Source organism: Nelumbo lutea, chromosome 2 (genome assembly GCF_056320005.1).
Source record: "Nelumbo lutea isolate HS-2025 chromosome 2, American lotus-T2T, whole genome shotgun sequence".
Classification (NCBI taxonomy): Eukaryota; Viridiplantae; Streptophyta; class Magnoliopsida; order Proteales; family Nelumbonaceae; genus Nelumbo; species Nelumbo lutea.
Genome location: NC_142685.1, coordinates 59,577,578 through 59,701,782, shown reverse-complemented (window position 1 = coordinate 59,701,782; position 124,205 = coordinate 59,577,578). Strand labels below are relative to the sequence as shown.

At 39.8% G+C, this 124,205-nt stretch overlaps 7 protein-coding genes, 2 long non-coding RNA genes and 1 pseudogene across 20 annotated transcripts; 4 read left to right on the top strand and 6 right to left on the bottom strand.

Moving 5' to 3' along the window:
• Nucleotides 1–9,921: 9,921 nt before the first annotated feature.
• On the bottom strand, nt 9,922–26,342 carry LOC148871017 (microtubule-associated protein 70-1-like). 2 transcript variants are annotated; one of them, XM_088970336.1, is made up of 5 exons: nt 26,210–26,342; nt 24,515–24,626; nt 23,869–23,954; nt 23,511–23,552; nt 9,922–10,264 (listed from the first exon to the last, which is right to left on the bottom strand). In XM_088970336.1, the coding sequence occupies exons 1-5, from the start codon at nt 26,240–26,242 to the stop codon at nt 10,199–10,201; spliced, it is 339 nt and encodes a 112-aa protein (XP_088826462.1). In that variant the 5' UTR covers nt 26,243–26,342; the 3' UTR covers nt 9,922–10,198. The 2 variants fall into 2 exon arrangements, with proteins under 2 accessions (XP_088826462.1, XP_088826463.1); XM_088970337.1 differs by lacking the exon at nt 23,511–23,552 and having other exon boundaries at nt 26,210–26,257.
• A 6,284-nt stretch (nt 26,343–32,626) lies between these two features.
• Nucleotides 32,627–47,985, bottom strand: MGT10 (magnesium (Mg) transporter 10). Its single transcript, XM_088971151.1, has 14 exons — nt 47,045–47,985; nt 44,950–45,022; nt 44,433–44,503; nt 39,758–39,843; nt 39,544–39,634; nt 37,169–37,237; nt 35,616–35,696; nt 35,352–35,517; nt 35,154–35,199; nt 34,328–34,408; nt 34,021–34,103; nt 33,354–33,397; nt 33,065–33,180; nt 32,627–32,970 (listed from the first exon to the last, which is right to left on the bottom strand). The coding sequence occupies exons 1-13, from the start codon at nt 47,471–47,473 to the stop codon at nt 33,085–33,087; spliced, it is 1,416 nt and encodes a 471-aa protein (XP_088827277.1). The 5' UTR covers nt 47,474–47,985; the 3' UTR covers nt 32,627–32,970; nt 33,065–33,084.
• A 938-nt stretch (nt 47,986–48,923) lies between these two features.
• On the bottom strand, nt 48,924–50,803 carry ECP63 (embryonic cell protein 63). The gene is made up of 3 exons (XM_088972941.1): nt 49,867–50,803; nt 49,570–49,748; nt 48,924–49,452 (listed from the first exon to the last, which is right to left on the bottom strand). The coding sequence occupies exons 1-3, from the start codon at nt 50,686–50,688 to the stop codon at nt 49,146–49,148; spliced, it is 1,308 nt and encodes a 435-aa protein (XP_088829067.1). The 5' UTR covers nt 50,689–50,803; the 3' UTR covers nt 48,924–49,145.
• A 1,059-nt stretch (nt 50,804–51,862) lies between these two features.
• LOC148871012 (ARM repeat superfamily protein) lies at nt 51,863–90,653 on the top strand. 11 transcript variants are annotated; one of them, XM_088968380.1, is made up of 14 exons: nt 51,863–52,479; nt 53,791–53,898; nt 54,581–54,666; nt 57,319–57,384; nt 57,498–57,628; nt 69,376–69,750; nt 70,397–70,462; nt 70,562–70,701; nt 71,569–71,695; nt 86,559–86,710; nt 88,877–89,012; nt 89,849–89,933; nt 90,012–90,280; nt 90,421–90,653. In XM_088968380.1, exons 5-14 carry the CDS (start codon nt 57,596–57,598, stop codon nt 90,559–90,561), a joined length of 1,524 nt encoding a protein of 507 aa, XP_088824506.1. In that variant the 5' UTR covers nt 51,863–52,479; nt 53,791–53,898; nt 54,581–54,666; nt 57,319–57,384; nt 57,498–57,595; the 3' UTR covers nt 90,562–90,653. The 11 variants fall into 11 exon arrangements, with proteins under 11 accessions (XP_088824506.1, XP_088824500.1, XP_088824501.1 ...); XM_088968374.1 differs by having other exon boundaries at nt 57,493–57,628; XM_088968373.1 differs by adding an exon at nt 52,652–52,694 and having other exon boundaries at nt 51,903–52,479; nt 54,581–54,628; nt 57,319–57,628.
• Nucleotides 59,350–60,380, top strand: LOC148871014 (uncharacterized). The gene is made up of 2 exons (XR_016106903.1): nt 59,350–59,674; nt 60,107–60,380. It is a non-coding gene; the product is annotated as an uncharacterized LOC148871014 (long non-coding RNA).
• Nucleotides 61,978–62,678, top strand: LOC148871013 (uncharacterized). The gene is made up of 2 exons (XR_016106902.1): nt 61,978–62,393; nt 62,495–62,678. It is a non-coding gene; the product is annotated as an uncharacterized LOC148871013 (long non-coding RNA).
• Nucleotides 90,654–90,967: 314 nt separating the features above from the next.
• On the bottom strand, nt 90,968–93,738 carry LOC148871011 (putative glycosyltransferase At5g03795). Its single transcript, XM_088968368.1, has 4 exons — nt 93,143–93,738; nt 92,649–93,028; nt 92,209–92,557; nt 90,968–91,970 (listed from the first exon to the last, which is right to left on the bottom strand). The coding sequence occupies exons 1-4, from the start codon at nt 93,518–93,520 to the stop codon at nt 91,299–91,301; spliced, it is 1,779 nt and encodes a 592-aa protein (XP_088824494.1). The 5' UTR covers nt 93,521–93,738; the 3' UTR covers nt 90,968–91,298.
• Nucleotides 93,739–101,179: 7,441 nt separating this feature from the next.
• LOC148871010 (C-type lectin receptor-like tyrosine-protein kinase At1g52310 pseudogene) lies at nt 101,180–102,079 on the top strand (annotated as a pseudogene).
• A 1,436-nt stretch (nt 102,080–103,515) lies between these two features.
• EMB175 (Pentatricopeptide repeat (PPR) superfamily protein) lies at nt 103,516–106,617 on the bottom strand. Its single transcript, XM_088968331.1, has one exon. The coding sequence runs from the start codon at nt 106,599–106,601 to the stop codon at nt 103,806–103,808; it is 2,796 nt and encodes a 931-aa protein (XP_088824457.1). The 5' UTR covers nt 106,602–106,617; the 3' UTR covers nt 103,516–103,805.
• Nucleotides 106,618–109,021: 2,404 nt separating this feature from the next.
• On the bottom strand, nt 109,022–111,070 carry LOC148871008 (GDSL-like lipase/acylhydrolase superfamily protein). Its single transcript, XM_088971830.1, has 5 exons — nt 110,701–111,070; nt 110,450–110,580; nt 110,141–110,374; nt 109,789–110,044; nt 109,022–109,398 (listed from the first exon to the last, which is right to left on the bottom strand). Exons 1-5 carry the CDS (start codon nt 110,939–110,941, stop codon nt 109,205–109,207), a joined length of 1,056 nt encoding a protein of 351 aa, XP_088827956.1. The 5' UTR covers nt 110,942–111,070; the 3' UTR covers nt 109,022–109,204.
• Between the last annotated feature and the right edge of the window lie 13,135 nt (nt 111,071–124,205).

Below are 124,205 nucleotides of genomic sequence, written 5' to 3'. Positions count from 1 at the left end.
TGGTCTAACAGTTCGAACCGAACGAATGACATGTTCTGACAAAAAAATAAAAAATAAAAACTAGCCTAATTGTTGAATGGTTTGAACGATTCGACCGTCCGTCAACAGTTTTTTGACCAAATCAACAGTTTTTGATGAATTAACGGTTTTGAAGTAAAATGAAACTGATCACCAAACTGGTTCTTGGTTTTTCCAATCTGACCATCCAGTCCAGTCTGGTTTTGAAAACCATGTCTTAAACCTTCTAGAATCTCCAAAACTTTTGCATGAAAAATGCCCTTTTTGAAAGTATCATTTTGCTTTTGGATGATCAAATATTAAACATGAAGGTGAGGGCCAATATTGATAAAATACAAATTAAGCCATAGTTGGTATTCATAAGGATTCAGTATATATGTAAATTGTTAAAAAGACTAGGAAAGGCAGGGAACCTATGCAAGGTTTGTAAAGGTTCCCTACCTTTCCCTACTTTTTCCTTCAAACCAAACACAGCCTTAGGGATGACCCCTATTTGGATCTTTAGATTGGATTCGGATCACCCATATCCGATCCGAGAAGATGCAATCCGATATATGTTATATATTTATTTATATAAATATATAATACATATATGTGTTATTTGTTTATAAATATATTATATATATTGTATGTTCGTAAATTTGTTATTTTTTTAAAACATGTATATATGATGAAAATAATTAAAAAAAATACTTATATCTTTTGTTTTTCTTTTGATCTTGCAAACTAACCATTCACCTACAAGACTGGTCTCCTAGTCATCAACTCATCATAGATGGATAGTATTGGAGTGATATCAATGGTTCCTAATCTCCTTGTCAAGGTTGCTTGCCATGCCTGATTCAATTTGTTTTTATTCCCTATGGTCTCAGGCAATTTAGATCTTGCAATTTGCACTTTCCTTTAGATTGTCCATGATGCAGGGTTATTTTCTGTTTACAGTATGTATTATTTAATCCTTGTGTTTGCAGAAAAGAAAATTGAGGCCTTATTTAATCCTTCTAACACTATTGTTTAACTACCAGCTAATTAATTGTCTTGTTTACAGTGTGTGGGTTTCCTGTCTGGTTGCATAAGCTGCAACGTGTAGGGAATTGAGCTTAATTTGTCATCCTAACTTAACAAGATTACATCGAGAGGCCTGAAGCAGCAACAACGATTGAGTGTGTTGGGTGAAAATGAGTTCTGTATTAAATCAAATATCATGAAAGAGAGAGAGAGAGCGCAATATACAAATCAAAATTTCCATTCATAAATGTTGTGTAGCTGATCTCATGAACATTTTGCCTTTATGGTTTTCTTCAAAGATCAAAATCTGATGCGATTATATATCGCGGTCAAAATTAAATAAAAAATTTGATGCTAAGCATTTCTCCACCCTCAAGGGACCCATGAGACGATACAACTTGTATATGGCTCAATAACCACTTGTTGTTGGTAGCTTAATTCCAGATGTTCTTCGTAGGTTCTTTCATTGGACTTCCTTTTGCCTTGCACCAGCATCTTCATGTTCAACCTGACAATGACAACAAAAATTTCAGATTTTTGTTTGGTTAGCAGGGAATTCTTAACGGTAAAAACAGTAGAAAAGAAGTGATTGCCCATCAATTGCACCGTGGTTTCTCATTTATGGGAGAAACCTCTGTACTATAACACTTCAAAGTTGCATACATTTCCAAGAAGACCTCAATCAATAATTGATATACTCATTCAGAGTCAGGATGATGACCACCTTTTCCCTTTGATTCTTCTTTTTGTTCCTTAGTAGTGAGATATGATGCATGTGTAAGTGGGTGAACCATGTCTTTTTGCATGCTTGTGCAATACAGTGAAAGTAGCTTTTCATGTGCATGGATGTGGGATAACAAGAATGTGATAGATATTTACCTCAATAATCACCCTCTTCCAATGAACTGCTTTCATATCTTCACCATATTCACCAACGTCATCTGCATCATCATTAACTGATCATGTTCAATCTATTATCAGAACCAGAACATTCTTTTGGATACACGTTGGTGAGTGGGTATCCATGCATAAAACAAGAGCATGCACGAATATAGAGCTATTTACAAGAAAAAAATTAAGACTTAGTCCCATTATTAGCTCTGAATTATATGGTAGAAAAATTGAGATTGTGCTAGAGAGTTTAACATTGTCAAGAGTTCAAACTCAATGTGAATAATGCACACACAGAACCTCTATACCTATGTACTTATAAATGCATGTCTGAAGTAAAATCCTTACTATATAATGCTGATGCTTGACTTAGCCTCACATCAAGACTACCATTACTTTGGTCCATTTATTTTCCAATTCTCTTATTTTGTAGTTAAGATTGGTCTTCACCAAGGTTCAACAATTAGCCCTTGTTTAGCACTGATCAATTGACTAAACACGTTCAGGAGGAGGTCCCATGGTGTATGTTGTCTGATGATGACATTGTTTTAATTGATAAACTAATGAACGGTTAAGCAAGGCACAAAATTACAAAAAAAAAGGTCAGAAAATTCAAAAAAGTGCCAAAAATTTAAAAAAAAAGCAAAAAAATCAAAAAATATTATACATAATGTTAATAAAAAAATATAAACTTAAATTTTAAAATAAATTAAAAAAAACTATTATCTAAAATAAAAATACATAAACATAGCATGCAAAATGTATTCAAATGAAAATTTAAAAATAAAAGCAAACATATAAAGCATTTTCAAGCATCTGAAACCCATCGTCTTTTTTTTCCTTAATTGCATTGCTTCAAATAGCAAATGTGATGTAAAACATACTGCATTCTTGATTCTATGAGTCACCTTTGTACCACACCCCTCGAGGCAACCCCAAACAAGTTTATGTTAGGCTCTGAAATTCTTAATTCCCGTATAAAAAATACTGATTGTATAACTTTCATTGCCTTATAAGAAGATATTTTATTGCAATGAATGGATGAACAACAATGGATAGATTGAGGAGGATGCCACCCATAGAATTAGAGCATGATGGGAACAAAATGGAAGGCTGCATCCAAAGTCTTATGTGATAGATGAATATCACTTAGATTAAAAGGAAAATTCTAAAAATAGTTGTAAGGCTAGGTATGCTATGTGGAGCAAAATGTTGGGCAAACGTGTATGCAGATATGGCTGAGTGGAAAAGCTAGAAAGAATAGGGTCGGAAATGAAGTCATTCAAAGGAACCCAAAAGTGGCTCCAATAGGTGACAAAATGAGAGAAAGTAGACTTACAATGGCTGTCATGTGCATAAGACCATTGACAACACCCATAAGAAGTGATCTGCTTCAAGTTGAATGGGCTAGAAGGGCTAGGGGTAGTAGAGCAAAAAGGACATAGGTCCAAGTAGCAAGAAATGGTTTAAGCACTCATAATTTAACAATGGACCACATATAGTTAGGCTAATGCTTGAATGATGATGAGATCGGCAATAAGAATAAAAGATGTTGCATTACCAGAATCATCATCCTTCAAAGACTCATCAATTTTAGGGCCACCAAAATCTTCCATATCTTCTTCTTCTTCAAGTTCCTCATAGACTTCTACATATTCTATCTCTGGTTCCTGCTCATGTCAGCATAAGACACAATGGTATTCACATTATAGATCATGAATAGGAAAAACTAGAAGAAATTTTGATGACCATACCTCCTCCTCTTCATCCTCACTAGCAGCCTATAGTCCTTCCATATCAAGAACTTTATTATATTCCTTAAGAGGATAGTTTTATATGTCACCATAAACTCCATTCTTAAGACGTTCTAACAATTCTTCCTCAATACTCTACAAAAGATAAAACATTTTAGCAACAACTGAAATATAGATTAAACCAAGTAATGAATCATAATCACAAGGCAAAGATGATGACCTTATCCAACAGTGCAGCCTTTTCGGCCTTTTCCACTCTCCTAGCCCCTTCTTTTTCTCCTTTCTTGGTGTTGTCATTATCTTTTCTCTACAAAACAGAAAAGAATCAGTAGTCAAAGGGGTTAAGATCAGTGAGATTCTTAGCGGGGGTCAAAACCTGGGTATGTTGGGACAGTTTGAGAATTCATCTGAATGGGTGATCATAGTGACAGGATTAGCCCCTTTGTCAGACAAAGGTTATGATCGGAGATGCACTCTCTCTGCTGGAAACCAAACTGTCGAAAGTTGATTTCAATCGTTGGAATTTTGTTTTGCAAATTTTATATATATGATATATAGATATGTACGGTTTCAAAATATTAGCAAATGGTTTTAATTCCCAGGATCCATGTGAGTAGAGAGTGCATCACTCTTCCTTGCAACCAAGGGAGAGGTCCTCTCTTGTCAGGCAGTGCTTGATCATTATGGGCTGAGAGGTTAAGTGTAAGACTATTTAGGGTAATGCCTGATGGGAAATCTTGCATCTGCCCACAGCTCCTAGGTTTTTATAAGATGGCTTGGCCTAAGGACCACTTAGTGTAAGTGTTGGGCCCATAGGGTCCATGTGATGGGCTTAAGGGGTTCACTGGGCTTTCCAGTGAATTCAATTAAGTCTTGTAACACAGACTGGGCCGAACCCGTGTGACTGATGTGCAGATCAATGCTTGGTTCCCACACCATACAAAGAAGCCCAACTGGGCAGCAGTTTGGAAACTAGTTGAGCACTTAATACTTATTGGGCCTAAAGCCCATTTAGAACTGGGGCTAATATGATCACCCACTTATGGGGCGGATCTGAGATTAGGGTTAGCTAAAAGGATTAGGGTTTTAACCCTATCCACTCCTGGAGACCAAATTCAAATAAGATTTGAATATGGTAATCTCCTGATAAGATCAAGAGTAGGCTAACCTAATCTGCAGATAGGATTAAGATTATCCCCTATCCAAATACATATTTGGATTGGGATAACTCCTAATACGATTAGGAGATTTCTTAATCAAGAAAAAAGAGGAGAAACCCTAATGAGAATCAACAGAATTTGATCCAAGGGTTTTTGCAGAACAACCTCCTACGAATTGAGATAGGATCTCAGATATTCCTGAGTGAAGAAAAGCAGTATACGCCGACTTCATCTCTATAGTTCTCCTCCAGCCGCCGCCATTCACTGCAAGATTCAATCTGTTTGAGAGGGAAAGATCAAGAAGGAGTTCTTAATATCAGTCTTTGTTGAAAGACTGATTCACTTCGGTGCTCATAGTCTCTAACGAATTCTTGTGAAGCATTCGGTGTGTAGGATGCACACTGCTAGTTCTGTTCCACCGTTGTTGTGCCATCTTTAGCAAGAGCAGGTCTTGGACCTCTTTTTAGGCGTGAACACTGACATTGGGAGATACTGATTCTCCGTATCAGGTATAACCCTTCCATTTGCATTTGGTTCAGATCTAGTTCGGTTTTGGTTCAAGTAGATCCTTGAATAATGATTCTAAAATCAGAGAATATGACCTAGTTGGAAGAAGGGTAGGAAATTTTTGAAATTTGCCCCACCCAATTCCGCAACCTTCTTGGCTTCCATACGATAGATCCCACCATTCTTTCAGTGGTATCAAAGCCATAGGTTCAAATCTTGAACGAAGAAATCAGATCTGACCCTGCGCAATTTAGTAGAAGCTATTCTATCCGGGTATTGTGCAGATTGCAATTTATTTCAAGAAACAGTTTCTTGTCGAGGGTGATTGGTCTGAAATTAATTTTATTAAATCTGAAATTTATTTAGAATTGTTCTTTATTTATTTCTTGATTTAATGGGTTGTTCGTACCTGGAGATCGAAGTGCAGATTTGGCACAGATAATCTACGCAATCTTTTTGCAGTTTCTATTCTATTCGGTCTGTAAAATATATTTTTTTATTTTTCTAGACTGAATGTATAGGATTCAATCATAGATGTAATTAATTAATAGAAATAGGATTTCTATAATTTTTTTATTTTTCTTGATTGGAGAAGAGAAGGCGGCGGCGCTGGAGATTCGCAGATGGAGGAATCACTTTCTGCGTTTTGCAGTTTGTGAAACTGCAACCCTGGTGACTAACCTTTGTTTTGCAGGTGGTACGAATAGTCCTTATCTGATTTATGATTGTCTAAAATCAGAAATATTAATTTCAGATCTTCCTTGAATTGAAAATCAGTTCTGGACCATCTTGGACCAGATTGGACCAAAACTGTTTGGACCGAATCTAGGGTTCAAAATGGGACTATTTTCAGTCCAGATTTCTCACACTTTCAGATCTAAAACTAATGGTCAATTGTAGGGGTTAATTCGGCCCCACTGTTGCTGTGTCATTTTCAGCAGGAGTAGATCTTGAACCTCTCTTTGGGTGTGAACACCGACGTTGGGAGATACTGATTCTCTGTATCAGGTATAATCCTTCCCTTTGCTTTTGGTTCAGATCTGGTTCGGTTTTGGTTCAAGTAGATTCTTAAAAAATGATTCTAAAATCAGGGAATATGATTCTCAGTTGGAACAAAGGTAGGAAATTTTTGAAATTCGCCCCACCCAATTCAGCAAACTTCTTGGCGTCCATACGATGGATCCCATCATTCTTTCATAGATTTTCGATTAAACCAGCTAGTCAGCTGGGTTAAATCAGGTTTTGAGCAAGTCCGGTTTTTGGGGTGTGACCAAACTTGTCAGGGCCCTGGGTCATGGTTTAACCAGTTCGACCAGATGGTTCGGTCTGGTTTTCTAAACATTGGTTATGCAACCACCACCATGTATGATCTTTTGTTCTACCTTAGTTCAAAACCCTCATTAATGATGTGATAAACCATATTGATAGCTAAACACCCATGAATAATTAACTTTCCCACCATTCAAAACCCTCATCTTGTATGAATGGTTTAAAATGTCTAAATATTTCCAAGTATTGCCACAAAATGTTTCCATTACATGAGTATCAAGTTATCAACATGAAATGCTGATTGTCTCTTGTCCTTGCTACTTGTTAAGGTTTTCTCTTTTCACTTAATGAAATTGTCCTACTTATCAAAACTTTATATTAAATGTAAAGTTCTCAATTTTCTTGTACATAGAAATCATTCAAATAATTTGTGTTTTTTCTTCAAACTCATGGTTTCTTTCAAACTTATCATTAATAGAATAAGAAGAATTTTCATATGTAAATCAATCAATCAAAAAAATATATATCCATGTGTTGAAGGCATTTTTTAATCCAAATAATATTTAAATAAATTAGAACTCAAATAAGTGGTTGGCTAGTCTACTAGCCAAATCATTAAAACTATAAAAAAGTATCCTGTATGGGAGTTCCCCCTCTTTAAGTGGGGAGTTCCCTCTCTTTAAGTGAAAGGGACAAGTGTCCTTCACCCGGGAGGGGGTAGTTACATAACTACCCCACTCTCTATTTAAGCTCCTTAAAGGGAAGCTAGAAATAGACAGAGAGACTCTTCATAGGGAAGGAAAAGTCTCACCAATACAGGTAGAAAAAAGAAAGTCCTCTCTGTGAATACTTCCTATATATATATATGTGTGTGTGTGTGTGTGTGTGTGTGTGTGTGTGTGTGTGTGTGTGTGTGTGTGTGTGTGTGTGTCTTCTGCTATGTATCCTTCTTCCTCTCTCTTTTATTTTCACTTTTGAGAAAGGGAATAGAGGGAAATAAACCATCTACAACCAGGTGCCTCTACTTGGTTGATTATGATCAATCTTTCAAGGAAAAGTTAGGGTTTAAACCATCTACGGTCTAATTCTCAAAGGCTGATTATGGTTCCCTTCAAATGAAAATGAAGAGTAGAGGGGAATAAACCATCTACAACAGGTGTCTCTACTTGGTTGATTATGGTTCATCTTTCAAGACAAAGTTAGGGATTAAACCATCTACAGTCTAATTCTCGAAGGCTGATTATGGTTCCCTTCAGATGAAAATGAAGAGCAAAGGGATGAAAATTGTCTACAATCAAATGTTCAATTTGATTGACTACGACTCCCTTTTGGTATGCAAAATTCCAACAATTAAGGCTATTTACAATCAGAATTTCATCTGATTGATTACAGTTTATTGTGAAAAAAGGAGTGAGAAGGAAAATTTCCTTGTATTAAAAAGAAAAGAGAAATGTATTGCCGTATAGTTTCTCATTTGCATTTTCTAAAAGAAACATAAATTCACATTTAGTTTTTGCTACAGAGAAGGGAGAGGCTTGTTAGTGGAGTCATAACTCAGATCTGAGTTGCCTAGTAAAAACTTGCTCTGGTTATCTTGCTTTAAACCATAACCCAACTAAAAGCCAATAAGTTTAGCTGAGTACTGAGAAAAGATGAACTCTGTTAGAAGAGGGAAAAAAAAAAAAAAACTAGTTAGAGAAACCAGGAGAGGAGAAATAAGGTCTTATGAATACGATGAGAAGTGGGAGAGATGAGAGACCTAACAAAGCAAGAATAAAAAAAGCCCAAAACATCTCGCGCTGAGTACTTAAATAAGGTCTCATAGACCAGCCATTTACTTAAGGGTATTTTTGTCCAGAAAAGACCAAAACATCTCCTGCTTACGGTATTTGCTATTAGTTTCAAAACGTAATCAAAATTGTTAAATGACCAAACTTGATCATTTTTTATGCAAAAAGCCCTAAAATTTTTACAATAAATCCACACAAAAATTCTGATACTTCTGACATATTTCTTATCTTTAAGTGGTAACCTTTCCAAATCCCAACAAAAACAACATTTTAAACCGTAATTGTATGCGCATTGCCATATTTTCTTTCTCCATAAATGAACATTCAGCATCCGATAATATATCCTATCTTGCAAGATGGAACCCTTGCAAAGTCTTAACGTTAGATATGGTTGGATTGGAAGGGTCATAGATTGTTTCAGATCCATAAACTCAAGTTCTTTATCACAACACTTGCTGCATGTTTAATGTAGACGGTGTCTAATTTCAGACTCCAAACTCAAACCTGAAGTAACTAAATAAGCTTTCTAGTGGAACTAGGTCATTTTAACATATAATTTACAGGTCCAGATAATTTTGAAAACATGAAATGCAGATTACTTGTTAAAAATGGCATGGGATAATCTATATTAGCTAGCTATATAATCTTTCTCACCATCAACCATGTATGTAAATCAATGCTTCATTAATATAAAAAAGGACATATTTTACAATCTAAGTTTCTTCCATGATACTCCACATCCAACATGCAGAAGTGAATAACCAACGATAGAAGAATACTAAACTAGAATTCCAGTCAAGCATAGGCTGAGCAGGATGCCCAAAAGCGACTGGGAATTTGGAAAAAAATATATTTTCCCTTCAAAGAAAACATTTTAATGATTCATCATTCGTAATACTTCATAAAGAGGAAGGTATTGAGGTCCTTGTCAAAGAGACTGGAAGGGTGGAGCCCTCGAAGTCATTGAAGCGAAGATTCAAGTATTTGAGCAATGGGAGTGACAGGACGACATTGGGGAACTGGCCGACGAAGCGGTTGTTGCTGAGGTTGAGCTCATAGAGCAACTTGAAATGCAGTAAAGTATCTGGGACGATGCCGCAGAAACGGTTGGAATTGAGGTGGAAAATAGCCAGATCCGTTAAGAGGCCAAGCTTGGGTGGGAGATAACCAGCAACGTCAGTGTGGTTGAGATCGATGCCAGAGAATACTGTGATGGAGGAATTGAAGAAGGATGGAGAACAGAAGACGCCACTGTAGGAGCAGACACCGGGGCCATTCCAGTTAGCAGTGAAGTTGAAAGGGTCGGAGAAGATGGCTGTCTTCCATGTCAGCAAGGCAATGTAGGATTGGCGGAGCCTTGGGTTTTCGAAGCACAGAAAGTGTGGGTTGATGGGCTTGTGATGCTAAGAGTTGAGAAGCAGAGAGGAAGAGAGGATAGTGGAGTAGGAGAAGAAGAATGCTGCAGTCCGCAGGGCAGACAGTCACATGGAGATGCCCAGATACATGACACAACACTGTAGCTGGTTGGCTGATCCGATGGCCAAAGACCACACAATTGTTTATGATCTTATTAATTAATACTTCTGAATTCCGATACTAAATCGAGTATCTGGCCCATTGGCTGAGCTGTTGGTACTTGATGGTCTATCTCCTTTAAAATTTGATATAAAATTACGGACTAATAAAACAAAAAAATATATATATCTCTTAAAAAGGTGACTAACGTGTTAAAAAATCTCTCTTAAAAAGATACAAAATTGAGTATCTGGCCCATTTGCTGATGACTTGCCATATAACTTCATCATGCTGCATCTCGGAACCTCTTGTTGCCTCTCCTTTCTACTTCAATTAAAAATATGTACAGAAGCTGGAAATAAAAAAAAAAGTATTAAAAAAACATCATGATATTTTGAATTCTGGAAACATAGATAGCTGAATCAGAACCAAAAATAATTTGAAAATGCCCAAATATCATAGTACGCCTGGAATCAGCTCAAACATAAAAATAACACACCGAAGACCTCTTTATAATTTCAATAGAAAAGGATTGTGAGCTAGAATTCCCACTATTTGAATCCAGTGAGTTTGGATAAGAAGGGATTTTTGTTTTAGCCCATACCACATGTTGTCACTTTAAAAGTGGCTAATGCTTAACCGGTGTTTTATGTGCAAGTCTTTTTTTTTCTTTTTAGTTTTATTTTTATTTGTTAAATTTTAACAACAAAAATAAAGTGTTTATTCATTGAAAGTCAGACCGGCCTCCATCTTCTGTGTGTTGATCAATAACTCGCAGATTTTATTAAAATTAGAGAGAAAAAACACAGGTACAAGAAGAGGGACATAAACTCTCTTATCTCACCTAACCAAAACAACAAGAAAGAGAACAATTACAAGATAGCCCAGAACAAAGAGTCCCTAGATGCCCCTTGTTTAACTAACCCATCAGCAAAGGAGTTGGCACTTCTTTTAACCCAACTATAATCTTCACCTCAATATTCTTGGTTAACCAATTAAATTTCCTCTTCTCATTGCTGTAGTTCCAAAAATTAGCAGTATCATTTCTCAGCCAATCCACTACCAGCTTAGAACCACCTCCTATGACCAATTTGGTGATATTCAGTTCGATTGCCCTTTGAGTTCCCTCAATAACAGCTGAAATCTTAGCTTTAAGAGAATCACCCAATCCAATTGGCCCCGAAAAGAGCAATTGTCACTCCCTCCTCATTTCTTAAGACACCCCCAATACCTGATGGACCCAGATTACCCATGCTACTTCCATCAAAATTAAGTTTGATAAAACCACTAGGAGTCCAAGAGGGTAAGGATGTGTCTTTAATTGGAGCTGAACTTGCAATTTCCTTCTAATTTCTGAACAAATCATCCACTGAAAAGTCTTTAAGAAGAGCCATGGAATTCAGCCAATGTACCACTCTGATCTGAATCAGCTCCAGAATTTCTAGCAGTCTTCTTTCCCCATCTGAGAAAATCCTCCCATTTCTTTCTTCCCAAATAGTCCAACAAACAGCAGCCCTGAGATATCTCTACATAACTCTTCCTCTTTTTTTCAACCAGCTAAACAAGGATAGAGCAAAAAGTCTTTGTACATCTGATGGAGGAGACCATCTGCACCCAAACAAAGATGAACACCACTCCCAAATGTGATTAGTAACAGAGCAGGAAATCAGTAAATGACAACTAGTCTCACCTTCAGCCTTGCATAGAACACACCTGCGGGGAGATAAACAACTCGTAGGCCTCTTTCTCTGAAGAAGATCACAAGTGTTGACCCTTTCTATGATTGTTTCCCAACAGAAATTCCCAAATTTCGGACAATGGTAATGATTGGGGATGCACTCTCTGATGGAAACCGAGACTGCCGGCAACCGATTTCAATCATTGAAATTTTGTTTTGCAAAATATATTTATATACTGATATATATATATATATATTACGGTTTCTAAACGTTTGCAAAATGTTTTAATTCCCGGGATCCATGTGAGCAGAGAGTGCAGCAATGTTCTTTGCAGCCGAGGGAGAGGTCCTCTTTTGTCGGGAAGTGTTTGAAAATTATGGGCTGAGAGGTTAAGTATAAGACCATTGAGGGTAATACCTGATGGGCTAATCTTGCATCTGCCCACATTCCCTGGGTATTACAAGGTGGCTTGGCCCAGGGACCACTTAGGGTAAGTGTTGGGCCCATTAGGAGCCCATGTGATGGGTTTCAGGGGGTGCACTGTCCATCACAGTGTATTCGGCCAGGCCTTGTAACAAAGGTTGGGCTGAACCCATGTGGCTGATGTGTAGATCAATGTTTGGATCCCACGCCATAGAAACCCAACTGAGCAGCAGTTTGGAAGGCTAAGTGAGCACATATCCTTATTGGGCCTAAAGCCCATTTCGAACTAGGTTGATTTTATCAGTTAAATAAGGGGCGAATTCTGATATTAGATTAGCAGATTTAGAAACCTCTTAATGAGATTAGGAAATGGCTGATCTAATCTGCAGATAAGATAAGGGTTTACCCTTATCACTTAAAGGGAATTCTGATCCAAATCATATTTGGATCAGCAACTCCTAATGGGATTAGGAGTTGATCCCTCTGAGCTTATAAGAGGAAGGGGCGGCAACCTTTAAATACACAACACACATTGTCTTCAGAATTGAAATCATAGAAGAGAGAATTCAATGTCACTGCGCTAAATCTCTCTTGCCGCCTCCTTCCTGCCGCCACCATATTTTCCTGTTCGATCTCCTCTTGTTAGTAGGAGCAATCAAGATTGGATCTTGATATCAATTCTTTGTGAAATGACTGATTGGAAGTAATGCTCACGTGTCGTCCAACTGATTCTTGCGAAGGATCTGGTTCTTTTGAAGAACAATGCTGATTCTGCTCCATCCTCCACTACGCCGTCTTCAGTGGGAGCAGTCTTTGATTACATCCTTTGGGCGTGAACACCTCCATTGAGAGATACTATTTCTCCGTATCAAGTATATCCCTCTCCTACTGCTTTCGTTCAAATTTGGTTCGGTTCTTGGTTCAAGATTGATCATTGAAAACTATGATTTTTCTAAAATAGGGAATATGATTCCCAATAGGATGGAGAGAAATTTTTTGAAATTTGCCCATTCTATTCCGCAAGATTCGAGCATCCATACAATGGATCTCTCATCCTTTCACTAGGCAATGCTCTAGAAATAATAGTCCCCCTAATGCTCCTCCCAATCTACTGTGAATAAAAATCTATCCAACTTAGAGCATATAGGGTTCTCTTGGAGATTAGACCAAGTAAATAGACCATGTAGTAGAGGAACCTCTTTCAACTCAAAACTATTTATGAAACTGTTAAACCTTCTCATGATAATGCTACCGCCTCTCCTCACCCTATTAGTCTCCTCTATGAATCTAATGACATTGAAATCTCCTCCTAAACACCAAGGGCCTTCCCAAAGTCCTCTAATGTCTCCTAATCCCTCCCAAAGTTCACTTCTTTCACTATAACCAGTTGGACCATACACATTAGTTGATACCCACTCAAATCCATCTACCTTGTGTCTTAACTTGATAGAAACAGTAAACTTCCCAATCAGCTTCTCCACTCCCTCAAAAACCTCTTCTTTCCACATTGTCACTAAACCTCCTGACCTTCCCCACAAAGGACAAAAAGCCCAATTGATGCCCCTTACTTTCCACACCGATCTAGCCCATCTCCTATCAAACTCCATCAGCTTAGAATCCTGAATCAGCACCAAATCTGGATCCTTTCTTCTTATTACTTCTTTTATTAAAGGCCTTTTCCTAGCCCCCTAACCCCCTAACATTCCAACTAAGAATCTTCATCACCACTTTCTAAAAAAACCCTTACTTGTCCTCTTTTCAATTGGTCCCTCTTCTTAGGCCCTTTCTCTCACTGAATTCCTTATCTTCTTCTACATCTCGCCTTATCCTTCCTGACTCACTCAACTTCTTCTTCCTTAGTTTTCTCTCTACCTTTCCTTTCCTCAAAAATACCTTCAACTCATTTCGATCCTTTATTTTACAGCCCATTTGCTCAACAAACTGTGCAACCAAGACCTCCTTATCAGTTTCATTCGGTCCTCCTCTCTCATCTTCCTCATTACTCACCTCTTTCTCTACCTCCCCTATCTACACGTTTTCAATTGCTCTCTCATCCTCTAGAATCCTACCCCAACTTCTTCTTTCAGCTTCTTTCCTTTTCATTTCTTCCAGAAAAGTTTCTATCAGCTTCCAAATTTTCTCTCCTACCTCTTCTTCTTGTGAAGCAATTTTCCCTCCATTATTCACCCCTACAATAGGATGCGGATGTGGCAATATGGCTGGCTAGGAGTCTGGGACAGAGACAAAAGACAAGGAGTTAGTACCAAAATGGAAAGTCATAGCCATACCTTGGGTGGAAACTAGGACATGATCAATGGAAGAGTGAAGGGTTTCCCTCTTAGCTAAGAGACCAGGACTTTGGGTTAACCAGATTCCATAGTGGGAACTACAGGCTGGAAAGCTCTTCCTGCCAAAGAATTCTCTTTTAGCGAACTCCTAAGGCTCTGTAGCTTGTCTCTGAGTTGGTCCTCAAAGACTGGCTGGTAGTGAAGATCTCCTACCAACTCACAAAAATCTTGCTCTTTGTCCAACACTTGGTTAGGTTGTTCCCCATTTGATTCCATAATAACACCCCTACTGGCCAAATCACTCTCATCAGTTTTTAACTTCTCTAATTCCTTAGACAACATCAAATCAAGGGTTGTATCTGGCCCTCTTTGTTCTTTATCAAGCACAGACATGGTATCTGCCACTTTGTTTTCAAGGTATGCTTTTGTATTTAGAATGATTCCCTCACTTGAAAGAGGTGAAACAAGCCCATCTCCTGAAGTCACTGTCAACTTCCCGCAGTCCCCTTTGACATCACCACCTCCTATCGAGTCCTCTTCTAAGAATAGAAGTTATGTATTGAAGCTTTCCTCTTCCCACATGTTCACTTTTACTTGCAGATCTAAGCTGGCCAGACTTTCTGTATCACTCCCATCTGAGTTTTCACTATTCTCTTCATCAGACCACCCTTCCCCAAGTTCCAGCAAACTTCTCTTCATAGATATGGGATTCTACCTATCCGATGAAATCCTGTTTAAAACCTTAGCCGACACCCATTGCAGCGAGCTATTTCTAGCTGAAGCTGCTCTAGAATTGCAACACTCAACAGAACAACTCGATGAAGGTGATAGACCATTCTTCTTGTCTATAGAGTAGGGGTGATCATTTCAGCTCGACCCGAAAATTCTGCGTTTGGGCCTGGGTTTTGTGTTCAGGCCCGACCCGAGCCCGAGCCCACATCAGGCCTGCAAATTTTAGGGCCGGTCTTGGGCTTAAATACTTCAAGCCTGGCCCGACCCGCATATATATTTAAACTTGCACATGTTGTGTATAATGTATACATGTTATTTTACACTATATTATATATTTTATATATAAATAATATAATATGACATGTATAATTTATATTATATGTAATATTTTACAACATATAATGTACAAAATAAGTTTATATGCATCTTATGTCATTTAATATAAAATATTATAGATATGTAATGTTTTATATATTAGTGACATTGGCCCAGAATCAGGCCCGACCTGGCCCAGCCCAGGCCCGTGTAGACCTAGGCTAGGGCTTTCAGGCCTAGAACCCCGGCCCGGGCCGGGCCCGGGCCTATGCTATAGCCCATAAGTGCAAAGCCCGGCCCGGCCCAGCCCATGACCACCCCTATTATAGAGTCTCCCAACTGTTCAACCATGTGACCTTTTAAAGAGTCACATGACTTACTTAAGTCTAAGCCACTCACTTGGGCCACTTTATTTCCCAATTGTTCAACCATGTGACCTTTTAAAGAGTCACGTGACTTGCTTAAGTCTAAGCCACTTACTTGGGCCAGTTTACCATTCGGCCCACTTGATAAGTCTTGGGCAGTGGGCTTTTTCATATGCCCATCTTTGGACACCTATAAGCCCTCTTTACAAGACACATTCTGGTTTAGGCCTACAACTGGCCCAACTGCTTTGCACTTTACCTAGGCCAACCCCTCCCCTATTTTAAATCATGTTTGGTTGGCACTTGAAACCAATGTTTTAAAAAATGACCCGAAAACGTAACCGTTCTGGCCACTGGTTTTCAGGTCAACGATCCGACTGTCTAATTCGAACGGACGGCCCGTTCTGACAGCAAAATTAAAAATAATTAAAAAAATATCAAAATCGTTGAATGGGTTGACAGGTCGACAGTTCGACTGCCTGAGTCAACGGTTTGTTGACTTTTTCAATAGCTTTTACCAGATCCTAGGTTTTGGGTAAAACGAAACCGGTTGCCTGGACGATTCTCGGGCCAAACGGTCCTACCTTTTGGGTCAACGACGGTTCGAAAACGTTGCCTGAAACCACCTATGCATAGGTCCAGCTACCTGTCAACTAGTTGCCTTCTGCTACACGCTTAAGAAAGCCCTCCTGTTCCTTGTCTTTTGGTCTACCCTAGCTCTTTAGCATCCATTTTGGTGCAAGGTCCATTTACATTTGAATCCACCAATCCTCTAGTGCCACACGGAGCTTCTTCTTCAACCTTCTTATTTCCCTCTCTGCGTGCCTCTCTCCAGAGTCGAGCTTCAATGGCTGATACTAGCCAAACTAAGACAACCTGCCCTTCCACCCTCAGCTCCACTTTCCTGTGGTATCTCCTCTAGTTTTACTCCACTTAGACTGATAGCTGCAGAGTGGAGATCTCCCCAGTAAGCACCATCAAGGGTTGCACCACACAAATTTGCAATCGACTCAGCAATTTCTTGCCTCCACAAGTGAAAAGGCAGGCCCAACAGTTTCACTAGAACTCCATCTTCAAAAAAGATGTCTCTCGAGTTTGATCTTGGACACCAGCTTGAGATTGTGAAATTTCCAATATTGGACTGGATTTTAAGGCCACGACTTCCACTCTATCTTCCACATAGTAACTATTCCTCCCGAAAATCCCCATGTTGGAGCAGCTGCCCAGCTGATACTCCTAGCCTTCAATATGCTTGTAGCCCATCTTCTATCAAAATCTTCTATCTTCGACTTTTGAATCAATACTATATCTGGGTTCAGCTTCCTAATAACCTCTCTCACTATTGCTCTTTTCCTCACACTTCCTAAACCCCTTACATTCCAACTAACTATTTCCAATCCAAACTCACCTAGGAAATCCCTTCCAGACCTTTCTACTTATGCCCCTTTATTCTTTCCCCTCTTCCCCCTAGAGTTTTGTCCCCCTCAACATCTCTCCTCAATATCTCCACTTTTGTTAGCTTTCGCTTCCTCACCTTACCTTCCTCCTTCTGTTTCTGTAAGAGACTTTCAAATCGTTGGGGTCCTCGAGTTAATAGCCTAGTTCCCCACAAAATCTGCCACTGAGTCCTCCATATTCCCTGTTTTTCCCCCTTCAAAAACATTCTCGGTTGGAGTCGTTAGTTTTTCTTCAACCCTATTTGCTTCTGCCTCTTAAAACCTCCCTTTCAAAGTCTTCCAAAACACTCACAATGATCTCCCAGATTCTTTTATTTCTCTCCTTGTTCTGCTAAGTCTTCACCTATTTTAGTTCCCTTCACGACCCTGCTCCTTGAGCACTCAGCACTAGGTTTCTCATGGGCTCTCGGCTTTGGATCTGAAATGGAATCTGGCACAAAGGACACAGAGTAAACATCAATACTAAAAAACGAATTGACAGGGTTACCTGAGTTGTGATTTTGAGGAGAAATTGGTAACTGACGGGAACAGACATGCAACCTTCCAGCTTTAGAAGAGAGGGGTTCAACTACCCCCTATTTTGAGTTCTATTTGAGAGCAGATCGGTCCACTTGTCCACACCTTGATCCCTTCCCTCGACCTGTTGATTATCCCTTACTGGTACATTCTCTTCTTGACTTTGGCGAACCTTAGTCGATCCCTTACTAAAAACCTGTTGAGGAATATTTGGTAGAGGTGTTGCTTTGTCTGAAATTTGAGTAGCCGCCCCCGCCATCTTGAAGTACAGAGTCTCTTTTTCTTGTACTAGTCTAACATCTAAAGTCGGAACTGAAAAAATTCCTTCCTCGGTCATCAGCTTTGTGAAACAACAACAGAAGATGCAATGCCTCAACTTCATGGTTCTAAACTTTTGCTTCCCCTGAACTCTCCAGACAAAAATCATCATCTGATTCATCCTCATCTTCTACGCAGTTCACCCAACCTTCATCTTCCTCCTCTCTTTCATCCATATAGTGCCTCTCATACGTAGGTCTTAGACCCTCACTAGGCAAAGAAATTGCACCAACACCGGGGGTCTCCTACCCAGAAACCCATTGGAAGAGCTCCTTCTGCGAACCTGAAACTGCATTCTGTTGCAAAACTTGATCGCAATACCCTGAGGAAGACAATGATATATGCATAGATCTATCTATAGGCATCTTCCCCTTAACCAGATCCATGTGATCTGGTTTTTTTCCTGGCTCGGCCTAACCAATGAGTTGGGTCGATCTAGAATTAAAGCACTTGCTACCTGGGCCGTTTCAGACCTTAGACAATTGCTACCCACACTCTTCACCAAGTCAGCAAAAGTGGCTTCCCCCCCCCTTGACTTCCTTTAGTTTAAACTGATTTGAATTAATTTCCAAATCAGGTTTAAATGCTTTTTGATTTTTTAAGTTTGCATGTTGAGTTGTCTTAGAGAGGAAATCTCCTGCCAAAAGCTTTTCACCCTCTCCTTGTCCGCCACGTGTACTCCAAACATCCATGTCATTGTCTTCAACCTTGGCTCCCTCCTCCCACCAAGTTGCTTCAACTTCTGAAAGGACCCAAGCTCCATTTCACACTCCATCGAAGAGAATGCCTATCAAACGAGGCACTTCGTCAGGCTTCAGCCTTGCGATTCTAATTTTTGCAGCAGATAAGATTGACATATTGCAATCTACCATCACCCCTCCCAAAGCCTTAACTATTTGCTCGATGGACGTCTCCAGTTTTGTATTTGGATTAATCCCTTGCCTGAAGCTATGGTTGCGAAGCCCACCTTTCTGTTACCAACATCCAAGAGAGCTTTTCTATTTTCAAAAGGGATAATTGTTGCAGAGTTTTCCACTCCTAATTTCTCCATGATTAAGTCACAAACTCTTCTCCATTCTAGGTTTTCTTCCTTCACTGTTACCACTAATCGATTTTCCCATTCCCCCTATCTGTTGGCACCAACAGTTTTTGAACCAATTTTGCCCAACGTATTGGCAAAGGGTCAGGTCTGTGCAACTAACACTTTGATATACTAACCTCCTCCTCCTCACTCCTTGTTTCTGTCCTCAACTCAAACTCTTTCTCCTCTTTGCTCCCTCCAAGTCCTCTGTTTTAACAACCGGGCAGGCCTTGTTGGACTCATTCAAAAAAAGTTGTAACTTCTCGGTAAATGCCCTCCACCCCATTTGCTTCTTTCCCTCCGGCACACAGACTTCCTATTCGCACCGAAAGATTCCAAAATAGTAATGTACCAACCTTTCAAGTTCCTTTTTATTTCTGTTTCGTATTTTTTCCATCGGCTGTCATAGTGTTCTTCCACCCTTCTTTCTTCAGGGAGAAAATCGCACCATCTACGAAACCTTTCAGCTGGAGTATTGTTTCCTCTGCCAAAACGATCATAGATTTTCCTCATTCTCTAATCTTCAAAATATTCTTACCTGTCAACCTACCTTGTTCGAGCAGCAAAACCTTCGCTTCAATGGCAATCTCAGTTCTCCAACGATTTACCATCTGAAAGTCTTCCATCTAAACTAAGATTCTATACCAACAAACAATTATCACTGCAAATTATTAGGTTGCATAACAATTATCACTGCAAACAATTATCTCCTGTGTGATATCCATCTTCAGATATAAAGATAATGTCCCCAAAATCTTCTAAAGTCCTCTCTTTTTAGTCTCAATTGATTGGCAGCACAATTGAGATCTGAAGATTTAAGAGGAGGCTACAGTTTCCATGCTTGCAGAGAATTAATTCTTTTTTTTTTTGAGAAAAAGTAAAGCATATTGCATTAATTGTGAAACAAGGGCAAACCCATTACAGTGAGAGACTGCACATATTTTTTTTTCTTTTTTTTTTTGGGTATTTAACTGAACATGTACTGAGTATACAAAATATCAGAAGATGTATAAGTGCAAAATGAGGTCATCAGTTGTAAGATTGGAAGCTTGTGCCGAAGAGATTTTTTTTTTTGATAGGTAAAAGTTCATTAAAAATTCATTATCAGCAAAAAGATAAATGTCTGCTACAAGCATCCCAAGGGGAGGCGCTAGATGCAGCCTCACTCTTTAAAAGAAAACAACACAAAAAATACAATTGGGCCCAAAAAACTGATCCATAGCTACTCCTTGCTTAGCTAGATAGTCAGCAAATGCATTGGTCTCCCTTCCCGCCCATTGTATAGTCAAATTCACATGGTGTGCTACCCATTTGAATTTCTTCATTTCATTTCTATAACACCATATCACTGAGTCTGGGTCTCCAAGCCAGCCCGCTACCACCTTGTAGTCCCTATCATTTAATCAGTTTGAGAGGATTTGCCTTAAAAAATTTTGCAGTTCCTCTCCATCCAGATGGTCCAAAAAACAGCCACTGGGAGCATGAACCACACTAGCTTACCATTTCTGGTAGGCCCTCATTATAACAGCTATTTAAGAAGCCTAGAAAGGTACTAGGGAAGAACCAGCTCAAGCATAGATTATCAAGCAAGTGATCCCAAATAAGACTACTTATTAGCAATGTAAAAAAAAGGATAGTCTGCAGTTTCCAAATCAGCATGGCAAAGTGGACAATTGGGGAAATGATAAGAATGCCTCTTCTGCTCAGCTTGTCTTTGGTAAAACACTTGCCCAAGGCTGCCGTCCAGACCAAGGATGCAACCTTTGACCACTCGTTACAAGTCCAGATCCTAGTGTCATCTTCAGCAGCTATCGGCTGGTACTGCTGAAGCTGGAATAGTAAGCTCTTCGGGACTTCAATTTCCCAGTCAAAAATGTTCCTTCTGAAACTAGGAGTCCAAAGTCCTTTTTATATCAGCAACACAAAAATGATTCATCAAATTAAATGTCCAAAGTCCATTAGGGCCATCAGTAGAGAACATTTCTACAACAGTAGCATCTTTATTGATAGCAGCATTAAAAAATCTGGGGTATGAGTCAGCTAGAGTCCTGACACCACGCCATATGTCAAACAAAAACCTCAGCTGAGTGCCATTTACCAGTTTATTGGCAATGACTTCAAGGAAATGAGCTCAAAGACTTTTGGATTCCCTTCCAAACTGCTCTATTAGTAACACATGTAGATTGATTTGTATCTAACCCCCATTAGAAAGACCATATTTGCCTGCTCTAATTTGATAAATTCCCAAACCACCCATCTGCTTAGGAGAGGAAATGCTAGCCCAGTCAACAATCTCCTTGCCATCCTTCCACTCCTTCCAAAAGAAGTCCTTTTGGATCTTCTCCAAATTGTTTGAAACTTTTGAAGGGACCTGGAACATGGAAAGATAGTGGCTAGGGAGGCTTGGCATGGTACTTTTGATTAGTGTTAGTTTACCTCCCTTAGGGAAGTACCTTGCCTTCCAAGATGAGTTATTGTAAACCTCTCAATAACTGGTTCACAAATGAAGCAAGAGGAAGTACAATTGGCTCTGAAAGGCAGCCCTAAATAAGAGATTGGTAGGTGGTTCACCTTACAGCCCTAGCCAATTTGTCAAAATTAGGAGCTCGGTTAACAGAATTAGGGAGCTTTTTCCAGATTTATTCTAAGACCCAATACAATCTCTAGCCATCTTAGAACCCACAGAAGGTGCTGCAACTACAGAATAGAAGCATCAAGAAAAAACAAGGTGATGTCAGAAAATTCTAGAAGGCAAGTATTTGGGCCATTCCTACACGTTTCAAAACCTGAAATAAACCCACCCACCATAGCTTTCTTAGAAAGTGCACAAATGAACAGAATAAGAGAGAAGGGGTCTCCCTGCCTCAGACCCCTATAATTTTTGAGGTAACCAGTTGGGGCACCATTGATAAGAATCACAAATGTAGGGGTGGTAAAGCAAAGTACAAACATTGATCCTTCTCCTCCACTTACTACCAAATTCTGATGAATTTTGTGATTCCAAGAATCACTGTTAAGCATGGATTTATAAAGGTAGTTGGACTTAATTCTTTTTTTATGTCCAAAACTCATTCTAAGAAATCATTCTTTGAAGCTAAAAAATTTAGGTCGTGTTTTTTTTTTATAAGTAAAGAGTCATATTCCATTAATTCAAAGATCGGTTACATGAAAATCCCCTCAGAGAGGCGCGAGGTGCTGCCTCTCCATACAGAAAAAACAAAAACTACATCAAAAAGTGCATGACTGTTAGACACAAATTACAGTTGCACCCATAACAATGTTTCCCTGTTTGTCCCTTGTTTTGCCAAGACATCAGCAAATGCATTAGCTGATTTCCCAACCCACTGTATTGTTACAGACATATTCCTTGTCAGCCATTTGAATTTTTTTATCTCATTCTTGTAGTCCCACATGACATTCTCCGAATTATTTAACCAGTTCACCACTGTCTTAGAGTCCCCTTCAACTAGAAGCTGCTCCACACCCATTTCTTTTGCAATAATTATTCCTTAAATTGCAGCCAACAGCTCTGCCCTAATAGAGTTACCAACACCTAAAGGGCCAGAGTATAGTAAGACAGCCTCTCCAGCCTCATTCCTCAGTACACCTCCCAAACCAGAGGGACCCAGGTTGCCCTAGCTACTTCCATCAAAATTCAGCTTCAAAGAACCGTGAGGAGGGGACACCCAGCTTGTCATTACCTTTATTTTTGAGGAGGAACAACTTGTTACTGATAACCAATCCCTCCAACAATCAGTAAAGGAGAAATGATCAAACAAATACAGAGTCTTTAACCAATGCATTGCCCTATACAAAATGCAATCCTTCAAGGCCTGACTGCTTATCCCCTTTTCCTGGAAGATCCTGCCATTCCTTTCTTCCCAAACTGTCCATAACAAGGCTGCTCATGCACACCTCCACATTTTCCTTCCTCTTTTATGGGGCCAATAGAACACATAAGGGTTAAAGATTGTACTTACTTCTGTTAGCATATCCCATCTACACCCAAACAAAGATAGAAGCCTAACCTAGAGCTCTGTAGTGACACTACAAGATAAAAATAAGTGATAAAAACATTTAGGTCGTGTTTGGCATCAATTTTGTGTGTTTCTAATTTTCAGAATTATTCTTTTAGGAATCATTTCTCTGAAGTTCCAATTTTCAAAAAAAGAATATGAAGTATTTGGTAAAATGACCCAAAAAATTATATTTCCCATTCACATAATGAGAATGATGTTTGGTTTGATCATGTAAACTCTTTAGATCATTTCTATGTGAAACAAACCATTCAGAACAAGATCTTGCTCGTCTACTATCGAACGTCAAGGCACCATTAGAGCACTCATTCAGCTACAAATATTTTTTATGCAGGATATCCAAATTGAGACCTAGTAAATTCATGTTTTAGGATCACAACCAATCACCTTGATGCACCAATCATCGCTGTGTACTTCGAAGGTGCCGACCTGAAGTTGCAGTTGAATGAGTGTACCAAGAACTAGTTGTAATTAAAATTGTTATATATAGAAAATACAAATAGAAATAGGGTCATTTTGAACTAAAACGTCTACAAGATAAGATTCAGAGAACCCCCATGCTGGCGAGATCCAGTCTAGAAAGTGGATCACTGGATTGTGATTGATTTGTTAAGTATCTGCTCACCATGTTATTTGTTAAATACACATCGATTAAAATCCCTTTAAGAGATCTCATTGGGAAATGGCCTTTTGACATTTTCAAACATTTATACATAATTGGCATCTTGTTATTTCATGTAGTTACCTCCTCAACAGCCTTTTCTTTGAGACGTTCAGAGTACTTCAGTGCCTTGATCTCTGTTTGCGCCTCTCCTAATTCCCTCTCCTTATCTGCAAATATAGAATAAGGGATATAATACAGTCAGAACCTGGCCTCAAAGCTACATGTCAGACAGAAGTAGAATCCAATACATTCACAGGAAGTCTGACTCGGCAAGATGAAAAGACATGGATAAGGAGACACGATTTAGGTATTTAGTATTGAAAGTTTTGCATATAACTTTATCATCATGTAATGCATATAATTCTGGAGACGAAGTCCATTGGAAAACCTTGGTGAATTATCTTGAAGAACCCAAAGTCTAAAGTCTTAACAGGCCATAACAAGGAGACTTTTTGCGTTCAGGGAAGAAAATAGTTGGTCCGGAGGTCTTTACGAGAGGAAACTTGTTCAGACAAGATTACCATGGTTTCTTCTATCTATAAGAGTAACAGAAGCATGGGAGGTTTGGAAGGAGAAATGAGAGTCGTAGGGAGAAGGAAAATAGGAACACGAGAACGTTGTAACTTGTAACTTGTAAGAGTGGTTCTGAACAGAAATTGTTCATGCAGGTTTCTGAATTTGAGCCTAACCAATTTGAACAGAAAAGAAAAAGAACAATAAGAAATACCTGTATCGCTGTAAAATGAAGAAGCGGTCTGCCGTCCACCGGTGACGAAGGTGCCGAAAGGTGTTCTCTTCAGTTCGACTGTCTCAGAGTCAGCTACATGCGGCGGTGGGGACTGAGAAAGGAACGAAGATTAGGGCAGCGTTGCATTGAAGAGAGCTCTAATTTCAAGCGTAAAGACACATTTGCCCCCACTCTCACGTGTAACAATTGTACATGTATGAAAACTTTTAATCCAAGTATAACACTACGCTAGCACTCCGTAGGCCCGTAGTCCATATAGGCTATTTTGGTGATTTAGGGGTTTGAAAATAAAAACAAACCGACCGAAATCGAACCGAAAAATCGAAAAAACTGAAGGTATCGGTTTAGTTTCGGTTAACCAATATTGAAAACCAATAGTTAATCGAACCGACCGGTATATATATTTCTATATATTTTATATATTCATGTATATTATATATATTTTAATATATTATAAATTAATAAATATGCATTATATATAAATATATATTTATAATATATAATTTATTATTTATTATTTAAAATATAATATTTTACATATATTTATAATTTTTTATTATATATTTTTATAATATATTGTAAAAATTAAAAAATTAAAAAATCAAAAAATTGACGAACCAAACAGACGATTAACTGAACTAGTCAACCGGTTAATCGACTAGCTTCAGTTCGATTTCAGTTTCCAATTTTCAAAAATTGGTAGTAACGGTTCAATTCAAAAAAAGCCTCAGTTCGATTAACCAAACCGTGAGCATCCCTGTGGTGATTAAGTGGTAACGATCATTTAATGATGTTTGGTGATCTATTCGCCAAATTACTTATTGGGGTTTTTAAGCACTTATTGGGGTGAAGATGTTTTGGTAAGCTACTTTCCTAACAAGTATTTATTTTATCTTAAGTGACAATTTTAGCCATCATTTCACCCATACATATGAACAATGCTTTTCACATATTATATTATACATTTCAATAAAAACTCGTCACATTACCACGACACACATGAAAACCCGCAAGGGCCCACACATTGAGTACCACATAGACCCAAATAGAAAATAATAATAATAATAGTATTAATAAATAATAATAGCATTATTATTGATATTATTATTATTTATTATTATTAGAATTCAAACCCTCCATGCATTTAAAGGCTGCATATCAGGTTTATAACTCACATCTAATTTCATATTATATGCATGTAATCAATAAATAAGCAAAATAACATGAGCAAACATAAAAACTCCTAATTATTTGAATGAAACATTTAAAAAACACAAACTATCAATTATCCTTCACAATGGTTGTTTTTGGTTTGTAGAAAAAGGTAGAGAAAGGAAGGAAGACCTGTATTTGTTTAAGTTTAGGTTTCCCTTTCTTTTCTTACCTTTTCCTTCCTCCCATACTTTTCTTACCATTTTTCCTTCAAACCAAAAGGGAAAATTCCACTTTCCCTAGGCTTTGGAGATAGTCTCAAGTTACTACCCGAACTTTCAAAGCTACCCTTAAAATCAAAATACTGACTGAACCATAATAACAGTGATCTACAGTTGGATTGACTGCATGAGAGAATAGAGAACATGAATTGATTGATTAATTCGATGGAAGAAACAAAATAATAGGGGTTATACATAAAACCAAATATCCGCAATTTCAACTGTCGATTTAGGTGCTTGCCTCGCAGTAGTTTTGAATCGATGAAGCTCTCATACACCTTTATCTTCTCTCTCTACATCGGCACTAACGACCTCAGCCGCATAATTGGGAAATCGGTTCTTAGACACCAACAGTTATCGGAAAATGGATTTTCGAGCCAGAGCCAGCGAACTCAGGTTGAAGTTCACAGCCTTAGACGCGACATTAGTGTGCTGATTCAGAGAAGAGAAATCTCTAGGAAATAACATAGGATACAATCTAGTTCAATGTGAATGTAGGATGTTTGCCGGTGAGCTAGCTTTAAATTTAACAAAGCCTGAGCCAAGATATGATGGTGGTGGTGGAGGTTGCTGTGGTGGTGGTACTTCACTAATGATCAACTATGCAGACAGGGAGTCAGGGTATCGGCTGATGAGAAATATTAGGAGGAAAATGAGAGGAGGAGAGAAATGCAGAGCAATGAAAGGAAATGAGAGGGGGATGGCCAAAACTGAGAACACCGCTGCTAGGTGTTGCAGTGGCAGTGAATCGAAATGGGAGAGATGAAGAACGTCGGGGGAAAGAGAAAAGAAGGGGAGAAAGAGAGGAAGAGAGGGGGATTGGGAAGAAGCTTGCCGTTGTCGGAATACCAAATAGGATATCGTCGCCGCTGTTCGGAGTTTCGAGAGCTTGGGGAAAAGGAACAATAACCTTCGAAAATTCAGATTTGCAAGGATTCAACACACTTATTGAAAGTTAGAGTACTGGGTGATAGTACTGGCTTGATACTACCCAGTTTAGAGTATTAAAGTGAAATTTTCAAAACAAAAAAAACAAAAAACAAAAGATAAATAGTTTAAAAACCTCTGAACCTTGAGGTTGTTTGGTATGAATGGCGTTTATAAGATAAATGTTTTGCGTGATTTTATCTTGAAAAACGAGACAAAATCTGTTTCAAACAATGGTTTTCAAACAGTGGTTTTTACGATATGTGCCATTAGATGTCGTTACCCGCGCCGTATAAGCTAAACAATGAAAAATGGGTCTTGAAAATTAAAAAAATCAAAATTGGTGTTTTTTAATAAATGGTTCACATGATTTTAGAGAGAACCATTTAGATAAACGACTAAACCAAATAACTTTTTAGACATTTCTCTATTAAAGACATCTCCAATGATGAGCAGGCACTTGATTTCAAAAGCTATATCGATACCAAACACCATCCTTGTTTCTTTTTTAAATCCGATTTAAATTTCTGATGGGGAATAGAAAATAACATTGCATCCCATAGAATAATATAAAAAATGATGATATCATCGTCTGTACATGTTCTCAATACACACGAAGATGTGTTGTGGGACGTCATGGGGCGCAGTCTTATGGGGCTGATTTGAACTCTTCCAAGTCCTCTCAAGTCTCTCAAAAGCTCAAACCAAGAAGTGATGTGTGTTGATTTTGTTTGATATTGATGCAAATCAATTCACATCTGTCATACAATCTTCAGTCTCACACTCTCACTTCCACCCGTCCGTATATCCAAAGCAAATTATTTGCTTTCATCTGACCGTAAGATTATTCCTCAAGTCTTGGATCTCTATGCAAAATTGCAAATTATTCGCTTTCATCTGATCGCCAGATTATTCCTCTTGTCTTGGGTCTCTTTGTAAGTTCCCGTGTTCATTAAATCAAATATTCTAGCATCCGGAGCCCTAAATATTGAATTAATTCACGGTAACCGGATTCAATCAGATAAAAAAAAAAAAACGGTGTTAGACAAAACATAGGCACTTACAACAACTTTGTCAATAAGCCACGTGGCCTCCCATTTGTCCAAATCAGTTAGCCGAAATAAAATATTTTCTTTGTGCGTGTCATTCATTCAAAATATCAGTTTACATGGTTTCAAAGCCAGATCATCCCTGATCTGCGCTTTCGCCTATCTTTTGTCTCCTCTATTTTTTTTTTTCTTTCCTATGTATCAGAATTCATCAATGGAGTCTGAGCAAGAATCAAGCATCTTGCGTCATTTATCCATGGAAGCCAGAAAGGATACAACAAGCTCGTCGTTCTATCTCACTCACCGGTGATAATTTTCACACTTGGCAATGAGCAATGAAGACCAAACTTCGAGCTAAGAACAAATATAAATTCGTCGATGGTTCATTGCCACGACCACTGTCATCCTCACCAGAAGAAGAAATTTGGGACAAATGTAACTCAATGGTCATTTCTTGGATCCTAAATTCAGTGGCAGAGAAAATCCACCACAGCATAGCCTTCATTGAATCTGTAGTAGAAATCTGGCGTGAGTTGCAATAAAGGTTTGACCAGAGTGCCACACATTTATCAACTTGAGCGAGATCCTGCCTTGCTCCAGTAGGGAGATCTCTTTGTAACCACATACTTTACAAGGTTAAAACTTCTCTAGGACAAGCTAGCAACACTCACCGATCTACCCGAATGTACCTGTAGTCTGAACTGTAGCGCTGTAAAATTCTTTACGGCTGACCGAGAGATGAGGAAGATTCATCAATTCCTCTTGGGACTGAAAGATTCCTTCAACATGCTTCGCTCACATATTTTTGATCCGATGCCATACCACCTCTCAATCGAATCTATGCCTTAGTCATCCAGGAGGAGCGGCACCAACTTACTATTTCCTTGAAGGATCATCGGCTCTTGATGCTACAGCTTTCTATGTTGCTTCCAAACCTCAAACTCATACTTATGGGCGGAACAGACCCTACTATGACCACTGTAAACGCCAAGGTCACACAAGGGACAAATGTTATGAGCTCAATGGATATCCTCCTGATTGGAACCATCGACCTCCCAAAACTGACAAGAATGCTCGTCCTCTGCTAGATCGGGTCAAATTAGATAAAGCAACTTCACACACAGTGACCACTACTCCTTCAACTTTTGGTCAAGAATCCCCTATTATTGGATTGTCTTTGCAACATTACAATCAATTGATTTCTCTCCTCAATAAAGACTCGACTAATATCTCGACCAATCTTTCCGGTAAAATCATCCATATTTCTTCTATAGAATGGTTACTTGATAGTGGTGCATCCGACCACATTGTCTCTACATGTCTCGATTCTCGTATTACTTTCCTTTACCCGCTCCAAAATTTGTACATTTGCCCACTGGTGATACTACCTCTGTTACACACCATGGCACAATTTCCTTCACTTCTAATCTTTCTCTTTGTGATGTATTGCATGTTCCAGTTTTCACTTGCAATTTAGTTTCAGTCAATAAATTGACTCAACAATCATACTGTGTTGTTTCTTTCTTCTCTACTCATTGCACCATACAGGACCCAATCTCAAAGATCACGATTGGAACGGGTGAACTTCGAGATGGTCTCTACTACATCTGTTTTTCTCCTCCCACCTCAGTTCATCTTACCAGCTCAGCATCGCCCTATGAATTGTGGCATAGGCGCCTCAGTCACGCTTCCAAGTTTCGTTTGTCTTTGCTGCCTGAACTTTCCCTTTCACCCTCTGATGTATGTTGTGATGCTTGCCACCGTGCCAAGCATACGAGGAGTCTGTTTCCAATTAGTCATATTCATACCACTTATCCATTCCAATTGATACACTGTGATGTACGGGGTGGTTATAAAACCCCGTCTCACACCAATGCTCATTTCTTTATCACTACAGTAAATGATTACACTAGATGTACTTGGACGTTTCTCATGAGGCATAAATATGAAGTTTTTCATTACCTCACATTTTTTTTGTGCAATGGTGGAGACACAATTTAAATATTCAATCTAGCAGGTTCGATCTGACAATGACCTAGGATTCATGTCTAGCCCTTTGCAAGACTTTTTTCAACAGAAAGGCATCATCCAACAGTGGTCTTGTGTTGACACACCACAACAAAATGGTGATGCTGAACACAAATATCGACACCTATAAGAAGTTGCCCGTGCTCTTCGCTTTCAAGCATGCCTACCTGTTTCCTTTTAGGGCGAGTGCCTTATTACAACAACCTATCTCATCAACATCACACCGACACCCTTGTTGAGAGGAAAGTCTCCATATGAGAAACTTCATCTTCGACCCCCTAAGTACAACTACCTAAGGGTGTTCGGCTGCTTATGTTATGCTCAAATCAGACCAGTTCCCCATAACAAATTTGCTGCTCGTTCAACCTGATGTGTATTCATTGGCTATCCACATGATCAAAAAGGGAACAAGGTGTTCAACCTCAACACCAAACAAATATTCACATCATGGGATGTAGTTTTTTATGAATATGTTTTTCCATTTGTTGTTGCCCCATCTATTGATTCAACTGAAACTGTTGTAATTCCTATGCCTCAACCTGATGATGGATATAAGATTCCTTCACATAGTGATGAACACCATGTGCATGAGAGCATTGCTCAACCAATTATAGACAGCAACAGTCCCATTGCATGTCAAGACACAAATAATGGGCATGGTCACAATCATTTTACTGATGGCCCCACTAATTCTCATCCCACTCGTACTTGTCATCTCCCATCACATCTACAAGACTTTGTGTGTGACATCCCTACATCTCTCACAACCCATCATGCCCTACTCACCCCCACATCCCCTCATCCCCCTGAACCTACAACGTATTCTCAAGCTGTCACATGCCCTCATTGGCAAGCAACTATGGCTGACGAGCTTGTAGCATTGGATCATAACAACATGTGGACCCTAACAGATCTCCCTTTTGGAAAACGGGCCATAGGCTGGAAATGGGTCTATAAATTGAAGTTAACACCAGATGGGTCCATAGATCGCTACAAAGCACGTCTTGTAGCAAAGGGCTACACTCAAGTTGAAGAATTGGATTATTATGATACCTTTGCTCATGTTGCAAAATTGGTGACTATGTGTTGTTTACTTGCGGTTGCTGCCACAATGTGTTGGGAATTGCACCAATTGAACACCAATAATGCCTTTCTACACGGAGACCTCCATGAAGAAGTCTACATGATGCCCCTTCTCGGTCTTCTTACCCATAATGATCATCATGTTTGCAAGTTAAATAAGTCACTCTATGGCTTTAAGTAGGCTTTACGGCAATGGTTCGCAAAATTCACACAAGCTCTCCTCGACATTGGTTTCCAACAGTCAATGGCCGACTACTCCTTGTTCACATCACACCAGTCAAACTCATACATTGTTGTCCCTGTGTATGTGGATGACCTAATCATCATCGAGAATGATCCAGCTCGCATTGCTTCTCTTAAAAGCCACATAAACAATTGCTTCAAGACAAAGGACCTCGAGCCCTTACATTATTTATTGGGTATTGAAGTCTTCAGAACTACTGATGGAATTTTCCTCAATCAACATAAGTATATCCTTGACATCATTACTAAAGCAAGCATGCTTGACTATAAACCGAGCCCGGCTACTATGGAACAACAGAAGCATTTCCATGATGACTCTAGTCCACCCATCACTGACCTTGTCTAGTTTAGATGCTTAGTGGGTTGATTGGTTTATCTTACAATCACCCATCCTGAGTTAAGCTTTGCAGTCCACTCTCTTAGTTAATTCATGAATGATCCCCGTCAAGAACACTTGGATGCTGCCCTTCATGTTGTTCGATACCTCAAGGCCACCCTGACACATGGACTATTTCTATCATCAAACAATGACTTCCAGCTTCAAGGTTACTATGACTCTGATTGGGCTATCTACCCAATCACTCGGCGATCAACCACAGGATATATCACATTTCTTGGCAACTCACCACTTTCTTTGAAGACCAAGAAATAACATACAATTTTGCACTCCTCTGCAGAAGCCAAATATCAGGCAATGGTTGTTGCTACTTGCAAAGTTTTGTGGCTTAAGAGAATCCTTGTTGATCTTACAATTACCCTTCTAGAACCCATGCATCTCCATTGCGATAGCAAGGCCGCAACACACATTGCAGCCAATTCAGTTTTTTATGAGTGTACGAAACACATCGACATTGATTATCACTTTGTACGCAAACATATCCAGAACAAGGAAATTCAGACCTTCACATTTCTAGCGCCCTTTAACTAGCTGACCTTCTTACAAAAGCTCTCAACGCAGACCGATTTCAACAGCTATTATCCAAGTTGGGCGTTGCTTCCCACGTCCAACTTGAGAGGGGGTGTTAGCCAAAACATAGGCGGTTACAACAACTTTGTAAATAGGCCACGTGGCCTCCCACTTGTCCAAATCAATTAGCCTTGTATCTATATATATGCAGAAATAAAATATTTTCTTTGCGCGTGTCATTCATTCAATATACCAGTTTACACCCGGAGTCATGAAAACAATTTCATCTAGCAATTATTAATCCGCAGCATCACAAAATCAACATCTATAGACTGAGATATTGATAGGCCAAAGTGGGATCACCCCCAGGCATTCATGCTACGTTTGATGAAATCAAATAGAAAACACAAAAAATTCAATATAATTGTTAATACCATGACAACGCACCATGTAATTCTTTGATCAAATTGTTTATACCAATCTAGGACCCTTGCTAACATGACCACAGAACCTCTTGACTAACAAGAATACTTTTTTCTGGTTTTATTCTCTCTGAAAAGAATTACAAGGATACATGTAACAAGAACCATGAAAAAAGAGCATTTAAATGGATATCTACTTGCCTAGGAACCACGGAACACTGAAGTGTTGATATAAATGACAATAGAAATCAACTTTTACCACATAATGTGATATTCCGGTTCCTATTCCTTCCATCCATACATGATACAACAAAAGAGAAAGAGTGCTCTAACTGTATATCACCTGCAAACAATTACACCATTTAGGTTTTGGTGGTTCATAAATTAATGTGCAAGATGTAACAAGCACATTTGTTGATAGAGAATGGTTTATATACCTATTGATCACTTGTCTAGGTTATAATATTCTCCTTGCCTTAAGGTAAGAATACACGATAAAAAATGCAGCTACAGCACCAACAATTATTCCTCCTGTTGTTAGCCAAAATGCAAACTGTTGAAAGAGAAAAAAGTAAATAAGAGAGTTAGGATGACCACCATTGTGATACCACTAATATAAAGTTAGAAGCTGAACAAGTGCTATGGGAAAGAATCTAGCAACAGGTCTTTGCCAATAACGTAGTTCATATAATCAATAGACATAATTAAAGAATCGAGAAAATATACCACATGCTCTTCAAGGTAGGACTTCAAATTCATCCCAAATATTCCTGCAATCAGGAGAGGATTAATAGTCATTACCATAAATGTAATCATAAGATCTCACTTTGAAAATCGTGAGTAGCTTGAATCATAAGATCCCATTTTGAACATGTTGAGTAGCTGGTTACCCAAAAAAGCATTAAGCTGCACTCAACAATGTTGAAATTGGCAACTTTATGAGGAATTAAACAATGATTGAGATCTTGATGACCCTCTTGAACACAAGACATTGACAGAGGTTTATCCAATGGATTCTGTAGTTATTAGACAATTGAAGAGATTGATGGCATTGCTAAGCAAAAGGCAATTTAGTCATAGGAAAATTTCATCGAGTTCTGGTGATTTGAATGCCATTAGTAATTTTCCAGTACCACAAACTAATCTGTCTTCTATAGCTAAATCTCACAATTCTACACTACAAGAGTTCTAGTTGGAGGGGCTCTATGGAATAAATCACGTGGTTTGTCATATTACAATTGTGTGTCCTTTAAAAAGAAATTAAGTAGGATAATTTATTATGAGTTATGACTAACCATATTTTCAGAAACAGAACTACACCAGACAAGTGGATACTATTCTACAGGATCATGGAAGTCGATATTTGTAGAGGTCTTGGTGAAAAAGGTAATACCTGCTACTAAAGCACCAACTGCTACACAAAATGTCCCAACCTGGAGAAGCAGTTCCACTCTGCTAACCTCAAGCCTCCGAGAGCTGGAGAGAAAAAAAAAATCATAGATGAATGTAAGCATCCTTTAGTTGCCACAGAAAACAATAAAATTCATAGAGCCATGGGGCATCAATCAACTCCACATCACTCAGTTGTTGTATCCTTAAGTTGATTGACAAATGTAATCATTAGATCCCCACATTTAATAGAAATAACCTGCACGACCGGTACAAATTATTAAAATAACAAGAAAAGAAGTTCTACAAACCTTAAGTTGACAGCAATAGAATCTTCCATCTCCTTTGCAGAATCAAGAAGTCTTTCTGCTTGGCCATGACAAGATTCACATCTACAAAAAGAATTGCTGTAAGTTTTTAGAAATATACAATTTAAGTACATAATCAATGCTCAAAACTGCTTCATGCCAGCCATTTAAGCATTACAGGCAAACATAGATACCAACTTGCTAGAAATTCTTTAATAATATAAGGTGAGAATAACCGTTTCTCTACAACTTAGCCGGTGCCTTTCATGCCATATGAGACATTTAGAGTGAAACAATTTATAAGAGTTGAAACCTTACATTGTACTTAATTAGGCCTCTTGAAATAAATAATCTATTTCCTGCTAGCTAATCCAAACTCCAATTGGATTTTGGAGTTGAGAAGAGGAGGGTCAGGAGGGGTTTCTTTTCATCTTCTCCTCCAAGCCTAATTCTTTTCAAGGGGAGTTTCACCTTTTCTGTTTCAATTACTCTCATTATATTCTTGCATCTTCTTCCCTTAAAGTTCTCCTTTGTATCCTCTTCTCAATTTGTATCACCTCATTTAAAATTTTGCTTCCCTATTTTATATCTAAATTCTTCAAAATATATTGCTAACTGCCCATGCGACACTGTGGCTTATCTGGTAGAAGGACCTTGCCTTGTTGAAGTCTGAAAGAAATACAAATTAATAGAACTTCAAACCATCATCATAAGGAGTAATGGAAGAGATCTTTATAACATGTATAAGAACAACTTGACAAAATATTGGAGCAGTCTTCAATCATTGCCAAAATCAGTTTGGGTGCAATAGAGATGTAATTCACACAACCTTTGGAGATAGTTTTCCAAGAGCATTTCAATCTCTTCCTCCTCTTCTGCAAATCAAACAAAATGAAAAAAAAAATCAAGTCAAATACACAGTTGTTAATAGTACTTTTTTTTGTATCATTCTCTACTGTAAAAAAAAAAAAAAACACTCAATACTAGCTACAAGCAAGGAACAATAAATGATGTATGTATGAGAAACCTTCAGCAATCTGTTTCTCTATTGCAGCAGAACACTCCATGTCATTGTTTCCTCTCTTTAAAGTACAATTGCGCCCCATGATACATATGCGGCGTATTTCATGGGGATCTTCTAGAAGATCAAGCAACATCTGCCTCAGAGCTCCTGCCCTCGAACCTAATTCAACCTTCCACATAAAGAATGGAAAATATTCAAATTTTACTAGATTACATGGATTCAGAGGCTAATGAATTGTTAGAAAATAAAATCAATGGTATATGATACCAAAGTTTGTTTACTGATCCGAAGTTGCTCCAACACATCTGCTGTTAGCCGGTTTGGTAAAACTTCAAGTAATGCTGCAACCTAAACCAAAAAGAAAATTGCAAACTGTTATAGACAGAAACAGCTAACAAATATCAAGATCATTTATCCAATTAATCATCCAATGTCTTTTCAGGATAAATGTCAAATACTCCTGAAGCGAAAATTGAACCTTGCTCCTTGAAACTGGAGTTTGCAGGCAAGATTTCTTAGCTGAATTTGTCCGTTAAGAGGCAAAACCACAATTCCTTCCAATGTCAATACTCCATAAAGATTAATCATGTAAATTAATTATGTTAAATCACAAAACATTTATCCATAGCCCATGTTTCCATCCAGTTTATTATTTTATGCACAGGGATGTTGGTTTTTCCATTGGGTGACCAAAATCTTCGATGGAGAGAACACTAGGCACATTACAAAAGCATGATAGTCAAAAGGACCCTATGACAATTTATTAAAAAGAAAGGACCCTTTTACATTATTAGAGGCTGGGAAGCTTTTCAAAGAGAAGGCACATACCAAGGAGGCTGCAATCGATATCTTTTAAAGTGGTGCATTAGGTAAAGATGCTGGACAGCTTTCAACCATTATAAACAGATTATTATAGGCAAGTAACATATTGCAACCTCATCTACAGCAAGAAATATGGCTTCTACTGAATGGTTATCTTCCTCTCCTAACTGTTTAAAGTTGAACTTTTGATGGGTGTAGCTTGGGTAGTTTTGGGGATTCAGGAGGGGTAGTTTTTAGGAATGACCGTAGACATATTATAACCATTTCTCCGGCCCTATTGGCTGTGGAGACTCCAAAATGGTGGAACTGTGAGGACCAAAGCTGGGACACACTCAATTAGAGGAAGATTGAGGTCGGAGACTCCAAGGTTGCAGTGGTGTGAGAAGCTTGGCGAGGTTAGTAGGGACAATGCTTACTTGGGCTTGAACTTTGAAGATTACCAAGTTGCTCAGCTCATCAGCTGATCAGTTAGCCAGACAATGAGAGCAAAGAAATCACCTATATTTTGCAAGTGTTTCTCTAGGAACCTTACCGGATATGGAATATAAAAGGTAAAAAAGGCTAGGTCATTTTGTCAACCTTTTTTTGTTACTTATAAAAATAAATTGAGTGGTGCTTGGAAAAAATATATATTAAAAAAATAAAATTGGCTTATTAATGATTAAAAAAACAAAATGGCCCTATGTTTTCCATTTGGGAAAATCCTCCATTCTCAAAGAAATATTGCCCATTTTCAAGTCCATTCTCATCATTAAAGCAGAAAAAAAAAACTTGTATAGAACGTCTTTGACTTAGATTAAGTGCTTTCACAATACAGAAAAACAGAAACAAATATAATAAGTGCAAATGAACCCCAGTAGAAGCAAGGGGCATATGTCCAGCAGGTGATTGGTCACCTTGGTCAGCTTTAATACAATGATACAGTATTAAAAGCTGCCTGGTAGCAAGTCCTGCCAAACAAAAGAACAAAGATGCACTCACTATGTATCCATACTCACACGAGGTTCCACAGCCATTAGTCTCTGCTCCAAACGCTGTACTCGTGAAAGCAAGGCAGCTTCAACAACCTAAATACCATAGTAAAAGTCGATCTGTAAACAAAAATGACTTCCACAAAAATGTAAGGGCTCCTCATATTTGATTCCTAATACTAGGCCCTTCAAATCATATAATGAAAGCATAGAAGTGATGTGTTTGTTTTTTTGATAAATGCACAGAAGAGATGAGTGACTGCCTCAAAATCATTAACTTGTCTTTTTCTTTATATAGATGGAGTATATTTTGTTGAGCCATTTGATTTGACCATGCAAAGTTAGGACCTTAAAACTACAATTATAGTTGTCAAAACACATGCAAGCTTTGGACCTTCCGGCCATTTGAGGGTTACACAAGCATCTAATGAATGAGTTAATTTGAACTGGAGATTCTTCAGTTGCTATACTGCTAAATATATGTTATACTGAAACCTATGTCCATTATTATCTTAACATAACAAATATGGCATGCTACAGTCAATAAAAATATACACATACAAAGATAGATACATGTATCGATACAGTTATGCCATAAATAAGTAGTTTATTGAAATAGAAAATATCTAAAATGAGATATCAACTCAAAATATCATGACATGTACATGATCAAACAGATATGCTGGTTTACCTGAGTTCCACATTTTAGTGATCCTCTTATAGTTTGGTTTGTTCGCATCACTTAACAGGCTAAAATATTAGATATTGATATAAGATAAATAATTTAAGTCTACCAATGGGTCAGGTCATAATCTTAACCTGGTCCAAATTTGACAAAACTAAGGTGCATCCGATCCCATTATAGATCCATGATATTGGGTCTATAATTTAGTGATATATTTATCTACGAGCACTTAACATAAAAACTAGTAATCAATATTAATTTATTAGTAGTCAATACTAATAAATTATAATATGTGGTTACGATGAACTTGAACAAAAAATTCTTGTTATTAATTGCTCTGACTACTTTACATTCATTTGAACATTATATGACATATGGGACACTTGTATTATGTCAATGTCATGTAAATTATGTGAATTGTGAATGAACAAATAATTTTAAGGGATGTACTTATGACTGATGATACTTCATTGGTTTGTGACTTGTGACTTATGGCTTGATAACTTTGTTAAGGTTTACGGATGGTGTCTTGGATTGATTATCGATTTTATATTTGAATGTCATGATTTATTAGAATTTTTTTTTGATAAATGATATAAATTTATTAGAGCATAGTTAAGTATCACAAGATTACAGAGTACAACCAGTGGAGGCGCAAGATGCAGCCCCAGCCATATGACCAGATTACAACTGAGCCCAGAATAATACAGACTTATGCACGCCCTGTTTTGCAAAGAAATCAGCCATCCCGTTAGCTGACCTCCTTTCCCATTGGACTGAAATTGTCATATCTCTGACCAGCCACTTAAATCTTTTCATGTATTCTTTGTATTTCCAAATTACAGTTTCAGGTTCCTTCAACCACCCTATTACCAGTTTAGAAATTGCAAATATGAACCTTTCTTATTTCTCCTATTTTTGGGATACTTGGCATATTTTCTATTTATTTATTTTATTTTTAATAATTAAAAAAATCCATACTTGGTAAGTTTATGCCTCTTGCATTCTGGGTTGCATGTCACGTCTTAGGATAGTGGAATACCATAAGTCATATCTCCATGTTTGAAAACATTGATTTTGACATATACTAACTTCATTATAGATAGGAGGAACAGTTAAGATCTACTTTATCAGAAGTCCGGATCTTCTCCTCACAGAGCGCACCTCACACCGACCTCACAGGCACATCCCACCATGTATCGGAAACATCTCCTGTACTTTTGTATTATTATTGATGGGAGATGTTCCCAATGAACGGTGGGATGTGCCCATGAGGTGCATTCCGTGAGGAGCAAATCCCAATTCCTTTATCAGCCGTGGTTGTACAATTCATACATTGGAACACTCCCCAACAGTGAACTTTGTCTTTATTAGGGTTTTTTTGCTATATTTTCCTATTTTGAACCGTGGAGATTTGTACATGTTTTCTAGTTTTCTTTATAAAAATAACATTTCCATTACAAATTAAACAAACGTATAAAAATACTTCTGAGCACTAAAATCCATGTTCAAATTATATGACACCAGGGGAGGGGCAATTTCTGGATTCTTATTTGTAGTAATCTTTGACAGAATCAACTGAATTCAAGATTTGTACAAAATCCAAAAATTGGATTTTGGAGGCAGAAATATTTTTTTAATAAGTTAGGCAGAAACAATTAAGCTTAAGAACAGGATAGCTGAAGTCCAAATATCCATATAATTATGAACAAGTTACCTCAAGCTCAAATGGCATTGATGGCCCTCCATTTGGGTTTTTTGGGTTTAGGCGTGGCAACAATACTTCTAGAAAAGCCTTTCCTCCTTTGCTGCAGACGTCCAGCAGACACGACAAGTTTAGTATTGTTAGCTTACTTTGGAATATGTGATAGAATTAACAAAATTCCTGCAGTGAAAGGTTCCATAATTCTCTGGTAGTGGACAAGAATTACCGGTTATAGTCAAATATGTAGACACGTTCTTTCATGGCAATTGCCCGTAATGACCCAAGATTTAATAGAATAGCATGCTCACGAACCTAGAATATGAATTAAAAAGCAAATTTGCATAAATATTATATAAGTTCAGTTAATCAATTTTAGGAATAATGATATATGTGTTGCATAGAGAATTAATCTTATGGAAAAGCTCATCACATGCCATTTACTTCCAAAGACAAATAATAGTAAACATTTAATCTAAAATATAAACTTAAAAAACATAATGAAGATCTTATGAGAAGTTCAGATTTTCAATCCCTCCTTTTCCCAATTAGTAATAGGTCAATATGTAGTAGATTAGAAGCCATGAAGGAAAAACAGACAAATGAGAGCAAATAATGACAAAATGTTGTTCAAGCACACAATACAGACCATCAAAAATACCAAACATGCTATATATTATAATCTTAAAAGCCAGGGCACAATGGACCCTATTAATCCCCAAAAATGCCCAGCTGCATGAGATTTCCAGACAAGTGAGGACATCCAAAATAGTATATGTAACAACTAAAGATTGATTTCCATACCAATCCAAACACCTAAAAGGCATAGGAGAAACCCTGAAAACATTGTACTCTCAATATAGAAGTACCTTGAGTCTTGGCTTTCTCAAAATTGTCAACCATGCACAAATGCTTAATGCAAGGATGTTGTTATAAAATATTGGTAAGAAGTTATTGGTGATCAGATTGTTTAGATTCATTTCTTACAACATAACTTAAAATGATTAGGAAGTGGATCACTTAATTCTCCTATTGGAAGAGTTGGGTATTAGTCATATTAAGTTGGGAAGTCAAGATGCTAGAATTTGAAAGGCAAATAAATTAGGGCTGTTCTCCATTGGATCTTTCTATGGTGCCTTAGAGGGACCTACCTAGAATTCTTTCCCTTGAAAGTGGATTTGGAAGGCACAAGCCCCATCAAAAGTATCCTTCTTTATGTGGACAACTATTCTGGATAGGATCCTGACTCATCATCATCATGCGAGCTTTGTCCCAACTAGATGGGGATAGCTACAGGAATCCTGTTTCATCATCCATTCTGTTCAATGCCATATCCATTGTTAAACTATGGGCACTCAAATCATACCTTATTACTTCCACCCGTCCTTTTTTATCTGCCCCTAGCTCTTCTGGCCCCTTAAACTTGTAACGGATCACTTTTTCTAACTGATGTTGTAGATGGCCTTTTATGCACATGACCAAACCATCTTACTCAATTTTCTCTCCTTTAATCACCTATTGGCTAGGTTTCTTCTTGTGAATTCATTTCTAAACCTGTCCTTTCTGGTCTTACCACTCATCCATCTAAGCATTTGCATTTTTTCCACGCACATTTTTAGACATGCTATTTCTTAATTGTCGAACACTCCTCTCCATACAACATAACTCGCCTTACAACTGTTAAATAGAATTTTCCTTTTATACAAAGTGGTATTCACTTATCACATAAGACTCCAGTTGCACCCTTCCGTTTGCCCATCCTGCTCTAGTTCTATAGGCAACACCTTCAATCTCTCATTTGTTATGAATTAATGAACCAAGGTAATGGAAGAGGTCTGATTATTGATCATATTCTCTCCAAGGGAAAATGACGACCTTTGCTGCCTTTGTGGTCAATGCCCAGAATTAGTCCATCTAATTGCAGCAACATTGCTGACAACTGGGCTCATATTCTACAATTACACAATTGACAATGGAATGATGGATGATCACAATGGATCATATGCTTATGGCAGCATGGCCGATGAGAAGTTTAACAAACATGGGAGAATTCTTTGGAACCTATTACCATTTGTTCTTTGATGGCTAACATGGAAGGAAAGGAATTGCAGGATATTTTTTTTAGAAGAAGGCTGTTACAGAGGAGGTCAGAGGTGGTCCTTGGAAATAATGAACATTATAGTGATTGGTTAATATAAGAATTTGAAGCCTTAAGCAGGATCATTTTAGGAAGTTGTTTCTTGCTCCCATAGTCCCATGTACAAGTTCTCCACTTGAAGGAACCTCTTCTTCCGTTTAATGAAATCACTATTTATCAAAAAATATATAGGAGCACGGAGCACCAACAAAGCAACACTCCAACCTGCTAAATAATCACACCTCCTTGATCACTTCCTCTTTGGATTAGATGCTCCTATAAACTTCTCCCCTTTCCTTTCATTGAAATGATCTCATAGATTACACCATCAGTTTTGACCTTAACTGTCTTTCCCTTGAGATTCTTCTCATCCAACATAAATACAGCCCAGTTTTTACCTGACCTTGGCAGCATTATCTTGAGGTTTGATGTATCCACAATTGCAGGATCTTTTGGTATGATCTCATCCATGACTTCTGTATCATCATGAGAAGAAAAGACCTTCTAAAGTCTGAATACTTCCCCTCAATATTTTTACAACATCATAATTAACATAAAAAAAAATAGAGGATGCCACATTACCACCCATAGAATTAGTGCAAGATGGGAAAAATGGAGTGATGCAACAAGAGTCTCACGTGATAGGAGAATACCACTTAGGCTAAAAGGAAAAAAATTATAAAATGGTTATAAGGCCAGAAATGTTGTATAGAGCAGAGTCTTGGGAAGTAAAGAAACAGTATATCCAGAAACTGAGTGTGGCAGACATGTGAATGTTGAAAGGGATGAGAGGAAAACTAGAAAGGATAGAATCACATATGAACTTGTTTAAAGGAATCTAGGAGTAGTTCCAACAGGTGATAAAATGAGGGAAAGTAGGTACCACATGGACACCATTAGAGTATAACATGAAGATACAAAATATAAACAAATGCACATTTTAACAAATCATGCTATAAAATATCTGTAGGCATTAGAAGTCTCTCCGAAGTTGCCAAGATATAATTACTGAAAAATGACACTTAGTTTATGATACTCAACTTAAAAACCAAATACAAAATATGGTATTATCATATTAGACATGATACTCCATACCTATAGGTATCCCAAATTTCAAGAGATGAAAACTGAGAGAGATTCATACAATGTAGTTTGATGGTGCCATACTGTAGGAAACAAGCCTTTGTGGCTATCTCACTACCTGAATGAAGTAAGGGAATTGTAACTGTAGGAAACAGTCTTCATTTTCCTTTTCTTTTTCTAAATGGCAAATTTAGACTGAAAAGCAGTATCCCTGTTTCCCATATCCATATCCATGACAGTATCTTACTGGTCTCAATGTCTCCCTTACTCCTTAACATAAGATCCCACTCGTCTTAACTAATGATGATTCAAGTGGATGAAGGAAGAACATGGTCTACTATCTCTTTGCTCTTGAAATGGATGCAAATTTCCCATCTTTCATCCATCTGAATACACCTACGAAGATAAAGTCATGATTACACAACTTAACGTGTTCCACCAACATTACTATACCCAACCCTCCAACCTTCTCTAGACTCTAATCAATAATAACTCTTATTACTTCACATCAAAGCGAGGGTGGGCCTTGGTGCAATGGTTGGGCTCCATTTCAACCTGGGTGACCAGGGTTCAAATCTTGGAAACAGCATCTCTGTATGTGCAGGGGTAAGGCTGCATACATTTGTCACTCCCTAGACCCCACATTGGTGGGAACCTCATGCACTGGGCTGCCCTTTACTTCATATCAAAGCCTTGAGATCCCAATATTTAATTAACAGACCTTGGGGGCTTCTCTACCCTACTCAGAAAAGCAGTGATACCACCAAATGAATCAGACAGAAAACTCTGACTCTGCCAAGGACATCCACGTTCCCAATCACGAATCAAATTTTTTAGATACTACAAAGCTTAATTTTGACAGACGCTCCATCAAAAACTTGGGACATCAGGAAAATTACATGATGTTTCCAGCAAAATTGGCAAATAATAAACACAAGACCAAGCAACCACAATGCCCTAAATACATTTATATTATGAGGAATTTTAAAATACTGTTTTAGCTGTTAGTTTTTCCAATGAATTATCATCTTGCCCCCTAAATGTAGTTAAGAACTTGAGAAACCAATTTGATCAATTCATCTCCAAATCACACACAGAAAGAAAAAGGTAAAGAGAAAAAGAAATCAGACAAACACATAAAGAGGCAGGGAAAAGCATACTGCCAAACTATAATTACCTTTTGACTGAAAGGTAATATGAACACCATAATTTTGGCTTTGAGCAAAGCATAATTACTACCGTAGCTCAAAATAGTTACCAAAATGCCTATTTCTTTACCTCTCAGGTAGTTTAGGCATCATTGCTTCCACCCCAAGACACCTCGTCATGAACTATTGTTTGTTTAGGACCTGTAAAACTAAGGTCCCTCGCATTGACCGCTTAACATGTTCATAAATTGTGAGCATAAGAAAGTGCAAACATAATGATTAGACAAATCTGATTTTATCAACACTTTCCCAATTTGTGTTGCAGAGATGAAGGGAGTCTAGTTCATAGAAACAAGGTTAATAGCATGTTTGATGTTCTACAGATATTTCTCAAAAGCATATTTATAACTTGCTTTCAGGCTACAACAGATTTCATATATACTCAATAAGTTTTGCATCAATTGGAAATACTTTCCATGGAAGATTTTAATATACAAAAATCAGAGAAAAAGATCAACAGAAAGTGATCATATTACCAGCAAAGAGGGCATTGAGTTTGTCATCCACAAGGATGGATCAACACTACGCACGTCTCGAGGTCGAAGACCTAATATTGCAAATATCATTAGGAGAAAATAGGGAAAAAAAACACATATTTCATGGATTCCAGCCATTTATAGTACATATAAATCAGGAAAACATTAGTCTGGACATTATTAGTAGAAAAGAGCAAATAGTGCAGTGAATTTTTTGTTATGAACTTTCTTTTTGCTAGAAAATTTTTCTAAAGAATTTGAAAAAGTATGATGAATCCTTAATGCACTAGGATCATTCACCATTCAAATCTCCATCATGAACTTTCCCTATATTAACTATGCAGATGTATCAGAATATCAGATGGACTCAAGGAAGTCATGATTCTAATGCAAGTAGCTAACGTGTGTAAAAATAATTACAGAACTTATACGGTACAAGTATTTGATCCACATGATAGTTCTAATATAAGTGTAAAAGAGATCATTTTCTGCAAGTTTTCAGTTATTTATCACTCACCACTTGACTTCAATAATTGTCGCCGGTTAATTTTTTTGGTTGATACTAATCCATCTGACTTCACTTCTACCACCTGAAGACATTATAATAATTTTATCCATAAATAAACATTTAGAGCCATTAAAAATAAAAATAGACTAGAAAGATTGAATAGAAGTATCAACATAAAATTGTGAGAAAAACTGTCCTTCCCAATTAATAGAAACTTAAGTGCGACATCTAATAGTCTCACCCTAAAGTTGATACATGGACATTTCATTTTAACTCTCATGGTCACTATATTGTATTGCCATTGCTTGGAAAGAAGGTAAAATCTTGGGCTGATACGCATGAAAACGTAGGCTCAAGTCTGACAGTGGCCACTTCATGTAATAGATGCCAGAGATTGGGTATGTATCCAGTCCCACAGTCCCACGCCTCCAAGACCTGGATAGCTAGGACCAACATTAGGAACTGACATTTTTTTTTCTTTTTCATTAGTATTTAGTAATATAATTAGGCAAGTTGATTTAAATAAACATGGTATAGAAGTTGTGTACAGAAGAGAAATCATTACCATCATCATCATCTAAGCCTTATCCCAACTATATGGGGTTGGCTAAGAGAAAATGTACAAGAAAAATACAAAATAGAATCTTATCACCATCCCTCCAAAAAGCCTATACACCTCAGATATGCAAATCCCTCACAGACACATCAACAATAAGGTTCCAAATAAAAGATGCTATTCCAACTTAAAGATGTCAGTGGGTTGGGCAGACCTAACAGAACCAAACTTAATTGACCCAATTAATTATATAGGGTCTGACTCTGCATTATATGTACTGATTATAATTGGGTCGAGATCAGTTTGGTTGTTTTGAATCAATTAAGACCCAATACATTAGCATATTACAAAGATATCCCCCATAATACCTATTTTTCTCACGATATACCTATAATATTATCATATTATGGTGCCCAAATGTGTTGATTTAAAATAAAATATTTATATTTACAAATTACAGGTTAAAAGTATAGCTGACAACTACAATCAGGTCGAGCCAATAGTTCCAATTAATAATTGGGTTGGTTCTGGATCTGTAACTTGTAAATATACTGCACTCTTATTTTTGAAGGACTGGCTTTGCAATCTTATTTATCAGATCGGGACCAGGTCTACCCTGACCTGGAAAAGACCTGACTCATCAGCATTATTCCAACTGCTAAAGAACAATCCTTCAAAAGCTGATCCTCCCAAAAAAAAACAAAAAAAAAACATTTTTTTATTTTTTTTAATTTTTAGCTTTTTTTTTTTTTTTTTAAATTGTGTGCCTTGCCTCAAAAAAGCGAGCGCCTCGCCTTGTGCCTTGCACTTTTAAAAAACAGTTTTTAATTTCTTTGACCTCATTTTATGCCGAGACTGCACCTAAACTAGCCACTCTCCTTTTTGGTCTTCATCCTTGCAGCATTGGCACAATTAGTCCCAATTTTCTTTTGTCACGTTCTTCTAACAAAAATCACAATGATTTAATATTCGCTCAGATGGTGATCAGGGGGGGGGGTCATCTTAGGTAGACTCTTTAATCCAACCCTTACTAGGAATTGCTATCTCAGCTGGTTCTCGACATGCTTGGTAAGAATTGATACCTCTGATCAAATAACTTCAGGTAAAAGTGATAAACCCAGGCCTTTAAACCCATTTACACTAATTCAGTTAACAATAATTGCATCCGTCCATCCCTAATATACGGATCAGCAACTTATACGGTTACACCCCTGTAAGTTTTTGTTTGTTTCCAAAGGTTTCTTCAACTCCCTCTAACCAAAGGATAACGATGATAAGGAATGATACATTCCCCATGTCATCTAAACTAAAGGGGGAAAAACATTGAAATTTTGCAACATCTTGACATAGATATCCTAACTTCCTTTCCAAGAGAAAAGCTTGCATTCCTACTCGAATAATCAAGTACATTAAGAAACCAGATTTGCAATTCTAAAACAGAAACAGAATTAACTCCCAAATAACTAAAATTCCCAGTAAAAATGCACCAATTAACAACGTGAGAGGAAGATTGATAGAGATGCAATGCAATTCAATCGGAAAACGTACCTCATACACCGGCTCCCTAATTCCCAGAGAAAGAGCATCACTAGAGGACGTTAACCACCTCTGTGAGTTGACTCGGGAAGTCGAAGTGACAGGAGACCCGTTATCGTCGGAATTCTTGAGCTCAACCTTGCCGTCATCCCTCCACTCATCCTCGCCTTCACTGGTGATGGTTTCGCCCTCGCTGCACGCCTCCTCTGTCGATTTTGTCAAGCTTCTAACTCTGTACGACAGCCTCGCTGTGACAGGAAACACAGCGTCGCTGCTCCTCCGAAACGAAACATAAGGAAGAGATGGTGAAAACGACAATGATCGGATAAAACGGGAACTAGCGAAGTCCGAGAAGAGCAACAATTGAGTTTCTGAAGAAGATGAAGATGAAGAAGAAACAAAGGGGAGTTGCAGATGGAGATGCGAAGGGGAGAGGGCCATGTTGAGCGCTGGAGCTTCTCTGCAACTGAGTTGCTCGCTTATGTAAAGGTAAGAGCTTACACTACACTAGTCGGTCGATCGATCGATCGATAACGTGGAGATTTCCGTTTCTTGAACCGATAATATAAAATAATATCTTTTTATTGGTCATTTATAAAATTAGATTAATTAACATTTTTTGTGAAAAAAATAATTAACAAATTAATTCTGGCTCCAAATCCGTCTGCTCATGGTAGTTTTGTACGTTCAAGAACGAAAGGTAGATATGCAATAGAAAAGTGAAGACATTTATCACCGTCCAAATGGTATTTACAGGACACTATCTCTACCGTGCATTAGCAATAAAACCAAATTCAAAATATCGATACCCCGGCGTATCGGGTGTTTCGATACTTTTTACCCCGATACACCCACTGTAGGGGCGTATAGGAAGGGTCCCGAAACGATACGGCCGATACGTATCTAGCGTCATGGTGAAGCATATTCCAGATTCACCCTTTGGATCTGGAATCAATTAGATGCCAACAAGTAACAACTTCCTTTATCTAGGGTTTAAATCATGGTGAGGTGAAACATATTCCAGATTCACCGAAAACCAAACATATTCCAGATTCACCGAAAACCAAACACTTGGTTGGTATGGAGAATTTGGAATAAAAAGGATGAACATGATGATGCTACGTGTCGTTCTCCGATTACCTGCATTGATTCCGTTCTGATGATGATAGAGAATCTGATTGTTTTCTTTTTAGAGCTTGAACGAATTGGATTCATGTCAAACCAAACTGGATTTGAATCCGACATTATATTTATTATTAATAAATTAAACTAAAAAACAGTTAAGTATTATGTTTTATTAACAAAATGCAATAAAAAATAGAAGAATAAATTCCAAATAAAATTTTGTTAATTTTATGCAATCATACAAATATAGCAATCATACAAATACTTGATATAGCAATTAAATATTTATCTAATTTTAATTTTAACGAAAAAAATCACAAAAAACTATTATTTTTTGTTGGGTTCACTGAGTTGAGGCCTTGAAGGGAGTGTTGGGTCGGGTTATGGCTTGGGTTGGCTTTAACCCGCTCAGACCTGGTCCAAGTTGCACTTGCACCCCTACACTTGAAGGGAGTGTAGGGGAAATTATTGGAACCGCGAAATTATTGGCCAATTTGGCAACACAACGTAGCCAGTCCCATTCGGCGTAGCGTTCTTTCATTTTGTACCAAAACAAAGCCACGTGGCAATACCATATTCCAAGTCATACAAAAGGTCACTCAAAAACCCGTGGCTCTTAAAAAGGACGCGTACGTCAAGCACAATCTTGCCACCTGTCAAGATTCGTATCGCCTCATCGTATCTCTTGTGATGGTTCGTAGAAAGAGCCAACCACATGGCTAGTTGGCTGGCACTGGGAACTTGGTGTGCAACTGAGGCAAACTGATAATTCCAAACAGTGGATATATAGATAGAACAGATAATCTGTTTTATACAGATTTCAGACAAAACGAAAATATTGCTGTCCAACTTTTAGAAAACAAAAACAGACGAAACCCAAAATGATTTCAGGACCCAAAAACTCAACACAGAAAATACTCGGATATATATAGTCCTACTCCCACATAAAGGTCGACGACTCGACGTCATGTTTGATCTGATATGATCATCACATCTTCCCCTGGCGATCCGTACGACCGGTCCCCTCTCCTCCCAGGGGACCCACATCGTTGAATGTCTGACCTGCCATCTGATCCGACGCCTTCAGCCGATTTTCTGCGAGCCTTTCTGCTTCTCCAGTCTCGATCGGAGCTGTCTCCACTTCTATTCTTATCCTCTCTCCACCTCCTTCTTCGCCGCTGTGCTCCGTTCTATGCTTCACCACTTCTTTTGGACCAATTAGCTTATCCTTTATCGCTCCTGCTACATTTCCGATGGGGCTGAAAATGTTGCCCCTCCCTGCTGAACCCGTCCCCCTATTTTCAGAGAAAAAAAAAAAAAAAGAAGCGGAACCCAGTGACCTGAATTACAGAAGACGATAACACTCGAAATGGAGCAACAGAAAATGCATAATATAAGCTTCAGAAACACACCTGTCACTTGCGTCTCCCGCCTTAGGATCGATAGTGCCTCTTACGTCTCCGGCCTTAGAACCGGCGGTGGTTCTTGCCTCTGCACCCTTTCGTTCGGCCTCATTCTTGTACTCCTCACCTCTCAGGCGCAAGTCTTCTATCTTCTGTCTGGCCGCCTCCTCGGCCTCTCCCAGCTTCTTCTGCAAAACCCCATTTGTCACATGGACTATTCATCGTTGTTTTTTCATATCTAGTCATTCGGGCTTCATCAACTTAATTTGTACAAAACACAGAAAATGCAAACAAAACATCACTTACTTTGGCTGTCTTCTCGGTATCTGCTTCCTGCTGATTTGCATCATCTTTTCTACCAGTCAGGAAACCCATGGCCCGTCGAGTTGCACCAGCTGCAGTGTCCTTAAGATTGGTTATCGCCCCAGTTGTTGAATCTTTCCCTTCCTTTGCCTTCTCAGCTGTATAGTCCCTGTACTCTCCCATCTTCTCCATTGTCGCATCTTTCCCCTGCTTCGCTTTATCAGCCGTGTAGTCCTTATACTCGCCCATCTTATTCATGGCAGCATCTCTGCCCTGCCTTGCCTTGTCCGCCGCATCGCCCGTTCTGTCCATGGTTGCGTCCTTCGTCTCCCTCGCCTTCTCTGCAGTATAGTCTCTAAACTCACCCATCTTATCCTTTGCCTGCTGAGCACCACCGGCAGCAGTATCCACTGCCTTACGGGTCACACCCGCAGCAGCATCTCTGGTTTCACCTGCTTTGCCAGCCACATAATCCTTAGCCCCTCTCGCCCGGTCTCCCGCAGCGTCTGCAGCCTGTTTTGTTCGGTCTCCGGCAGCATCCTTAGTCTCCCTTGCGCGTTCACCCACAGCCTCGGCGCCTTCTCTCGTCCTATCGGCCGCTTCCTGAGATTTTCCGGTAACAGCTCCCTGGACGGCCTTCAAAACGTTCGAGGTGCCCTCCTGGATGCTTCCGAGCAAGCCCCGCCGCTGCTGTGGCTGGTCCTGATCAAAATCGGCACCGGCGAGCTCGTCGTCGTAGTCACGGTTCCTCACATCTTTGAGTTCGGAGGCAGCCACTCTGGCAGCTCTCTCGGCTCTCTCCTCCTTAGCTTGCCTAGAAGCCATGGCCTTCGAATTGCTTTCTCAACTAAAAGTGGTCAAGATTCAAAAGCTTCCACTTGACCTCTGAGTGTTTTTTTCGTTTTCTTCACTGGTTAATGCTCTCTGATGCTTATAAACTCTGCTAGTCACGAAGATGAAAAGCTGAATGACATCCATGAAGCCGACACGCAGGAATCAGACGTTGATATCGGTTTTACAAGTGTAGGGTTGGGTTGGTTTACGGACACGTATCAGATGCAACCCGACCATCTCACCTCTACGGAGACAGGGGACACGTATGTCCAACAATGCACAGAGCTCTCCGTCCGCCTTACCATCTGTCACCGTCGACACCATCTTTGGACTATCTCTCTTTCAGCAAGGACTCTATTGGCTGGGCTCACCTTCGTGGCGGGCATACAACAAATGGGTCCCAATCTAAGGCAATAAATGTCAACCGTCCGATTAAACAAACGATTTTCTAATTGTTTAATATATTTATAAATTTTTGTTACAGTTGATTAATTCCTTGTTTGGTTGAATAATTTGCCCGGAATTGAACTTAGGGGTTGGACAAATAATAAAGTCTAGTGTGCAAAATTATTTTTAAATTAGTTGCATTTTCATGTTAAGATAATTAGATGTTGGTTTATTTTAATTAATTTTCCTACTTGTGAATTTCTAGACAATAGTCTCCCAGGGAAATATTCGTTCTGATTGCAATCAAGAAATCTACAATGTATAACATAAATATAAATATTATAAACATATAATATATAATTTATTATAGTTAATTATATATATACCTGGGTTTTTTATATTATTTTTCGGCTTTTCAAAGTTACCAAATCAAAACTGAATGTATCAGTGACAGTTGGTGATTATATAATATATATCAAAGATACTAATTTCCAAAGCAAGGGTTTTGTTTCTATTAATTGTAATGTATAATCAACAAAGTGGTGGCTCGGTTGGTGTGTATATTGAATAAATGATGCGGTTTCAAGTCCCACTATTAGCTCCTGGCTAGAAGAGTTGTTAGATTGTTGTTTAAAATGTATTGTATCTTATATATATTAATACAATTGGGATGTTTTTCCCATGCGCTAAATGGAATTTACTCGTGTGAGTAGATCAATGATTGCACGAGAGAGCAACCCAATTGAGCATGTAAAGTGCGCACTGTAGCTCGCATTTCATTAATAACATGTGTTCCACTTTTCTCCCCTCTCTTCCTTGTCTATCTTCCCATTGCCCCCTCTCTCCTTCTCCGCTTCCTCTTCCCACTCTACTTCTCTTCTTGTTTCATCACTTCCCTCATTCTCCTCCTCTATCTTTTCCAACTTCTTTTTTTTTTTTTTTCTGTGGTTTATGCTTGAGCAGCCTTATCCATTGAAGAAACCCTAAGTCTAGTAGTTCTGGTTTCTTATTTTTTGTTCCAAATGAAACCCTCCCCGATAGCCATATAAACACAATATCCTCCCCTGGTTTATATATCCTTGGAACTTAATGCTTAATTTAAGTCACCTCTCTCGCTTCTTATCCAATCACTATGAGATAGACACTATTCAACTAACCACCCTAATTTACATCCTTTCTATTCTCCTCTCTTTTGGTTTTTTTTGTTTGTTCTTTATGGGTATATCTCACATTTAAATATCTATGTTCCATGGTTTGTTGACATTGACTTCGGGGTGAGGGGCATTTCCGGTCGGACCTCCAATGACCTCCCTCCCCCCGAAGGCTTTTCCCCTTATTTTAGCTCAGTTGATAAAGTGAAAGACTGCGAATGGGTTTGTCACTACTTTGAATCTGGTAGGTCTGGTTTTTTATTTTATTTTATTTTGTGTTCATGATTTTCTCTATTTTTGTTCTGAGGATTTGGGTTTATGGTGCCATGAAGAGTATTACTGTTTGTTTTTTGATTGTAGGGGTTTCTTTGGCTTTTCCCTTAATCTTGCTGGTTCTCTTTGTTTTCCGATTGCAGGGTTTTTTGATGACGTTATTTCCTCTATTCTAGAGGTGGAAAGGTTGATTTCCATTGTAATGGATAGTAATACTATTTGCTTTTGTATTGTAGGGGTTTGGTTGGATTTTCTCGCATAATTTGTTGCATTTGGGTTCTTAGTATTACTATTTGTTTTCTCAATCTGGTTACGTTCTTTTGAAAATTTTCCTTTTCATGTTTTTTTTTTTTCAAAATTTCCTGACTTGAATTTTTGGTTTTGTAACTGGTTCTGAGTTTTGTTTCTTGTACTAGAACTAGTGCCCGACGATGACCTTCTTGCTAATAAATGTCTTTGGTAACTTCTGATTTAATTTCCACTATCTTTATAATTTCTGATTTAATTTCCATTGTTCTACCAAAAAAATCCCATTCGCATTTTTGTTTGTTGATTTAATTTGTTTTCCATTTTTTAAAGTGTCTCTTTTGGTTTGTATTGCAGGCTACGCTTATTGTAGAGTTGTTGTTGGTTTCCGTTGGTGTTTCGACTTTTCTTTTGTAGTTTGTACTCTGATTTGGCAATTGTTTAGTTTTTTCCTAGGGTTCCTACATGGTACATCTATGTTCCTCGGTTTTATTCGTTTTGATCTATTACTAAACAGGTACAGGAAAAAGTTTTTTGACCACTATTTTCATTTGGTTCACCTCTGCTTTTTGTATTTTGGAACATTTGGAAATTTAAGAAAATTTTCTATTGTATATTTATTTCACATGTCATTGCTTTAACCCTTGTTTATGCAATTTCTACATATTTAACATGTTGGGGTTTCTGTTCCTCAAGTTAACTCCATGGATCATGATTAGGTTTATGCTTCAAAAAGGGCTTCTTCTTTCTGTATGATTCATGTTTTCCCTTAATTTGTTGTCTATTTAATTATTTGTTGCTTATTTGATTCTGGTTTATTAAATTGTTTCTTGCTCGTTTGGTTATTTGATTTGTGTTTTGTAGGGTATTTTATTTAATTGTTTGTTGCTTATTTGATTTGTGCTTTTACAAGGTATTTTTATTTCTTGGCATTTATATTTGGCTTTTATTTTCTTTGATATTTCTTAGTTTTCTTTATTCCCACTACCTTTGTAATTTATGATTTAATTTAGTTGGATATATGTATTGCCATTAGGGGTAGCCAATGGATGCATTAGGTTGGTTTGTGTTGGAGATGGAGGTTGAAGGCTCACCAATCCATCCACCAGCCGACCATGTCAAATTGTCAATTATGTGACTGATGGTATGTTAAATTAATTACGGGTTGGTGTCTATTTGTGATTTAATTCCATTGCATTTCTCATATAAATATATAGTTTTCAATTACTCCCCCCCCTGATGGAATGCTTTTGTCTCTTTTAAGTGATAATTTTGCACTGTACATTTCTATATCAGTTTGTAATAATAATAATTTCACTATTTTCTTTTTAGTGTTTTTAGCTCCCCTCCACAAAAGCTTATTAAAAGACAAAAGCAATAAACTTTTTAATAGTTCAATCATTTTACCATCGGTTTTGATTTTTGTTCCTTTTCCGATGTTTAGGATGATTTGTTGTTTAAAATAGGGCTTTGTGGTATTTATTTTTAGTTCAATTGTAGTGTTCTAGTTCTCATTTGTTTTGTATTCAGATGAAATCATGATTTTAGGGTTTCTTTGTTTAAGTCGGATTGGGGTATTTATAGGGGCTTCAGCAATATAGGGCCGAAACATGATTTCATCTTTTGTTGTCTCTCTATGTCTTCCTTTTTGTTAAATTTTATGATGCTTTTGTTTGTGAAAGTTTGGATTTGGGGTTTTCAGCAATATAGTACTTTTGGAGTTTAACGTCAAATTACTGGTTTTGCTATTTTAATCCAAACTGATACAATTTGGATTTTGATGCTTTTGTTTATTATTTTAATCTATTTGTTTTGTGATCTTTCAGATTTAAGTTGAGGAGAAAGAGGGAACATCTCCATCTTTGGGCTTAGAGGTAGGTTCGTGGTTTGGTGTGTTGAAGTCTTGCATAAGGTAAGAAAGCTGTATCAGTTTTATTGATATATAAATTTATGCAATGTACATGAGTAGCTTGCTAATTAGGCAACGAAGTTATATATGTAAACATGGCAAACACTATTTCCATTTTCTTAAGAATGAAAAATATAATTAGATCTATACATTTTTTACAGAATCCTGAGTTCTTAGGTGTTTTTATTTCATACTTTGACAACTAACAGACCCACAAGCTGTGTTCAACTTCATTTCTTTGTATCTGTCTTTACTTTCATGCTTTGAGACCTAACAGACCCAGAAAATGTGTTTTTATTTTATGCTTTGAAAACTTACAGACCCAGAAATTGTAACATGAATCAATGGTGCATGGATATTGGTACCCATGTTTCATGTTGGTTATTGATAAGATTGGAGATAGCGAAGTTAAGGCCAAATGGTACTCATTGGAAATTTCCTAGCTGCCTTCTTTTCTTTTCTACCTTTTTTTTTCTTTGATTGGGATGGTGGTGGTGTGCAGTGACTCTGTGCTACAGTTGACTTTAAGAGATCCTATGGGATAGATGTGGGAGTCCTTGAATGCCTAAGTGTTCAAGGTGATACCTTTATTAGTCTAAGGTGATTTAGAAAATGCTTAGGCATGGGCATTGGGAGATGTGGAATATCCTTGGGGAGATGCCACTGAAAGCAATTGTGTCCTTGGAGACATTCTACATATTCATACTTTTAAGTGCCAGTATGGATGTCAGAGGGTCAAAGGGTCTCATATATGCATTCTTTTTTGCTTACACAACAAAGCTTGCATATTTTATTATCTTGTTGCATTTGATAGTTGTCTTAATCCTGGATATTTAGATACAAAATTTAATACTGACATGTATCTTTATTTGCCTATTAAGAAGTCTGTACCACAAATTCCACTTGGCAGTTCCAATAGTTTTTCATGTTTGGGTCTTAACTATATTTTACACTGTACCATATTTGTGAATCTAGAGATCTATTAATCTGATTGAAACTAATTCACAAATATGGCGTAGTGCAAATGAAAATGCAAGACATTTAACATCACACTAGTTACTTGAGGTGATGCAAGTAGGAGATACAAATACATTGAGAGTTTCACAGTACTTGATTATCAAGTGCTTGAAGCACATTGATATTCTGCATCTGTTTGCTTTCACTCTGAATTTGAATTTAATTTATATTTTGTGCTTAAGGCTCAGTTTGTTTGCAGTGCACTGGTGTAAATGCATGGGTGTGCAATAGGCTGAGTGTAAATTCTGGTTTACGTTTTTGCTTCAGATTTTAATTTTTATTATTTGTTTGTGAGAAACAAATAGAAATTAAAATGAAGTGTTCCCTGCTTTATATGAAAGATAATGGAGATGGGGTGAGAATTTTTTGTTTGGGTGTTGTAGAAAGCAAGATGATTTGGTATGGAGAGAATAGAGGTATGACGATGATGGTGCAAATTAGATTTTGTACCAGTAGATGTAACAAATCATAGTTACAAATAAACAAATGCAAAACCTAATTGTATTTGGTTCAGATTTGCACTACAAACAAATAGAGCCTAAGTTTTTTGCTTAGAGCTAATAGGTCTTTCAAAACTTATGATTTCTTTTAAAATTCAGGTTTATGTATTTTTAAAACCTGCACCTTAATTTTCTTGTGCCTTTCACTTTAAAATTAAAAGCACTATACCATACATACTTAAACAATGATTAAAATTTGTATATGGGATATCTTCTCTTTCACTTTTTAATTTTATTATATGTCGCTAATACTATACCATACTATTTTTTTTTTTTACTTAAGATGTTGATCCTAGGATCGATTATGCCCACAAAGCATGAGATGGGAGACAGTTCAACAATCCAATAAACTTTTATTTATTCATTTATTTATTTTATTCAATTTAATAAAACGTTATCTAAACATTTATTTATTTATTTAATAAAATATAATATATTATTTATTTTTATTTACTTTTTTTATATTTTATTTTTAAAGTATTTATTTGGTTAGGAATAATTTACTAACAAACTATTATTACTAGCAAAAAGGAAACTAGATTAGGGTTATCAATGGGTTGGGTCGACCTAATGGACCCAAACCGACCAAACCAATTATAATAGTTCCGGTTCTATGATTTTGTCTCGATTAATGATTTGGTTGGTTTCAGTTCTTGCCTATCCAGAACAATTCAAACCCAAAACCAATTATTCCTGCAATCACTACCTTCTTTTTTGGTATTGTGTACTCTATTCCAATTGGATCTTCTATTGTTGATTGAATTTAACAATACTATAATTGAATCAGTTAAACTGGTGTATTTACCTTTTGTCCCAATACTATGTTGTTGTAGTTTTCTTTGGCAAATGAGCTTTGCTATATTTAATTTTAATATGTGACCATTTAAAAACAACACTCAAATAAATCCAGTTCTTTAGCATGTGTTGACAACTCCAACAGTAAATAAATTCATTTGCTTGATATGTTATTTGACTCCTTGTAATGGTTGATTTTATCAACTTCTCCCACTGGTGAAGAGTATAGGTTCACTTTTCCTCTTTGGTGATATTTTAGTATTGCCTCAAGCTCTTAGCATGCAGATCTTGTGTTTATTTTGTTTCTACTTTAACATCTATAACTTGTTTTCTTTATTTCTAGTATTGGAGGCAAACCCATGGAGAGAAGCTTCAAGCTCGTATATGTGCTGACCCATTGGGAAAACCAGTTATGCACAATGAAAACAAGAAGCCGCAGGCCTAATTTGGTTTTGTGAGTTATGTTTTCCTTAACAAATCCTATCTTATTCATAGCTGATGTTTTCATTTTCTATAGTGAAGTTGAAAGAGAGCTTGGGCTCTTGTTTTCCAAAGGAGGAAAATGGAGATCTGAAATAGGAAATAAGACTAAGCAATCAAGAACTGGGACAAGGTTTCAGATGCTTGTGGAGGATATCAGGGAGGGAGTGCTTGTAAGTGATTTTATTTTCTCTTCTGCTTCTCGAGATATATTAACAAATTAACATCTAATTGAGGAGCAGTATTTGTGTTGAAGAATGGTATTAAGTGTCTTTCCTTTCAATAAATGACATAAGGGAATATGTCATCTAAAAATGTAAAAATTAAAATGTTGTTCCAATATGATGATTGTTCTTATGAAAACCCTATGACCAATGGCTCTTGTCTCCATGCATTCCAAAGAGGATGTTGAGAATCTGTTACTCTAGATGGAGTAGCTTTATGCCTTTACCTTAGAGAAATAAAGCTCAGGTTCAAGAACCTTCAAAATCAGATATGAATTCCAAAAGCCAAAATCATCATTTTTTTGACGAGTCGATCAACCATATTGCTTTCATTCCTAAACCTTCCTCGGTTCTCTAGTTTCTAAATGATCACCTACTGTATCAGGAAAGTACAATTAAAAAAAACTTTAGTAGCAAGAAACCTTTTGTATTCAGATACCAATCATGTATCAAAATCGTGAGTTTGAAATTCCTTTACTTGTTACATTAGTCAATCACATTGTGATAGGCATTCCATTATATGTGTAAAATGTTAGACAGTTTTGTATGCCTTTAGTTTCAATCAGAATGATATACTTTATGAGTTTATTGTAAATGAATAAAAGTGCATATATGATTCTTGTTCCATTAGTATGTTTCTGTGTAATATCCTTAAACTGGACACTTAATGAGACTCTTGTTAGTTTAGAATGTTTATAGTCAATGGGTCGGTCTGGGGAGATCTATCATGACAAAACTGACACTGTGATGTCACCAAGTCGGTTGGGGTGGCCTGTCTCAGCTGTCTATGTGCATGATTAATTGAATATTTGAATTAGACTAGATTTTCAGTATTGCCCTAGACATTGGAGATTGATGAACAAAACTGAAAAGTTACATCCGACCTCTAGACTCGATTATGATACTGTACTGTGTGTCGGATTAGACTGTCTTTGATGTACCATTCAGTGAGATTCTTAGCGGGAGTCAAAACCTAGGTATGTTGAGACAGTCTGAGAATTTATCTGAGTCGATGATCATAGTAACATGATCATCCATTTTGTCGGACAAAGGTAATGATTGGGGATGCACTCTCATTGATGGAAACTACGTGTTACAAGATGGCTTGGCCCAATGGCCACTTATGGTAAATATTGGGCCCATAGAGCCCATGAGATGAGTTTCAGGGGGTGTAATGTCTATAACAGTGTATTCGGTCAGGCCTTATAACAAAGGTTGGGCCGAACCCATGTGGTTGATGTGTAGATCAATGTTTGGGTCTCACGTCATACAAGGAAGCCCAATTGGGCAGCAGTTTGGAAGGCTAAGTGAGTACATAACCTTAAATGGACCTTAAGCTCATTTCGAACTTGGCCAATTTGATTAGTCACTTAAATGGGCAAATTCTGAGATGGATCAGTTGATAGGATTAGGCCTAGACCCTATCCACTTAGAGAGTCCAATATCTAAATAAGATTTAGATCTAGAAGTCTCCTAAGTAGATTAGGAGATGATTGATTTGATCTACAGATAAAATAAGTATTATCCCTTATCATTTAAAAGGACTTCTAATCCAAATATGATTTAGATAACAAATTCCTAATGGGATTAGGAGCTGATCCCTTTGAGTCTATAAAAGGAAGAGGGGGCGGTAGCCTTTAGATATGCAACTAACACATTCTTGTCTTCAGAGCTGAGACCACAAGAAGAGAGAATTCTACATCCTGCGAATACTCTCTTGCTGCTTCCTTCCTGCAGCCGCCGCTTTCAACAGTTTGATCTCTAGTTCTTGGGAGAAATCAAGATTTGATCTTGACACCAATCTTTTGGAGAAAAGATTGGTTGGAACTGTATTCACAAACCATCCAGTTGATTCTTGCGAAGGGTCAAGTTCTTTTGGAAGAACACTGTTGATCCTACTCCACCCTACATTGCGCCATGTTCAACGGGAGCAGTTTTTGGATCTTTCTTTGGGCGTGAACACCTCCATTAGGAGATGTTGTTTCTCCGAATCAGGTATAATCCCTCCCTACTCCTTTTGGTTTAGATCTGGTTCAGTATATAGTTCAAGAATGATTATTGAAAATATGATTTTCTAAATAGGGGATGTGATTCCCAGTTGAAGGGAGAAATTTTTTTGAAATTTGCCCTCTTATTTCGCAATTTTTGGGCGTCTATGTGATGGATATTCTATCCCTTCAGTGGTATCAAAGCCATGTTCAAATCTTGAACCATTCTGTTTCAGATCTGAAACTGCGCAAATAGGCAGAAGGCGTTCTACCCAATTTGTGCAGATATGGGTTTTGGAAAATTTGTTCCCAAAATTAATGGGCAAATAATCTGAAATTATTTTATATAAATCTGATTATTGTTTAGAATAGTTCTTTATGATTTTCTTGATTTATGGATTGTTCGTACAAGATGAGACCGAATTCTTGTTTTGCGCAGGGAAAACTACAAGATTTGCAATTTCTTGATTTATTTATTACATTTGCTCTGTAAATAATTTTTTTTTAGATTGAATGTATAAGTATTCGATCTGATGTAATTATTAATAGAAATAAGATTTTTATTTATTTTTATTTTGGATTGAAGATGGCGGCGCAGAAAGGGAGATTTCGTAGATGGGACATTCACTATCTGCGATTTACAGTTTATGAAACTGCAAATTGTGACTTAACCTCTGTTTTGTAGGATGGATTGTGCGAACATCCTTGTTTAACTGATTCTTGTTTTTTTTATCAGTTATTTAATTTTAAATTATTTTTTTGAATTAAAGATTTAATTAAAGATCAAACCCTAGACCCGTTCGAACCAAGATTGGTTCAAACTGTTTGGACCAAATCTAGGGTTTAATCAATGTTGAAAGTCAACCTTAATTTTCCCACTAATGAGTTTGAGGATTGATATTTAATTAAATGGTTAATTCGTCCCAACCTGTAAAGTCTCTGTTTTAAATAGTTAAAACTGCCAAAAGCCTATTCCAAAGGATAAAGCTATATGGGCCGAATTGGGTAACCCTAATTCAACCCATATACCTAGATAATATTAATGGTTAATATTATGGATTTAAAACGGGCTTCCAATGGGTCTTATAGATGATTAATTGATTGGATTGATTTATCCTTACATGAGATGTGTGGATGTGTGATGTGTTACGTACATGGGCTATAAGTGCTTGACCCATGTTCATTTAATAGTGGTTTTTGTGCATATCATGGCTGAATGCACATCATTATCATGGTGTCCATTTTCGTCATTGGATGACTTCCCTCAGTGGTGTGTCTCACACCTCATCAAGAGGTTACGTGTGGAACCCTAGCCGATTAAGGCCCATCGAAATTTGACTTTATGAAAGTCACTGGGAGCCACTTTGGTTTGACCTAAATCAAATTAGGGCGTAATTAACTGTTTCTTCCAGCTAATATGAGCGCATGTGATAGGGAGATTCATATAATGAATTTTTTTAAAGGCTTTCCATCATTAGCATGAGGAAACGCACCAGAAAATGGGTTATTCATTAGTTGTTGGGCTTGTCTAAGTGTTTCATAAGATGATAGGGGTGTTATGGACCGATGTAAGAGGGGCTTCACTAGAAAATGAGAACTCTCTTACGGTTATGAACATGATGGGTAAGCACTCACTGGACAGAAATGCTTATCTGAAAACGGCTCTGAACCTTATCTGATAGAGGCCAAAGGAAAAATTCATATGATGAGTGGATATGATCTTTCACAGAAAGGTGATGGGGTTATGTAGCTGAAACAGTTGGTTTTATGCACTCTATGTGATTTTTCACATTTTCAGAGATAATCCGTAGTTTCCGTCACTGAGAAATGAGGGAAATCTTAGAGATGAATAAATGGAAATGAAACGTAGATTAAAATCCATATCTATGTAATGAACATGAATCAATTAAGTTGTGGACTGATATTTGTTATTTTATCAGAAAATGGTAAACGGACAATTTGCAAAGCTTCTTGATGACAAGCTAAATTGCTCAATCTATGCCGACTGGTACAGGAACCTTATGTTGGTTTTAACTTTTGAAAAGTTGGATAAAGTGGTCAAAAATCTTGTCCATGATCGTCCAGTAGATAGGGTTTTTGAAGTCCGTAGAAGAGAATACCAAGAATGGGAGGAGAAAAACTCCTTTGCCCGCTAGTTTATCATTGCCTATTTGGACAATCCAATTCAAAGGCAGTTCGATCAGATCAAACTTGCCAATGACGTATTGGATAGTCTCAAGACAATATACGAAGAACAGAATTGTTCTACTCGTCAGAAGGTCTTGAAACAGTTCATGACCGTGTAGATGTCCAAGAGCCAACAAGTTCACGACAATTGTCTTCGGATGATGGGTTATATCAACGAACTGGAGGCTCTTGGATCCGGGCTAGATCTGGTAATACAGATCGATGCTATTATCAATTCTCTGCCTCCATTCTTTAATCCATTCATCATGAACTACAACATGAACAAGCTGAATGTCAGCTTACAGGAACTTAGCAATATGTTGCAGAAGGCTGAAGAATTGATTAAAAATGATGAGCCCATTGCCATGTTTGTTGAAACTGGCAAATCGGGCAAGAAAAAGAAGGCAAAGAGAAAGCCCAGAAGAAGGCTAGCAAACCCAAGAGGCAGAAGAAAGACAAAAAATCGGATGCCTGTCACTTTTGCAAGAAGATCGGTCATTGGAAAATGAATTGTCCTGCCTACCTGGAATTTAAGAAAGGTAAATTTGAAACTTGTGTTATAGAAACCAATTTATTGGTAGCTTTTGCATCCTGGTGTATTGACTTCGGGGCTTTAACTCATGCGTGTAACTCACTGTAGGGGTTCAAGGTAAGCAGAAGGCTGAATGAAGGAGAAGTCACACTCTACTTGGGGACTACTACAATTATTGCAGCCGTGGCCATAGGAACTATGGAGTTAATTTTTAGAGAATGAATAATTGTACTGAAAGATTGTCTTTATGTACAAAATTTAAGAAGAAATTTGATTTGTCTCAAAATTGTGTGTAGATGGTTATTTTGTCTTATTTTGTAATACGATTACTATTAAAAGAAATAGCAGATTCATCGCATACGGGGAATAGAGAACGGTCTCTATGTTCTACATCATTCTCTAGAAACTAACATAACCGAAATTACGTCGGTTGAAATCCCCAATAAGAGAGTTTGTGATACAGTTAATTCCACGTGAAATTAACATAACCGAAACTACGTCGGTCGAAACTACATTCAAGCAAGGGTGCAACAATTGTTTTATATTTTAAATTTTTAAATAATTAATAATTAGTAATATTGTATATACTTTTAATAATATTTTATAATATAAATATAACAATAACTAATTTTAGTTAGGTGGTTCATCAAATTGGTGAAACCAATTAACACAACCCAACCCAATTCGAGTTGGTCGGTTTTTAGTATTTATGGTGGGTTTCGATTTAGCAATTTCCCAACCTAACCAGGTTGAGTCAATTTCGGTTTGACCATTTATAAATCAACAAAAACCAAATTGACCATTCCCTAGTAATAATATTATTATAATTTTTAAATTTATTTTTTTAAGTTTAAATCTTTTGAACCAACCAACCAAACCAAAAATTAACCCAAACCAATATAACTCGAGTTGGCTAGTTTTCACTAGTGGTTGGTTGGTTTCGAGTGACCAACTACCCAACTTGGCTAGATCAATTTGGTTGGCCAAACAACATATATACAACTGAACCAAACCAATCTATGAACACTCCTAATTTCTAAAAATACAATAAATATAAATTTTAGTATTTATAAATATATAATTAATATAGATTAAAATTTTTAAATTATTATTAATAAATACTAATATTTTAAAAGTTATTTTCTAGAATTATTAATTGATATAAGTGAAATAATATTTTTATTATTAGTACATTAATAATTATTGCAATTATTATTATAGTTTTTAATTAATATCTATTAAAAACATTTTTTGAAAGTTATTACCTATTGTTTTTATTTGAAAGCTTTAATACCTCTAAACTATTTAATCTATTTTTCATTATTTCAATAATATATAAAAATGAATTATTTATATTTTATATTCTTATTATCAAATATTATTAAATCTATTATAATTATTTTTGTGTTTTTTATACAATTTTTAAGGTTATTACATGATTTATTTATTTAATCTATTCTATTTGTTTTTAAATAATATTTAAAATAAGATTTAGTTATTGATTTTATAATATTTAAAATTAGTTATTTACAATATTATTTATCTATTTAAATAATATCATTATTTAGTTCTTTCAATATTACTTATTTGTAGAATTTCATAATCCATAAAATTATAAGTTATATTATTATTACATAATTTCATTATTAATTTTATAAAATATAAAATTATTATAAGTTATACTATTATAACGGTTTTCTATTTTAATAAAATTTTCTGTTTATTACATAACTTAGTTATTTTAACTATTTAAAACTTAGCTATGTTAAATATTTTCGTTATTTAACATATTTAGTAATTTAAAATTTTAAATAAAATATAAAATATTTAAAAATTTTCATTATTTTAGAGTGATTACACAATATTAAGTATTTTGTTATATAGTATTTATCTATGTTGAATATTTTGTTATTTATAATATTTAGTTATTGAAATTTTTAAATAATATTTTTAACTTTAAGTTTTTATTATTTGAATAATATTTAAGTTGAATAAGTCATACAATTATAATTTATATTATTAGTACATAATTTTGCTATGAATTTCATAAAAGTATAAATTATTAATAATATGAATATTATTAAATCTGTTATAATTTTTGTGTTTTCAATGAATATTTTAAAGTTTTTACATAATTTCATTATAATTAAATAATTCTTACATTTTTAATTCAAACTTTCTTTTGATAGATATAGATGAAATGTAGGGGATATGACAAATAAGAATTAGAGATAATTTAGGAGAGAAACTCTCCACTAAATTATATATAATTTAGGAGATAGATGTGAATTATAGATAATTTAGGAGAAAGTGGGGGGTAGTGGTGCCACTTGGCTAGATTAGATTAGATTTTGTCAGTGTGAGATGTTAGGAATAGTTTTAAGAAGGGGTATACAAAGGGATAAACATAGAGGAAAGAGAGATGGGCCTATTATGTTGAGATGTCAAAATGAGAGAGGGAGAAGGGAGTGATGAGGTGGCTTCATGATGGAGCAAGTGCGTCTAAAATGAAGAGGGGAAGAGTTCTCCGTTGGGGTAAGGGAGAAGGCTTTGGCCATTGGGTTGGGTACTTGGGTCATGTCAGGATGGAGTGACTTTGTGTCAAATTGAGGTTGAACCAAATTTATGTTGAATTGAGGTTGTCATCTTTAACTAAAATGTCTTAATTTTGATTACTACACTGCACAATTAATGTGCATGTGGATTGTGGGGTGAATTTTGTGGAGATTGGAGAGCCCATCCGAACTCCCTAGAACATCATTGGGGTAGTAGATTCGAGTCTCGATCTCCTCCTCACACTGACATCATAACATTGTCTTGGCCATACATTAGAAACATTTCTCATGCTTATATTTATTACTGATAAAGAGATGTTTCGAGTACATCGTAGGATGTGACTGTAAGGTCATTGTGAGGAGCGCTCTATGAGGAACATATCCCAATTCAACATGTTCAGACTCAGCCTTTTGGGGTTGGGGCACAATTCACCCAATTGACCGTGTAGGCCAGCTTTTATATGTCCATCATGGGTCCTAAGGCTTGTTTGGTAACGTTATGCGAGAATGTTTTTTGCACATTCCCGGTGTTCTCACAGAGCATAAACGTGTTTGGTACAAGAAAAAAAAAGGTGTTTTCATGCGAGAACAACACCCAAAGAATGCATGGTTCCCATGATGTTAACCCTATTAGCGAACACCTGTTAACGACTCCCATGTGAGAGAAGAGGGATTTTGGGCATTTCGCACTAAATGATAGAAAGAAGCCCTACCAAACATTTTCTTCCAACAGTGAACTCCAACTCATCGCTGTAAATCTTAAAGGAAGGAGGGATTCCCTTGGCTCCAACCAAACGATGAGCAAACAGTAGAAAGCACTAACAACATTTCCGACCAGGAATGTGTCAACAGGTATGTTGTCTCGTCACCGTACTTGATTTTGTATTGTGTGCTTTGTTTTAAACTCACATTTTCTCTGACCAGATTCACCTGAAATCATTTTTGCTCCCACTGCAAATATGAGTTTTAAACAATCTCTAACCAATATGAATTGAAATCATTTTTTTATATTATTTTGTTTGCATTTGTTATATGTTGTGCCGAATGGGTGGAGTTTCTTCTCTAATACTACCATTGTGTTTTGTTATATGTTGAATGTCATGACGATTGTCCTTTGTTATGTGTTATGAACCTTTGCCCATGTGTTGGATTATTATGTCTTTTGTTATGTATTCTATTACCAATATGATGCATGATGATCATTTTAATTTTGAAATAAAAAATAAAAAATGGATAAAATAATAAAGGAATTAGCATATCTATATGAATGAAAACATAGGGAAACTACTGGGAATTGGCAGCTCATATTAAAGAATCAAGTCTAGTATTGATACCAAATAAAGAAGCCAAAGGTTAAAATTTTTAGTTTGATGGATTAAGTTCCATAGAAAAAACATGTATGATATTTGTTGATGTATTTTTTTTGTTCAATGGATTAAGTTCTATACAAAAAACAAGTTTGGTATTTATTGACATATATTTTATTGTTCAATAGATTAAGTTTCATACTAAAAACCAACTCCACTATATAATAAAATGGGATGCTTGTTGATTCCAGAGCTCCCACACCCATCATGACTGAAGTTGAGTTGATTTCAACTGATGGGGATTTCAAATCTCTCTCTATATATATTATCAATTGAAAGTTGATTATATTGGCTGAAATAATATGATCCAAATCAGATGGAATAAGTTCCCACACCCATCATGACCGAGAGTTGATGATGCAAATCAGATGCAATTTTTTTTTTTTTGTTGATTACCAATTGGAAGTTGATTATAATAACTGAAAAAAGATGATGCAAATCAGATGCAACAAGTTCCCACACCCATCATCACCGAAAGTTGATTTCAATTCTCAAAATTTTTTATTTGTTGAATATCAATTAAAAGTTGATTATAATGACTAGCACAAGCTGATGAAAATCAAATGGAATAAGCTTCCACACCCATCATGACCGAAACTTGTTCTATCGGAAAGAAATTGTGGATGGTGGTTCTATCGATACCCTAATGGAGTGGTACATCTCTTATCGGTTATATGTTTTTATTATGAAATATTTTGGGTATTTAATAATAGAGTTTTTTTTTTTTTTTTTAAGTAGGCACAGGAAAATGATTTCATTTGGGTAGACCAATTCATACATCGTGATGGTGGCTGACATGTTGAAGTGCGAAAAGAATCAATGAACAAAACAGGGATCGTTTTGTAGTGCCATTATTGCTTGCGGGTGTTGTTGCATCATGGCATGTTGGGCTTTTGTTTTATTTCTTATATGTTTTGTTTTGTTCTTCAAGTGATCAAGGATTAGGTGGTAACAACATGAAGACATTACTATGATAATGGCACGTGTTTTTTTATGGTTAATTTTAGGCTTAATGTGGGTGAATTTACAAAATTGTTATGTTAAGAAATAGTTTCATTATCCAAATCCTATTTCTATTATCGTAGAATAAAAATTTGTTCTTGAATAACAATTTACGAAAATGTATCTGTTACTTCTGAAAAACAAGAAATAAAATTATTGTTATGGAACAAGAATAGATAGGAACGTTGCCAAATAGGGCATAAATTTATGATGCATATATCCGGGCCGTCTCAATTCTTAAACAATTCAAGAGCAATCATGGCCATAAGATTATAAGGAGAGGCTGGACCATCAATGATGGGCAATTTGGTAGGGCTAGTCTTGTTCATGGGTCGGGCTGGGCCTTCACTCTGTATTAACAGATTTTTCTAAGGCTCGAGCCCGAGCCCGGCTCGACCATCGAGCCTACGACTTGGGCTTGAGCCTGACCCTCATAAAAAGCCCGAAGCCCGGGCTTGGGCCTGAGCCTGAAATTTAGCCTATACTGTTATTATTGCTGAAGTGGCTGAGAGAGAGAGAGAGAGAGAGAGAGAGAGAGAGAGAGAGAGAGAGAGAGAGAGAGAGAGTTATAAAGAAAAGAATACAAAATGTATATATTAAATTATAAATATATATTTTAATAAATATTATATTATTTATATATTTTATATAATATATAAAATACATATTATATATTTTATAAAATATATAATGCTTAGTCAGGCCTAGTTGGGTTTTTTTGACAAATCTCGAGCTCGGCTCGAAACATAGTTGGATTTACTGTGTTATGCCCGAGGTCAGGCCCGCGGGCCTAATTACACGACCAAGCCCGGCTGGGATGCGGGCCAGGCCATCGGGCTACCCGACCCATGAAGAGGTCTAGGCAGGGCTAAAGCTTATGGTAAATTTTCAGGCCCAAGCCCCCTTCTCATTCAGCATTCCTTTCAAGTTTCATCTGACCAGTTTCCATAAGACTGGCTCGGTGGGTCGGTGCTACTGGTCCTGGCCTGGCCCCTGCGGCTCTCTAGCTACTAGCTAGATGTAGCCGTAGGCCCGTGGGCCGTGGCCCAATCCCCCTTCTCATTCCTGTGTGCAGGTTTCCTTAACTTTTTCCCTTTCTTTACCTACCTTTTTCCTTCAAACCAAACACCGCCTAAGATATCGTGTCCTTTCGCCCGAAACACCCCCCGGAATCGATATTGTTGTCTTTGAGCGGTTTATTTTAAACAGAGCCCGAGCTCATGGCGCTTCCAGAATCAGCGCAAGAAGAAGTAGAAGAAGAGAGATGCCAGTCTCCAGCTTGTCACCCTTGTGCCCCCTCTTCTGAGGTGCGTAATTTTAGTGCATTAATGAGCGAACTCGGCCTGTTAATTCAAACCCTTACTCCCTTAGCTCGTTCTTCACTTTTACACAGAAACCCATTTCAATTTGTTGGAATATTATAAATCCGGAGTTTCTTTTCAATTTTTCCACAGTCTAGCTGCAATTTTTATTTGATGTTATTGTCGAATGGCTTTGGTTTTCTGAGTTATGGCCAATTATATAGTCTGTGAGCCGGTCGTTATTTTTTATTTATTTTTAAATGTTTCGGGTAAGTGGTTCTGCTTGGTAGTAGCATTTAGGATGAATTTAGTATTTCTTCATCATTCTGTGTACTATTTGCTTGTGTAGCATTCATACAGCTTAAATAATCAGTAAATGATTCAGTTTCTCCATGCCATTTGGACGAGTCAGTCTATCTAGCATGTTTGAATCTTTGCCAAGTATTTTTCAGTCTGTTGTGTTTTGTAGTGGCATGACTCAATGAATTGTGGCCGACTTGGCCATAGTTTCAGGCCATGCTAAGACAAGCTCTCTGGAGTTACAGGCAATGACCTGCTGCTTCTAGGAAATTTTTCCTGTTCAAACAATTGACAAGAAATTAGACATCCCTTATGTTTCATGATAATCAGATGATGGTAACTTTATATGTTTGTTAGAAAATCAGCAACCGTTCTTCTGTATGACTGCCTATTTTGATGCTAGGAACACTTCAAAATTCAATTGTATCATGAGATTAAATGCTTATTCCTGATTTGCATTGCAGTTGTTTGATATCTCAACCACAGTAGACCCCAGCTATATCATCTCATTGATACGAAAACTTATACCACACGATGTGAGTAACAAAAACATTCCACATGGGATAAATGAGAGAAAATCCTTTGTGCAAGAATCAGGCACTGGTAGCATAGAAGAAAGTAGTATGCCTCGTTCTGGATTTTTGAATTCCCCCAAAAATGGAACTGATGTGATGGATATTGGGATTGATTTTGATGGAATTGATAATCGAAATGAAGGAGATGAGATATCCTCCCATAATTCTGAACAACCTGGGGAATCTGCAGGTGAGGAGGCCTGGGAAGAGTATGGCTGCATTTTGTGGGACCTTGCTGCACATAGAACTCATGCAGAATTTATGGTAACCAATTTTTAAATGTTTCCTGACTCTTATTCCCCTTTCTTGTTAATTCCGAATTCATACATGTTATCAATGATTTGTAACTGGACCATACAGAAAACAAGAATGACTTTGTTGCCATTAAAAAAGCCAGAAAGATTCTAGTCCATTTTTTTATAGTTTCAACCACTGCCTGATCTGATGGGAATGCCCAAAATGCCCAAACTATTGAACTGGGGGCCCTCCTGATTTTTGGTTTTCCTGGTTCCACCACTTGATCCAATTTTCAAAATACTGTTTGTGATTTTAATCCTAACAACCAACTATAGCCCATATTTGCCCTCTTATTATTGTTCTTGGAAAAAGGTTCTAGTAAAGATTAAAGATAATAAGACTCTACTGAATTTTGTTAGAATGTCAAACTGATTATTTGGGCTCGCAGTTAATGCTCAATGGTTAAGTAAACAATGTCTTAGTAGCGTCAAAGGACGTAAATTTGATCATGTGCTGTCTATATAAAATTTCTCAATTTGGAGAGGTTCACAGAGCCTTGACATTCTGGTGAAATCTGCAAGGAAATCTTGTACTACCACCATTTCAGTATTGTTTTTCCTCTTCTTGTTTGTTTGTTTGTTTTTCCTAAGCAAACATCAAAATTTGAGTGCAGGTAGAAAATCTTTTACTTGAAGTGCTTTTAGCAACTCTTACTGTTTCCAAATCTGCAAGGGTTACGGTAATACATCATTTAGCAACTTCTTGTGCTTACTGATCTCCTTGTTTTTCTATACCATAGTTTCACCTTTTTTGTGTTTTCTCTTTTTTTTTTTTCCAGGAGATTAGCTTGGGAATCATTGGAAACCTGGCCTGCCATGAAGTTCCAAGAAAAAATATAATCTCTATGAAAGGATTGGTTGAAACTATCGTTGATCAATTGTTTTTAGATGACTCTCAGTGCCTTTGTGAAACTTGCAGGTAATGAGCAATAAGAGGACACTTGATTTCTTCTGTAGTTTCTTGCTTTGGTAATTCCGTAAAAGATTGAATCAGCTATGGAGCTAAATGACTAATGCAAAGTTATTAGGAAACTTTTGAAACTTAGAAGAATGATCTTCAAGTGGATAAGGTGAAGCTATTCAGTTAATTTATATTATCTGGTTGTAAATGAGGAATTAATGTGGATATTCTTCTACTAGTGCTTGTTATATGGGATTAACCTCTGCCATTCACTTAGGTGTAGCTCTCCTTAAGGTACTTCATTGCCAAATAGTTTTGCCTAACATCCTTGGCAATTGAAGAGTTTTCAGCTAATGCAATTAGTCAAAGATTAGGGAGGGGTCTTGGTGCTTGGCTCATTACCCAACAGTAGATAATTTTAGTATATATCCTGGTTCAGATTTGATAGATCCCTTGGGAAAGGAATTTGGTGGAGGGCTATGCTGGATTCTGTTTGGAAAGGGATTTTTTGTATGAAAAAAAAACTCTTAGCTTAAATATCTTTTGGTTCTGGTGGGGGATTTTCATCTCCATATTTTTCTTATCTCTTTTCTTGCACGCCAATAAAGATCATCCTTGCTTATTAAAAAGAATTTCTTAAGGTCTTTTGTGCATCCACCAATGTACATATTATCTGTTATGTATTAACAATCTCATTACCATTTAAAAAAAAAAAACAAAAGGAAAAGAAGAAATTCTCTCTCGTGGTCTCTACTAATGAATTATATTCATGTAAAGATTCTCGGAGAGTGTTTTTAACAGACAAGTTTCTTATACCATCATATTATTCATTTGTTTGTTTATTTTACTGTAAGGTGCCTTTTTAATGTCAGCATTCTGACACAGGTTATTAACTTTGGGTCTTCGAGGTAGTGGAGCTGTTATTTGGGCTGGAGCATTGCACCCTGAACATATCCTCTGCCGTATTTTATGGATTGCAGAAAATACATTAAATCCTCAACTACTAGAAAAGGTAGATCAAGTAATACACTTGTCATGTAATATCGCATGACAGGTGGTAGCATAATCTATTTTGAACTTCCAGCATCAACAAAATTATCTATTTGTTTTGCTGGTTACAGACAAGTTAACCATAAAATATACAATTATTTTGTAGTTTTTCATTTATATCTTGGGAATAACCAGATAAAATACTATTTTGTTTTGGAAAAAGGTAATGCAATATTATTGAAATAAAAGCAGCACATACAAGCTGAGATCAGTCCCAGAAAGGCAGACTGATCAGCTCAGCAATTACATACTCCACCAAGAACTGGAAAGAAAAGCAACAGACAAATTACAATTTCTACACTCAGAGACTGACACCCAAGAGATTAACTTGCCCACAGCTTTCTGGATTAAATCTTCTGGACTTAAGGCCTTATTACAGAAAAGCCTACTATTCCTCTCAGGCCAGATGGACCATAAGACAGAACTAGGAATAGTCTTCCACACTATCTTCCTTTTCTTGTTGAGCCCTTTGATGTTCCAGCAACACAAAAGCTCCTTTACTGATCTTGGCATAGTCCATCTTAAGTTCATGGAGCTGAAAAAGTGGTTCCACAGCTGAGAAGAGAATGGGCAGTGAATACACAGATGGTCAGTAGATTCATAATTGTTCCCACACAGACTGCATGAAAGGTCCAAAAGCTGAATGCCTCTTCTCACGAGATTAGCTCTAGTGAGAAGGTCCAAAACCAGATAAAATACTATTGTTTCCGAATTAAACCTTGTGCTCATATTTGATCCATGTATAGTGATTTAACATAGTTATTGATAAATTTTGTTTATTCTCATGGTATGATGTGATGACTTTTTATTAAAATGTTATAGTAGAAACAACTTTGAAAAGAAATTAAATTCTGATAAAATCATTTATGCATAATAAGAAACCAAACTGGCCTATATCAGATGAAGTAAGCAACAAAATTAAACACCTAAGGATCTGTATGAATAAGCTTTTTCTTGTAGTAAAAATATTATATTTGGTACTTAAAGTATATAATTTCATCCATGGAGGCTACATGGCTGGAGGTGCAACACCTCTCTCTGGTGCGTGTGGAAGAAAATCTGATAGAAGCTACACCCATTGCTGTGGTGGGAAATGATGATCAGTTTGAAGAAAGGGTTGAAGACCCGCATCAGTTCAAGTCACAGGAAGGAGGGGTGAGGAAAACTGATTTGTCAGAGCCAAATAGAGTTCCTGTTCAATAAAAAAATAGTAAAGTCAAATTCATCAAAAAAAAAAAAAGTAAAGTCAAGGCGTCCGCCTAGATAGTCCAGGGAGGTAAGTCTTCGAATATTTCCGCCTCCTCTTCTTGGGTCTCTTTGAAACTTTTGGGACTGGGAAAATTCTTAGGAGTCTCAATAGAGGGGATGGAGGATGAAACAATTAAATTTCTGGAGGGGGTTGAACAAAGAGTTCTTATGGAGAGAGGGAAACTTGTGGCAAAGAGAGGAGGAACAAACTCGAAGAGAAGTAGAGAGATGATGAGGCTCACTTGGGGCCTAAATGATAAGGCAGGTAGCAGTGAAGGGATTGCGAGGGGAGCTAAGAAAGCTTGATCTAGAGGGGTTGTGTTTGATCTAATCTTGCAGTGTATACATGGATTTAAAAATTTATCATGGAATGTAAGAGGTTTGGGTTCGGGTAGGAGGAGATTGGTGGTATGTGATTCTCTGAAGAGGTTCAATTCGAAGATTGTCTTGCTTCATGAAAAGAAATTGGAGTGCTTGGATGCTGCCGTTGTCTGGAGTATTTGGGGTGAGGGGCAGGTTAGATGAAAATCGAAGTCAGCAACAGGCAATGGAGGTGAGAGGCACCTTGACTTATCCTTGGGTCATTGGAGGTGATTTCAACGTTACCTTGTCTGCTGAAAAAAATGCCAGAGGTAGAAGAACAAGAGCTATTCTGCAGTTTGTTGATTTTATCAACAGATTTGAGTTGATGGACCTTCCTCTTCAGGGCAGTTGGTTTACCTGGACTAATAATCAAGACAATCCCACTCTAGTGAGACTGGACAGGCTTCTGGTTTCTTCAAATTGGGAAGAAGTTTTTCCTGATTTTAGGCAGATTGCTCATATCCCAATTCAGCTTGTCTGTGGCAATCAGGAGAATATCAGAACTCCGTTTAAGCTTGAAAATGCTTGGTTTGAAGGTGAAAAACTTATTCCTTTGTTAAAAGCTGTTTGGAAATGATGAAGCGCGATCCGGCTGGTCTTAGCTGTCCACGACCTTGCTTCTGAACGGGGTAGCAGGGAACCTGAAACGGAGGAGATGCGGAAGCTCCGGGGGGGAACCCGGCGTAGCGGCTCCGAAGCTCAAGTTAGAATCCTTCAAAAGCAAGATAATACCAGATAGCGCAAAGTTTTGCATACCTTGTTTGTTGGGGGCAGGGGGCTCTTATAATCACTTCGCACACTCGCTCTGAGGCCCTTGTCAGGTCGGGTATGATTACCCTTGTGCTTGTCAATTTGGCCGTCGTCCTTTTTGCTGGGACAGAACCGTCACTGCCTAACCGTCTCTCTAACTGGAGATGGCGATGTTAGTGGCGGTGGTAGGTGGCCGTTTAGAGTGCGGCCGCCAAACGTCAGATCCCAAGTCAGTCAGGTGCGGCGCCCTCGGGCACGGACTTCCTCAGTGTTAGGCATGGTACGACTTGTTTGGTTTTGGTGCCTAGAAGGTGATGCGGAGTGCTGAGCGAGGTGAAGTCTTGAGCTCGGAGGTATCTATAGGGCAGGTCAGTTCGGCGAGGTGTATCTCGAACTGTTACAAGGTTGGCCAGTTCGGCGAGGTGTATCCCGAACTGTTACAAGGTTGGCCATTTCGGCGAGGTGTATCCCGAACTGTTACAAGGTTGGTCAGTTCGGCGAGGTGTATCCCGAACTGTTACAAGGTGGCCAGTTCGGCGAGGTGTATTCTGAACTGTTGTGGCCAGTTCGGCGAGGTATATCCCGAGCTGTTACAAGGTTGGTCAGTTCGGTGAGGTGTATCCCGAGCTGTTACAAAGTTGGCCAGTTCGGATTACTCTGGTTTTGGGCCAAGGGTGAGTTCGGGCCCCCCGTAGGGAGTTCGGTCCACTGGTGTCCCCTTGTTCACGCCTTAGGCTTGGCCCTTTTGCCGAGCTGTTGTTTCTGCCACGTGTCGTGTAACAGTGAGGTCGGGCCAAATCTTCCTTCATCAATTGCCCCCCACTCCTCGCGCCAAGGGTCTTGCCCTGGTGCGGGGAGTTTCGCGAGGTAGTAGGTGGATTTGTCCCATCCTTCGAATCTTGATTGCACGAGTTGCTTTTGCCAGGGTTCTTCGGTTTTCGAGAAGGCTGGAAACGTGCCTACTCATGAATGCTGATGGTTGTGACAGCGCGCGTTTTAAATTTCAAAAATTCGCACCGCTGGGACGTGACAGTGGGTCATTCAAAAAGGCGTGCCATTGCTGTACGTGCGTGGGCGGCTGTCAGGGAGTCGTGCGGCGCATCAGTTTCGGAAAGACGCGTGTCGACGCGACGTCGGTTTCAAAAAGGCGTGCGTTGACGTTTCGCTTTTTTCGGAAAGACGTGCGCCAATCACGTCTCGACCTTATGGGACGTGCGGTCAGCGAAAACGTGGGCCGTCGGATCGTCTTCGATCTGCATGGTCGATTCTTGGTTACTGTAGCTATAAATAGTGGGGGACCCCAGTCGATTTGTCACTTCTGCGGTTTCTCTACTGAGCTCGCGTCCAACTTTTCATCTCGCGTCCAAGTTTTTTCCAGCTCGCGTCAAGGCTGGTTACATAGCCTTCAAGGTTCTTTGGCTTGTTCCAGTCTTTGGAGCCTTCAAACTTTCTTCCGGTGAGTACTTTCCTGAATCCACCTTTTCCCCAATGTCTAGCTTTGATAGCTCAGATGATTCTTCAAGTAGGGCCGACGTAGGTTCTACCAACCGAGCCGTGTCCCCCGACCGCCTTAGTGATCCTGAGGTGGAACTCGAGGACTATGAATCAGTAGGCCGAGCCGCTTCGAGCAGTTTGGCGTCTACCTCCCGTCGAGGTCGGATGCTAGACAGGTTTGGTCCCTCGACCATGACGCCTAAGGGGCTTCAATCCATACTTATGTCCTACAACCTTCCTGGGGGGTATACATATTTTATTCCTTCGGGTAGCTTTCCTTGGGAACACGGTCTTGATGAGATCGTGATTTTTCAAGAGCAGCTCGCTGCGGGGTTGCGACTTCCTTTCCACCCCCTTCTCGTCGAAGTCATAAACCACTTCGGTGTCACCATTGGCCAACTTCATCCGAACTCTATTCGGAACCTGGTGGGGACAGTTTCCCTTTTTTGCGAGCAGAACTTCCCCTTGGACTTAGAGATATTCTCCTCTATCTTGATGCTCAAGAGACAGGCGGGTTCTCTTCTTGGGGGAAGACGGGCATATTACCTTTCTCCTCGCCAGGGTTTTAAGCTTCTGCACGATCTTCCTAATAAGGTCCCGGCGTGAAAGCAAGACTACTTCGGCGTGCAAAGTGCACAAGGATGGCCCTTTCAGACCGGGTGGGGTGAGGCCGCTCCTGATTTAGGCGTTACTCTCGATAAAGAGACGGTGAAGGGCCTCCGGCAATGGGCATGGCAAGGTTTAAAGTGCCATCACTACTTAACGAAGGCCAAGCTTATTGTGGCCGGCCTGAGTTCGGGTAGGTTTCTAGCTATGCGGTTTCTTGCTTGCTTTGTTCTTTTCATTTTTTTTTGATGTCGAACTCGTTTCTACAGGTGTGATGGACGCGGAGAGAACTCGTGGGGGGCGTCTGTTCCAAGGTATAAAGAGGAGGAAGCGGGTCGCCAAGCGAACTCGTACCGAGCTGCCCCTGGATGAGGAGCCCCAAGTTCCAGACCACACGCCGGAGGATCTGCCCAGGGAGCCCGAGGTGACTCCACCGATGCACGAAACTGCTGGGGCGCCTTACGCTGAGACCACTCATACGAGCGCTCCTGCATACTCAAGTGCTCTTGCTCACTCTGGGTCCGCTCATATGCGGGCTGGGCCCTCGGGCTCAGGAGCTCAAGGGGAGTTCAGGAGCGTGTTGACGCCGAACTACGCTCTTCAGAAGAGTAGGGAGGCTACTTTCCCTGAGGATATCGCGGCGTGGACTGATCTTCCCTTGAATCAGGTCGCCTGCCGTGCCGTAACACATGCTATGGTGGTAAGTTAGATTCCGTCTGCCTTTTTCATTTTCTGTCGCTTTTGCTGTTCTTGCTCACTTGTTTCTTTTGGTAGGTGAATTCTTCAATTCATGCCTTAGCGGCCCAAGTGGAGAGGAGCTCGCGACAGGCGCGAGCTGCTGAGGCTGCCGCTCATGCTGCTGAAGAAGCTTTCCGTGCTGCAGAGGCAAATACTCGGGCTGCTGAGGCGGCCGCTTATGCTGCCGAAGAGGCTGCTCGCGTCGCGATGGCCAGGCAGGCAAGGTCTCAGCGTGACGCCGAGGCCATGGCGGTAGTTGTCAAGCATATGGCAGACTTGAAGTTGGATTTGCAGCATCAAGTCGAATATCTTCAGTAGGACATCAGGGAGAGAACACAGATTTTTTCCCAAGGCATTGAAGACGCCAAGAAGAAGGCAGTTGAAGACTACATTGCCTCTTCGCGTTTTGACGATATGATGGTGGATTCTTACAGGAGGGAGTTCAAATTGAGCAGGTGGATAATCCGGAATACGTACCCCGACCTCGATGTTAGTGCCATATCCACTTCGCGTATAACTCAGGAGATGGCCAATGCTGCCGATGGCGAGCCGGACTCTGAAGGAGAGGCAGGGCCTTCGGGTGTTGTTGAAGTGCTTTCTGATGGCGAAGAAGTAGCTCCGGGCATGTAACTTTTTTTTTTTTTTTTTGTAAGTCACTTCTGATGGCCAATGTACTCCTGTTTCTTGCAACGGAATAGATAGTCTTTTTGCCCAAGTGTTCCTTTTCCCCGAACTGATTCTTTGTCGATGCCACTTTGTCCGGGTTATTATACTTCCGCGACCTGTTTTGTCGCGAAGGCTTTTTGCAGCGAACTGATTTTTTTTCCGACCTGATAATATGCTCGACTTCTTTGCTTGTTTACGCCGAGGTTCCTCTTGGCTCTGCATCGTGGCCCATAGGACCTGATTTCGTCCACTTCGCTTGGCGGTTTATAGGTAGTATCACCTTAAGTTCACGATGTTCCACGCTCGAGGTACTTGTTTGCCTTCCAAGGTTTCGAGTTCGTATGCCCCCCCGAGCGCTCTTTTTACTTTATAGGGCCCTTCCCAGTTTGGTCCAAGTTTGCCCATGCCGGGTTCGGGCACCATAATCTTACGAAGGACCAGGTCGCCGACTCGGAAGGTTCGTTTCTTTACTCTGGTATTGTAGTAGCAAGCTACCTGCTGCTGGTATGCCGCTGTTCGGATGTGCGTGAGGTCCCTTACCTCGTCCAATAGGTCAAGGTTGGTACGTAACTTGTCTCCGTTCGTCCGATCGTCGTATGTTTCTAGTCGCAATGTTGGTACTTCGATTTTCGCCGGGATCACTGCTTCGGTGCCGTAGGTGAGGTTGAAGGGGGTTTCTCCTGTGGCAGTTTTTTCTGTAGTTCGGTGAGTCCATAAGACACTTGGTAGCTCTTTGGCCCACAATCCCTTAGCTCAATCCAGACGTGCTTTCAGTCCGCGCAGGATGGCTCTGTTCATTACTTCCGTCTGACCGTTTGCCTGCGGGTGCGCGACTGATGTGAAGTTTTGCCGAATCCCCATGTTCTGGCACCACTCTTGGAACTTGACATCCTTGAACTGCTTGCCGTTGTCGGAGATTAGTACCCGAGGTAACCCGAAGCGACATACTATGTTCTTTCAAAAGAAGTTCAGTATGTTTCGGGCCGTAACAGTTGCCAGAGGTTCGGCTTCTATCCACTTCGTGAAGTAATATACTGCAACAACTATGAATTTTCTTCCACCTGTTGCTGGTGGGAATGGCCCCAGGAGGTCGATGCCCCATTGTGCAAAGGGCCACGGGCTGGCGAGGTGTTTGAGGTCGGAGGCAGGTTGACGGTAGATATTGGCGTGCTTCTGACACTTGTCGCATTTTCTGACGAGCTCGACAGCTTCTGCCATTATCGTTGGCCAGTAGTATCCTTGTCGAAGTGCTTTTTGGGCGAGTGCTCTGCCTCCCAGGTGTCCGCCGCACAGGCCTTCATGAGTGTCGCGGAGTACGAACTCGGCTTTGGCAGGTCCCAAGCAACGCAAGTAGGGGAGCGTGTAGGACCATCGGTATAACCGTTCGTTTATTATGACGTATTTGGCTGCCTGGCGCTGCACCATCTTGGCCGCATTGCGTTCTGCAGGGAGGGTTCCGTCTATCAAGAAGCTCGCGAGTGGGTCGATCCAGCTCGGCTCTGCTTCCAAGACGGGAGCGACCTCCTCTATCCCCCCCGAGAATACTAGGCCGAGGTAAGTCCTCTATGTAAACAGTTCTCATGTTGTTGTGACTTGTGCTGGCTAACCGGGACAGAGCGTCGGCCTTAGTGTTCTCTGACCTCGGAATTTGCCTGATGAAATGTGACTGGAAGTTGAGCATGGATTCTTTTACTTTGGCCAAATATGCGATCATGGAGAGCTCGCGTGCTTCATACTCGCCCGTAACTTGGTTGACCACGAGCTGGGAATCGCTGCAGATGACCAAGTGTTTTGCCTTTACCTTTCGCGCTAGGTCCAACCCAGCTATCAGTGCTTCGTACTCTGCCTCGTTGTTGGATGCTGCGAACTCAAAGCGTAGTGCGTATTCTAATTTCGTGCCGCCCGGACCGCATAAGACTATTCCAGCTCCGTTGCCTTGCCGGTTCGAGGAACCATCCACGTGAAGGATCCAGGGCTCCTCATCCCAGTTCGCGTTTTGCCTGACCAGGAGAGATGCCACACTGGCTGCTACTTCGCGGGGTTCAGACTCTATTGGCTCGGGAGCTTCGGGTTCGCCCGAACTGGGGACCTCGGGCTCGACCTGTGGGGCTTCGTGGCTGAAAGTGCACTCGGCGATAAAATCTGCCAAAGCTTGGGCCTTAATAGCGGTTCTTGGCTTGTACTGGAGGTCGTACTCGCTGAGTTCGATGGCCCATTTCGTCAGTCGACCGGAGACCTCGGATTTGAGTAAAACTTGTCTTAGAGGTTTGTCAGTCAGGACGATGACGGGGTGAGCTTGGAAGTATGGGCGGAGTTTCCGAGTTGCTGTCACTAGTGCGTATGCTAGCTTTTCTATCTGCGGGTACCTTGTCTCTGCTCCCTGCAAAATTTTACTAACATAATAGATGGGTCGCTGGACCTGGTCTGTTTCTTTTATTAGTACCGAACTGACCACCTCGTCGCTTGCCGAGAGGTACAGTTCCAAGACCTTGCCCTCCTCGGGCCGGGCTAAGGTTGGCACACTAGCGAGGTAACCTTTTAGCTCGTCAAACGCGAGCTGGCAGTCCTGGGTCCACTCGAACCCTTTGCCATTGATTGCTTTGAAGAAAGGTAGGCAGCGGTCTGCCGATTTGGACATCAAGCGGTTTAGAGGGGCTATGCGGCCGTTTAGCCTCTGAACTTCTTTTACTTTCCGAGGTGGTCTCATATCTAGAATGGCTTTTATCTTGTCCGGGTTGGCCTCAATACCACGCCGATTGACAATGTACCCTAGGAATTTGCCCGAGGTGACGCCGAAGACACATTTGTTGGGGTTCAATTTCATGCTAAACTGACGCAGGATTTGGAAAACAGAATCTAAGTCTTGTATTAATTCTTGTGAAAACTGAGTCTTGACAACCATGTCGTCTACATAGCACTCTATCTTCGTGCCAATCAGGGGCCGAAACAACCTATTTACAAGTCTTTGGAAAGTCGCCCCGGCGTTTTTTAGTCCGAAGGGCATGACCTTGTAGCAATATAGGCCGAACTCGGTTATGAAGCTAGTTTTTTCCTCATCGGATGGGTCCATCCGGATTTGGTTGTAGCCCGAGTAGGCGTCCATGAAGCTTAGCAACTCATTTCCTGAGGTCACGTCCACTAGGCGGTCAATTTTGGGGAGAGGGAAGCAATCTTTCGGACAAGCTCGGTTCAGGTCGGTGTAGTCGACGTACATGCGCCACTTGCCGTTTACCTTTTTTACCAACACCGGGTTGGCCACCCAGCTCGGGTAATGGACTTCCTTTATGAAGTTTGCTGCGAGGAGCTTCTCGACCTCCTCGTCGACCGCCCTCCAGCGTTCTGGGGCTAGGTTGCGTTTCTTCTGTCTAACGGGTCTGACTACAGGGTCAATATTAAGTTTGTGAATTATCAGGCCGGGGCTAATGCCGGGCATGTCGGCCACGGACCAGGCGAAAATATCTAAATTTTGAAGTAAAAAACTCACCAGTTCGGTTCGTAGGGGTTCCTCGACGGAAGCTCCGACCTGAAGTGTACGAGCTGGGTCCGTAGCCGAAGTCGGGATAAATGGACAATCTACGAGGTTTTTTGATAGTTCAAGGGGTTTGAGACGAGGTGATCCACTTTCTCCCTTGCTTTTATCTGTATTGTGGAAATCCTTTCCCTTTTTTGTAAGAAGGCAGCAGATTCTGGTTGTTGGGAAGTGATGAGGGCGGATTTGGCCCTCCAATGACATTATGACAACTAAGTGCAGCCTCTTGACAACTAAGCAGCTCGCCACATGCAGCTCACCCTCATATAGCCTGGCAACTTAGACAACTCAACACTGCACAGGTAGCTTGCCACAGGCAGCTCGCCACTTACGGGCAGCTTGCCTCCTAGTCAGACCGACCACCGCGTGACAACCCTGAGGAGCTCACCACCGTACCCCCCATTTTATAGGATTGTGACTTGTAACGGCTATATTAGCTCACCCACTCCCCGAGTCAGGTGGAAATGGGCAACCTTACCTGTTGGTGGCTTTATCCCCACCTAACACAAAAGCAGGTCCCGTCACAATGGGAATACAGGAACTGCTCCACCAAACCCGCGAGGACTCCAGTATATAAAGACCTCACCCCCCAGGGGTGAAGGTGATGAGGTGATCCCTGCCCTCTAGCTCTCTCATTCTCTTATATCATTTTCAGCTCTACTACTAAGTGCTGACTTAGCCATCGGAGTGACCTCGCCGGGTAAACACCCTCGGGTTCTCTGATTCAGTTCTCGCAGGTCCCTCAGCTCCCGCCATCTACAAAGATGAGCAGATCATCTCCTCTAGGGAGCAGTCGGGTTGCACAACACCAAGGAACTCCACTTCAATTCCTGAGTCATCGGCCACCTGGAAGCGAACCAACTGACGAGGTACATAGCCAAAAAATTGATACGTGACCAGAAATCGTAACATCAATTGGCGTCGTCTGTGGGAACGCTACAAAAAGCTAAGTTCTCATCCTACAAAAAGCTAAGTCCTCACTTTTAGGAACTGAAGCTCTCGCTTTATAGCTCTAAGGCACTCAGTCGATGGCCTGGCGCAGCTTGGCGCGGTCTGCACGCGGCCTGGCAGCCTGGCACATGCACCGATCTGGCACGACCTGGCATGGGGGCCGACCTGGCAATCTGGCCTAGGCACGAACTGACGAACTAATAAAAGACTTCCTCATCACTTAAAACCCAGTTGCCTCTTCCGCATGGGCAAAGTCTAGGAGTGGACTACGAGTCGCTCCCAAAGCCTAAGGGCTACAATACTGTTTAAGACCCAATCGCCTCTTCGGCATGGGCAAAGTCTAGGAGTGGACCACGAGTCGCTCCCAAAGCCTAAGGGCTACAATACTACTTAAAACCCAATCGCCTCTTCGGCATGGACAAAGTCTAGGGGTGGACTACGAGTCGCTCCCAAAGCCTAAGGGCTACAATACTGCTTAAGACCCAGTCCCCTCTTCGGCATGGGCAAAGTCTAGGAGTGGACTACGAGTCGCACCCAAAGCCTAAGAGGTACAATATTGCACAAGACCCAGCCGCCTAGTCGGCATGGGCAAAGCCAAGGAGAGTGAACTACAAGTCGCTCCCAGAGCCTAAGGGCTAAATTACTAAACTGGCAGAGACCTCGGCACCTTACAGGCAGCTCGCTTCCAAGCAGCTCCCAAAGCCTAAGAAACTGAATCAGTGCTTACGAGCTCATCAAATTACGGGCCAAAAGGAGAAATCAACTCCCTTCACTGAGTTACTTTCAGCTCGAGAGTGGGGGGCAAATGATGAGGGCGGATTTGGCCCTCCAATGACATTATGACAACTAAATGCAGCCTCTTGACAACTAAGCAGCTCGCCACAGGTAGCTCGCTACAGGCAGCTCGCCACAGGCAGCTCGCCACAGGCAACTCACCCTCATATAGCCTAGCAACTTAGACAAATCGGCACTGCACAAGCAGCTCGCCACCAGGCAGCTCGCCACTTACGGGCAGCTCGCCTCCTAGTCAGACCGACCACCGCGTGACAACCACGAGGATCTCATCACCATACCCCGCATTTTACGGGATTGTGACTTGTAACGGATATATTAGCTCACCCACTCCCCGAGTTAGGCGGAAATGGGCAACCTTACCGGTTGGTGGCTTTATCCCCACCTAACACGAAAGCAGGTCCCGTCACAGCGGGAATCCAGGAACTGCTCCACCAAATCCGCGAGGACTCCAGTATATAAAGACCTCACCCCTCAGGGGCGAAGGCGATGAGGTGATCCCTGCCCTCTAGCTCTCTCATTCTCTTATATCATTTTCAGCTCTACTACTAAGTGTTGACTTAGCCATCGGAGTGACCTCGCCGTTAAACACCCCCGAGTTCTTTGATTCAGTCCTCGCAGGTCCCTCAGTTCCCGCCGTCTACAAAGATGAGCAGATCATCTCCTCCAGGGAGCAGCCGGGTTGCACAACACCAGGGAGCTCCACTTCAGTGCCTGAGTCATCGGCCACCTGGAAGCGAACCAACTGACGAGGTACTTAGCCAAAAAATTGATACATGACCAGAAATTGTAACATCAGGAAGGCTTTGCAATTTCTCCTGAGAGGGAAAAGGTCAGTATTCTCCAGTTTGTAGATGATACTTTATGCTTTGTTGATGCTTCTCCTGTTCAGTTGGAACTAATACTTGTGATCTTATCATGATTTGAGGTGGTTTATGGGCTTAAAGTTAACTTGAACAAAAGTTAGATTATTCTAGTTGGTCAAGTTTCAAATTTAGAAGACTATGCTGAGGTGATGGCTTGTCAGATTGAGTTCCTTCTTGTGAAGTATTTGGCACTACCCTTGGGGGAAAAATGGTTTAATTCTTCAGTTTGGGATCCAATCATTGAAAGATCGGAGAAAAAATTAGCTTCCTGGAAAACAAAATACCTTTCTTTTGGGGACAGGGTAACTCTAATAAAAAGTACCCTTTCTAATCTTCCCACCTATTTCCTTTCACTATTCCCTATCCCAAACAAAATAGCAAAAAGATTGGAGCAGCTACAGAGGAACTTACTTTGGAGGGGTTGGGAAGATGAAAAGAAAAATGAACCTAGTGAAATGGGATCAAGTGTGCCTCCCTAAAGAAGAAGGTGGGTTGGGAATAGACCTGTTCATGGGCCGGGCCGGGCCGGGCTTTCACTTGTCACTAATGAAACTATACTAGGTCCAAGCCCGAGCCCGGCCCGACCAACGGGCCTATAACTTGGGCCCGAGCCCTGCCCTGATAAAAAGCCCGAAGCCCGAGCCCGAGCCTGAGCCCGAAGCCCGACCTAATTGAAAAAAAAATTTTTTTTCTTATTCAAATTAGAATTAAAAATTCAGATAGTATTTTTTTTTTCTATTTAAATGAACAATGGGCCTACAAGATGGTATTTTTTCCCTTTCTTTTATATTTTAAAACACAATTTTACATTATTAAATCAAAAAATTTATTCAAATGGACATAATCACATTACTCATTTTAAGTTTAATATTAGGTCGGGCCAGGCCGGGCTTGGGCCGGGCTATTTTGGCAAAGCCCGAGCCGGCTCGAATTTTATGCGGGCCGGGCTTTTTGGCCCAAGGTTAAGCCCGCGAGCCAAAAAGCCTGTTCAAGCCCGCCTGGGAGCCGGGCCGGCCCGGCCTATGAACAGGTCTAGTTGGGAATAAGAAAACTGAAGAGCTTTAATTCAGTCCTTCTCAGTAAGTGGATTTGGAGATTTGCTTCTGAAAGGAATGCTTGGTGGAGAACCCTTTTGGCTGCAAAATATGGGGTGGAGTGGGGTAATTGGAGATCTACGGATCCTCCTCCAAACTGGGGCAGCTCCCTTTGGAAAGGCATCATGAAAATTTTTTCTCTCCTTGGAAGGTGTTTCATTCAAGGTAGGCAAAGGGGGATAGAATTAAATTTTGGAAGGACTCTTGGTGCTTGGAGGGTCCTTTGGCTGATGCTTTTCCTCTCCTATTCCAGTGTGCTACTAACCAAGATTCTTCAGTGGCTGAGAACTATAGCTTTTCTGGAGATTCTATTTCTTGGACCTCCCCTCTTTAGGAGGAGCTTATTTGACTGGGTGTTGGAAGAGATTATGGAGCTGCTGGAGAATCTACAGAATCAGAAGATAGATTTAGCTTTGGAAGACGATTCGGTACTGGAAGACGATTAGGCTCCAAACTGTGCAGCTCAGGTGCCACAGGCTTTCCTGAAATTCAGACTTGGAATCCAACAAGTCCTTCAAAATCCAACTTTCTGGTGTGGACAATGGCCCTAGACAAATGCCTCTCCAGATCTAATCTTGAGAGGCGTGGTATCCAAATTTTGGACTCCTCTTGTGGATTGTGCGGTTCCCTCCCAGAATCTATAGATCACCTCTGTCTTCACTGTTCGGTTTCTTCCCTGGTGTGGGATCATTTCCTGAAATCTGTGGACATCAGCTGGGTTCCAGTCAAGGAGCTTCTGTGCTGCTGGAAAGTTAAAGGCTTAAGCAAGAAAGGAAAGTTAGTGTGGAAGACTATCCCTGTAGCTGTCTTGTGGTCCATTTGGACCGAAAGGAACAATAGAAATTTTTGTAATAGAACTAAAAGTCTTGAAGAGTTAGTACAGAGAGCTGTGGGCAAGCTGTTCTCTTGGGTGTCTCTGTTACTGAGGAGTTTAGACACCTGAACTCGTTCCTGTTGTTTCAGTCTCAGTCTTGGTGGAGTCTGTAACTTGTGTTGTTCTCAGGCCGTCTTTTAGGCCTGGGTTTTGTTGTAATTTCTCCTTTCTGTTTGAATAAAATTACTTTACCTTTCAAAAAAAAAAAGGCCTTAACCCACTAATAGCAATTGTACACATCATCAGATCAGCCAGTTTACCTGGCAATTCAATCTACCCAAAATTAGCCATCTCTTAGAGGGCCTGGTAATGATTCTGTAAACAATAGCAGGTATCTTCTAAGAGCATAATTTCTCTCTCAGTACTCAATGGGTCAAAATAAATGTTGACGGGCCTTCAAAGTTTTCCTTTTCCCCAATAAATTTTCTAGTGAGCCAATAGGGGTAATTGTTGAACCCAATTCTTTGTAACTGGAGTTATTTTGCATACAATCAACTTTCAAGAACAAATGATCATGCTGCATTTCTGTGTCAGCAGTAACATTATTTTTTAATGTGTAAATTGAAGTTCATAGACATTATTAGCATGTCCTTTATGGTGAGATTTGATCATTTTGAATTTATATGAGAATAGTATATTTAGCCAACTTGGTATAAATTGTTCTCAGTTATTCTCATTTCTTTTTGTGTAAATTACTTGCTTTGAGGTGATTTTACTAACGGATATTTAAGTTTTGTAGTACCGTCAGTAACTTTTCTTTTTCTGTTAATTGTATTTTTCCTTACATCATATCTTAAAGTTGTTAGCAACTTTTATTTTTCTCTAATATAATGTCAACATGTTGTTTGTAACAGACCCTAGAGCTATTGTCGGCCATCTTAAATGATCAACAAGAAGTCACACAAATTCTTCTTCAACCTTTGATGGAATCGAATTTGCCAGCTCTTCTGATTAATCTGTTGGCATTTGAGGTGAATAGGTTAACTGGGGAGCGAACACCTGACAGGTATTTTTTTATCAGTAATACTTAAAAACATTTTATTAAAATATGTATGGAAATGATGTACAAGCCTGTATCAGTCATTCTTTAAAGGTAGATAGCCTGGATAGCCACATTATCAAGAGCTTGGCATGATAGTTACAAATTCCTGCTTTGGGGATTAAACCCCAATATATTTGGCTTCTACCTACCTCTTGTTTTGCAAGCCTTCAACACTTTTGGCAAATCTTGGAATCCATCTATAGGCTGTCCTCAGTTCTATTGCTGGCTTGGTGATTTTGAAGCAAGAACCAATGAGTCAAATATAGAATTTTCTGTATTTTTGCATTTTAGATGTGTGTGTGTGTGTGGGGGGGGGGGTTGGTTGGTTGTTTTATATGTTGTCTGTGGGGTATGACCTTAGAGTTTGATTTATATAGTGATAGTTCACTAGTATTTAAAATTTCAGTCATTGGATAAGTAATTCAGGAGTTAACTGTGTTTGCTTATGATAGTGGCAGATCTGTAATTTTTGTTTTTTCTTAGTTCTAGTAGCATTGATCCCTCTCAATGGTGTCCATATATATCTGTCTAGACTCTAGAGCCAAATAGCATAGGCAAGGCTATTGGATTGCATTTAAGTTATTTTTCAGCATATTATGCTTGTGCTGACTAATTCCCATGCCTTAAGGGTGATTATAGGTATCCTATTAAGTGATTTCAGTTCTCTTTATTTTCTCTTTGATCTTTCCAGATGTCATTACAGCCATCAGCCATAAGTTTTGCATCAAAAGACATTCATTAATATACTCAAAGGATTGGAACTGATCTAGGTGAAGGTCCCTCCCCCAAACCAAAACTTGGAATTTTCTTATTTTAGCCATTTTTGTCTTTTTGTATCACAACTCTCTGATCACTCCCATATTTAAACAGCTCCATATGCCTAACATACTTTCATCCCTCCAAATAACATCTCAACAATCCACCTAAAATCCTAGATTCTCTACTTTTAGAGTTTTCTCCTATTCCTACAATTTTTGGCCTTCTGTGTCCATCATTACTCTAAACTTGATCAAATTGTTATAGACCTATTTTCTTATTTCTAAGTTTTTCACCATTGTGGGACAATTATATAGTTTTTATGATAAAGTTCATAAGGGCATAAACCTTTTCTAACCTAACCAATCTATATTTTTACTCCTAAATCACTCCTAAACTCATCCTAACCCTCATAAAACTCCATTCCTTGGCCATTCAAGTCCTACATCAAGTGGTATCAGGCCTGCCAATCAAGATGTCCTAGCGTGATGACTTTGGCAGCCGGCAGCCGGCAGCCTTAGCCCTTGTAAAACAGCCTGTATCTCTGTCTTAGTGGAATTACCATAATCAGCTGGCCTGGAGTGATATGCCTTTCCAAATTATGAAATTGCCCCCAACTCTAGAAATTCCTGGATTTCCCAAGTTGCAACTATCAAGGTTCAGTTTGATCATGCTGGGGGTTAGAGGAAGCCGTCATAATGATTGACACCTGAAGGTCCCTTAAACATCCTTTTTCTCTTTTGCATGACACACTATCATTTAATTTTTGACACAATCAACCCTAAAGATCCCTCCTGGTTCTTTGCTGGCAAATAAAACTCTGTAATAACTTAATAATAGGACATTGGGAAATGATCGTCTTGTAAAAAATTTGTGTATGATAAACTATCTGACATTTTACAGGTTCTATTGATCTCAATATGTTCTATTTTTCTTTGTGGTTTGAAGAAGTATTTTGGAATGGGATGAGAAACAATAAGATGCATCATGTGCATCACAGCTATTTATCCCATGCTAGTCATTGGCATGCCATGCTCTTCATTTCTAAAACCTAATTTTTCATTTTAGGTTGTGAACTTGGTTTAAATACCTAATGCAACAGTTGTGAGGATATCCATATTTACATATCTTGGCAAACTTAAAAATCGAAAGCTATCTGGGTCTCTCTCTTTGTCTCTATTTCTATCTCTATCTCTCTCTGTTCTCGTATGGTAATTATTAAGGTCTTCTGTTAGACCATTTTCCTGAAAGCTTCCCTTTTCTTCCATTATCATGTAGATGTGGTTACATTACCATGTGGTGCTTGTGAAAATACTCAGGAGCAATTGGCATACAATCTCAGTTGTTTGATGTTCAAACTTTATCCTATTTCAGGTATTCTGTTATTGAAACCATTCTTCGCACAATTGAAGCTCTTTCTGCTGCTGACAATTATTCACAAGTGGTCTCTTCAAATAAGGAGCTTTTCAGACTAGTTTATGGTTTAGTCACACTTCCTGATAAAGCTGAGGTGTATATACATTGCCTGAGAGCCCTATTGCATTTGGTTTTTAGATTGTTTTGTGGATTTGTTTTTAATATATATATAGTGGGATTTCAAAGTTCAAACTTTACCCTTGGAATAGAAAAGTAGATACATTGCCTGAAAGCCCTATTGCATTTGAATTTTGTGGATTTGTGGAGAATCCCTGAAAGCCTCTTTTTTTTTTGGCTTTTACCTTTTCCTGGGGGGTGGGGGTTCATGACAGGAGTTTCGAAGGGTCTCTCCCAAATTGCATACTTCAACAGAAAAGTGCAAATTCAAGATGCCCATAGGAAATGATTTAGAAAACGGGAATAAAATAATAACTAAATTAAACATAAAAATATAATATTAAATGCAATAATTCGAATAGAATTGTTATTAACTGCTACTGAGTAATTATTCTAATATATATAATATTAGATTAATGTAAAAATAGTTAATATTATAACTATGGTTATATAATAATTCTATATAATAAAATATTTGTTTTGTTTTGTTTTACAAAAGGTTTAAGTATATTTTAAAATTTTCCTCATCCATAAGTATACGGGATATAATTATATCTCATTACATTATGAAGCTTGAATAATCATGGATATGACACTGAACAGAGTGGAATGGTGAAACACGATTTATGTAGCCCATTCCGTATAGTTGGGACAAGTTTTAGATGATGATGAAGATATCATCAAGCTTGAAATGTAGATTAGGAGAAGATAATTAAACTATTAGACATACATTTCTCATTCTAGATTTTGTCAACCAGTGCATATAGTCAATACTTATGGATATTTCTGAGCAATATATATATTTTATTACAGATAGCCAGCTCTTGTGTTACTGCTGTAGTCTTGGTTGCAAATATTTTGACTGATGCCCCTAGTCTGACTTCAGAGATTTCACAAGGTAAACTAGCTATTATTATTTAATTTGAGCATCTTCAAGAACTTCACTGCTAACGAGTTGCGCATTTGTCCTATCTAGATATTTCCTTCTTACAGGGCCTTCTAGAGATTCTTCCTTTTGTTTCTGATGATCCAGAGGCACGGAGTGCACTCTGGAGTGTCTTGGCAAGGATATTAAGTGAAGTTCAAGAAGATGAGACGGGTCCCACAACTCTACATAGCTATGTATTGAATCTAGTAGACCATTTGGATTTTATCGAAGAAGATCTCATTGATCACCAGTCGGAGGATTTAGCTGGAGATGATAAGAGGCTAACTACTGTTCTGAAAACAAACATGACCAAATCTGTATCCTTATCTACCCATAGTAGAAGATACTAGAGAGAAGTGCATCAAAGTCACTTGCTGTCTTCAGGTGTTTCGTTTATGTTTAGCTGTACATATGGGCATTGACTTGTAATCTTGTTTCCCTTCATTCTCTATCTCAGCTTAGCAGGATGCAGAGTATTTTGAATCGGTGGACTACCACAAAGGGTGATGTTTCAAGAGAGGATTCGGTAAGAGATGACCATGTGGATGAAAGAAAAATTAATAAACTGCTACACTTCTGTCATAAATACATTACATGAGTATAGTGCTCAATGTTTTCATCTTCCCATGTAATCTGTTTTTGATACACACAAACCACTATAAAATAGAAATCTCTCTCTCTCTCCTGCTATGGGTATTTCTTTGCACAAGTTTTCAAATATTCAACTGACCCTTTTAATACCATACGTTAATGTAATTAAAGCAGGAGCCACTTCTCGCTTGGTTCTTGGCCCAGCATAGAGCCATATAATCATTCAATCAGGATTTAGGAAGGTATAACCCCATTAGTGGTTCTTGGAGGAAGCCAAAGACATTGGTGCATCCATGGGGACTTGATTTCTTTTTTTTTTATTTGTTTTGGAGATTGAAAGCTTTAAAATTCCTTCAAAAAAGAGCTTTTGCGAATCGAACAGAACAATACTAACCATACGGACATTTGTGGTATATGGCAACATAGGCATGGCTAGAATTGGATTAGAAAGCAAAATCAGTCCTAGACATCTCTCTCTCTCTCAACAATTCAAAAGGCTGGTCAAGCACTCATACAGATACAGTTATGATTGCTAGCAGGCATTTCGAGTACATGAGCTCATAAAGGCAAAAATCTTACAATGTAGTGAATGATAAGGTCCAGGTTCCAGACCCACCATCCCATTGACCCTTGTGGAATCCTACTGGAGAACTAAACTGAATGATTACCAACCCACAACCGACACTGACGACTGCAACAGTGATTTATGATTAGAGTATTTCTGTTTTCGTCGTCGTCCCTTCTCTATATTTGTTCATCATGAATTCGAACATTCAGTCTTCTGAGCCAGACAGAATGAAGAATCATGTGATAGACATCAAACCTCTTGGGTGGAAAGTTCACTTCGAAATGCTTCCTCACCAGAAGCCCCCTCCTCTGCAGCCTTATATACTGCTTTGAAGATATATTCAGTAAAATCCTCTTCAGGTTGGGAATTTGATTTACTGGAACCTCAACTGAGAAGGACCTCCAGTTCAGAACATCGCTGAAAGGTGGCACATAATGGTCTGAAATCAACACAGGAACACAGCCCACATACAGTGCCTCGACAACTCGGGGGCTTGCCACCTCGTACCCACTCGGGCAGATGCAATACTTGCTCTTCCTCATCATGTCGTAGTAAGACAGACCTCTTGGGAGGGACTCATAAACCTGTACATCTTCATATTTGTTCTTCCAGTGCTCAAACAGCACTGGCCGGACGGGCCCGTGCAGTTTTCCGGCGAAGAATGCTAGGGTTGGGCGATGAGAAGGAGATGGGCCACCAATCAAACCCTTGATTTCTCTTGTTACCATATTGATTTCTGGGAAGGATGCATCCTTGGCCGGGTTGAATCCTTCAGAGGTGTTTGCATTACAGAGAACCCGGATACCATTGTTGTACAGATGTGGAACATAGGTTGATGTGGCTGGCCCCTGTCAAATAAGGAGATGAGAAAGTCTAATTGGAGACATCAAAGGAAATATCATGTGGGTGGGCCCATTTTGTTTTTTAGCAAGACTCCCAATTTCAACCCATGATCCAACCCATTTGATCCCATGGCTTTTATTGGATAGCCGGTGAAGCCCAGTCAATCCCATGACCAACAAAATTCTGAGAATACTTGGAGAGGGGAATTGATGAAGAAGAAGAAGAGGAAGAAAAATGTCTTACCCAGTCATGGCAAGAAAGCATGAAGTGATCGGCGGCAAGGCTTCTATTCCAGTAAGGGTATTTTCCGGCGATGATGTTGACGTAGTCGGTAACAGTGTGTTTTATGGGGCCAATGTCATGGGAGTCGCGCACATAGACGAATCGAACCATCATTGCAACACTGAAGGGCAGGAAGAATACGTGGGCCTCTTCAGGATCTTGGGTTCTAAAGCGTTTGTCCATCTCCATCTGGTGAATGAAGTTTCCCTCCGACGAGTATATGCTTCCACAGGGACCGTTGTGGAACAGTGGTGGCTCCCCTTCTTCATAGACGAAGACTTTGAACTGTTTCTCCATTTCCAGATAACTCCTACATTGAGAAACAAATGAGAGAGAGAGAGAGAGAGAGAGAGAGAGAGAGAGAGAGAGAGAGAGATTATAGTTTTTACTATACTTGGTACCTGTGGAAGGCTTGGGCATTCCAATACATGGGGCCTTGTGGGACATAGTCTAAGTCTGGAGTTTGGTTCCTCTTCTGATGAGCAGCTTCTCTTATTGTGGCTCGAGCTCTTGAAAGGCCTGCTTCAAGCCTCTCCAATTTTCTTCTGCGTTTTTTCTGCACTTCTGCCACAGCAGACGCATTAAGCCTCTCTGGTTTGTTCTCTTCTTCGGGCACCTTCATTATTACCGGAGAAACATCATACCCATTAAGTGATCTCTCTAGTTTACCATCTTCCTCCACCTCCATTGTTGCTGGACCAACATCAGCTGCCTTCATCGTTACAGGGGAAGCATCAGATCTGTCAATTGCACTCTGCAACTCCTTTACATTTCTTTCATCCTACAAATAAATATAACAGAAAAGAAGTAACCTTTCAGAGTTTTAGTCCTAAATTCATGGTGGAACCATGATTAGACAAGTCTTTAGAGGTCAAATATTAGATACTACTCTTACGAGTTGTTGGGTTTCGAAAATCTCTTTAGCCAGCACTGAAGAAGAGCGATTGAAGATGGAAGTATCAGAGAGAGTTTCTTCTACATGATGAAGGCCCACCACCTTCGGAGTCAGATGTATCTTCAACTGCTGCTCACCTTCTTTGGTTGATAAGCTAGTCGTCGTCATTGTCATAACAGTTGTAGTCGAAGAAGAAGAAGAAGGAAAACCAGATCCCCATGGCCATGGATAATAAGATAAGGAAACCCAAGTAGAGGTTCTTGGACCTACTACAGAAACAAACCCAGAAACCAGAACCAAAGGAACTACAAACAGAAGGAGCTTAAGTGATGAAGATGAAGATGCCCAACGAGATGAGACCTTCACCCAGTCCTTCATCCTCTCTCTTTCTCTCTCCCTCTCTAGAAGAGTGGCGATAGAAAGGCTTTAATAAATCGAACAGGGAACATAAAAAGAGAGAGAGAGAGAGAGAGAGACCTTTTCTCTTTGGCTGGCTGTGTATAGTTATGTCTGGTTTGCAGATTTGCAGAGAAAGGAGTGGTGTTGGCTGGATAGAGGAAAGACATTTGGTGATAAAGGCGTGGTGCCACCAGGCCACGAGGCCAAGCGTCCTCGTGCTCGGTTCTTGATTCTGATTTCCCCATGCAAATTTGCGATATCCCAGGTTTGTCCCTCCCCTACCCCACCGGCCAACGGCAATCTGACTATCTTAGTCCGGATCTGCTCCTCACTTAGCGGTTAGCGCGCCTCACACCGACTTCACGGCATATCCTGCCGCACATCGGAAATCTTCCGTACTTCGTATTTATTATTATGAGAGATGATTCAGGGTGGCATGTCGCTGTGAGACGCGTTCTGTGCGGAATCACAGATCCCAATTTCTGACAATCTATCTATATCTAAAAGGTAAAAGGAAAGGGGTAGGTTACCATATAACTCACGTTTCTCTATCCCTTTCATTTTTTCAAAATGTGCTTATGTATTTTTAATTGAATTATAAAAAATGTATTAAGTTACATTAAAAACTTTATTTGGTCTTAATTTTTTTTAATAAAATTCATCATTACTTTCTAATAAAATCATTTTTAACCCCCTTCCCCAATCATTAATGTTTGTAACATCTTTATGGAATTAACCTGAATCCAAACTAATATTAAAGTCTAAATTTATCAACTTAAATCTAATTAAATTTCTATTTAAATTATGCATTTGTACGGATTTACTTGCTATAAAATCAATAAAATCGGCAAATTGATTCCAAATCCCTTTGGAGATCGCATTATTAAAGCTTCACAAGGTCACACTTGTTTACACTACAAAACAATTTCTTGGATCTCTCTCTTTTCTCATTCTCAACTTGCTCCCTCTCTTCTAAGTTAATACTTCTAGGGCTGAGTATAATTTTGGTTTTGATTTAATCGATTTTTCAGTCGGGTTCAATTTTATTATTTAGTTATTTTGTATTTTAAGTATGGGTTTCATTATTATAATTGATAAATCGATTAACCAAAAAAACTGATTTACCTTTATAATTATATATTTTTAATATTATTTATATTATAATTTATAAATTTCATTAATATTTAATGCATTATGCAATATACATCAATACTTCATTTAATGCCATGTTTCCATAAAAAGCAAACTCAACGTCTAAGCGTTTTCCTTCTTCAATCGGCCTCTCTTAACTCTCTAATTTCTTTCTAATCTCTTTGCATTTGAAAATTTAGATTTTGGAATACAATCGAATAGGCTGGCCGCTGGCCTGCTGCATTGTTGCTGCCTACTAGGTGAGGGGCTGAGGGTTCTTCCTCAATCGTCAATCCTGTCCTGCCGAGTGCCATGGCTGCCGGCTGCCGCTGCGTCTGCTTTGCCTCTACGTGAGAGTGTGAGACCTGAGATGTGAGTCCTCCTGTTTCAGTTTAAGAGATAGAGAGTCAGTCTAACGTAACCAAGACTCAATACTTTAAGTCTTGCATCTTTTTCCGTTCTTTTAGGGCCTTCAAGTTCAATCGTTTACCTCCAATTACAGCCTTAAAGTTATAGGTAACTTCTTATTTTTCTTCTTTTTAATCAAAATATCCAAAAATAATAAAAAAAAATGATTTGGTTTAATCGATTTTCACATATTTCGGTTTTGATTCGATTTACCATCTTATTAAATCAGTTTTGAAAATTTCAATTTTTCGGTTTGGTTTTGAACCAAAAAAACCGAATTCTCACCCTACACACTTCCCACTACTGAGATTCATATAAAATGATATAATTGCCCTTCATAAATTATAGCTGTCAATGGGTTGGGTCTACCTAAGAGAACAGAACCGATTATATCAGTTGTTATTATTCTGAGTTTTTTGCCCACAAAGGCCACATGCACATCTCAGTGTCTACTCCTGTATTTGTAATTGGGAAATGTTCCGAATGCACGTTGAGATGTGCTGTGGGGCGCACATCTGATCTATTATAAATGGGGTGGAACTGGGTTTTGCAATTCAGAACCAATGTTTTCTGATAAAAGAATTAATACCGATTATGTAATTAATAATATATCAAGGCGTCGCGGTTTTTTTTTTTTTTTTTGTAATTTTTGTTATGTTTTATGTTTAAAAATAATTTTTATATAATACATAGAAGATAATTGTAGTTAAAAAAAAAAAGCTTAGGTCTATTTGATTCACAATTAGAATTGGAATCCAAAATGGGAATTAACTGAAATGGAATTGTTATTTCTAAGGATGGGGAGGGAATGACCATTAAATCCATTCTACCAGGTCAAATAGTTGGAATCCGAATGGATTAACTGATTCTCATTCCAGACTCTTATTCCTGTAAGCCAAATTAACAAATTCTTATTGTTTTATATGCATAATTATAGTTTACTTTAGTGTTATTTTTATTAAGGTTATGTATACTATTTATAAAAAGAGCGACTTTCATTTTAGAATTTTTATTGGATGTTTTCTTTTCTTTTTGTCTAAACATACAATGGGCATAAAGGGGGCATATATATCCTTTACTCTCATCTTAAAAACTGCCCACTTATAACTTAATGTTCATTTATAACTGTTCAAAATCTGTTCATGAATTATAAAAATTTTGTCTTAGAGATACTATCACGTGCAAATGCACGCACATGTTTATTAGTATTATTAAAAGTGAAATTCCAATCAAGGTTTTCAAATCGTCGTTGATCCAGATAGTCGGACCGTTCGGCCTGGGAACCGTTTAGGCAACTGGTTCTGTTTTACCCCAAACCTGATCTTTGGTAAAAAAAAACCATTGAAAAAATCAACAGCCTGTTGACCCGGGGGTCAAACCGTCGACCCATCGACCAGTTCAACGATTTTGACTATTTTTTATTTTTTAATTTTCTTAATTTGTTTGTTAGAATGGGTTGTCCATTCAAATCAAACGGTCAAGCCATCGACCCAAAAACCGATGGCCAAAACAGTTCTATTTCTGGGTCATTTTTTAAAACGTTGATTCCAATTGAAAAGAAGCTACGTATTATAGAATTTTTTATTATATATTGTCCCCGTTAATAATTGGTTTGGTTCTGGTTCTGAATTCTGAATTTTGTGTCCCTACAATAATTGGGTTGGGCCGGTTCCACCCTTTTTCGGACCAGACCCGATCCATTAGGGGTTCTTATCGAAAATATGACATTCCTTTAAATATATGCGTTGAACCCAATCAAACGGTTCATTTTCGCCATCTTATACATCTGATAATTTGAACGGACAGAAGGCAATGTGGGGTTAACTACAACACGTGGACCCGGGCCCATTTGCCAGTCATTCGGAGCCCCGTCGACTCGTAAATAGATCTTGCTTACCAATGCAGCAACTTTCAGTCTTGTTTTTCTTTCCGAGGAAGGAATTGAGAAGCGAGAAGGATTTTACGTGTCTGCAACGGACAACTGGAGTTTCGAAGTCCCCACATGTGGTCTCTTTAGACCTGTGTCGGATCCGGGTTCCCGGAGTTCTTGGGTTATGTAGGTTAACTGAAATACCGGTTACGGTTTGCCAAGGTTGGTGAGCATGTTTTACTAGTTTCTGAACGGGAGTCACCGGCACATCCGGTTAAGTAATGGTGAAAACAGATAACACGCCCACCCAAGCCTTGCCATTTGCCAATGTATCCGTAACGTGCACGTTAGTGTTTCTGCAGTCTTGCGGTTTCTTCTTGTTGGTTTAATCGGGTCGGACCTGAGAGCTGAACCGTTCTGGGTTGCTTGGCTCTTTGACCGTGGAAACCTCCAGCATAGAATCTTCACGAGGTAGGACTGAATAAAGTGAGAAATGATCGGGGAAGGGGCCAACGGGTTGGTCGGTCCAGCTGGTGGAGATGGAGGTATACGAACCAACTAGACCGGATGGTTCGAAATAAACGGTTGAGGGTTGATTGAGTCATTGCCTCATCGGTTTGAGTGTTTTTAATGGTTTTTTTTGGGTTTGATGATTCACTTGACTTGATCAATCTAATTTTCATTTGTGCTAATAGTCTTGGAAATGCAAGCGGCCTCAGGCTCATCTTGACCTGTTTGACCTGCATTGATCACAGTTTGATCTATAATGAGATCAGTATAAGCTTCTCTCCAATCTAAGGATTTTTTCTCGGTTCCAACCCCCCCCCCCCCCCAAAAAAAAAAAAAAAAATAATAATAATAAAATAAAAACCTCCAATCCAAGAATTTCAAATCCCCAAAAAGAATGAAAGATCCATACCATCACACATTTCTTCTATCATTTACTCTTTCTTTGTTTATTGTATTCTGTGATATCCCAACCTTCATTAATGGAGTTACTGTGATCCCCAAAATCTCCATTGGTCAATTAATTTCAATATTGGGAGGATTTAGGTAAAATCATGATCGAGATCCAACTAAGGTTAGATATCAACTTGTTTGGTTGCATCCAAAAGATGTCAAGAAGAACAACTCAACTAGAACTCTTGACAGTTAACAGAAGACAGTTTAACAGCCAAAAAGATGGACATTGCATCATACTTCAACTTGCAGAGTTGAAAAGATCTTCCAGAACTAAAGTTTAAAGTTTTAAACCTATTTATGGGTCCTCGGATCAAGGTTTTCATCCCATCATTGACCTGGTTGGTTGGACCGATCAACCTGTCATCCAGCCAGGAATCTGAGTTTGTTTAGCCCCTGACCCTTTTGCTAAAAACCATAGATTAAGTCAACAGCCTGGTGACTCAACTGGTCAAACCATTGAACCATTTTGTTTACTGGGTTGTTAATATTAAACTTATTTTTTTGACAAATTCAGTAATGTTTAGAAAATAATTGTAAAAATGGTGAGGAGAAGATTTTTTTGACTTTTTTGGACCAAGTTGCCCTTAACGATACCCAAAAGATAATTTGTACTCCTCTCTCCCTCTTATGCTATTTTTGCAAAAAGCTCATTTTCTTATCTCATTATTCCTGCAACATCTCTCTAGTGTTAAAATAATTTAATCAAATAAAATTAAAAAAACTACTCTAGACAATGAGTAAATTCATTATAAAGCAGTAAGTTTTCCTCACATTGATTGGCATACTTGTTCCAAATAGTTCTGGAGAGAGAATAGAACTAGCATTGATAGTCTCAAGCAATTTAATTTTGCAAGTTGTGAATGAACCAAGCAAACTCAGCCTCCCGAGTCTCCAAATGATCTTCATGTTCTTCAAACACCTATATCTAAAATGCAGTAGACTTAAAAATTTTCTTCCAGGAATCAGATCTAACTCTAAGCACACTGAAAACCAAAGTTTCTACTAGATTTCAGGTATTCTAGTTCCAAAATCAAGCTGCTGCAGTAATTAAGTTTTTCTGGAATCTTCAAATCTCACAATCTTATGCAGGATAATCTCATATTTGGAAACTCTATATCACATTCTCAACCATATATTCTAACAGAGAAGATTGGAACATTTTCTTTATCTACAGGTACTTGAGACCAGTCACAAATGAGCTCTGTGAAGATGGCATTATCAATTATATTATAGGGGATTCATGGATGAAGAAACAAGCAATAGTCCAAAAAACCTAGATCGCATTCTCCCCTTCTCTTTTTTTTTTTTTTTTTTTTTTTCTGCTTTTAAATCTTGCACAGACACCGTTGTTGTGGATCAAAGCAGAAATGAGATTCCCATTCAAAAAGAACACCTTTAATTATTCTTCTCTGCACTGCAACACCATATCTATTGAAGGTGATTTTATGGTTTAAATTCTGAACTTGCTTTTCTAATGAAAAGTTTTAACAGGGAACGGGGAGGGAGAGAGAGAAAGAGAGGGCACAGCTACCAAAAAGAGTGTGAGAAGAAGATGAATCATTAAGGGCAATTTGGTCTAAAATGGTAAAAAAAATTCTCTACTCCACTGTTTTTACATTTTTTTCCTAAACATAACTGAATTTGTCAAATGATCAAACTTGTTCATTTAATATGCAAAAAGTTCAATCTAATTATTTATTCTGCATTTTTAGCTATTTCTATCATTAACAATAATATTTTTTACACTTATCTTTTTTTAGTATGATGAAAATATAATACTATAGACATGCCCAGTTTTTTTTTGCTGCATTTTATCTATTTATGTTTTTTGATATTTTTATTTGTAACATATGAACTTTGACATTCAATTGATTTACTATTACAGCTATAATCCAACTTGCAGCCTAAGATGGTGACTTTCATGCGCCCACCATCAAAAGCAAAGAAAACACTGCATCTATAACTTGGTGGACGGTGGTTGAAGCTTTGGACTGTAATATAGCAATCTAAATTTATCAAAGTGATAAGCCCCCAGTTAACCTTGCGTATGCTAGGAGAAAGAAAAGGCAGCATAAGGGGGGAGATGATTAGACATGGGGCATTTATGGAGGAGGTCAGAAGGGAATAGGAAGAGTCTTGGGGCATTTATAGCTATGTCAGTTATGAATAAGAAGAGTTTTTGGGCATTAATAACTAGGCCAGCTAGGCATTTATAGAGGGAGTCAGTTATGCTATCAGAAGAGTATAAGAAGGGGCTTTGGGGGAAGGGGGGGGTGGTATGTTTTTTGGAGTGAAGGATATTGGGAGTGTTTGGGAGAGCCGGTGGTATGCTATCAGAAGACCAACTGTTAATGCTTTCTGCTGAATGAATGCTAGTTTCTTTTGTTGATGTTCAAGTGTGTAAATTCTGCTGTGAGCCTGAGAACTGTGTGAGTTTCTGGGACATAATAGTGGTATCAGAGCACGTCTTTCCTCGGCCATGGTGACAGCTAAGGAAGTGGCATCGCAGGTGGAGGGTTTCGAAGAACGCCTGTCTTCTCTGCATGCTGGATTTCGTTTGGAGATGGATGGCTTACGCAATGAGTTTCAGCGACTCGATCCAGATAAGGTAGTTGCTGGACTTTCGAAGATCTTGTCCCTAGAGAACTCAGTACAATCTCTGGAAGGAGACGTTTTGATTTGTTACTTCAGCAACAGGCCTATTCAGTTCCTTTGTCTACAACTGACATTGCTCCTCCTTTAGTCGCATTGAGTCATGCAACTGACAAAGGGAAGAGTGCAGCTTTCCCGATGTCTTCTTCAATGTCAGTGCCAGAACATACTTTTGATCCACTTCCTCGGAAGTTGGAGTTGCCTATTTTTTATGGGGAAAATCCAAATGGCAGGCTTTTTCGCGCGAAGCGCTATTTTGAGATTAATGGCTTGCTTCCGGCAGAACGTCTGCGGGCGGCAGTGGTCTGTTTAGAGGGGGATGCATTGGCTTGGTATTATTGGGAGGATGGTCGGCAACCTTTTCGTGGTTGGACAGAATTCAAAGAGCTTCTCCTTGAACGTTTTCGATCGACTCAGGAGGGTAATTTACAGGAGCAACTCTTCTCGTTACATCAGTCTTCTACTGTTAAGGAATATCGTCGCCAATTCGAGGTGCTCTCCGCTCCCTTACGTGACCTGCCAGAATCAGTCCTTGAAGCAGCCTTTGTTAATGGGTTCGCCCAGATATCCAGGCCGAACTCCGACAGATGGAACCCGTTGGGTTGATTAGGAAAATGGTTGCGGCCCAGAAGATTGAGGATAAGAATAAGGTCCTTTGGGCTTATCAATCAGCAGCACTTTGCCATACTAGTTGGGCGATCAGCTCAAATAAGTCACTTTGCCCTGATGGTTGGGTAATCAGTCCAAATAAGAGCAAGTGTTTTGGGCTAATAGAAAACTCCAGTTATTGGGATGAATCAGAGTCCCGATGTAGGGATTATAATGGGCACTTGGCAGCACTGACATCAGCCAAGGAACTAAGTTTTGCTGGAAAACTCTGCACTAATACAGCAAGAGGCTGCTGGGTTGGAGGAAGAGGCTTCAATTCTACAGGTGGTTTTAGTTGGAAGTGGTCTGACAATGCAACACATTGGAATGAGTCCATCTTCCCTGGGGCACCATTTCACTCCAATTGATCCAATTCATCATGCAAAGGCATTAATCTGATCAACACCTGTACATTGGTGACTAATGGCCAGCCAACCCTTGTGGGTGAGAGATGCAACAACTCTGATGAGTTCATCTGTATGGTTGATATAGAGAACAAATTCTACCACCTGCGCCACCACAGGGAGTATCTTATCATCCTTGCAACTGTTAGTGGGTTGATCCTTTGCACAACTTTGGCTGTTGTAATTTGGTTGCTGGCATACAGGAGGAGCAAGAGGCGCAGAAGGTCTCGCAAAGCATCTACATCTGCATCAGTTACCCCATCATGGAAAGTCTTCAGCAATGAGGAATTGAGGCCAATTACAAAGAATTTCAGTGAAGGTAACCGTCTTGTTGGAGATGCCAAGACTGGTGGCACATATAGTGAGCTTTTTCCTGATGGAACAAGGGTAGCAGTCAAGAGATTGAAAAGGTCTAGCCTTCAAAGAAAGAAGGAATTTCATTCAGAGATTGAAAAGGTCTAGCTTTCAAAGAAAGAAGGAATTTCATTCAGAGATTGGAAGAGTTGCAAAGCTCCATTATCCTGCTGCCGTGCGCGGTGTGCGTCCATCCACTATGCCTGGAGTTACTGGTTTGGAAGTGCTTATTCATTGGCAGGACCTGCCTGAATTTGAAGATTCTTGAGAGCCTTTTGACTTGCTTCGAGACCAATTTCCTCATTTTAACCTTGAGGACAAGGTTAGACTTTGGGCGGCGGGTAATGATAGGCCCCCAGTTAACCTTACGTATGCTAGGAGAAAGAAAAGGCAACATATGGGGGAGATGATTAGACATGGGGCATTTATGGAGGAGGTCAGAAGGGAATAGGAAGAGTCTTGGGGCATTTATAGCTATGTCAGTTATGAATAAGAAGAGTTTTTGGGCATTTATAACTAGGCCAGCTGGGCATTTATAGAGGGAGTCAGTTATGCTATCAGAAGAGTATAAGAAGGGGCTTTGGGGGAAGGGGGGGGGGTGGTATGTTTTTTGGAGTGAAGAATATTGGGAGTGTTTGGGAGAGCCGGCGGTCTCTCGAAGTACCGACCAACTGTTAATGTTTTCTGCTGAATGAATGCTAGTTTCTTTTGTTGATGTTCAAGTGTGTGAATTCTGCTGTGAGCCTGAGAACTGTGTGTGAGTTTCTAGGACATAACACAAAGATAACGTTATAACATTAAGGAAACACGACATTCCCTTTTCCTGCCAGGGGATATAACTCAGGCAGTTGGATCAGGTCGAGGGGAAACTCAAGCACAATCCTTGGATCTTAAGGATCTGGGCACCTTGGCATGAGTGCATGACAATGAACATTGGTAGAGACTTCCCGAGTTTCATGCTGTTTTGGGGTTGAAATTTACTTTTTGAACTAATAAGATCTATGCACTGACATGTAATGACATTTTGAAGTGATACTCAAGCCTTTCTTTAATTGAAAAGACTACCTAGAAACCTGAAGAATACACTATTATGAAGAATAGATAATGATGGCTCTGATTGGTTATAAATATGAGCATCAGAACCGCCACTTGTTTGTTTTGACATACCAGGAGAAACAAAGGACATACATGATGATGAGGGTACTATAATCTCAAAGTTTCAATCAAATTACAATTAACCTGCATGGCTGCATAGTATTTACTGAAGCATCAGAAATGTGAAACAAATATACTCAAAATATACATGCAAAAAAGAAATAAACCACTATCAGACAAGAGAATACCCAACAATGAAAACTTAGAATGTTATTTTCCATAGCTATTAGAATGAAAAATTACACCCTTCGGCCGCAAGAAATTGTTGCACTTCAAACATCACATAATTAGCTCCTCTACTAGGGATGGGATGGGGGGAGAGGAGAGCAAATCTAATCTAAAACTACTTCAAGTTAATGGGCCATTTCAACAACTTAAAAGATCATACCTTTAAACAGAAATATAAGATCGTATAATCTGACAAAAAGCCTCATACACTGTATTAGTATAAATCTCCGTTTGTCTTGCATCAATCCAACTTCCAGATAATGTATTTTTAACATTTGAAGTATTTAAATATAAATTGTGTTACAGGCACTAATTAGTTATCAACAAGCAAACAAAAAAAAAACATTTGGATGATTTAGATGATGTTGTATTTTGTCCTAATATTCATGGCCCTAGTGTTGCACCATCAAGGCCATGGGTACCACTACCACCTCAGCTTTCAGTGATTCTATTACCAATAATCTCTACATGAGCATTCACCATTCTTGAAATTATGAAAACCTGAAGCATCCCTGAGAGAGATTTCCCTACCAGTGACAGTTGAAACATACTTGAAGAATGTATGGCAGTCTCCACATAGACTGATATTCTTTGTAACCCTTATCGGTCTTCCATGTTTTGTCATAAGAAGCCCATATGTCACTGCCAGCTTTGCACTATGACAGAACAGGAAATCTTTCTTTTGATGCTCCTCCACTTCATGAAGAACAAAACTTGTATCAGGCACATACCCAACCTTTAAGCATTCCAAGATCAGTATCTCCAACCCACTATAGATGTCTTTGGATTGACTGTAAGATTTATCTCTTGCATAGAATGAGTACACCTTGTTTTGATGAATGTACCAGCTTCGTCCAGGGATCTTTTGCAACCCCTTTTCCCTCATTTCCTCCCTAACCCTTTCAGCACAGTGCCATCTCCCAGACGCTGAATATAGATTTGAAACAAGTATATACATAGATGGATCTTGTGGCTCTATAGCAAGAAGATGTTTTGCAGCCAATCTTCCAAGATTTGAAACTAGTATATACATAGATGGATCTCGTGGGCCCATAGCAGAAAGATGCTTTCCGTCTGATCTTCCAAGACTTGCATTCAACCACAATCTACAGCTATCAAGTAAAGCTCTCCATGCAGCAGAACCATCAGATTCATGAGGCATATTATTGATTAGTTCTTCTGCTTCTTTGAAGTAACCCCAGTAACCAAAAACATCAACCATGGAAGCATAATGCTCCGGTGTAGGCTCAATGCCATAAAGGCTTCTCATGGACAGAAACAAACTATGACATTTATCAACACAGTTTGATCTGGTATACCTGTAAGCTGAAAGAATCAAAACAAGGGTAAAGGAGTCTGGTTTTATACCTATCTTCTCCATTTTTGACCAGATAGACAAGGCCTCATCACCCTTCCTATGAAGAAGATGGCCAGCAATTAAGCCATTCCATGATGCCATATCATGTTTTGGCATGATATTGAAGGACTTTATTGCATCATCTATATTCCCACATTTTGAATACATGCTAAACATTGCATTTCCTAGCCCTATGTCAGAAACAAAACCAGATTTAAGAACATATGCATGAATTTGTATCCCCATCTCATGAAATCCTAAGGAACCACAGACACCAAGTACTGCAGTTGATGCAACTTCATCCACAATCATGTCTTCAACTTGCATTGTATAAAAGAGATTCAGTGCTTCAATGAGCTGCCCATTCCGAGCATACCCACAGATCATTGATGTCCACACAACTGAAATTTCCTCATTATAGGACCATTGAGTTAACATCTTTTGAGCATCATCAATCCTTGCACACTTTGTACACATATCAAGCAATGCTGCCTCAATCCAAGAGTTTGAACCAAAACCGGACTTAATAACAAACCCATGAATTTGTTTGCTAGTCTCCATTTCTGAGAGGATTGAACAAGCATTAACAGCACTGGTTAAAGTGAAATCAGATATCTCCATGCCTTCCTCCACCATACCTCGAAACAACTCCAAAGCCTTTGAACCTTCACCATTCTGACAATATCCTGCTAACATAGCATTATATGAAATGTAATTCCTCTCAGGCATGCTATCAAAGATGTTCAAAGCAGATTTGATGAATCCAAACTCCATATATCCAGTAATCATTCCAGTCCAACTTATGACATCCTTTACTGGCATCTTCTCAAACACAGCCACTACGTCTTCTATACTCCCGCATTTAGTGTAAAACCCAATAAGGGAGTTGTTCACACTCACATTTGACTGAAGCCCAATCTTAAGAGAATGAGCATGAATTTTCTGGCCTTCCATCCTAGCTAAGCTCCCTGTGGAGGCAGCCAGAAGGCTCGAAAGCGTGAAAGAGTCAACACGAAGTTGATCAATTTGCTGCATATCACGAAAGAGATCAAAAGCTCTTTCGTACTGCAACTCCTTTACTGCAGCTGATATTATTGTATTCCATGAGGACACATCTCTCTCAGCCATTTCACCAAACAACTGATATGCGTGATTAATGCATTCACTTCTAATATACACACCCATCAATGCATTCGAAACATAAACGCAATAAGAGTAACCAGTTTTAATAGCCAACGAGTGGATTTGATAACCCAATTGCAAGTCCGATAAGCGAATGCAAGCAGTTAAAATTGCTACAAAGCTGAACTCATTGGGTTCAATACCTGAACCTCTCATCTTAAAGAAAAGTTCTATAGCTTTGTCCTCTCGCTTAGATTTCGCATAAGCAGAGACGAGGGCTGAATAAGAGACCACATCAGGCGACGATAAACAGGCAAAGCTCTTTTGGGCATCCGTAATGCGGTCGAGTTTGAGATATGCGGCAATGAGACTGTTGCTAAGGTGGACATCTTCTTCAGCCTTGACAATTGAGGCATGAACAGCACTGGCAAGCTCGATATCGCCATGTCGAATCGAAAGGCGGAGCAGCTGGTGGTTACGATCGGGGAGTGAGACAGCATCATCATCGGCTGAGACTGAACTGCCGAGAGCTTGGGAAGAGTTATGAAGTTGTAACTGTTGTGGTCTAGTAAGGAATTTGGCGGGAGAAGTCGAGAAGGGAACTTCAGAGGGTGTGAGAGGTAAGTAAGAAACAGTTATTGCGGTAGTTGGTCCGAAGGGGAAAGATTTGTAATGGTCGAAGGAGGGTTTCTGGGTGGAGGAGTGAGAGAAGAGCAGAGATTGGGGAAATGAAGAAGAAAGAAACGTGGAGTGGATAACAGAGGCCATGTAAAGATTGGCGCGACGCGCGAGCTGATTTATCGCAATATATGTTAAGTGCCGTTATAACCGTTATAACGGTGAAGAACGGTGAAGTATTATTTCTTCCATCACGCCGTTAATAGTACAGGGAGCAGATACAAATTTTGCACCTGGTATAGTTTTGTAATGCTTGTTTGTATAATACAAATAAATATGTATATATTTTTTATGCATTTGTGCTCCTCGCAAACTGAGCCTAAAGTACAAAAAAATCTACATCATATAAAATTTCTACTTTTTATCTTATTTGCATTTTAAGTAGCATGAATGAAAAAAGACACAAATGCCCTTCAAATGTTATCTATTTTTCCTTATCAACCATCCGCTAAAATCAGAACTAATCGTCAAAATTTTCATCCTTGCGACAGTACTTTTGTTTTCTCCTCTCAATATTCCATCATCTTCGGACCAAAACCAAAGCAATTTCTGAGAGAAAAATTTTCCTTTAACTACTATAATTATCTTCTCTGAAAAATTAAAAAAAAGAGAAAAGTCTTTGGCCACATCACTGATCTCTCTCTCTCTCTCTCTCTATCTCTCTCTCAAGTATCAAGACAAAGCTCCTAGTTCTTCTCCTCTCTTTTACTTGTAGAAATAAAATATTATTGTATTAAGTTAAAAAAAATTGTATAAAATATGGAATTTTTTGTTCTTGGCAAAGACTTGAAACAACTTTGTGAGAAAAGGCAAAGTCGTTGCAAGTGTTTGTGACAAAGAGTTTGGGCTCTATTGCAAGGGTTTTGGTGTTTGTGACAGAGAGCTTAGGTTTTGTTTCATCTACTTGAGAAAGACGATGATGAACAATGTGTTTTACTTCCACAGGTTATTTTGATATTTTTAAAAGTTTTAAATTGCACATGAGGTCACATAATATATATAACTAACAGTCCATTAACAGCAAGTATTAGATTGTTGCGTTTTGAAAGTTTGGGTACTGGATTATTGCATTTTAAAGTTTAGAAACTAAATCATCACTCAAGCTAAAGTACAGGATACTGATCAGGAATTTTCCCAAACTTAAACTGATAGGTTCTATTTGTTTGCGGTGCAAATCTGAACCAAATAAAAAATTTGCACCTAGTTCAATGTGTGTATAATAAGAAATAAATAAAACAACAAATAGTTTTAAGTATTTCTGTTGTGTTTTTTGTGGTTTTTAAAAATAGGACAAGTATTGAGTTTGAGTTGAAGTAGACTTGGTTCATCCACAAGCTTGAGCTTGAATCCAGCCGAATTCAAGTTAGTATTTTCTAGTTCAAATTGAGTTCGAGCCCAAATGGCCATATTCAACCATGTTCAAGTATGATTCAAAGTATTGATACGCCTTGATACCTCGAGAAGGGTGTATTGACACTTTGAACCTTGTGCGTCCTATCTTTTTAGGTTTTTTTAGGATGTTATTGTATTCATAGGAGGGTCCATTTTAAGTAATTTAATTATTAAAATTTGTTTTTGAAAATACCTTAAGAAACATGTATCAATACCCCGAAGATACAATATGAATACAACGAGCTTGATGTAGGGCATCTTTTATTGATACTTAGAATCTTGAATCTAATATTTAGCTCAACTCATATTGTATCCACCTCTACCTCATACAAAATTTGCACCTTTTATTTCATTTGTCATTTGAATTGGATGACAATGTAAATTTTGCATCTCAAAAATTGATGCTACCCCACCTTCCTCCCAACCAATTTTTTTTTTTTTAAATGACTCAGAAATGAGATTGTTTTGGCCATCGATTTTTAGGTTAACAGTTCGATCATCCGGTTTAAACGGACAGCCGGTTTGGCAGCAAAATTAAAAAAATTAAAAAAGTAAAAATGTAAAAAACTGTTGAACGGGACAAGTTGACGATTCGACCGCTCGGGTCAACAGTTTATTGACTTTTTCAATGGTTATTGATCAGATTCTAGGTTTTGGGTAAAACGGAACTGGTTGCTTGAACAGTTCAACCATCCAGGTCAATAACAGTTCAAAAACGTTGCTCCCACCTTAATTTTCTCTCTAGAGTTCACATTAGTTTTAGCAACGTCCCCATTAGGTTTAAAGTAAATTATCCGATAATTTGAGAGATGGGTATTATTTATCTGGCTAAATGACACCAAGAGAAAGGGAAAAAAAAAAAAAAAAACTTAAACTAAAATGTAAACGATCACTCTCTAACACTCCTCCCTAAAAAAAAGATAAAATTTTTCTTTAAAAAATCTGTAATAGACTCATTTTGGGGCAATTTTTCCCAAATCCTATTTCTTCTGCTCCCTATCTCATTTTCTTGTTCAACTTCACCCCCTAAAAAAATCCTGGCTCCGCCACTGTTCATAGAAAAGCTGTTTTGAATAAAAAACCAGTGCAAAAAAGCACTTATCCAAACACTAAAAAAGTTTCTCAAAAGGTGGCTTTTCAAGTGGCATATTTACATGAAAAAGCAATCCCAAACACGGCCTTAACATGGTTAGACACTCGCATGACATCATGATGACACTCAGTTGATGTATATTCACTTCGAGGTGAATTACAACCATGGAAAGAAGGCAAAGACATCCTCAAATGTTACTGGTTTTTATTTAGGAGATGAGAGAGATGCCCTGAACCAGGAGTTCATCAGCTAATATCTTGTTTGCAGCCTCAGATGGATGAAATCCATCCCAGAACACATACTCTGTAGCATTGGTACATGTCCCAATTGATAGAGAGTTGCAAAGCAGAGATGTCTCTATTGTCCCCGTTCCACAACAAGCCTTTCTTGCCTCCAGGAATCCTGTTGCACAAACGAATGTCATGGCCTCATAGGGCTTGAGATTAAAGAGAGTTCAAGGAGATTGAATGAATGAAGATGACCATTCTCATTAGTTATTTGTCTAAAGTTTCAGTTGGGACCCATCCAATGGTGGGTCCCAATTTTTGAATCATGGGATGGGCACCCCCTGTGTTCCCAGGGTCCAGAGGCCAGACCCAGTTCATCTATTTATCTCCAAATCTCTCATTAAATCTCTTGACTTTGGTCAACAAATCAAAGGCCCAGAGTGCAATGAGGTAGTGGACCCCATCATTTTGATAGGCCCTTCAGCTTCAAGGCATCTTCACATAACGGTTTGTACTTCTATCTGTAACATGCCTAGTCTTGTAGAGAAGTTTTTCAGGCACATACCATTATCAGCAGGCTTGTTGATGAGATCCAGCAAAGGCTGGTAGATGTCAAAGACAACAAGTTTGAGACCAGAAAGCCTCTTCTTCAATCCTTGAGCTGTGGTTTTTAGCTTGTTATTGAATGACACAGCATCTCCGTTTAGCCTCTCCACACACTTGTTGCTCCCAAGACCAAAAAGAGTGATAGATGCCGGCAAACATCCGATCGGTGGCAGCGTCGTCACTCCGATCTTCCTCGCTCCCAACCCATATAGATTCTATAGCAAAATGTGGCACTCATTAGCATACAGGAAGAGCTAGTGTAGAGTTGTATACTATACATGCTCAGAATCCAGTATAGTGTGAAAGAAGACCTGAATGAATGCAGAGAAGTATTGCATGAGTAGGGTTGAGAACTGATCAGGAGTGTAGACTCCATAGAAAAGAGGACTAATGTAGTAGTTCTGAACAAAATCGCTGCTCCCAGCACTAACAAGGTAGATAGCATCAGAGAAGATGGAGGCAGCATTGGATCTCCCTGCAATCTTTACTACTTTTTTCTGGTATTCCCTGTAGTACTCCAGTTGCTGGGTCAATGGAATGGCATCCTGCAAAGTAATAAATTCCAACAGATTACCATCTGTTAATGAGAGAGAGAGAGAGAGAGAGAGAGAGAGAATTACATATAATTGTGCTGTCCTGTCATAATAACCAGAAGCAGCTGAAGCAAAGTTGGCTCCTATTAAGAGGTTACTCCCTGTGGCCTCCTGGCTAAGGTAAGCAGGTTGGTATGTAGTGAAGCCAAGGGTCTCAGCTGAGCTCAGAGGCATTAAAGCAACACAAATCCACTACCCCATTAGAGAAAATTAAGAGAAGAAAATGAAGTCTTACCAGAAAGAAGAAAGCAATTAATGGTTCTTGAGATGTTTTTTACCAGCAAAGTCGGTAGCCAGCTTTCCATTACAAAACCTCCCTGTTGCTCTCTGGGTGGTGAAGTCTCTTCCATAAGGAGGGAAGTTTGCCTTTACAAGAGTAAGGAGGTTATTATTGTTGCCCACATCAACAACAGAGTCTCCAAAGATGCACAATGCAGGAACAAGAGGCTGCCCATGAGCCACAGAGAACATCAAAACAAGAAAAAGGAAGGAACCCAAGAGAGAACTGGAGAACCCCATTTTCTGTTAGCTTCTCCTTCTACAGAAAAAGAAAGTAGTTAGTAAAAGAAAGAGAATTATCTAGTGAGTGAGTGTGAGGAGTTGGTGATAGGGAAGCATTTAAGAAGACTAAGATTGTTAGTGGTGATCAAAGTGCAATGACTAGTGCTGAGGATGTAGGGCCCCAAATAACCTCTCATTTCCAGCTAAGTGACATGTTTGGCACCCCCTAAAAGCTAGTGATATCTCACCTTTAGGTGTCCAAAAAAATATTTATATTTTATCCACCTTTGAGGGAGTTTGTTTGAAGAGATGATGAGTGATTAGTTGAAGATAAGATGTCAAGAAAATATTAGAAATAGATTTCTAGATCTCCTCTGTATCTCTCTGATCGGTAGTGTTTGTCATAAAAGAAAAATATCTTAAACTCAGACTACCTTTAGTCTTTGTCTACTTTTTGAAAGAGCATGGTTATTAAGCAGTGATGAAAGCATTAATTACTCTTACTCTTGCTTTTAACTGAGCTTCATATTCTTATTGCATAACCTCCTTAGTTCAGACTGCTGCCCTGATAACCATCAGAGATGTTCCGAGGAGAAAAGTACTGTGCATAAGCAGTTAAGCACTCGTATCTCCTTCCTTATTTCTTGTCTGAACCTCTCAAATATGTAATGAGTTACTGTGGTTTCTTGTTCCTCTAACCAAATGAGATTTGGTGGGGCCTTCAATATCCTGAAGGCTTGAAGCCTTGAACTTCTCTACTGGCAAATGAATGAATGATGTTGCCTTCCTCCTAACTCTGAGTTAACTTTGGTTGGGATGAGTAAAAGTGGGGTATTTCAGGCAAGGGACTGTCTCCTAGGTCTGGTCCCACAGGTGGCAGGACCTGTAGATGGGCCTGGGCCACTGGGTCACCCATTATCATTGGGTTTTCGATGTGTGAAGGATCAGGAATCAAGATCACAACCCACTGGGCCCTATGTAACTGATAATACATGCCAAATATCATCATGACTAGATGAGTCTGGAGGAAAATAATATGAAGTGCAATCGATTTGTTCCAACTTTCAACAATTGAGGAGGATGTGAAAATGTTATATGCAACTATGACTTTGAGATTTTAACAAAAGTTTTAAGGGAGAATGACTGTTCAGCACACCCTAAGAATTTTTAGTCCCACAGTACAGTTGGGATAGGTCCCAGCTCAGAATTGATGCCAATACATGAGCCGGTATTAGTGTTTTAGGGTGAAAGTGTTTGTCATTTTGAATTGTATAAGGTTGCAGTAAAATGCAGAGTTCTGCAATGTGGTGCATTGTATTTTACTGAAGTTTTAATACCGGCTGCCAACCTGACATTCCAAGACCCTTTCATTGGTAGCTGTCGAATTATAGCTATGAAACACTTAGCTTTTATTGAGCTCCAGACTGTTCTACCTCCATAGTCAATTCATTGCCACAGTTGTGATAGAAAATGTCTTGGACTTTGAGGCACATAACATGGCCATAGATAAGATGGGGCACCACCCCCGTAGTTGTAGCAATTACAAATTTTTGGTCCATGAGGTTTTTCTCTAAGCGGTTTTAGCAATGCCTTTTCCTTAGAGGCGTTTTCTTAGTGCTGCAAAAGTATGCTGTTTTTTCAGGTCTTTTATTTGGCACCATTGCTGTTTTTGCCACACAGCCATGTCGGCATACTGTTGCTAGTAACAGTAGAAAAAGGTGTTTTCTCATACCACATCTTAATTTCCCAATTTCAAGGCGTAGTCTAAAAAAACGCTTTTCAGAAAAATGGCTAACCAAACAGCAGACACTTTCCCCCCCAAAAAATAGACGGTATTGATGCCAAACACCTACTTATCCACTAATAAAAGGAGGATTTTTTCTTGTTAAAAAGGAACAAAATGAATTCCCATAGGGGCGGGGTGATCTCCGCTAGACCCAGTTAACAGGGTTAATGGATGAATAGTAGTAAGAACACAAAGCTCAGTCTCACTGATGTTCATATTATTATTAGCAGGGTTAATGGGTGTATACTGAATAGTAGTAAGAATGCAAAGCTCAGGCTCACTGATCATATTCTCTGCCAAGTGATCAACTAAACTATGCATCTCACTTTTGCTACAACAGTGTCTTAGTGTAAGGCTAAAACTGAAAATCAAAGCGTTGGGTTTATTTCTGTGGCCTCACCAAGGTCACTTCATCTGATTCAAGGTGGGGCCATAGTGTTGTAGCAAATGTGGTTTGCTGAAATAGTGGGTCATCAGTGTCTCTTCGTGGTTTACACATGTATATATACGTAATGGGACACCTGTCACAGGCAGAATGAAAGTACAGCAAAAAGAAATTGGCTTCGGGGGTTCACTCACACCGTTTGTACAGCAAAAAGATATTGTCAATGCACAATTATAAAAGGCTATATGAACGGTGTAAATGCCGTCTTCTGAGCACTAAAGCCAATCTGGGTACACACCAACAGTGGCTGTGGCTACTAATTGCAACGGTAGGTAAGTTACCAAGTGCATAAAAAATCTGGATCTGCTCCTCACACCAATCTTACAGCACATTGCAACCGTGCATTGGGCACGGCTGCAAGTGCTTTGAGGTTGATGCGAAAACGATGGAATAAATTTCTTTTCTAAGTGGGCCTGGCATCATGGGCTTTAATTAAATTAATACCACTACCACCGCCATTACTCCCAACTCCCAAAAGTTGTTTTTATTGCATTTGCTTCAACTCATTCTCTTTCTTTCTTTATTGAGACCAAAAGATACAATGCCTCTCTAAACGCTTAGCACATTTTCCACTCGTGGATGTTAGAATGATGGCACATTCTCTCTTCCAAGCATGGTTTTTAAAACTGGACCGGATGCTTGGACCGGAAAAACCGGGAATCGGTCAGGTGATTGATTTTATTTTTTTCCGAAACTGAAATTTTGTCAAAAAACATTGATTTGGTCAGCAGACCACTGACCCAGGTGGTTGAATCGTTCAACGGTTTTAACTGTTTTTTATTTTTTTTTTAATTTTTTATTTTTTTTGTCAAAATAAGTCATCCGTTCAATTTGAATGGTTAGACCATTCGACTCAGGAACCAGACCCCTGACCGATTCATTGTCCGATTCGATTTCAAAAACCCTGGTTTTAAGTATGGACAATATTGGGTTTCCAAATTTGAAGAGTTTCAACTACATCAAATTAGGGTTCAGGCTACCACTTTTCCACTAATGGATCATGAATGGCACCTTCCACCTACGAGCAATAAGTGTAAAACTGAGAATAGAGTTCCTTGAGCTCAGTTTAGAAGGAGTACAAATACAAATGTTAGAGTGCAAAACTTTATATTTTATATTATTTTGTATGTATCTATACTGTATATATTTGTATTTATACTCTTTTTAAACTGAGCCATGGTTTCAAGAGTTTCAATTACATCAGGCTAGAGTTTGGGCTCAGGCGCATTCCTAATTTAACAAATTTTCAAACCAACCTTGGGAAGGCGACAATAAAGTGACAATTTTTCATAAAATGTACACATCAATATCATCTATTAAAATAATTAGTTTAATATAAACCTTAGACTTGTGACAGAAAAAAGGCAGTTCCCATTTGTGTACATTTTATGTACACATCAACGGTTTGATTAATGGAATTGGAATCCCATTCCCACTTCTGGAGAATGGTATTTTCTCATTTGAGGGAATGGCCGTTCCCTCTCCCTCCTTGAAATGAAATCTAATTCCAACTAAATCTAGCTTCCATTCCAATTCTTGTTTGAATTAAACACATTATGGGAATAATATACTATTCCAATTCTGATTTTGACTACAAATTAAACAAACCCGTAATGCACATTAACAACAACAAGGAGGAAGAATTCAATCATAGTAAAAGAACAAAAAGAAAATTTGTACTTTTTTAAACTTCACTGTTAAAATGACAATAATGGCCTTGGGTGCTCATGAAATGAAATTTAATGATATGTGGCAATCTTGGGCGCTCACAAATCATAAAGAATCTTTATTAGCTTTCATGCTTTCTAACAAATACAAGTTAAATAAGAAACTGTGAGAGGTTGGTTGAAATTGAAACTAAAATTCATAGAATATAGAAAATCTTACATGTTTACCATAATAAGCAAAACATTTACAGTATTACCCTTCACTCTAATATACTCTCTTGACATAAATTCTAATAAAAAAAGGCTTTCAATGTTTGATAAAATAGATGGTGATGGAGGAAGATTTGGCCCGATCTCTTGGCCACCCAACATGTGGAAGCAACCGAGGGTGACCTGGCAGGAGCGATAGCTCGGCACGGCAGTGCGTTCAAGGCGCGAGCTCCGAGAGGAGGAACCAGCGGTCCGAGCTCCCCAAAAGGAGCCCGAACTCTCCCTTTGACCCCGAGCCTTATGAGAAGCGCAAAGGGAAACAACCTGAACTGGCCCACCCTAGGGCAGTTCGGGCCACACTTCTATCCGAACTCAAGACTTCACCTCGCACACCACTCCGGCACTTCGTCTCCAGGCCGTCGAATTGAACAACCGTACCTGACACCAAAGGAGTTTGTATCCTGAGGCGGCGCACCTGACTGACTTAGGATCTGACGCTTGACAGCCGTACTTCAACGGCCACCTGCCACTGCCACCTCCAGTTACAGAGACGACTCCGACAAAGAGAGTAGTGGCGGTTGTCTGCCCCAGCAGAGGTGATGACACCTGAATTGGCAGAAGTGCAGAGGTAATGATACCTGACCTGATAGGAGCTTGGGAGTGAGTGCTCGAAGTGGTTATAAAAGGCCCTCTTCCCCCCAAGAATGGAGGTATGTGATAACTTTGCGCCATCTAGTTTTTTGTCTTGCCTTTGAGAAAATACTAACTTAGAGCTTCGGAGCACTCTCACCGGGTTCCTCCCTAGAGACTATTCGCCTTCTTCCCTGTTTCAGGCACCTTTTGCTCCAGTTAGAGGCAAGATTGTTGACAGCTAGGACCGATTGGATTGCGCTCCATCAATTGGCACCGTCTATGGGAACGCTTCTAAAAGCCTCCCTCTAAAACTTTCATAGCACATTTTTTCCAAGAAACCCCAACACCCATGGCTTCTTCCAGCAATGCCGGACGTAGCACGGAGATGAACGCCACCGGGGAAGAACTTCAAGTCCCCGTGGTGTGCATCAGACAATTCACATCCCCCTTTCGGTGGATGGGATCCCCAGCCTGAATGCGCCATGAACAGTGGCGCCTATGAATCTTCTCGCCATAAACGTCTCCCTTCCTCCCTCTGTTGGAACCACCTTTGCTGAACCAACCATTGTTCCCCCGACAACTAGCCAAAACTAGCTTGATGACCTGGTGCATGGCATGCGGGCCATCCAAGCCCAAATGCAGCAGCTTAAACAACATCAAATCTACCAGCAGCAGATGTTGCACCATGTATCCCAATACCACTACCAACAGCAGTTCCCCCAACTGCCTCAAAGTCAGCTGCAACTCCCACCTTGGCACCCCGTCGTTAGGCGAGCCAAGCCCTCCCCTTAAGGCGGGCACCCCCACCAGAAGGCTTCCCAAGCTCGGGCCTTCCAGGCTCGGAGCCCATCTAGAAGCCAGGCCTCATTCCCTAGCAGGAGAGAGAGAGAGGCTACCCCCGCCTTGCCACATGCCGGCGGACTAGGAACCCGATCCGTCAAGTCAGCATCACCTCGACGCTCTCAAGACGGGCCTCACACACCGAAAACCGGTTCAGCGCCTTAGCAGCGGACTACCTCTAGCAGTCCAGGCCCATCGAGCTCAGGAACACCAAGGCAAGCAGTGCCAATGCCGGAGCTTCCAAGCAGCAGAGGCGCCGCCGAACTGCAACCCGCATCCTGCCTGAGCTTCGAGGTAAAGAAGCGAGCTCGGACGAGGTAAAGGCTGCCCCTATCCTCTCAGTCCCTTCCCCTCTATCATCAGAACTCCTTGCAGTTCCTATGCCTGGAGACTTCAAACTCCCCCCACTCGACAAGTATGATGGGTCCTTTGACCCCAGCGACCACGTCGATGCCTTCCATTCCCAGATGCACCTGGCTAGGGCCAGCGAGTCCTGTATGTGCGTAGCCTTCACTACCACCTTCAGAGAAGTGGCTCGCACCTGGTATAGGAACCTGGCCCCTGGGTCAATAAGGAGCTAGGCCCAGTTCGTGCAAGTCTTCACTGCGCATTTCATCACCAGCAAGCGATGCCCCCGAACCGAGGAGAGCCTCCTCGGCATGGTCCAGGAGGAAGTGGAGCCCATCTGCAGCTACATCAAACGGTTTAATGACGCATGCCTATAGATCTCATGCCTAGACCCCGTAGTTCAGCTCACGGCGGCCAAGATGGGGTGACACACAAGGAGTTCAAGTGGCACATAGTGGCCAACCAGCCCGCGACCATTGTTGAGTTCTTAAGCTCGTGGACAAGTTCATGCGAACGGAGGAGGAGATCAACCAAAGGTTTGGGGGCGGGTTTGAAAAAAGAAAGAGAGAAGAACTCCCCAATCAAGGAGATAGCCAGAAGGATCCAGCTCGAGCGCCGAAACCAAGCCAGCCGTTCCGAGCTCCCATGGCAGGTCGGACAGACTCCATGCCCTTGAACACAAAGCGGGCTGAGATCTTGATGACGATCAAAGATGCCCCATACGTAAAGTGGCCACCTCACCTAAAAGGGAACCCAAACGAGAGGAACAAAAACTTGTACTATAGTTTCCATAGAGACCACAATCATAGTACCGAACATTGTAATAATCTCCGCAACGAGATAGAGGAACTCATCCATCGCGGGTACTTAAGAAATTTTGTACAACAACAACAACAACAACAACAACAACAACAACAACAACAACAACAACAACATAATAATAATAATAATAATAATAATAATAATAATAATAATAATAATAATAAGACATGTCAGCAAGGGGAGCACGGTAAGGATGCTCCCGAGTCTAGCAGCAGGCCGGCCGAACAGTCGCAAAGATAGCCTCCGGAAGAGAGGCCAGTTCGAGGAATCATCCACGTGATAGTGGGAGGTTTGGTAGTAGCAGGTTGTACTTCGACAGTGGCCTGGGCGTCAATTCGCTAAGCTGCTCGAGAAGAGCATAACCCTCCAAAGAGGTCGAAGACGGAGGAACCGATTTTCTTCGTGGAAGACGATGCGCGAGGGGTCCACTACCCCCATGATGATGCACTTGTCATAAAACTAAGGATCAACGACTTCAAAGTCAGGTGCATGCTTATTGATTCAGGCAGCTCGATGGACATTTTCTTCAAGTCGACGTTTGACCAACTTCATTTGCAGAGAAGCGAGTTGAAGCCCGTAAACACTCCTCTGGTGGGCTTCAGTGGAGAGGAAGTCAGGCCCCTCGGGAAAGTGACAGTACCTGTGGAAGTTGGCACATGGCCCTGTGCGGTTAGACTCAACCACGATTTCCTGGTGGTCGCGACCCCCTACCCATACAATGCCATAATAGGGCGGCCAATCACTCATGTCCTACGAGCAGTGGTCTCCACCTACTATTTGGCAATGAAGTTTTCTATAGACTTCGGTGTGGGAGTAGCGCGGGGCGGCCAGCTCGAGTCCCACAAGTGCTATGTTGTCGCCCTGAAGGGAAAAACCAAGGTAGCCGATGACCTGGAACTGGAGCGGCCTACGGAGCAAGGCGAAGAACGAGCTGCGCCCACAGAAGAAACGGTCGCGATCCCAACTTCAGCTACGGACCCAGCTCGGGCGTTACAGATCGGTGCTTCCGTCCAGGAACCTCTACGATCCAAACTGGCCCGTTAGACAAAAGAAACACAACCTAGCCCCAGAGCGATGGAAAACAATCGACGAGGAGGTCGCAAAGCTTCTCGCAGCCGACTTTGTGAGAGAAGTCCATTACCCGAGCTAGGTAGCCAACCCCGTTCTGGTAAAGAAGGCCAATGGCAAGTGGCGCATGTGCGTCGACTACACCGACCTAAACCGAGCCTGTCCAAAAGACTGCTTCCCATTGCCCAGAATCGACCACTTGGTAGATGCGACCTCGGGGCATGAGTTGTTGAGCTTCTTAAATGCCTATTCGGGCTACAACCAAATCAGAATGGATTTGGCCGACGAAGAAAAGACCTCGTTCATCACAAAGTTCGGCCTATACTGTTACAAGGTTATGCCCTTCGGATTAAAAAATGATGGGGCAACCTTTCAAAGACTTGTGAATAAGCTGTTTCAACCCTTAATTGGCACAAAGATAGAGTACTATGTAGACGACATGGTCGTCAAGACACAGTTCTCGCACGAATTAATACAAGATTTGTGTTATGTATTTCAAATCCTGAGACAATTCAACATGAGACTAAATCCGAACAAATGTACCTTCGATGTCACCTCGGGCAAGTTCCTAGGGCACATCGTTAACCGGCGCGGCATTGAGGCCAACTTGGACAAGATTAAGGCAATCATAAACATGAGACCGCCCCGAAAATTGAAGGAGGTCCAAAGGTTAAATGGCCGCATAGCTGCCCTAGGCCGCTTTATGTCCAAGTCGGCAGACCGCTGCCTGCCTTTTTTTAATGCAATTAAAGGCAAAGGGTTCAAATGGACCCCAAACTGCCAGTTCGCGTTCGACGAGCTCAAGAAATACCTCGCTAGTGTGCCGGTCTTAATCAGGCCCGAGGAGGGTGATATCTTAGAACTGTACCTCTCAACAAGCGACGAGGTGGTCAGTTCGGTACTAATAAAAGAAGTAGATCGGGTCCAATGACCCATCTATTATGTTAGTAAAATTTTGCAGGGAGCAGAGACGAGATACCCGCAGATAGAAAAGTTGGCATACGCACTGATAAATGTAGCTCGAAAACTCCGCCCATATTTCCAGGCTCACATTGTCATCGTCTTGACCGATAAACCTCCAAGGCAAGTCTTACTCAAGCCTGAGGTCTCCAGTTGGTTGATGAAGTGGGCCATCGAACTCAGTGAATACAACCTCCAGTACAAGCCCCAAACTACCCTCAAAGCGCAAGCCTTGGCAGACTTTATTGCAGAATGCACATTCAGCTCTGAGGTCCCTAGCCCGGTCGAGCATGAGGCTTCCAGTTTGGGTGAGCTCGGTGCTCCCAAGCAGGTTGAGTCCAAGCATCGTGAGGTCGCACCCAGTTCGGTATCTCTCCTGGTTAGGCCGAGCGTGAACTGGGATGAGGAGCCCTGGATCCTTCACATAGATGGCTCCTCAAATCAGTAGGGCAGCGGAGCCGGTATAGTTCTTCGTGGCCCGAGTGGCATAAAACTGGAGTACGCACTACGCTTTGAGTTCGCAGCATCCAACAATGAGGCGGAATACGAAGCATTGATAGTCGGGCTAGCCCTAGCGCAAGAAGTAAGAGCGAAGCACATAGTCGTCTACAGCGATTCCCAGCTCGTTGTCAACCAGGTCACCGACGAATATGAAGCTCGCTAGTCAACCATGATTGCCTACTCATCAAAGGTAAAGGAGGCTCTGCTCAACTTCCAATCACACTTCATCAGGCAGATCCCAAGGTCAGAGGCCGATGCCCTATCCCGGCTAGCCAGCACTAGTGACAACACTATGAGAACCGTGTATATAGAGGACTTACCTCGGCCTAGTATTCTTAGGGGGGCAGAGGAGGTCGCTCCCATCCTTGGAGCAGAGCAGAGCTGGGTTGACCCACTCGCGAGCTTCCTGCTACACGGAACCCTCCCTGCAGAACGCAACGCATCTAGAAGGGTGCAACGCCAAGCAGCCAAGTGTGTCATAATAGACGAACGACTGTACCGACGATCCTACACACTCCCCTATCTGCGTTGCTTGTGACCTATTGAGGCCGAGCTCGTATTACGGGACACCCATGAAGGTCTGTGCGACGGACACTTGGGGGTAGGGCTCTCACCCAGAAGGCACTTCGACAAGGTACTATTGGCCAACGATGAAGGCAGAGGCCATCGAGCTCATTAGAAAATGCGACAAGTGCTAGAGGAACGCCAATATCCACCATCAGCCTGCCGCCAACCTCAAGTACCTCACTAGTCCGTGGCCCTTTGCACAATGGGGCATCGACCTACTAGGACCATTCCCTCCAGCAACAGGTGGGAGGAAGTTCCTAGTAGTGGCAGTGGATTACTTCACAAAGTGGGTAAAAGTCGAACCTCTCGCGACAATCACAGCTCAAAACGTCCAGAACTTCTTTTGGAAGAACATAGTATGCCGCTTTGGGTTACCTCGGGTACTGATCTCCGACAATGGCAAGCAGTTCGAGGACATCAAATTTCAGGAATGGTGCCAAGGTATGGGGATTCGACAGAATTTCACATCAGTCGCACACCCGCAAGCAAACGGGCAAGCAAAAGTCATGAATAGAACTATCCTCCGTGGGCTGAAAGCGAGACTAGACCGAGCTAAAGGGTTATGGGTGGATGAGCTACCCAGTGTTCTATGGGCCCACCGAACTACGGAGAAAATCACCATGGGGGAGACCCCTTTAACCTCACCTACGACACCGAAGCAGTAATACCGACGGAGATCAAAGTACACACACTACGACTAGAAGCATACGGCGATCAGACAAACAGAGACAAGCTACGTACCAACCTCGATCTACTCGACGAGGTAAGAGACCTCGCGTACATCTAGACTGTAGCTTACTAGCAAAGAGTAGCTCGGTACTACAATGCCAAAGTAAAAAAATGGAACTTCCGCGTCAGCGAGCTGGTCCTCCGTAAGATCATGGCACCTGAGCTCGGCGTTGGCAAACTCGGACCGAACTGGGAAGGACCCTACCGAGTAAAGAGAACACTCGGGGGAGCATACGAGCTCAAAACCCTAGAGGGCAAACAAGTACCCTGGGCGTGGAACGTCATCAACTTAAGACGATACTACCTATAAATCACCAAGCGAAGTGGAATAGGAGTTGCTACCAGATGCCGAGCTAACAAGGACATGGGCAAGCAAAGGCAAAATGCTAACACCAAGCTGACAGGCAAAGTGCTAACAACGAGCTGATAAGGACCTCGGCATCTCATCATCAGAGGCATATAGTCAGTTCAGAAAAAAGAAAGCATGGCAGAACAACACTTAACCAAAAGGAGGACATTTCATTACAAAATACTCTGTTTACATTCCAAAAAAAAAAAAACTACAGAAACAAGCTCACAGGCCCGAAGGTACATCTTCCTCACCCTCGGAAGGCACTTCAACGATACTCGAGGGTCTTGCCGCATCCTCAGAATCTGGTTCACCGTCAGCCGCGTTGGCCATCTCCTGAGTAATGCGCGAAGTGGTTATGGCGCTGATGTTGAGCTCGGGGTACGTGTTCTTGATCATCCACTGACTCGACTTAAAACCCCTCCTGTACGAGTTCACCATCAGGTCGTCAAAGCGCGGCGAGGTGATATAGTCATCGACGACCTTCTTCTTGGCATCCTCGATGCCCTGAGAGAAGATCTCAGTCATCTCCCTAATATCCTCCTAAAGGTATTCGACCTGATGCTGCAAGTCCAACCTCAGGTCCGCCAGCCGCTTTAGCAGCGCGGAAAGCCTCTTCGGTGGCTCGTGCCCGCCTCGAGCTCCTTTCCGCTTGGGCCACTAAAGCATGGATCGAGGAGTTCACCTACCAAAAGGAAAAATAATGACAATGTTAAAAGAGTAATAGCTAGAAAGGTAATGACAAGGAGCCCGACGAGAAGTCGCTGACTTACCACCATGCCATAAGAGGCAGCACACCCGACTACGTGGTTCAAAGGAAGCTCGGCCCACGCCACGACCTCCTCACGGTAAATGGCCTCCCTACTTTTTTGAAGAGTGTGGTTCGACGATAGCACGCTCCTGAACTCGCCTTGGCCTCCCGAGCCTGAAGGCCCAGCCCGGGTATAAGCAGCCTCGACGTAAGGGGCCCTTGCCGCTTCTTGTATTGGAGGGGCCATCTCGAGCTCTCTGGGCAGATCCATTGGCAGAGAGCTCGATACCTCGGGCTCCACATCTCGGGGCGGTTCAACACGAGCCTGTTTGGCAACTCACTTCTCCTCTTCATGACATGAAACAAGTTCCCACCGTGAGTCTTTTCTACATCCATCGCACCTACAAAAAAAGCTTAGCATCAGAAAAACGAAAGAATGGAAAGCAAAACAAAGGCAAGCCTCTGAGCAAAGGAACCTACCCGAACTCAAGCCGGCCTAGATGAGCTTGGCCTCCGTCAGATAATTGTGACATTTTAGCCCGAGTCGGGCCCAGTCCTGGAGGCCCTTCGCCGTCTCCCTATCTAGCGTAACACCGGGGTCAAGGGCAGCCAACCCCCACCCAGTTTGGAATGGCCACCCCGTTGCACTTCGTACCACAAAGTAGTCCCATTTCCACGTCGGGACCTTGTTGGGAAGATCGTGTAAAATCTTGAACCCTGGGCGAGGAGACAGGTAGTATGCCCGTCTATGCCCGGGAAGGGGACCCGCTTGCTTCTTAAGCATGAGAATAGAAGAGAAGATCTCTAGGTCTAAAGGCAGAATGTGTTCGCAAAAGAGGGAGATAGTCCCAACCAAATTGTGGATAGAGTTCGGGTGGAGCTGACTGGCGGTGACACCGAAGTGGTTCATAACCTCGACGATAAGAGGGTGGAAAGGTAGGCGCAGCCCGGCAATGAGCTGCTCTCGGAATATCATGATCTCGTATGGACCGTGTTCCCAAGGGAAGTTGCCCGAGGGTATAAAGTAAGTATACTCCCTAGGCAGGTTGAACTGGGGTGATAAGGGAGTAAAGCTCCTCAGGCGTCATGGTTGAGGACCTCGACGGGAGGAGGACGCCAAACTACCCAAGGCGACTCGGCCTACGGGTTCGAACTCTTCCTCGAGCTCTCCCTCGAGCTCTACCTCAGGCTCACTAAGGTTGTCGGGGGCTGCAGCTCGGTTTGTGGAACCTGCATCTGACCCCCTCAAGAAGTTGTCTAAGCTGTCCGAGCTAGACATCGGGAGGAAAGGAAAACTAGGAAGAAAGTACTGACTCACCCGGAAAAAGCTAATGGACTAAGGAAGGTTGACGCGAGCTAAAAACTTGGATGCGAGCTCAAGAAGTGAATGCAGGAGAATGGCGATGGAAAGCGACTAGGGGTCCCCCACTATTTATACCCATAGTGACCAAAAACCGACGGTTCTAATCGAGGCAAATCCAACGGCTCACGATCAAGCTGACCACACGCCTCCTAAGACCGAGACGTGACTGGCCGCACATCTTTGGAAATCGAAGCGGCACCGACGCACGTCTCCCAGCATTGGAGGCAGTAGTGACGCATTTGT

What these genes read in the sequence shown, in the direction of transcription:
- LOC148871017 (XM_088970336.1), bottom strand. Translation starts at nt 26,242, where the DNA reads ATGAGAGCTTCATCGATTCAAAACTACTGCGAG. An exon ending in AAGAAAAGGCTGTTGAGGAG is followed by an intron (nt 23,553 to 23,868) that starts GTAACTACATGA and finishes CTGCAACTTCAG; the next exon opens with GTCGGCACCTTCGAAGTACA. An exon ending in GCGATGATTGGTGCATCAAG is followed by an intron (nt 10,265 to 23,510) that starts GTGATTGGTTGT and finishes TTTTATTTCCAG; the next exon opens with CTTCTGTACATATTTTTAAT.
- ECP63 (XM_088972941.1), bottom strand. Translation starts at nt 50,688, where the DNA reads ATGGCTTCTAGGCAAGCTAAGGAGGAGAGAGCCGAGAGAGCTGCCAGA. An exon ending in ATACCGAGAAGACAGCCAAA is followed by an intron (nt 49,749 to 49,866) that starts GTAAGTGATGTT and finishes GGGGTTTTGCAG; the next exon opens with AAGAAGCTGGGAGAGGCCGA. An exon ending in GCGGGAGACGCAAGTGACAG is followed by an intron (nt 49,453 to 49,569) that starts GTGTGTTTCTGA and finishes CTCTGAAAATAG; the next exon opens with GGGGACGGGTTCAGCAGGGA.
- LOC148871008 (XM_088971830.1), bottom strand. Translation starts at nt 110,941, where the DNA reads ATGGGGTTCTCCAGTTCTCTCTTGGGTTCCTTCCTTTTTCTTGTTTTG. An exon ending in GCTGGCTACCGACTTTGCTG is followed by an intron (nt 110,581 to 110,700) that starts GTAAAAAACATC and finishes CTCTGAGCTCAG; the next exon opens with CTGAGACCCTTGGCTTCACT. An exon ending in ACTTCTCTGCATTCATTCAG is followed by an intron (nt 110,045 to 110,140) that starts GTCTTCTTTCAC and finishes ATTTTGCTATAG; the next exon opens with AATCTATATGGGTTGGGAGC.
- EMB175 (XM_088968331.1), bottom strand. Translation starts at nt 106,601, where the DNA reads ATGGCCTCTGTTATCCACTCCACGTTTCTTTCTTCTTCATTTCCCCAA.
- LOC148871012 (XM_088968371.1), top strand. Translation starts at nt 57,437, where the DNA reads ATGTTTTCCTTAACAAATCCTATCTTATTCATAGCTGATGTTTTCATT. An exon ending in GAACTCATGCAGAATTTATG is followed by an intron (nt 69,751 to 70,396) that starts GTAACCAATTTT and finishes ATTTGAGTGCAG; the next exon opens with GTAGAAAATCTTTTACTTGA. An exon ending in CCAAATCTGCAAGGGTTACG is followed by an intron (nt 70,463 to 70,561) that starts GTAATACATCAT and finishes TTTTTTTTCCAG; the next exon opens with GAGATTAGCTTGGGAATCAT.
- LOC148871011 (XM_088968368.1), bottom strand. Translation starts at nt 93,520, where the DNA reads ATGAAGGACTGGGTGAAGGTCTCATCTCGTTGGGCATCTTCATCTTCA. An exon ending in TTTTCGAAACCCAACAACTC is followed by an intron (nt 93,029 to 93,142) that starts GTAAGAGTAGTA and finishes ATTTATTTGTAG; the next exon opens with GATGAAAGAAATGTAAAGGA. An exon ending in TGCTTTCTTGCCATGACTGG is followed by an intron (nt 91,971 to 92,208) that starts GTAAGACATTTT and finishes CTTATTTGACAG; the next exon opens with GGGCCAGCCACATCAACCTA.
- MGT10 (XM_088971151.1), bottom strand. Translation starts at nt 47,473, where the DNA reads ATGGCCCTCTCCCCTTCGCATCTCCATCTGCAACTCCCCTTTGTTTCT. An exon ending in TTGGAAAACTATCTCCAAAG is followed by an intron (nt 34,409 to 35,153) that starts GTTGTGTGAATT and finishes TTCTTTTTGTAG; the next exon opens with ATGTGAATCTTGTCATGGCC. An exon ending in CCTACCTTGAAGAGCATGTG is followed by an intron (nt 33,181 to 33,353) that starts GTATATTTTCTC and finishes CTCTTTCAACAG; the next exon opens with TTTGCATTTTGGCTAACAAC.